Source organism: Piliocolobus tephrosceles, chromosome 8 (genome assembly GCF_002776525.5).
Source record: "Piliocolobus tephrosceles isolate RC106 chromosome 8, ASM277652v3, whole genome shotgun sequence".
Classification (NCBI taxonomy): Eukaryota; Metazoa; Chordata; class Mammalia; order Primates; family Cercopithecidae; genus Piliocolobus; species Piliocolobus tephrosceles.
The window spans coordinates 115,484,080-115,628,258 of NC_045441.1; positions in this window are offsets into that span (position 1 = coordinate 115,484,080).

The window sequence follows — 144,179 nt, forward strand, 5'->3', positions numbered from 1 at the left end:
AGGTTAAGACCTATCTTTTAAACAGATCACATTTCAATTGTAGTGTGGTTAATAAAACTGAAGAAAGCAAGACTGAAATTCGAGAAGCCAGCTAGAAGACTGCATTTGTTTAGAGAGTAAGTAAGTGTCCTAGTGATACCATTAACGCAGAAAGGGAACAGGAGGGCAGGAGCATATTAGGCTGAGGAGAAAAAAGTCGTGGGTTTGGAAAATACGAAGTTTAACGTGTTTCAAAGCGGACCTGAAGAGTGGAGAGTCTGTAGCTCAAAAGTGATCAGAAGGGAATGTTTATCTTTGAAAGATATTGATGAATATATAAAGTAGTTGAGGTCATTGGCGTGGTTGAGACAATTTAGAGTGAAAAGAGAAATACAATGTCGAGATGTTCCCAGAATTTTATCATTGATTCTAACAAGTGTAAGAAGTAATAATTTTCTCCATAACATTTTGTAAAAAATACCGTGTCTGTGGATCAATGGGTATAGAGCCATGGAAGAAAACTAAGTGGTTTGTGAAGGACCCTCTTTTGTCCATTTAGTGCCTTTAAGAGGCATTGAGCTAAGTAAAAGCAGGAAGTCCAAAGAAAGGATAAAAAATTTGCAACCTTTACAAACAGAGAGAGGGTGACTATCAAATATGAAGAATATGTGTAATTCTCCTAAAAAAATCAATTCTACTTTGAAATATCAAATTTTAATGTTTCAATAGATTTTAATTTCTATAGAAATAGACTAGATAATGTGGTGCTTAGTCCTGCAGATAATAAGCAGGTTCTCTAGACATAGCGAGGTTTTCATTCATATCCTGAAAGAATAGGTTAACACAAAGTCAAGATTTTGATCCAAGAAATTTTATATAGATGTAAGCATTTGTTAATGTATGCATATATGAATAGATACCATTAAAAAAGTTTGCCTGGAACAATAATATCTACGATTTTAAATACCCCACAATAATATGATGCAAACAGGTAATGCAAAATGTTATAATGGAAACATTTCTCAGTTCTAGAACATTTTAAATATCACATAAAGGTAACACCTGAAAATTCATGGAAAAAGTGTAGAGAGCTATATATTTATAATTATAAGAGTGGAAACCAGGGACTTCAATGATTACTTGATGCATCACAGAACGTTTTAAAAATAACTGGGAAATCATGGGCTGGAGAAAACACCCACCCCATCACAGCAACTTTAAAATACGCTAATATGCAAGTTATTTATACACATTCACCCATACGCATATTTTAAGAACTATTCAATATCCTAAAAGCAATCACAAAATCAGTCTTTAGCTTAATCCTCATCTGCATTTTAATGATTTCAAAATATAGCCATGTTACAGAGTTTGAGGTTGCATATTGCTGCATTACTAGTTTCATAGCATTGTGGCTTTCTACCTTGGTAGCAATAAATTATAGTAAATAGAGCCATTAACAGCATTTTATAGGGTCAAATGGAACTATGGCACTAGAAGTGTGGTGCTAAGTAAAATTTGAAGGATACTATGTTACACTCAACTATTTATTAAAGCATTAAAAGCAGGTCTCCTCAGAGATGTTTTGATTGTTTTTCAAGATCTATTCTCTCTTTGACAGTTCTAGTTTTTATGTAGCAATTTGGGGGAAAAATGATTACCTAAGGTTTAACAAAGTTTGAAGTTCGCATTAAAATATGAGCTTTATAAAAGTACACACCTCACTAGAAGCAATTGAAACTACTTTAAAACTATTCATGATCATATTTACAGGTCTATATTATATTAAAATTTGAATAAATGTTATAATGATTTTGAATATGCACAACATATGGAGGGAGCATCCCTAATTAATAAAATTCAGTAAAACTGTGATTCTTTAGCTCTTCAAGAATGTGTCAAAAATTAGTTTTGTACTAAAATGCAATGCCAATATAATATTACCATTCTTTAGTTCTAAAAGTTGTTCTTTGCTCACCTAGACATCTTTTTAGGTTGTAAAATCTTACTCTATAAATTTTATTACATATATGTAATTGTAATCTATAACCATAAAAATAAAAAACATGTATAGATTTCAATTTTCTATTTTGTCTTAAGATTCAAAAAAAGAACTTATTCTTTAAAATTATGAAATTCATTATTATATTTTAAATATCTTACAATGTCAGTTAACATAACTTGGAAAGACACTAGTGCTGAAAATAACTCTAGTATTGTACCAGTAGGTGATATACTGTACATTACTAGTGATATGGGAAATTATTTTAGTTTGCTCATAAGCAAATGTTTTATACAGGAAAAATGTGTTTATTTTAATGCAAATAAAAATAATTGAGTTAAGTTTTACACACATGATTTTGTAAATATTATTACTTGAGATGAGGATGAAGTCAGAATTTAAGTTTTAAAAAGTGAGTGGATTTAAAATAACATTGAATAAGTAATACCACAGGTGGTATGTGGTGAACCATATCCCCATCTCCTTTATAATTACACTAATTAGAATATAATTGAGTCCACAAATTATATGAATGCATTTTATAATTAATTTTTTAAGAAAAATCTTACACTACCTTAATCAATAAGTTCAAAACAAACAAAACTAACGATAGTCAAACAGAGGCATATACTTGCCCTTTCTATAAATAAAAGGAAAGGCATAATGTCTTAACTCAAATCACCTATGTAGTTTTTATTAACAAGAGTAAGTGCTTATTTTTCATAAATTTTGATAAAATTGTTCCTATATTAATTTCCTTACTAAATGAAAGATTTAAATAATGTGAGAATTTTAAAAATCTGACTTTTCATATTTTTATGTTTTGTTCTGATACCTTCGCATGCCTCTTCTTATATAAACATTTCAAAAATGGTTTCATAATCTACATGCATTTCATTTATTCTTTAATGTTTTTCTTGAGCATAATGATTTTGGTTGTGGCTACATTTTTGATATGTATTCTCTCCAAAACAAATGCAAGACGAAAAATTCAATAGGTAGCTTAAAGCAATTGTCTTGCGTATCCCATGAAACTTTTCCCCATGGATCCTAGAAAAATATAAGAACATTTAAAAAGTATTTTGCTCTTTTTTATTCTTTTTTGGAGGATTTATAATGAGATATGCTTTCATTAAGTTCACTCTCAGGAAGTACTAGCCTATTAGGTAACCATAAATTTTGATAACTCATTCCTATGTAGTGGAATTTAATAGATTTTTAACATAAATAAAATGTTCTCCTTTTTGAAGTCCATAAAGGTAGAAACTTTGTATGGGTGCTCTTTCATGTATCTATCTATGAAGTTTGCTCTAAGATCTTTTGGCCTTCGTTGCCAGGTAAAAATATTCTTAGTTGAATAAGTTGTGCTGGTCCATTTTGCATTGTTGTAAAGAAATATCTGGGGCTGGATAATTTATAAAGAAAAGAAGTTTATTTTGGCTCATTGGTCTGCAGGATTTATAGGAGGTATGATACTGGCATCTGCTTCTGGTGAGTCCTCAGGAAGCTTAGAATCATGGTGGAAAAAGGCAGAGTGGGAACTGGTACATCACATGGCAAGAGAGGGAGCAAGAGAGAGGCCAGGCTTTTTTAAAACCATCAGCTCTTGCATGAACTGACAGAGCAAAAATTCACTTATTACTATGGGGAGGACACCAAAGCCATTAACACCCAAATACCTCTCACCATGCCCCACCTCCAACATCAGAGATCATACTTCAACATGAGATTTAGAGGAGACAAACATCCAAACTATATCAAAGTTATATTTCATGTGTCAAGGATATGAAAAAATTAACAAGTCATTTGACAATTTCCCAAATATTCAAAATCCAATCATATAAATTCTTTATTAGGAAAGCCCTAGTCTCTTTTTCCCTTTTTCCCTCCTTAAGAATTGTAGCCATTTTGTGTATGACACTTCATAACAATGAAGAGAGAGAAGCAGAGAGATGAAATAAAAACCTTAATCATATTATTTGCACACTGATTGACATAGAACTTAACTAAACTTTCCAAAACTAAAATAAAGTACTTGAATATGAAATTTCTATATACGGGCTATCCATAGCCTCTTTTAGGATACCAATTGAAATTTTACTACAACTAATTAAAATTGCAATGAGATACCACCGCAACCTGTTAGAATGGCTTTAAAAATAAAATAATGACCATATCAGGTACTGGTGACAATACAGAGCAACTGGAGCTCTCATACATCATTAATGGGAATGCAAACTGGAGCAACCACTTCAGAGAATAATTTTTCAGTCTTTTATGAAATTAAATGTACGCTTACCATATGACCCAGAAATTCTATTCCTAGCTGTTTAACAAATTAAAAATAAAAATTTCTTCACACAAAACATTATGTGAATGTGTATACCATAGTACCTCAACTTAACTAAAATTAAGCATCAAATTATGGAATACTAATTGTCAATAACAAGAAATGCACAAATGATACACCAATAATGTAGACTAATATCAAATGTACCATGTTAAGTAAAAGAAGCCAGCCTCAAAAGGATACACACTACATGGTTTAGTTTACATGACATTCTAGAAAACCAATCTGTAAGAATAAGACACAAATCAGCAGTGTCCATAGGTTGAGAATGGAGGGCGAGATTGTGTATAAAGGAAGGGGAAATTTGGGGCCATGAAGAGAAAACCAAACACCGCATGTTCTCACTCATAGGTGGGAACTGAACAATGAGATCACTTGGACTCGGGAAGGGGAACATCACACACTGGGGCCTATCATGGGGAGGGGGAGGGGGGAGGGATTGCCTTGGGAGTTATACCTGATATAAATGACGAAGTGATGGGTGCTGACGAGTTGATGGGTGCAGCACACCAACATGGCACAGATATACATATGTAACAAACCTGCATGTTATGCACATGTACCCTAGAACTTAAAGTATAATAAAAAAAAAAAAAAGAAAAAGTGGCTGGGCATGGTGGCTCTTGCCTGTAATCCTAGCACTTTGGGTGGCTGAGGCGGGCGGATCATGAGGTCAGGAGTTCGAGACCAGCCTGTCCAACATAGTGAAACCCTGTCTCTACTAAAAATACAAACAATTAGCCAGGCGTGGTGGCAGAAACCTGTAATCCTAGCTACTCGGGAGGCTGAGATATAAGACTTACTTGAACCCGGGAGGAGGAGGTTGCAGCAAGCTGAGATCATGCCACTGCATACCAGCCTGGGTAACAGTGTGAGACTCTGTCTCAAAAAAAACGGGGAGAAGGGATATGATTATATAAATGTATCATTGTTGGATACTTTTTTAAAGGAATAAAATAAATTGTTTTATGGAAGGGGAAATTTGGTGCCATGAGGAAACTCTATTTTTTTATTATTGTGCTGAGTTCACAACTGTGTATATTGTCAAAACTTTCAGAAACTGCACACTTTAAAATATTGAATTTTGTTGTGTATAAATTATACAGTAACAAAAGCATGGAAACGTTGTCCTATGATATAACGGATATAAAAGTTTCTATCATCTTGCCTAAAATTAAGAAAGTGTTCGATAAATTGGATTTCCTAAAATTAAATTAGGGTGATGGAGGTTTAGCATTGCCTGGATCCATCACATATGAAGAATTCCAGTGTTTCAATACAAATGATGGTCTCCTAACACATGGGAACTAATATTTTGTGTGTGTGGAATCACTTACATTTTATTCCATAGCATCAACTACATGAAATCTTAAGTGGAACTTGCAAAGAAAATAAGGACTGGCAGTATATTTTAGATCACTTACTGCTCTGTGTTTCCACAGAATCTGACACATATTTTAGAGTGTTTAGAATTTTAGAATGCTTTACATCATGAACCATAAGCATTCACTTCAGAAATAAGGTAGTATTTTTATCTGCAACATGGAAGCTTGCACAGTGTGTTAAGTGATATGCCATTAAAGAAAATGACATGAATTTGAATTTTAAACTTTATGGAATAGTGGCCATATTTATATCAATGCCTATGTTTGTGAGGAAATTGATTCAGTCCTATCAGGGGAACCTAAAGCAGCCACTGAGTTTATTAGTAAGAACTTGCTACAACAAAATGTTTCTGTGGCTATCCTGGAGCAGGACAATGCATCGCACAGCACACCATGTGGTCTTCCAATGGACCATATGATCCTTGCATTTTCAAATTTAATATTGAGTAAGCAAAGCATTTTACAGCCGAAATATCAACTGAGATAATGTAGCTAAGATATATCAACATCTATATTTACTGGATTTTTTACTTACTTTAATTCCTACAGTGACATTCTTTTACAATTGTAAGACTTTTCACTATTGTTCCAAATCACAGTATGATCAAAGGAAAGCAAAAATTCTTTTTTTACCTTTATGCCAATTTGCTCCCATGATTATTATAATTTTTTGCACATTATTCATATGCTACTTTTGCAGTGAGCTTTTATCTACACAGTAATGTCATAAAAATACTATTGAATAAAAATAGAGGAAGTTAAACTGGACTCCACACTTATGAGGTGGCATTTCTGTGAATATATTAGCCTTGGGAGGGCATAATACTCTACTGTTACAGCCTCTATTATTTTCTTAGCCACATTGTTAGGCTCACCAGGCTAAAATGTGCACTTTCTCTAATATAGGCAATTTCCTTCAACATCTCCATTTAGGTCTCCAATAAGTATTTAAAATTTTACATATATAAGACTGCACTGTGGACTTACCACCCCAAAACCTGCTTGTCCTCTAGCAGCCTGCACCTTAAGTTAAAAGTAGATAGATCTCTGACTTTCTACTTCCCCTGTTATCCCACATTAAATACATCAGTGAATCCCTTCAGCTTTACCTTCAAAATGTATTCTAAATCCCACAATATCTACCATTACTATTAAATCCCAGCCATCACCATCTTTCACCTGAATACTGCAACAACCAAATGGCATTCTCACTCCCTCAGTAGCCTTTCTAAAGTCTATTCTCCATGAGAGAGTCCTGATTTTTAAATATAAATTATTTCACAGAATGCTACACTGTGTATCTTGCAAAAAATGTCCATCTCAGGGGGCCATGGGAATGTGGCTGTCAGATCCCCGAAGGCAGGGAATGTAGCTGACTGCTAATGCCCATGCAGCCACCCTTGGAATCCATCACTCTTTAATGCTTTTTATACTTTCTAGATATAGAACATTTCTAGGTATGGAAACTTTTCTAGGCATAGATTCAGCATAGGAGAGATACTGAGGCAGATTCATTCCTGGAGCCTACAAAAACCATCAATAGCATCATACTGAATTATGAAGAATGGAAGGCTTTCCCTTAAGATTTGAAAAAAGACAAAGGTATTTACTCACAACCTCTTCAACATTGCATTGAAGGTCATAGTTCTGGGAAATAATACAAGAGAAAGAAATAAAAGACATGATAATTGGAAAGATATATGTAAAACTGTCTTTATTTACAGATAACATGAAAGTTTACATAGAAAATCTGAAGTAACCTAGAAAATGTTACAAGATCTAAACAATTAACTTAGCAATCCACAGGGTACAAATTCAGTGTACAAAATCAATGATATTTCTATATTTCAGCAACAAAAAAAAGGAAATTAATTTTTAAAGAAAACTACCACTTAAATCGCATTAAAATGAAAAATCTTAGGGATAAATTGACAAAATATGATCAAAACATGTATAGTACAATACACAAAATATTTTCTAGAAAAATTTTAAAAGGTACAAAGAAATGGAAAGATATAACCAAACATGAATCAAAGACTCAATATTATAGATTACAGTCCTTTCCAAAATTGATTGTAAATTCAACAAATACCAGTTAAAATCACTCTTTTTTTGTACAAACTCACAAACTAAGATTTTATGTTTACATGCAATGGATCTAAAATAAATCAAACCATTATAACAACAACAAAGATGGAAGATTTTTACTATATAATTTTAAAACTTACTATAAAGCTACAATAATCTAGACAATGTAGTTTGATGTAATAAATGCATACATAGATCAATAGAACAGAAGAAGGAATTCATAAACAAACCTCCACATATATGACCAACCAATTTTCAACAAAGTGCCAAGGTGGCTCAATGGTTAAAGAATAATTTTTTCAAACTGAAGTGGTGAAACAGTTGGACATCCATATGCAAAAATACAAAGATTGACCTTTTCCACAGATTATATTCCAAAATTAACTCCAAATAGATTGAGGACATAAAAATAGCAGGAAAAACATTACACCATCTAAAATAGAACGCTTGAAAATTCCAAGTATCTTTGAATGGGCAAGAATTTCTTAAGAAAGATACAACAAATAAATTAAACTTTATCAAAATGTAAAACTTATATTCTTCAAAAATCACTGTTAAGGAAATGAACAAGTCAGAGAATGGGAGAAAGTATTTAAAAACTACATATCCAGGAAAGGACTTATGTCCTAAATACATAAACACAGTCAAACCTCCATATTCATAGGTTCTGCATGTGGAGTTAACCAACCAGTTTGAAAATACTAAAAATAAATAAATACATTAAAATAGCAATACAACAAAAAAGTATAACAATGATTTATATACCATTTGCATTGTTGTAGATATTATAAGTAATATAGAAATGATTTAAAGTATGTGGAAAGATGTACATATTTTGTATGTACATATTATGCCATTTTGTATAAGGTACTTGATTATCCACAGATTTTGGCATCAGTGAGGAGTATGAAATGATGATAATCCTTATAATGCAGTAATAAAAATGCATGGAGTCCAATATTTAAAATGTTGAATTAAAGAGACTTTTCACCAGAGAATATATACAAATGGCAAACACATAAAAAGATATGTAATATTATTAGTCATTAGGGAAATGTAAATCTAAGAATTAGTAAATGCTATAATATGTATACTAGAATGACCACAATTAAAATGACTGACAAAACCAACTTTGGAAAATGATGTTGTACAATTGAAACTCTCATACATTGTTAGTTAAAATGCAAAATGGTAGTTACTTTGGGAAACATTGTAAGTTTCTTATAATGTTAAGCAATTACTTATCATATGTCCCAGAAATTCCATTTCTAGGTTTTTAACCCAAAAGAAAAGATATATTTTTATACAAAAATGTGACATGGATACATGTAAAAACATTATTTTTAGTAACCAAAAACTGAAGAAAACTAATGTCTACCAACTGATATATGTGTGAGCAAGTGGTTTATAAGTAAACAATAAAATACTACTCATCAGTAAAAAGAACAAACTGCTAGTAGATGCAACAACATGAATGAACTTCGAGAGTATTCAAAGTGAAAGAAGCCAGATGAAAACACTGCAAACTGTATGACTGAATTTCTTAAAATTCAAGAAAAGGCAAAGATATACTGATACAAAGCAGATGAGTGCTCGCCAAGGTGGATAGGAGGAAGAACTTTTGGGGAAATAAAAATATTTTATGTTATGACTGCAATGATGATTATGCAGTAGTTTGCATTTGGCAAAATCATTGAATAACGTGCTTAAAACAGGTAAATTTTAGTTTTATAAATTATATCTTAATAAAGCTGACAAACCAAAACAAAAATTATTGAGGACCCAAAATATCTTTTTGTTTTCATGGGTTATAACTATTGATATTTGGTTATCTATAAATTAACACTGTAAAAAATTAAAACACTGAACAATAAACATTAAAATAATAACTTTTAAAATTTCATTTCATTAAAAACTAACTTTTTCATATATTTAAAATTGCTCTAAAAGAGTCTATTAGATATGTGTATTACACAGATATGAGAATAGATTAAATCATTACTGTCTTTCACAAAATAACAGATGTGTTATAATTTAACAAAAATATATTTTATAAAAAGTACTATAGATTTCAAAACAAAATTAATTCAGTGAAAGAACAGCATTGCTTCACATTTTTGCAAATCTATTAATGTTTGGCTTAATAAGAGACAACCGGATTCTCAACCTTTATTTCTGTGTTTAATTTATTGTGATATGTTTATGAGGAAAATCTAACATCATGCACATGTATTTTGTTTTTTTTTTTTTTTATTATACTTTAAGTTCTAGGGTACATGTGCATAACATGCAGGTTACATATGTAGACATGTGCCATGTTGGTGTGCTGCACCCATGAACTCGTCAGCACCCATCAATTCATCATTTATATCAGGTATAACTCCCCAATGCAATCCCTCCCCCCTCCCCCCTCCCCATGATAGGCCCCAGTGTGTGATGTTCCCCTTCCCGAGTCCAAGTGAGCTCATTGTTCAGTTCCCACCTATGAGTGAGAACATGCGGTGTTTGGTTTTCTCTTCTTGTGATAGTTTGCTAAGAATGATGGTTTCCAGCTGCATCCATGTCCCTACAAAGGACGCAAACTCATCCTTTTTTATGGCTGCATAGTATTCCATGGTGTATATGTGCCACATTTTCTTAATCCAGTCTGTCACTGATGAACATTTGGGTTGATTCCAAGTCTTTGCTATTGTGAATAGTGCCGCAATAGACATACGTGTGCATGTGTCTTTGTAGTAGCATAATTTATAATCCTTTGGGTATATACCCAGTAGTGGGATGGCTGGGTCATATGGTACATCTAGTTCTAGATCCTTGAGGAATCGCCATACTGTTTTCCATAATGGTTGAACTAGTTTACAATCCCACCAACAGTGTAAAAGTGTTCCTATTTCTCCACATCCTCTCCAACACCTATTGTTTCCTGATTTTTTAATGATTGCCATTCTAACTGGTGTGAGATGGTATCTCATTGTGGTTTTGATTTGCATTTCTCTGATGGCCAGTGATGATGAGCATTTTTTCATGTGTCTGTTGGCTGTATGAATGTCTTCTTTTGAGAAATGTCTGTTCATATCCTTTCCCCACTTTTGGATGGGGTTGTTTGTTTTTTTCTTGTATATTTGTTTGAGTTCTTTGTAGATTCTGGAAATTAGCCCTTTGTCAGACGAGCAGATTGCAAAAATTTTCTCCCATTCTGTAGGTTGCCTGTTCACTCTGATGGTAGTTTCTTTTGCTGTGCAGAAGCTCTTTAGTTTAATGAGATCCCATTTGTCAATTTTGGCTTTTGCTGCCGTTGCTTTTGGTGTTTTAGACATGAAGTCCTTGCCCATGCCTATGTCCTGAATGGTACTACCTAGATTTTCTTCTAGGGTTTTTATGGTATTAAGTCTAACATTTAAGTCTCTAATCCATCTTGAATTAATCTTCGTATGAGGAGTAAGGAAAGGATCCAGTTTCAGCTTTCTACTTATGGCTAGCCAATCCCCATCAAGCTACCAATGAGTTTCTTCACCGAATTGGAAAAAACTGCTTTAAAGTTCATATGGAACCAAAAAAGAGCCTGCATTGCCAAGACAATCCTAAGTCAAAAGGACAAAGCCGGAGGCGTCACGCTACCTGACTTCAAACTATACTACAAGGCTACAGTAACCAAAACAGCATGGTACTGGTACCAAAACAGAGATATAGACCAATGGAACAGAACGGAGCCTTCAGAAATAATGCCACACATCTACAACCATCTGATATTTGACAAACCTGAGAAAAACAAGAAATGGGGAAAGGATTCCCTATTTAATAAATGGTGCTGGGAAAAATGCACATGTATTTTGAATAGGGAGGGATATATTATACTCTTTTCAAGTGGCAGTTCTTAAAAGTTATTTTCAATGTGGAATATGAAACCCTATAAATCAACTTGGTACTATTGCATTGACGTTGAATGGGTCTATTATCAATGCATATAATACTAAATATTGGCTAAGAGTAGAAGTAATATGATCTGGTAAGTATTGCTGGTGGCAGAAAAAAAAAAAAGTGATTCTCACACAATAGAAACTATCTGACATTATCTTTTAAAATCAAACATTGCCAGGCGGGGTGGCTCATGCCCGTAATCCCAGCACTTTTGGAGGCCAAGGCAGGTGGATCATGAGGTCAAGACTTCGAGATCAGCCTGAAAAACATAGCGAAACCCCATCTCTACTAACAATACAAAAAATTAGCCGGGAGCCAGGGCGGGCACCTGTAATCCCAGTTAGTAGGGAGGCAGAGGCAGGAGAATTGCTTGAACCCGGAAGGCGGAGGTTGCAGTGAACCGAGATCGCACCATTGTACTCCATCCCAGGAGACGGTGCAAGACTCTGTATCAAAAATAAATAAATAAATAAAGCCAAACATATAGAGGACCTAAGAAAATGTCCACACCCGTGCTCCAGCAGACAAGTATGAAGATATTCATAACAGTATTGTTTGTAATACTGAGAAACTGGAAACCCCACATATGTCCATCAGAGAATAGTGTATAAATACATTATAGCATATTCAGTCACACAGTGGAACATAATTATATAGCACTGACAAAGATTAAACAAAAGCTACATTCAACAATATGTATGAATTTTAGGATGGTATTGTTGGCTGAGGAAAAAAATAAAGTGCTTAAGAAAATATATTGTATAATGTCATTTAAAATAGGAAAAATAAATAAAATATTGTTTAGGAATATATGCATATGTGATGGCTTATATTTACAGCCAGTAGATGGTAAGGAAACAATTCAAAATCATGTTTACCTCCGAGGGGAAGGCATGAAGATAGAATTGAGGGAGTAAACACTCAATGTTTGTTTTATTATTAGCTATGATTTTGATACATAAGTTATATGCAACTTTTATGCATGTTATGTATGTTTTCTATGTGCATGTTATATCATTTAATAGAATAATTTAATCTTGAGTTAGGCCTGAAATAACACATTGCTGCTGTAATGATATATTTCCAAAGATTTTTGAGTAGAGGGCTTTGCATGTGCTTTATAGTCTGCTGAGACCACATATGGTCACACTTATTTAACTTGGGAGGTAACATAAAGCAGTCTCATATATGATAAGATTTCCCTAATAGTCTGATCAGAGAAAGACCCATATTTGAACCATGTGGATAATTTTTTGTTCAAAAATCAACATAATACACACATATGGCGACACATATAACAAAATTAATTGTCCTATGACTAAACACCATTGAAACTAAATCAGACAACCCATGTTCTTTCTTTATCAACCATCTTTCTTCTGTTATTCACTTAACTTCTGTTCTAAGAAAACACAAGCAGAGCTCTACATGAAATATGTCCAGAAATTGTACCACAAACATCCATTTTTGTGAAAACAAATAAAAATCAGAAAGAAACTAAATTAAATTTCTGATTCTACTTATGGCACTTCTCTCATTTTGGCTTCTAAGTGGTCTCTTTAGATCCATGCAGATACATCTAAGCTCTGATGATGCAAGACAGTATTTATTTTCATGACTGCCCTATCAAATTTAACAATCAGGCAGTAACAAGAGGCTATATATTTTCATGGCATTCTTTCAGGAAATTGAAATATAATAACTTTGAATCCTGACCTTATTTTCAAGGTCAGATGCACAGTTCATGAAAACAGCATATTTATGGTTCTATAAGAGAAGAGCTGATGTTATGCAGAAATCAATTCTCTGTAGAATTTTATAATAAACATTTATTTAATAAAAGTCAGGGTTGGGTGCCAAGTGATTTAAAGAACAGACAGTTGTTTGATATACAGCCTCAGTGGAATGATCACAGTTGCTATTTGGGCAACACTAGTCATGTTCTTTTTTCTGATTATCTAAAATTGTTATTAGTTGTATTTGGTGTTGACTTAAATGTCTATTGTACTTAAAAGAAAGAGTTAATACATTCTATCCTCATTAAATGTTTTTAAAAGTCCTAAACTTTGATTGTAGTAAGTAGGTTGTATTATGTTAAGGATAATTATCATTGACAAGTTAACATGTTTGGAAGCCAATAAAAAAACAGTGGGTTTATATAATTATAAATGATCTAAAGGAAAGAAAACATGAAAATATGTGCTCTTTAATTAATAGTACACCTTTTATTTACTGAGTCTAAATAATGAAAAAGAATTACAGATTCTGCATCTTTTATTCTAAAAGACTTTCTCTTGTGTCATCAATGAAACATATTTGCTAACCATGTTAAATTTACTCATAGCTTATTAAATTTTTATAATTAGCATGATGATGGTATATAAAAAGTATCATTAGGAAAAATATGTTTAGTTATAAGATGTCTACATATTCTATCTCACATGGAAATAGTAATAACAAATAATAAATTACCATTACATTATCCATACTCCAAATTACATAAATATATAAAATGTCTCTAGTACTAATTATTTGATAGTTATTAAATTTGTTTCCTCTTTTGATTCCATCAAAAGGACATAAACTAGAAATCTGAGGGTTTCTAAAATTTAGAATTTGTGTAACTCTGGTTCATAAAGAAAGATCATTGTAAAATAACTTATCCATATACACTGCAGTTACCTCATACAGGAAAAAATTAAAAGCACAACCACACAGATGCTAAAAATCCTAAAACTGTAAAGAATAATGGATATTTTTCTTACTAGTAAAATCAGTAAACTTAGTACTTTGAAGTTAGGAATACTTGAAATACATTCTCTAGTCTTTTCCATTGTGTCTCTACAATTCTTACTAAAAAGTGAATTGTAGTCTATGAATTTATTGAAATTTGAGATTAAACTCAACCACTTTTGTTCATCAGTCATATAGATGGAAATTTGGAAATCGGACTGCGGAAGCTATATCCCAAAGTTACATAAACTGTAGCGAATTGGGAGAAAGAGAAGAAAATGGCACATCACCAGAATCTATGCCAGTTCTACTTACTTTATTCTGGGTCTAAATAAACAATGGATATCTTTCTCAATTATACCTCAAAAATGTTATCCAAAGTTACAGTTCCATTTTTTAACAAATATGCACACAATTTAAAATGCATAATTTGGTTTTGTGTTTTTCTAATTTGTATTTATGACTTGAAAAAATAATAGGGTAGGGCATATAATGCCAAGTACAAAGGTTTTATCTAAGCTCAATTGAAAATAAAATGTTTTAGAATAAAGCCAATAGAAAGATTTTTTTTTCAGATTTTTAGCTTCTGAATTCTAACCTTGTTTATTCCCCATCTTCCTCTCTGTTCTGTAAACCTTCACATTTGCCTGGTGACAGAACAATCTTAATCGTCAAGATTTTCCTATGAATATCTGATAGGGGATAAAAGTAGCATAAGTTTGAGGAAGGAACCATTCATCTTCAGATTGAAATAATTCTTACTGGCTAGCAGAGCAAACCCAACATCAGGCAGGCAGCCCCTATGCATACAGAAAGTTCTTTTCAAAGTAGTTTAGACATAATCCTAAATAAACTTTTGGAGGCTTTACCTATGAGGGATAATTCTGTCTGAGAGGCACAACATAAAAGGCCCTAAGTGAAAGAGCCTGGCATAGAGAGAAAAAAACCACCTGTTCCCAATTTCAATTTTATGTTGAGATTTTTCTACTTTAAAAAGTAAGTATACTTCAAAAATTTTACTAAAAATAGAACTTCAAATAATATCCCAAAGTACCTGTTTTGTTAGCAATTTTCTAAATTTGAAGTGTTGTATGATGTTGTTTCATCTGCCCATCTTTTTGCAACTTAGAGTATAAACTTGGAAAAGTCAAGTGCATTTCTAAAACAACAATAAGGTACATTCAGATTTTGCAGCAAATGTATAATTATGAATACTAATTATACATAGTATAGTCAAATATTATAGTAGAGCAAAATACATCACCAAGTAAAATTACAAGATAACCATATCTTCAAAATCCTTATTGGAAAAGTCATGATAATTACTATTTTTACAAACTTTAGATGTTTGTCTTTTGCACATGAATTAATCAAATTCATTCAATAATTTCAATAATTTACCACACTCCAGTAAGTTTCCTGGAAAAGTATATGTATATAAATTTTGGCACAGAAAGATTGTTTTTAGCTCAAGACACATTAAAATCAAGCTTAATACATCAGTAGAACAGATTATCCATTGTACTTTCTATATCTCCCTTAAGATAGTCAACATTTGGTAGCTTAAATCCAGAAGCTGGGATGAGATCCAGGATGGGAGGATGCAGGAAGGCAAGATGTAGGACAAATGTCCTTGTAGGTTAATATCATGCCAAAATCCTACAGAACTGTCTCATGGGTTTTGTTAGTGCCTCAGAGCCAGTTCTGATGCTTACAGAAATCTCTGTGTCTCTAATTGTTATATAATTGTAGAGGAATAATATCACACTGCTTTGATTTAGCAAATGGATTTTTTTTTCCAGCAAATTCTATATCAAGGTTCAGTTGAAACAGCTGTGCAGCTTCTGTGTGAACCAAACAAAGGTAGACCTTTGAAGAATAGACAAAATCCCATTTTTTTCTAAGCCCCTTTGAAACAGAAAAGAAGCACTTTTTTCCCCAATATGAATAATATGATGTTCTCACAAGGTCATTTTCAATAGAATTTTAAAAATCAGGTTACAGGGGGATTTTTTTCCTCTACTTTTCTCTTATGATCGGAATACGTGACTAAAACAGAGCAGAGAAGAATCACCTCCAGTTTTAGGGCACAGCTGCCCTGTTCACTGCGTCCTTTGTATTATCAACTTACAAAGCCCTCAGTCATGCAGTACAGACCCTGGTATAGAAGAGGCCCTTAGTAAATATGTGTTTACCTATCTAAATTTTTAGCACAAGTAATAATTATTTTTTAACTACATGTTTTAGTTTTGGACAGTACTGAATTACTCTCAATACTAAAAAATGAAAAAAAAAAAAAAGTAGCACTCGTATACCCTACCTAACATTCCTAAGCATCTTAATTTTTTTAATATCTAAATTATGTCTTACTTAAATGAAAACTCAATTAAGTCACATATTGTATTCTTCCCAGGGTTACAAAAATGAATGTAATGCAGTCCTGGGAAGCACAGCAATAGGAAGAAGGAATGGCTACTGAAGGCAGAAATTGTCTCTTGAACATCAAAAGTTTCGAGAAAAAGTGACTTTGTTCAAAAGAATGTGTGAGCATACTCATATTAGTTAGAAGAGATGGAAAGATTTCTACAGTGGCAAATATTCTAGAGTTGAGCTGATAGAGAAGATGAATCAAGAAGATAATAGTATTGGCATAAATGTAGATTTACTTATACCCATAGGCTAGTGGTAGCTGGGAAAATTCAAGTTACTTTAGAAAGACTCAGGTAAAACTTTATTTCTTTCATCAATTTATCCAGGGACTTAATTACGTGAGTAAAAAATACAGTTGCTTTAAATAGTATCTGAAAACCAAAATGAATACAACTGGTCTCATTTCACTAACTTCAAGGCTGCCAAGAGGATGCTTTTCAGAAATAAATATGTATGGAGGTATTGGCCACAGAACTAATAAGGTATCCTGAAAATTAATTTGTACCCTGTTTGCTGTAGGGTATATCATAAGTAACCCTCTATAATCTTTCAGTTGGTAGACCTAAACTTTGCAATTAAAAGAACAGTATTATTTGATAATAAAACAGGTGACTATAGCTAATAATAACTGTACATTTTTAAATAACTTAAAGAGTGTAATGGATTGCTTGCAGTTCAATGAATAAATGCTTGAGGGGATGGAAATCCCTTTCTTCAGAAAGAAGTGTTCATTTCACATTGCATGCCTGCATCCAAACATCTCATGTACTCCATAAATATATACACCTACTATGTACCCATAAAAACTAAAAATAAAAAAAAACTTAGAAACAATATTCTTTTAGCTGTCTTAAGACTTTAGGTGCGGCCGGGCGCGGTGGCTCAAGCCTGTAATCCCAGCACTTTGGGAGGCCGAGACGGGCGGATCACGAGGTCAGGAGATCGAGACCATCCTGGCTAACACGGTGAAACCCCACCTCTACTAAAAAATACAAAAAAACTAGTCGGGCGAGGTGGCGGGAGCCTGTAGTCCCAGCTACTAGGGAGGCTGAGGCAGGAGAATGGCGTAAACCCGGGAGGCGGAGCTTGCAGTGAGCTGAGATCCGGCCACTGCACTCCAGCCCAGGCCACAGAGCAAGACTCTGTCTCAAAAAAAAAAAAAAAAGACTTTAGGTGCAATAGGTATTGTCTTTTCAAGTAAAGCTTTCTTGATTGTTGTTAAAACAGACTTCACAGTCACAAAGAATATTACACAAATTAGGCCAATCTGAAGTTTTTATTTTATTCAAGAGATATTTTTGTCACTAATAACAAGGCACAATGTTGAAATATTGTATGAAATTTAAATGATCATATATTGGGTTGGTGCAAAAGTGATTGCAGTTTTTGCCATTTAAAAGTAATGGCAAAAGCTGTGATGGTTTTTGCAACAACCTAATAAATAGAGAAGAAGAAATTAAGACAAATTATGATATTCAGAAGCACAAATACAAAACACAATTGCCATCCTCAAAACTAGAGCCATCGACAATGTGGTATCAGCAAGTTTTGTTAATCACAGTAAGTGATACACACAGAAGTATCTGCAAGGAATCCCAGGTCACATCCATGAGCATCCTGACATTTGAGCGTCTCTTTGGTCAGTGACTATGAGACCCAATCCTTACAGCATCTCAGGTAATATCAGTCCAAATGTACTCTCCTCTTCCTTTTCACCACCTGCAGCCTGAAGTCACCTTTTAGCAACTCTTTACAATGGGCTTTAAGGACCACCAGGGCTAACATGCTGCCAGAAAAACAATTCACAGAACTATTCTGTTTTGTTAGTTAACAGGTATTGACTTTACAGATGTACCCAAGAAGCTGTTGCTTGTGAAAAATATGAGAAAGTGTGAATTATATGCCATACTTACTCATTTCCTTGCAGAAAGACTAAAAGTGTGGTGAGAAAGATGTAGAATGAATGGAAGCTTTAAAATAAAGAAATATAAACATTTCTTGCAAAGGGAAAAAGTCTTTAGTTTCAAATAAGTGATCAGCATGTTATATGTATCATATTTGAAATGGAAGGTAGAAGAGGCACAAAAAATTTTTCCATATCCATGACATTAGATTCATTAATATTTCCTCCACTCTTCTCTGTTCATTTTTGTCACGAAAGAAATCTCACACATGTTTTCCTTATAAAAACTGCTACATCAGAACACCTTTGGAGAATTAAAAGAAATTTTTTTTTTTTTTTTTTTTTTTTTTTTTTGAGACGGAGTCTCGCTCTGTGGCCCGGGCTGGAGTGCAGTGGTCGGATTACAGCTCACTGCAAGCTCCGCCTCCCAGGTTCACGCCATTCTCCTGCCTCAGCCTCCCGAGTAGCTGGGACTACAGGCGCCCGCCACCTCGTCCGGCTAGTTTTTTTTTTTTTTTTTTTTTTTTTGTATTTTTTAGTAGAGACGGGGTTTCACCATGTTAGCCAGGATGGTCTGGATCTCCTGACCTCGTGATCCGCCCACCTCGGCCTCCCAAAGTGCTGGGATTACAGGCTTGAGCCACCGCGCCTGGCCAAAAGAAACTTTTTAAAGTCCTGAAAACAAAAATTTATTGAGGAATAATTATCTTGTTTCTTTTGCCAACCACTCCTCCCTAAGGAGAAATGACTCAGCACTTATTTAAGACAATTAAAAACTATACCTGACAAAATATTGTGAGGCTTCTAGTGTCAAATTTCAAAGAGAAAATGCTCTAGCGTAGTAAAAAGCCAATAAGGTTCAATGCAATTTGCCTTTAGCAAAAATCACATTTAAAACCTTCCTTTTTATACTGTACCTTGAGGATTTTCATAAGAGTACTGTGTTTCATTGAATTTAAACATGAAAATTTGTACAGATGAGAGATGATGCTGTTAACAGCTGTCTTTGTATACCTACAATTTATGACAGCTTTTGAAATAATTATAATAATAAGGAGGGAATTAAGAATAAAGGAAAATCTTGTTTATGTTGTTTGTATAATGAAGAATTGGGATATGTTTTGAAGGAACAATCTCTCTTTATTAATGGTAAATATAGCCTAGTAATGTTATTGGAGCTATCATATGCATTGTTGCCAAAACCATAGTGAGAAAGTCTAGGATGAGCATTCTTTGGCATGAGACGTATCAAAAACAAACTGAGATCTGGGTGGAGATGACATTGTATGATAGAAGGAGGTAATTATTCATTGACCTCAGTATATCTGTCAAAATGGTTTTGCAAGTGAGCTAACAATCAGAGAAACATACCTTTCCAGAAACAAAAATATTATATGTTATGCAACAGTTAATCACCATTATTCTACTCCTCCCCTCCTCCCCATCATCACCCTAATGGCTATCTTTTATTGAGCCTCCCACGTATCAAACCCAAACCTCACGATAAAAATAAAGAAGTCTAGTGGCAGTCAGCTTATCTTAAATGGTCCTCCTCCATGAAATTTCAACTTATCCTGTGGTCATTGTTTCTACAACATCTTGGAGACTTTAAAAATATAATCTTTGTGATTTATTTGACTTTTTCCCGTTGTTCTGGGAGAAGTGAGTTTATCCTATCCATTAACTGAAGTTTGTTATGATCTCTTATTTGTAGATTTCCTGTACAAACCCTGTTAAGTTGACTTCATTCTCACTAAAATGAGAGGCTGTGTCTTATTTGTGTTTTTCGTTTGATAAATGAAAGACACTTACTAAAGTATGATAAATTACTAAATGATGATATAAACAAATAAATGATGGGTTGGCTTACTTGTTTAGAACACTGATTTTGCTCCAGATTAGAACTGATTTGAATTTTGTATTTTTCATAAGTAGAATTTAGACTTCAAATCATAACTGCATATAACATCGAACTTCTCAACTGTATTGTTAATACCTTTGTTAAGGAGTTTTGTATGGATTAAATGAGATCATTGCATGTGAAAGATGTAGGAGAAAGCTTGGAATAATAGGTGGTAATTATTCAGTATTCATTCTGATTTTTAAGTTATGTGCCACTCACTGAATTTCCAAAAAAAGACTTTAGTCTTGACAGAAATGTTTAAATGAGCGTCACCTGGTCCAATACAACTGTAAAATATCCTGATTTTTCTTTAAAACCTGGGGCTTAAGAAAGACAGCAAATGAGACTAAAAGAGAATGAGTAAATCTAAATTCCTAAATATAACATTAATTAAATCGTTCATCCAAGCAGTTGTTTACACGTAAGTCACAAATAACACCTAGTGTGAGGCTAGTATGATTTGCCACATTTCCACATTGACAACATTACCAATTTCCATGTTGTGAGCTAGAGAAAATCTACCCAAATGTGACTAAGAAAAGTGTTTTGCTTCTCGTCTTCCTTTATTACCCATTACTCTTTTTATTCACACATTGACTTGTGCGATCTCTGACAGAACAGTCATTTCTGTTCATCAGTTTTAGTGTCAATTAAGGTGATTTCACAATCCGTCTATTGTTCTCTACTTTCATATTTCCAGTACATAGTATATATCAACCAGCTATTCTGTTCTGATTGCTCTTACACAGAAATCTTCACTTTTTCAATATGACTGTAATTGCTGACTGCAAAGTAGGAGTCAGAAACTCAAGCATAGAAGGCAGAGTGTTTGGATTTTAAGCTCCACCCTGAACTGGGTGCCTTTGCACATATTACATAACTTCTCTGTAGCATAGCTTCTCCAACTGAAAAAATGTGGCTAAAAATTGTAGTCAGGAAATGTAAATCAAAACCACAATAAGATACCACCTCATACCCATAAGTACGGCTACTATCAAACAAACAAATGTTAGAAAATAACAAGGGTTGGTGAGCATACTGAGAAACTGGAACCCTGTGCATAGTTAGTGGGAATATGCAACAGTGCAGCCACTGTGGAAAACAACATGGTAATTTCTTAGAAAAAGTAAAAATACGACTACCCCATGACCTAGCAACTCTACTCTTGGTATATATACAAAAGAATTGAAAGCAGAATCTCAGACACTTGCAAGCCCACACTCATAACAGCACTATTCACAATAACCAAGAAGTAGAAGCAACTCTAGGGTCCATCAACAGATGAGTAGGTAAACAAAATGTGATATATACATGCAATGGATTATTCAGCCTTAAAAACGAAATAAATATTGACTTTACACAACAATATGAATGAACCATGAGAACATTATACTAAGTGAAATAAATCACTCATGAAGACAGACTATATGACTCCACTTATATGAGGTATCTAGAGTAGTCAAATTCATAGAAACAAAGTAGGACAGTATTTATCAGGAACTTCAGAGAGGTGAAAATAAAGAGTTGTTTAATCAGTGTAGAGTTTCATTTTTTTCAGATAAAAATTCAGATAAAAGTTCTGAATATTGGTTGCACAACATTGTGAATACACTCAACACTACTGAATTGTACTCTTAGAAATTATTAATGGGGTAAATTTTATGTTATACAGCTTTTACTACAGCAAAAATAACATTTTAAAAATATTCCCCACTTTATGAGGCTAATGTGAATATTAAATTTTATATGTAAAATGCCTAGAAAAATTCCTGAAACATTATATGTGGTCAGTAACTGTCGATGATCATTATTACAACTGAGTTTTTGTTACTTCCAGCATTTCTTTTTATTAATGATGTGTTTTGCTGAACACTGCTGAGACAGTGGATGTGTTCTATATAATATGCTTTTATAATGGAAGAGTGATTCTAGGTTTACTCAATCCAGGAAGCACACTCAGAGTATGTGTAAGTCATGGCTTGGTTCCCACCATCAGAAACTTCTGACTCTTTCAGACCTAGATTTTGCTGTACAGCTATTTCATTTATATTATGCATAGACTATGAAAATTCATCTAGAGAAAATCATAGTTCGTAATATGTATTTTCTGTGTGATTTTTTTCAAGTCATCCAGTTCAGAATAGTACTTTAATGGGCTACTTTAAAAATATTATCTAATTTTTATTTATAGAAGTTTGTAGACAAGAGGTATTTACTTTGATTTGACTCTCAGGATGTACTTTTCTTTACCACCTTCTGTCTCTTCACTTATAGTTTGTGGGAAAAAAGGATAAAATCAAAATTAAGTAGCAAGTTTTTTTTCATTGCAACCATGAAACAGCTGTGATTTCTATCATGATTTGTTATTTTTATATGTTATGGTATAATTTATAGTTTTGTCTTGTTTGCAAGCTTACTGAGAGTGCCTTTTGCATACGATTAAGAACTGCTTTGCAATCTATTCCTAGGTTACCATTTCCATAATAGTGTGTACTAGCCTACTGTCACTCTCCAGTCTGTTGCTATAAAATATATACATTGTTCTGAAACATAAATCTCCATCTTCAGTGATGTAATTGGCATATAGATGAGTAATCTAAATTTTTCAGGTGAAAAAGCAGGTAAAAACCTATCCTACAAAATGTCATAACATGCTATATACCTGAAATAGAACTCTTACGGAACCCCCTTCATCATTGTAGCAGCTGTGATAGTAATCATTTTTAAATGATGTACTCCGCTGAAAGGAGCTGATCACATACTTTATGCAAAGTTAGAGTACCCAAATATATCTACTTGTCTTGTTTTGTGATCACATGAATGAAAGCTTATCTTCCGCTCTTTATAAAGTCTAAAGAAATTCTATACACCTCATCAATGTAAAACAATTTCTACCCTTGAAATCTAGCCCTGAATTATTCAGCTGTGATCTTCATGTTTCATTTCTCCCTCAAGCATAACAATCTGTCAAAACACGTAAACATCATGCAGCCTTAAAAAATAGCGATTCTAAAAGCTCCTCATTAATTATGGCAGTATTTTGTTTTTAATGAATTTGAGTTCATGTGAGAATGTGATTTTTTTCTCTTAAAATATTCCTGTCGAACTACTAGATTTTCTCTCTATCTGTAAATCACAGTGAATCAAATTATTTTTACTGGGTTGGGGATCCTATCATTTTGAAAACTATAATGGAACAATAAAGATGATGTGTCTACTACACATCTATTTTACAGATCTGGAATGGACAGTTTTAACAGAAGACATTACTTCTGCATCTACAGAAAAACAAGTTTCTTCTAAAAATGTTCATTCACTTAACACAAGCTCTACCTTTTTAAAAAGGACACACATCACTGCCTAGAGAAAATCACGTGTGCATACTCCTACACCTTACCTTACTCTGGCCCTAATCACATAGATTAATATGTCTACTTTTAACCACATTTCACAGGATACCTGATTCTCCCATAAACTCTAAGATACCCTCCTCCAGTACCTAAGACTCACCTTTTTGTTAGCCAAAGTAGCCTACTTTGCTTGAATCTAGATACAGAATTACGCTCCACCATTTTCTCCTCTGTTATTTGTATTCTGCCTTAAATTTTCTTTCTATCCACTCCCTGCCCCTGATTCCCCACTAGCAGAGAAACCCTTGTGGAAAAAAAAATCCACATAGACAATTACCACCCACAAACTTCTCCAGATTTCAACTGTCACCCAGATTGACTACTAAGCATTTCTTATTTTCTTTGCCTAACACAGGTCCTGTGTGCTGAACCTCTTAGGTCTGCTTTTCTTTTGCTGTGCTTTCAAATTTGGGCCAGATTTCCCATATCTGTCCCTAGGAGCAGGTTTTACCTTGTTCTTTGATCATCCTTTCTCTTTGACAGAGTTGCTTTCATAGGAACTTTTCACATACCTCATGATTATGCCTGTCTGGTGGCATGAGCCATAGGAAGAATAAATTTAGAATTGACTCCAAATTAGTCATTTTAGCATAAATGTTTTGCTAAATATAAATACTATATGGCTGTGTATATACATATATAATATCATACTGGATTATCTTTTAAACAGTTATTGCAAAATGTATGTTCATAAAGCAATTAAACACCAAATTCCAAACTGATAACCTGTATGCTTACTGTTTCTGTATAACTACTATTACAGTCTGGATATTTGTCCCCACTCAAATCTTACGTTGAATTGTAATTCCCAGTGCTGAAGGTGGAGTCTGGTGGGAGGCGTTTGGGTCATGGGGGATGATCCTTCTTGGCTTGGTGCTATCTTCATAATAGTGAGTTCTCATGATCTGGTTGTTTAAAAGTGTGTGGTATCTCCAGCTGGACACGGTGGCTCACGCTTGCAATCCCAGCACTTTGAGAGGCTGAGGTGAGTGGATCACTTGAGGTCAGGAGTTTGAGACCAACCAGGCCAACATGATGAAACCCCATCTCCACTTAAAATACGAAAATTAGCCAGGCATGGTGTACACCCTTGTAATCCCAGCTACTTGGGAGGCTGAGTTGGGAGGATCACTTGAACCTGGGAGGTGGAGGTTGCAGTGAACTGAGATGGCATCACTGCCCTCCAGCCTGGGCAACAAAACGAGACTCTGTCTCAACAACAATAACAAAAAAAGTGTGTGGCATCTCCCCTCCATCCTCTTGCTCCTGCTTTTGCCATGTGATGTGCAAGCTTCTGCTTTGCCTTCTGCCATGAGTAAAAGCTTCCTAAGCCTCACCAAAAGCCATATTTCTTGTACAGCCTGCAGCACTGTGAGCCAATTAATCCTCTGTGCTTTATAAATTACCCAGTCTCAGGTACTTCTTTATAGCAAAACAGAAATGGCTTAATACAACTAAATAGTAAAATTATTATGGCTATTTTTACTTTACTGTTAATTAAATATTTAAATTTCTTATAGAGTAAATCTGTGCTTTAAGCAAGGCCTCAATTGAACTAGTTTAATGCAGATACAAATCCCATTTTATTCAGTTCCAAATTATCTACTTTCTATTGTCTTTAACAATATAATTTCTTATCTTGATGAATTTCATTATGTTCTTATAATGTTAGATTATCTATTATAAGAATCATAAAAACCTATCATTTATTAAACTTCATAATGCTATAATCTTATTTAATTTTCATACCTCTAGAAGATAAGTTCTTTAAATGCTATAAAGAACATGAAGAAGCTATAAAATTAGTTAAGTCACCAGGTCAGACTACAAAGGCCATGCTCTTTCTGCTCACTTGTTCCATTTTTCATAATCCTGGGAACTTTATCTCTTCTTTATCCTGTTCAACACCTATTAAATTTATTCAGAGAGTGACAATTACTTCAAACCTCTTTAAGAGCTTATCTAGTTATTTACATGTGAGACAGCATGGAAACAGTAATATACCACAACCAGAGTCAGGCAATACAAAGAGGTAAACTTAATCTTGTCCTCCCCAAAGTGTCACTCACCTTTTTTGGGACTCCTTGAAGCATAAGCACATTTTTGGATCTTCACTTGTGCCAATGCCACTAGTATTTACATGTGGTTAAATAGAAAACATAAGGCTAAAATCAAATATGTATTCCACTGCATCTTAAAATGTTTTTATTGTATTAATCTAAATGGGACATACATACTACAAACATTTGTTTATATTAGTCTTTGACTTACGTACATTATAAACACTATAATTATATACATTATAAACATAAGTTAGAAATACATGGTAATTATACACAGTGTAAATATGTATCTATTAACATATGTGCATACATTAAAATGCTTTTAAAAATTTTATTGCTGGCCAGATGTGGTGGCTCTCCTCTGTAATCCCAGCACTTTGGGAGGTTGAGGCAGGATAATTGCTTGAGGCTAGGAGTGCAAGACCGCCCTGGCCAACATAGCGAGATCACATCTCTACAAAAAATATATATTGCCAATGTTAAATTTGCACAACCCTCAAAATAATCCTGTCCTGCCCCTTCTACCACACAACCACTTCCTTAACATGCATGCACACAGACACACACACAGGAGAGTAAGTGCAAGCCAAAAGTAAGTTTTCTCTAAGGATTAACAATATGGCTGTACATTCTTTAATGATTCACATCTTAATCATTGATTATGATCCCTCTCTACTGGGATCCATGTTATAAATGCCCATTTGTTGATATTAAATGTATCATATAACTTAAGATCTTCCAGCTCTAAATAAATTTGGCTATTTAAATTGGCTTAAAGCCATCTACATTTATTGCTTTAAAAGCAGAGAAATACTGTTCAAAGAAAAATAATGAAATCCAGAATATCTACAATTTACTATAACAAGCTACGTATAGTGGGAAATTTTCTTACTGTCCTTTTTCTAAGTCTACAAGTAGCATCATGTTCAACAGTGAAAAACTAAATGCTTTCTACTTAAAATCAGGAACAAATAAAGAATATCTATACTCATTGTTTTCTTTTTAACTTTATTGTTAGCACAATAAAGCAAGAAAATGAATACAAATGAAATGAAAATGAAATGCAAACCAATTGGAAAGGAAGAATTTAGGTGATATTTATGTACAGATGACAGAATTATGAATAGTTAATCCAACAGTCTACAAAATAACTACTGAAAATAATAAGTGAAATTAACATGTTACAGAATATAAGGTTAATGTGAAAAGTAATTACATTTCGATACTTGCAATGAACAATTAGAAGATGAAATAATACATTGCGTTTATAGGTGGAAAAAGTCAATATTATTAAGATAGTGATATTGCTAAGCTGAAGAAGTCAAATACAAAAGAATACATATTTTATTATAACACACACATATAAAATGTTGCAACACACGAAACACTAGTGACAGAAAAACAAATCAGTGACGGTCAGAGACTAGGAATGGAGTGAGGAGGTCAACTGTAGAAGGACAGGAAGAAAATTTTAGAGTGAGGAGGATGATCTCTCTCTTGATTATGGTAGTTACTACATGATCCTATAAAACTACTGCACTGAAAATGATGTCAACTTATTGACTATTATAACTAAATGACAAAAAATGGTAATACAAATATGAATAAGGTAAATAGGCAGGAAACATTGAATTTACTATGATTTTTAATCAAAAATTTATAATTTCTTTATTTCCATAGTTTATGAAAAACAGGTGGCATTTGGTTACACAAATAAGTTATTTAGTGGTGATTTCTGAGATATCAGTGCACCCATCACCCAAGCAGTGTATACTGTACCCAATGTGTGGTCTTTTGTACCTCACCCCCTTAGAGCCCCCACAGTCCCCACGGTTCATTATATCATTTTTATGCTTTTGCGTCCTTGTAGCTTAGCTCCCACTTACAAATGAGAACATATGCTGTTTGGTTTTCCAAGTTGCTTCACTTATAATAATAGTCGTCAACTCTATTCAGGCTGCTGCAAATGCCATTATTTCATTTCTTTTTATGGTTGGGTGGTATTCCATGAGATATATGTATATATACCTATAGATATATGTGTGTGTATATATGATACATACATACATGTGATACATAATATCACATATATGTGATATACATATCATATATATATGTGATATATATATTTTTTTCTTATTTTCTTTATCCACTTGGTAGATAGGCATTTATGCTGGCTCCATATTTTTGCATTTTTAATTTGTGCTCTACAAACATGAATTTACAAGTGTCTTTTTCATATAATGACTTCTTTTTCTCTGGATAGATATCCAGTAGTGGGATTGCTGGATGAAATGGTAGTTCCACTTTTAGTTATTTGAGGAATCTCCATACCATTTTCCATAGTGGTAGTACTAGTTTACATTCCTACCAACACTGTAAAAGTGTTCCCTTTCACCTCATCCACACAAACACCTATTTTTTTTTTTTTTTTTAATTTTTAAATTATGGCCATTCTTGTAGGAGTAAGTTTGTATCACATTGTGGTTTCAATTTGCATTTCCTTGATAATTAGTGATGTTGAGCATTTTTTTCATGTGTTTGTTGGCCATTTGTATATGTCCTTTAGAGAATTGTTTATTCATGTCCTTGGTCCACTTACTGATGTGATTATTTCTTTTATGTTTGCTGATTTGTTTGAGTTCCTTGTAGATTCTGGATATTAGTCCTTTGTCAGATGCATAGTTTGCGAAGATTTTTTCTTACTCTGTGAGTTGTCTGTTTACTCTGCCAATTATTTATTTTGCTGTGCAGAAAGCTTTTTAGTTTAGTTAATTCCAATTTATTTATTTTTGTTTTTGTTGCATTTGCTTTTGGGTGCCTGGTCATAAACTCTTTGCCTAAAACATGTCCAGAGGGGTTTTTCCAATGTTATTGTCTATAATGTTTATGGTTTCAGGTCTTATATTTAAGTTATTGACCCATCTTGAGTTGATTTTTGTATAAGATGAGAAACAAAGATCCAGTTTCCTTCTTCTACATGTGGCTTGCCAATTAATGCAGCACCATTTGTTGAATAAGCTGTCCTTTTCGCACTTCATGTTTTTCTTTGCTTTGTTGAATATCAGTTGGCTGTAAATATTTGGCTTTATTTCTGGGTTCTCTATTCTGTTCCATTGGTCTACACGCCTGTTTTTATACCAGTACCATGCTGTTTTGGTAACTATAGTTTTGTAGTATAGTTTGAAGCTGGATAATGTGATGCATCCAGAATTGTTCTTTTTACTTAGTCTTGCTTTGGCTATTTTAGTTCTTTTTTTGGTTCCATATGAATTTTAGAATTGTTTTTTCTAGTTATGTGAAGAATGATACTGATATTTTGATGAGAATTGCATTGAATTTTTATACTGTTTTTGGCAGTGTGGTCATTTTCACAGTATTGATTCTACCTATCCATGAGCATGAAATGTGTTTCCATTTGTTTGTGTCATCTATAATTTCTTTCAGAAGGGTTTCGTAGTTTTCATTGTACAGATTTTTCACCTCCTTGGTTAGATATATTTCTAAGTATTTTAGTTATTTTGCAGCTGTTGTAAAAGGGGTTGAGTTCTTTATTTGATTCTTACCTTGGTTGCAATTGCATATAGAAGTGTTACTGATTTGTGTACACTAACTTTGTATACTGAAACTTAACTGAATTCATTTATCAGATCTAGGAGCCTTTTGGTCAAGTCTTTAGGGTTTTCCAGGTGTACAATCATATCATTGGCAAATACAACAATTTGTAATATTTATCATTTTGTTTCTAATGGAGCCTATATGGATCTTCTCTCTTCTTGGTTAATCTCACTAATTGTCTATTGATTTGTTTCATTTATCTCTTTGTTTCATTTTTCTTTTGTATTGCTTTTCATTGTTGTTTCAATTTTGTTTAGTTCAGCTCTGATCTTGGTTATTTATTTTCTTCTACTGGGTTTGAGTTTAGTTTGATCTTGCTTCTGTAGTTCCTTGAAGTGTGACCTTAGATTGTCTATTTGTGCTCTTTCAGACTTTTAATGTAGGCACTTAATGATATGAACTTTCCTCTTAGCACTGATTTTGCTGTATCCAAAAGATTTTGATAGGTTGTGTTACTATTATCATTTAGTTCAAATAATTTTTAAACATTCATCTTGATTTCAGTGTTGACTCAAGGATCATTCAGGAGCAGATTATTTAATTTCCATGTATTTGTACAGTTTTCAGGGTTCCTTTTGGAGTTAATTTACAATTTTATCCACTGTAGTCTCCCACTATTGTTGTGTTGCTATCTCATTTCTTAGGGCTATTAGTAATTGTTTTATAAATTTGGGAGCTCCAGTGTTAGATGAATATATATTTAGAATCACAATATTTTCCTGTTGTGAAAGGAATCAGACACACTTCTCAGCTTCCTGGGCCCAACACTAACACATTCCTCCATACATCACAACTTCCAGGGCCCAGTGTAAACATTCCAAAGAATTCCCTTGTTTCTCTGTAACCTTACATATCCTGTTTTCGTCGGGCTATAAAAAGTGAGCACACGCATTGTTCGAGGCCCTCTTGTATGTTATGGAATGGAGGGACCAAGTTCGAACTTGCAGAAAAGATCCTTGCCGCTTGGCTTTGACTCTGGACTCTGGTGGTCTTCTTTGGGGAATAAACGGTCTGGGCATAACAGTTGGACTAGTCCTTTTATCATTATATAATGTCTCTTTTTTAACTGTTGTTGCTTTAAAGTCTGTTTTGTCTGATATAAGAATAACTACTCTTGCTTGCTTTTGGTTTCTATTTGCATGGAATATCTTTTCCCACCACTTTATGTTAAGTTTATGTGAGTCCTTATGTGTTAGGTAAGTCTCCTAAAGACAGCGGATATTTGGTTAGTGGATTTTTATCCATTATGCCATTTTGCATCTTTTAAGTGGAGCATTTAAGTCATTTACATTCCTTGTTAGTATTGAGATGTGAAGTACTATTCTATTCATCATGCTAATTGTGGCCTGAATATCTTGGATTTTTTCATTGTGTTATTGTTTTATAGGCCCTGTGACATTTATGCTTTAAGGAGGTTCTATTTTTTAGTGCATTTGAGGTTTGTTTCAAGCTTTGGAACTCCTTCTAGCATTTCTTATAGTGCTGGCTTAGTAGTGGTGAATTCTCCCAGCATTTGTTTTTCTGAAAAATTATTTATCCCTCCATTTATGAAGCTCAGTTTCACTGGGTACAAAATTTTCCAAATCCCTTCTGGCTTGTAGGCTTTCCTGTTGAGAAATCTGCTATTAATTCGATAGGTTTTTTTCATAGGTTATCTGATGCTTTTGCCTCCCAGTTCTTAAGATTATTTCCTTCATCTTGACTTTACATAACCTTATGACTATGTGCCTAGTCGATGATCTTTTTTTAATAAATTTCCTGGGTTTTCTTTGCGCTTCCTGTATTTGGATGTCTAGATCTTTAGCAAGACCAGTGAAGTTTTTCCTCAATTATTCCTTCAAATATGTTTCCCAAACCTTCAAATTTATCTTTCTCCTCAGAAACATCAATTATTCTTGTTTGGTTGTTAAACATAATGCCACATTTCTTAAAGGCTTTGTTCATTTTTTCAAATCTTTTTTCTTTGTCTTTGTTGGATTGGATTAATCCAAAAGTCTTTATTTTGAGCTCTGAAGTTACTTCTACTTGTTCGATTCTATTTTTGAATCTTTCCAGTGTGTGATGCATATCTCTAAGTTTTCTTTCATTTCCAGAAGTCATGATTGTCTTTTCTTTATGACATCTATTTCTCTGGGGATTTTTTCATCCATATCCTGTATTCTTTTTAAATTTCTTTAAGCTGATTTTCACCTTTCTCTGGTACCTCCTGGAGTATTTTTATTAGTTTGTTTTCACACTGCTATAAAGCATTACCTGAGACTGGGTAGTTTTTAAAGGAAAGCGGTTTAATTGGCCCACAGATTTGCATGTCTGGGGAGGCCTCAGGAAACTTACAATCATGACAGAAGAAGATGGGTAAGGAAGGCTCATGTTACATGACAGCAGGAGGCAGGAGGGAATTGCCAAACACTTTAAAACTATCTGATCTCATGAGAACTCACTCACTGTAGTGAGAACAGCATAGGGGGAATGGCCCCCATGATCCAATCGCCTTCCACCAGATCCTTCCCTCAACACATGGGGAGTACAATTTGTGACAAGATTTGAGTGGGAACACAGAGTCAAACTATATAAATAGCTTAATAGTCAACATTATGAATTCTTCGTCTGCCAATTCAGAGATTTCTTCTTGGCTTGGATCCATTGGTGGAGAGCTAGTGTGATCTTTTGGAGGTTTGTAGAAACTTGTTTTGTCATAGTACCACAATTATTTTTCTGGTTCCTTCTCAATTGGGGAGGGTGTTTCAGTGAAAAGATCTGAAACTCAAGGGCTGCCATTCAGATTATTTTGTCACGTGGGGTGATCCCTTGATGTGGTGCTCTCCCCCTTCCCCTAGGTATGGGGCTTCCTGAGAGCCAGACTGCAGTGATTATTACTGTGCTTCTGGTTCTAGCCACCCACCGGAGCTACTAAGCTCTGGGCAAGTGCTGGGGAATGTCTGTAAAGAGTCTTTGATGTGATCTGTCTTCAGGTCTCCCAGCCATGGATACCAGCACCTGCTCTGGTGGAGGTGGCAGGGGAGTGAAGCAGACTCTGTAGGGGTCCTTGGTTGTAGTTGTGTTTAGTGCTCTGGTTTTCTCAAATGCAGGACAAGTTCAGGACCTGGTTAGCCAGGGTGATGCAGGCAGTGGAATTAGTTGGTTTTTTTCTTCTTCGTTGGAGCAGGGTTGTTCTGTTATGAGTTGCTGCAATGGCTTGAGATGGTTGGCCTCCAGTCAGGAGGTGCTGCTTTCAAGAGAGCACTAGCAGTCGTGGTAGAAGAGGGATATAAGCTTGCCCTACATTGGACAGGATAAGTACTTAAGGTTTCTCAGGCAATGGGTGGGGCCATAGAGCTCCCAAAACTTTTGTGTCTTTTGTCTTTGGCTACCAGGGAGGGTGGAGAAAAATGATCAGGTTGGGGCAGAGTTAGGTGTGTCTGAACTCAGATTTCCCCTTGAATGGGGCTTGCTGTGACCACTGCAGGGCAGGGGGTGGCAGGAAGGTGGGATTAGAGGGTGGTTCTCCAGCCAATGCAGTTATGTTCCCAAGAGGATTATGGCTACCTCTGCTCTGTTATACAGAAGTGGAGGAAAGTCAGCAGTGATAGGCCTCAGGCAGCTCCCATGCAGCCAACAAGGTCAGTCTCATTCCCACTTTGCTCAACCAATAGTGCTGAGTTTATATCTAGGCATCTGGGGAGCAGGACTGAGATCTTCCACTAGACTACAACCCTCTCCACGGAGAAAGCAAGCAGGGCTCTCAGGCCTTGACCCTACCCATCTGCCTGCACCATTGGTTGTGGCTTCTAAGCACATATCTGCGCTTGCCGTTTGAGCTTCCTGGATTCTGCTCGGGAAAATTCTGCTCATTCAAAATTATTATGAAGGTCAGCTAGAAGCTTCCTTCACCCTGTGGTTCTTCCCCAGTTGTCCTGGCTGCCTTTTTGAAGGACTCTTGTGAGATAATACCACTGATGGTTTCCCTGGGCTTGAGCTGGGAACTGGGAATGCCGACAGGGCTCTTGCAGCTGTTTCTTCTACTTTTATATTTTGCTTGGCTCCTTAAGTCCATATCAGCTCTAGGTAATATTAAATCCTTCTCCCATGATCTGGATTTTCAGGTTCCCCAGTGAAGATGTGTGTTCTGAGGTAGGCTTTTCCCTCTCTCACTATTTGGGAACTCAGTTTTCAACTGTCTTGCTGAGTTTTCAGCTGCAAGCCACGTCTTTCAAATGGTCTGTGAATTCTTTCCGTTTTCCTGGTATGTTCCTGTGTTGGTTCTTAGAGCAAAAGCTCACAGTATGAGTGTCCACATGCTGTTTTCTCCATCCAAATGGGAGTAAATGGGAGTTGCACGTTAGTCCTGTCTTCTATCTGCTGTTTTCCCTCCAGGATCTAAAATTTATGATTTTTTTTTTTTTTTTTTTTTTTTTTTTGAGATGGATTCTCACTCTGTCTCCCAGGCTGGAGTGCAGTGGCGTGATCTTGGCTCACTGCAACCTCTGCCTCCTGGGGTCAAGCGACTCTCCTGCCTCAACCTCCTGAGTAGCTTGTACTACAGGCATGTGCCACCATGCCCAGCTAATTTTTGTATTTTTAATAGAGACGGGGTTTCACATGTTGGCCAGGATGGTCTCGATCTCCTGACCTCGTGATCCTGCCTCAGCCTCCCAAAGTGCTGGGATTACAGGTGTGAGCCACCAAGCACAGCCTATGATTTTTTAATGTAGCAAAATTTGAGTGGAGAAGGTACCTTTTTATTAAATTATCTCATACTCAAAAATTTGTATAGAGTTTTGAGATCATGCAGGTATGATAATGAGTATTGTTATTGAGTAAAAACTATCTAGAAATGGTTTAGAACATTCAATAAAATTGCAATTAGGGGCATAATTCATACAACGGTGCAAAAAATGCAACTGTGTGTGGTTTGTACTTGAATAAATTATTAATAGAGAATTGCAAAATAGTGCTTTTCTCACTCTACTACTTATTCTACACTTTTCACTTTTCATGTTGCTGCAAAGAAGAGCTTTTGTCCTTCCCCCATTTAAGAGTGTACATATATAGTATTTTCTTAGTAACACCTGATTCATGAATTTTTTTAATTCAATATATTAAATTGACAAAGTTAAATATATATTTTTAACTTGTATATATATCTTTAACATATAAATATATTTTAACATATAAATATATTTAACTTAGCCAGTGTGAACTTCCTGAAGTCTGGCTCCATTGTATTTTTAAAATTATTTACCAATATTTTACAAGTAGAATTTGGTTTGCTCTGTGTCCTCACCCAACCTTCATCTTGAATTGTAATCCCCATGTGTTGAGTGAGAGACTTGTAACCCTCACGTGTCAAGGGAGGGAGTTGATTAGATCATGGGGAACAGTTTCCCCCATACTGTTCTCATTATAATGAGTGAGTTCTCTCAAGATCTGATGGTTTTATAAGGCATTTTTCCTGCTCTTGCTCACCCTCTGTCACCTGCCACCATATAAGATATGCCTACTTCCTCTTCTGCTATGATTGTAAGTTTCCTGAGGCCTCCCCAGTCACACAGAACTGTGAGTCAATTACACCTCTTTTCTTTATAAATTATCCATTCTCAGGCAGTTCTTTATAGCAGTGTGAAATCAGACTGATAGAGACTACTACCTTACTTTCTGAAACAAAAAGATCTCCCAGATCCATCCATTTCCCGTTTGCCAACCCTAGAATCATCACACAAGGGAATGGCTTTAATAGGGCATAGTACTTACGAACCAAGATTTGCAAACCAGGTGTATTCACTATGTGGTTCTGAATATATAGTTATTTATATATAGTTCACTTGCAGGTTCACTAGCTCATCCTGATGCCTCAAATTTTAGTCTAATACAACAAGATTCTGCCTCTCCTTTCCCCATTTATTTCTTTTGTTGTAGCCCACTTTCTCCTACAGCAAGAACCCTGACTCCAAAGAGCAGCAATATGTTTACTCATTTGCTAGATTCTATACTATGCACACCCACATATGCACACACAATAGCTTTAGAATATACAAAGTAATGTTCAGCACGTTTTTCTATTTTTTTTTCTTTCTATCTTTGGACTGAACTTATACTGTATAACTGCTTAAGGTAGTTTATTTTGTTCCTACATGTTGTTATCATTTGGATATACAGTTAGTTTCATTTATTTTTTGCTAGTTTTAAATTTATAGTTGTTACCATCCTGTTGGTTACATTTATTTTTAAACTAGGCAAAGCCTTTACATGGCTTGAGAAGACAAAACCCTTCAGATACATACATATACACACACTCAGAGTGAATTGTGTGTACGTTCCCCTGTTCTTCTTCAGGCCCATTCTATAGATAACAAATTTTATTAATTTTTTGTTTATTCATCATCTTGTCTTCTTTTTCAAAAATAAGCATATGTATGCACACACACATATACACACACACTGGAAGTCACTTATCAGTTTTTAAAACAGCTGCTGTTTCTGGATTCTGGCAACAACAACAACAAAACAAAAACAAAAACAAAAAACATCTGCCATGGTACTATGTTGAATAGCAGTAAAATAGTTCAATCAACTATTTTTTTATGTCTAGGCATTTAGGTTGTTTTTTATATTCTGGAATTACAAATAATTCCACAGTGGATAATATTGTGTACGTGAATGTGTTTTGCATGTTTGGAAGTGCATCTTTATGCTTAATTCATAGAATAGGTGTGTCAAAAATGTTTCTTTCTTGCTGTTGTTTAGATTTTTCTGTAATTTTATGTTTCCTTTCCTGTGTCTTTTTTTTCTTTTTGTAACTTTTTTTTTTGGCAAAATAGACAAACCTTAAGTGTTAGTACATTTTTAAAAATTATATACCAATTTTCAACACATAATATAGAACACTTCCATTACTCTAGAGATTTCTCTCATGCCCCTTTCTGGGAAATGTACCCCCTTCCACAGGCAACAATTTTCAGACTTCACTTGGAATAATGTTTTTTTAGATATAACCATACTAATGTGTATATTAATATTCCATTTTTTTCACTCAACATGCTGTTATTGAGATTCATCCATGTTTTTGTGTGCATCAGGAGCCCATTCCTTTTCAATGCTAACTATTATTTTATTGTATGGATATACCATAAGTTATTTATTGATTTTTTAATTGATGATTCTTTGTGCTGCATCCAATTTCTGGCTACTATAAATAAGGCTATTGTGAGCATTCTTATACAAGATTTTTGAGGACATATATTATTTCTCTTGGATAACTATGTAGAAATACAATTAGGTGAATATGTAAGGGTCTTTATATTGTAAAAGCATGTTTCATTTACAGAAATTGCTAGCTTTTCAAATTGTGTACCAATTTTCACTCCTAGCAGCATTTGAGTGTTTTAGCTGCTCTGTGTTTTTGTCAATATTTACTATTGACAGTCTTTAATTGTAGCCCTTTTTTTGTGTTTTTAATTTATCTTCCCTAATAACTAATAATAATGAACAACTTTGAATATGCCTACTGGTTTTTGCATGTCTGTTCTTTGAAACATCTGTATAGATTTTAATGCCCATTTTTATTGAACAGTTTGTCTTTCTATTCTTATCTGTAGGAGTTCATTATATAGACCAGATACAAATCCTTTGCCAGGTAAATGTAATGTGAATTTTTCTTATTTCATTGTGTGACTTGCCTATTTATTTTCTTAATGTTGTCTTTTAATTTAATTCCTTTCTTTATCTCTGAAAGCCTGGTTTGGATTTCTTCCATAGAGTATTATATAGTGCAATGATTTTGGCAGTTTCTCAGAAAATAGAAGGGCAGGCGAGGGAAGCTTGCACATGGGGTCACCCCTTATTGATCCTGAAAATGTAGAACCACTTACATTCAAGCTGTCATGGCCCTGAGGTAACTTCTGACCCCACAGAACTGTCCAAGTGACCCTCAGCAGTCTGACAGAAAAATGTGAATATATTTCTCCTCGTTGAATTACTAAAATAAACTTACTAGTTTTAAAGCACTGCTCATAAATTTGCATATTTAGTGTTGATTGTTGTAACCACACTCTATATAATTATCAAAAATAAATAAAATAATATAGAGGTTTCTTTTTCAGTAAGCATATTATTATTTTTTCTTTCAAGTTACCAAAAAAAAAGTAAAGGAAGGTTTCAGAGTTTATTAACGAGTCACTGTGCTTTCGTGGGATTAGCTTCAGTGATAGGAGGGTTTTTTTTTAATCACCAAACTTTTTATTATATACAGCCATGGTCACAGCTGGATTTGCCCTTTGTGTCCTCCAAGCTGGACTACTGTGAGGAATTCTAATCAAGAGTTTCTTGAAGAACTACTCATAAGTTTCCAGAGCTGCAACCAGGGAGAACACAGCAGAGAGCTTGTTAACTGCTTCTGATTGCTAACAATGTGTGCCCTGAGGGAACAGTGAGAAGTTCTGTCTCTGAATAATGCCTCCAGCTATTTAAACCTCCCAAGGTGCTTCATTTGATAGTAATAGCTGAATCAAAACTTATTTACTGAAAATCCTGTTTTAGTCACTTAAAGATGAAGAATTTTAAAACTTTTTTAGAAGGCATCTACCATATCTGGGGATTTTCCATTTTATATCCTTTGTCCATTTGAATTTGAAAATCACGGTCAAGTTGGTCCAGAATAGAAAGCCTACACATATTTCTGTTTCATTTTCTTTTTAACCTCAGTAACTTCAAAGTATCGATATCTACTCTTTACATGCTTACACAAAAATATACATAGACCATTAGTACCATTAACCTTAAATGTCAATCTCTTTAAAATATGCACATACATATTTATGTTTATATGAAATGTAAACATGATATCATGTGCATGTAAATTGCAAAGAGCAACAGTCAAAATTATATCCCCAAGTGGAAGAAATTAATGATGTTAGTTATAATACATTTTGGCACAGCTATCCCTTTGAAGCCATTTGATGTCATAGTTCACAGAGTTCACAGACCATAAAGTTAAGTATTTATAGCCTATGCCTTTCTTGGCCCTTCTCTGAATGAGGAGAGAAGAAATGCAAAAGTAGAGTCTTTCCTCTAACAAATACTTTACAGGGCTGCTAACAAGAAGTCACATATAGAATAGAGTTTTATCTCAGCTCACATCCTTTGTTCAGGCTCAGACTCTGATGCTAATGAGCACACCACAGCCAGGAGGTCAGCAGCAAGAGCCAGGAATGAGAAGTGAGGGTCCCAAAAGACAGAAAAATTTGAATAACTGGTTCTAGAACACTCAAGATGATATCGTCATTTGAGTATATGTGAGTATAACATACTTACATTCTGTCTTCAATAAAGAATGCAGCTCAAGTTAACAAAGTAGTTCTTTCATCCAATTTAAGAGGTTATATATCTTTTTTTGTGTTTTGTGGTAAACAAAGCATGCTAGTCAATTGATAGATTGCTGACTAAATACTGTATCTCTGAAACTTTATGCTTGTAAATTATATTCGCTGATATCATTTAATCCATTTTACTTTTTTTTGTTATAATGGAGAAAATTTAGGTTTAGAGAATTTCTGTAGTTCTAAATTTTATACAGTAAGAATCAAGTTATTGATTCACACATGCTCATAAGTTGTATTTATAATAACTTTATATAAATAAACTCTATTTGTAATAATCATGTAATAATAAAGGTCAAAGTCAGTTATTCTGTAGTTAAAATATTGGCAAACAAATTATCAGAGATTCATGGGTTGAGAGGTTAAGAGTACAGGCCATAAAATTGCCCCTGAAAGGCAGGAGAAATGGTCTGAAATTTTTGGATCTTGTCTAGCAGATAGACAAGAACTGGGATTTCTAAGTAATGTGTATTATAAGGCAGCAGTCTCCAACCTTTTTGGCACTAGGGACCAGTTTCCTGGAAAACAATTTTTCCACGAACCAAAGGAGGTTGGTCGGTTTGAAACTGTTCCACCTCAGATCATCAGCCATTTGATTCTCATAACAACTCACAACCTAGATCCTTCACATGTGCAGTTCACAACAGAGTTTCACTCCGATGAGAATCCTATGCTGCCATTTATCTGACAGGAGGTGGAACTTAGGTGGTAATTCTGGCTCTCCCACCACTCACCTCCTGCTGTGCAGCCTGGTTCCTAGCAGGCCACTTACAGGTCCACAGCTCGGGGTATTATAAAGTATAACTGGTCAGCACCATCATCGAATCATGGAACAAGGCTTGACTCTCTAGGGGGAAGTGAAGGAGTACAGAAGACAGGTAGCTGGGAGTCTGGGCCTCATCAAAGTGTCTGAGGGCTCAGGGCAAATTTCAAACAATATTGGAGTTAATTAATCAGAAGCTAATTTGTATGAATGCTGATTGTTGAGAGTTTAGGAGAAGATATTCTACACGCTTAGGGTACAAATAGTTGGGAAATGAGAGAGGTTGGAATTTTAAGTAGACTTGTATAGTAAAAACACATCATAGAGACATTTAGCTCTCAACTGTTGAGTCCCAAAAAGAACATCAAAAAAATTTGTTGATCAAAGTTGTGTTTATTAGATTTACTACAGTAGGGGCAGCAAACACAACTTGACAAACTTTAGTAGTCTCAACATGGAAAATTAAGAAAAGGTACTTGTGGGTTTTAGGGTCTGAACCAAGTGATTTTCTAGGAGTCTTGCAAGACTAGAAATAAAACAGAATTTGGTAGCATTTCAGATGTCATAACTGGATTGGTGGGTGTATAGAGCCAAGGGTCTTGAAGCAAGTTTTGATCAAGAAGCTGTTAGCCTTGATAAGTAATCCGTTTAGTTGGTTCATAGTCTTATCTTCTAGAAGCAGATATTTCCTGGGGCTAGCAGATAAATTATTTTTCCTTGGTTCCAGCACAGTTTAACACAAGGACAGGGAATTATCTTGGGTTAACTTCCCATAGCTTAGAAAAATTGCATTCCAGTGGCTCTGTGTTTGTGTGTGTGTGTGTGTGTCGGGTGTGTGTGTGTGAGAGAGAGAAAGAGGCTGAAAGGGAGACTAAGAGAAAATTATAATTTCATGAATGAAGACTGTTATTCCAATAATTCTTCCTGAGAGTTCCTGAACTGCCAAACATAATTCTCATATTCTGTCAGTTATGTCAATACTGTATGCTAAGCATATGATTTGTATATTTAAAGTATTTTTTTCTTAAAATGATTTCTTAACACAAAGAAATTTATCTGGTGTTCAAATAAAGAAATGGCAGGATCTTTCAATCCTGGAAGATTTAGGGGGTTTTCAAAGATCACTTTCTTTCCTATTTGTGATTTTCATTGTACATGTTGAACATAGAACTCTATCCTGCATTAGTTATTAACTCTACCAAAGTGTGTGTCATTGGAATTCAATGTGCTACCTAGTGTGGTCAAGGTAAATCCAGTACGCATGAGCTTGCAGTTATCTGTACTTATGGATTCCAGCTAATAGATACAGAGGGAAATGATGGCACCTTAATATTTATAACAATTACTGTAGTCTTTGCAAAGGAACAGAGGTAAGGAGAAAATGCTTCATAAGTAGGCAAATTTAACTAACTGCATTTAAAACAGAGGTTTCAGGCACATTAGAACAGCAATATATTTTGATAGCCTCACACATTTCCCTAGATAACTTTGCTTGCTGCCTAAAATTATATGAAGGAAATTTACTGGAAAGTGTAACAAAAACCAGCAGGATTCTGTACTGATAACTATGATAAAGCAACATTTCTATCAATTATTTTGACACTTCTATGTTAATCGTCTGAGTTTCATATATTATTCACCACTTAGAGAAAGAAAAAGAATTAATCATATTTTTTAAGCATGGCCAAAGTTTTATGAAAGTTGCTTCACATGCCTTTAAAACGTGCATCACCAGACTATTTTCTGATGAAAATAAGTTCTACACACATGCTCTCAAATTAAGAGAACTGGTAGCTGGTAATATACCAGTTTTATTCTAAAAACAGAAGTATGGATTACTTAACTATATTATTTTTGCATAATGTTCCATGGAATAGTTAACCTAAAAGGTGCTAGTCAGGTGCCTTTGTATTAAAGTTAGAAAGTGATACTGAGGTTTTATATTAAAAAATAGAATTATGTAGAATTAGAATAACTGCTTTGTGAGATAATGACTTCATCAGTGTAATTGATAAATAATTTTGTGAATAATTACCTCTCAGAGTCAACCAAGAGGGAATTCCTAATTTGGGGTAAAAGTTGGGACAGATGACATTTTAAATTCTTAGACTTTCGTAAAGACAGTTAAATATAAGAATTAGCTTTAAAACCCTTTTAGATACCTTAATAGACATTGTACTTCAAAGTATCATTTCATACTGACCAAGATGGCCTTAGGGTTTTTTTTTTAAGCCGGCTAAACTTTAAGAAGGCTTCTTTTTACCTCTAGGCCTTTGACCACACCATTTCCTTAGGTATTTACCTTAGAAAACTTGTTATTTCTAATTTTGCCATTTAGAAATATAAATATTTTGAAAACCCTCTGCCAGATTTACAACCTAAGACTGTCTTTCTCATGAACCTAGAAGCCATCCTTTGAAATGTAATCAACAACGAAGATAGGGCCCTATTTTTCAGGCTTGGTGGGAAGATAGAAATATAACTTCATTAGGAGGCTAACATCAGTAGGATATCTTTAGTCCAAGCTGGAAAATCACCCCCTGCCATGAAGATACTAGATAGTTACTTTTTCTTTGAGTAAACCCAATTAGCAAACACAAATGGCCTAAGATCTTTCCCACCCCAGCTCTTAAAAAATCTCTAACCTTTGTTTCTTCTTCTCACTAGGTAAAATGTTTATTACTTATTCATTGATTTGTCATTCAACAAATACTTGTCCCCTTTAAGAAGCCACTAAGGAGGTAACAAGATGAGTAAACTATTTACTCTCCTAGAAAATCACAATTACGAGATATAAACATAGGCATAAAAATAAAATGAGCAAAAAAAGTTTGAAATAGATTAAAATAAAGTCTTCTGAAAATTTTTAAAAAGAAAATTTTTAAAAAGTAAGATGATTTCTGCCTAAGAGGTGCTAGATGATGCAGAGGGGCATTCATGGAGGAGGAAGCTGGGTTTTCAACAATGGTAAGGAAGAGTGGGCTTTGGAAAAACAGAGAGGAAAGTGTAAGGAGAAGGCTTTCAAAGCAAAGGCAGGAGAACAGACAGAGCAATCCAACTCCCCAGAGTCTTAAAAGTGATACAACGGAACTAAAACAGTTTTGTTAAAGGAAATAAAATTGGGAAATTAGGTCTAGTTTTTGGTGTGTCTTGAGCACCATGTAAAGAATTATGACTTTTTTTTTTTTTTCCTAGACAGGGTCTTGCTGGACTGCAGCCCTAGGCTTAAGAGAATCTCCCACCTCAGCTCCCAGAATTGCTGGGACTACAGGTATGCACCACCATGCTCGGCTGATGTTTGTATTTTGTATTTTGTGTAGAGATGGGGTTTCACTATGTCATCCAGGCTGGCCTCGAATTCCCGAGCTGAAGCAATATGCCTGCCTAGGCCTCCCAAAGTGCTGAGATTACCAGAATAAGCCACCACACCCAGCCAAAGATTTTGACTCTCATCCTATGAATAATGAGAAGCTGCTGGAGTGTTTTAAACTAGTGAGAAAAGTGAGAAAGTTTGCAGGTTAGAAAATGTGCTTGGCAATAACGTGATGGTTGTCAAACATTTTTGCTTCCAAACTTCTTAAAACTATTTGGTGCAATAATGTAGTGTGGATGCTTCCCAGTATTTTGAATTGGGATCTTGTGAGGAAGAAGTGAGAGAGAAATACTAGCATGAAACTTGGATCACAGAATCATTTATCCTTAGGCATGACAGTTCTAGAAAGAATCACTCATGGAAGTGGAGGCTCTGGAAACTAATCCCCTTAAAATTAGAGAATTCCGTGTATTTCTTGGAAAACAGTTATTTTCTATCTGTGGGTCAGTTAAGCAGTTCTGTTTAACTGGACCAGGATTGGCTGATCTTGCCTTGAGTCACTCTTGCATCTGTGATGTACCAGTAAGTAGACTGGAGCCTCCCTGGTCTAGGATCGCCTCTTTCTCACATATTGGCCAACTGTCAGCTGGGCAGCTGAAGGTCACAGAACCATGTGTATCTTATTATTCACCAGTCTAGTTCAGGTTTGATTACATGGAGGTGGCAAAGTACCAGGAGAGAGCAGAAACAAACAAAAAAGCCCTCTTACATGTTTAGATCTGCATCATTATATCTGCTATGTTGAATAAAAACATGCATTTCACAAATTCAGCCCAGAGTCAAGGGGTCAGAAAATAGACTCCAATCTCATGATGAGAATTGCTTCAAAGTTACATCACAAAAAGCATGGACAGAGAGAGGGAAAGAATTCTGGTCACTTTTGCAATAAACCACAGGGGTGATTTAAGAGGGCCTCTGAGATTTCAGAGTGGGACTACTTTAAAAAGAATTGCCTGGCCTGAGCAGATAGGTTGTATAAATGGAAAGATTAATCTAGAGTGTGGAGGTTAATGAAATAGCTAAGCTTTTGGTGGTCTAGTGTGGTAAAATAGGAGTAAAGGGTAGGTGGAAAAGAAGAAAGAATGGACAAGATTAGGTATATTATTGATTATAGTAATAGCGAAGTTTTCTCTAAAATTTATTGTAATTACATCTAATTTAAATATAGATTAAATTAAATTCATTTACATTGAAACTTCCTTAGTGCAGTAATCTATATTTAAATTTGGTCAACTTTATTATAGATTTAGAGAAGTACTGAATATCAGTCTTTTGAAAAAATCTTTGAGACCAGTTAAGCCAGCTCCTTCACTTAATAAATGAGAAAATAGAATGCATTGTTCAGTAATACATAGAAGTGATATTCTTTTCACCCATAAATAAAGAACATTTGGCATAACACAAGTGATTCCAGAAGCAGTAGTAATAGAAATAAGGTAACTCTTAATTGTGTGTTCCAAGAGGTAATATCAGAATATGAGTAAAAGAAATCTACAGGTGATATAAAATGAAATTTTCATTATTAACTTCAACTGCTCTTCTTTTCAAGTCTTCAGTAACTTATCTGCATTTTATTCTAAATCATAGTTTATGGAGAATGGAAGGAATCTTGGAGAAAATTGAGTCTAAATATTTTGAAAGTATGTTTTTAGGGCTTCTCAGATGTACTCTATGCACTGCTGAGAGGGCAGGGCTATAGTCTTCTGATCTCAACCCAGAACAGTCTCCTGTTATCTGCCTTGCATACAACAGTCTAGTGTAGGATTTTTTTTTTGGTAAAGTTTTTAAGGATACAAATGTCCCTTCCCCTTCCCCTTCCCCTTCCCCTTCCCCTTCTCCTTCTCCTTCTTCCTTTTTTTTTTTTTGTTAAACCACACAGTGATCTTCTCCAACACACTGTTATATGAGAAAATTGACATAAGACTGAGTAAAGTCACTTGATTAAAGTTATAGAGCTAGTTGTTGACAAAGCGGTGGCAAAGATGCATGTTTATGAACTCCTGACTCCCTGCTCCTGCCTACTTCCTCTCCTTTGAGGAAGAAGAAACTACAGAAGTAAAAGGAAGAGAATATTGCATGATATCCAAAGGCAGAACATGAATTCCAGTAATTGCCTGAGAACTATGGAACTGACTGCAGCTAGAACATACATTTGTTGTGTAAATAGAGTGATAAATATAGTAATAAATGCAAACTTGTATGTGAGAATGTGGCTCTCGCTGTGAGACCTGGATCTTCAGACTCACAGATACACAAATAGAAACCATCTGTGAGTGTTTTTTATACACATTTTTGCCTAATTCTCTTCATCAGGTGTGATCTTTGGGTGGCTCATCACAGTTCTGCTTAATCAGACATTCTGATTAATAGTAGCTATATCTATTTTGCAGATAATTGAATTTCTAAGCTTTAGAATTCAGGTAAATACCTTTGACATTAAGCCTATACCAAACAAAACATAATTTGTTTTTGTTGAATCAACAGTACTAATAATTCATGTTTATTATGATGAGTTTCATTATCCTCTTATAGCTGATTTGCAAAAGGACCTAAAACCCCAAATTCCCCAAGCTCCAGAATACCACACAACAGGCAGCTGTGCAGAAAAGTAAAAGAAATTTCCGTTTCTGCACATTCTGTGTAGAAGTTCATGTTTCTGTTTGTAAATTTTACACATTACAAATGTTCATTTTGGATTGTAAATAAAGACTGAGGAAGAAGCAGCCCATAGCATCTTGGTAGTTACAACAGATGGCATTAACCACGTGGGAATGCTTGGAATTCTCTTGTAGGATATCGAAAAATAAATTGCTACATAGTGAGAGCTCCTTCTCATCCAAATTCCTGGTAAAATGGATATCAACTATTTCTTGTAGTATTTTAAAACAATATCTAGTGAAAATTGTATTCACTAAGAATTAGGGAATAATACAACAAAATAAATTATTAAACTAGTAAAATTATTCATTCCAAATGTATACAAATTAATAGAATTAGTTAATTATCAGTCTTTAAATATTTTCTAAAGCTGAATTTGAAAAGGCAATTTATCCAAGGTAGATAAGTATTATTAAAATAATAGTTTGATACAAGGAAATAAAATGTTCTTATTATTAAAATATTAAACTTTTAGGAAAACCTCAAGGCAAAATATTGCTCATAACCAGTTTCTCCAGCAAGGTAGGAATGGAAATGACAGAAAGAGGGTTTCACAACTGAGAAAGAAGAGTCATCTATATGCTATTATTTTCAAAAATAAAAAATAAAATTCCAAGGGGGTGTCTTTGTAAATTCAAAAGTAAGAGTATGTCCAAAGATGTCTACATTTGTGTACAGACATACACATTATTGTGTCTGTGTCTTATAGTATACAAGAAAGGGGCTCTTTTTTATGTACCTTAAGAATTGTGAAATTTTATATCAGCAGTCCAAGATTACTTATTATTTTAAAAACATTTATTGCTTGCCCAGATTGCATGAAGCACTGTACTAAGTGCCATTATATAACAGTGCTTTCCTTTTATGGTTCAGTGTTGTGACTCAGGGCTGAATTGCCCTGTGATTCTGAGAACCTTTTTGTCTCTATATATTCCTTTTCATCGATCAGTCATTGCCACAATTACATAGTTAAAATTAGTATAAAATGTTAATGGCTTGGCTGGGCATGGTAGCTCACCTATAATCCCAGCATTTCAGGAAGTCAAGGCAGGAGTATCAATTGAGGCCAGAAGTTTGAGACCAGCCTAGGAACATAGAGAGACTACATCTCTACAAAAAAATTTAAAAATTAGCTGAGCATGGTTGTGTGAACCTGTAGTCATAGCTACTTGGGGGCTGAGGTGGGAGGATCACTTTAGCCTAGGGGTTCCAGGCTTCAGTGAGCTATGATCACACCACTGCACACCAGCCTGGGTGGCAGAGAAAGAACATCTAAATACATACATACTTACATACATATATACATACTTACATACATACATGAAAATTATAATGGTTTTAGGAAGTGGTTACTCAGATCACTTTGTCTGTCATCCTCTAGGTAAAGTGCCAATAGAATTACCAAATCTCCACACATAAACTCAACTTGCAAACCCCATAAATGAAGCTTGAGGTTTTGCTCACCATTTTGGTCTAGGTCATTGATCTTGGAAAACTTTGTTCATATATCTTTTTAAAGTGATTTTTAAACCCATGCATACACAAATGAATTTTAACTTTGAGTCCTAAATTTCTATCACATACTTAAGTAGTTGTAAAAATGGGATTTCTTTAGAATAACAAATAAATGTGTTCAATGGCCCCTGTCTACCACAGAGAATTAATACCCACCATCAAATGCTTAATGATATACATGAATCTGGAGGATGTTATGCTAAGTGAAACAAGCTAGACACAGAAAGAGAAACGTTACATGATCTCATTTACATGTGGAATCTAAAAATGTGGAGCCTATAGAAACAGAGTAGAAAGGTGGTTACCAGAGGTTGGAGAGTAGAGGAAATGGACAGATGTTGGTCAAAGAATACAAATTTGGAGACACAAGATAAACTCTGGAAACCTAATGTGCATCATGGTGACTGTAGTTAATAATAATGTACTATATACTTGAAATTTCCTAAGAGAACAGATCTTAAATATTCACACACACACACACACACACACAGGTAACTATGTGAGGTTGATAGATTAATTACTTTAATTGTGGTAATCACTTCACAATGTATTATGTATATCAAAATATTATATTGTACTCCTTGAATATATATAATTTTCCTCTGTGAATTCTCTCTTTCTCTCTCTCTCTCTCTCTCTCTCTCTCTCTCTCTCTCTCTCTCTCTCTCTCTCTCTGTGTGTGTGTGTGAGTGTGTGTGTGTGTGTTTCACCAAGGTTTATCCTAATGGTCATAAATTTTGCATTATTTTTACCTCCTTTAATTCATTTATATTCCACTTCCTTCACAGAACTGATATAATACTAATGCATTGTGTTAATGCAATATATTTTTATACTGGATAGTTTCATTGATGAACTTCTCAGGCCCCCATGTTACCTAACTCCAAGGGAGATTTCTGTAATATGTATTATTTCTTAATTCACTATATAAAAAAGCATGCTATTGAATTTAAAAAAATGTTCAAGAACATAACATCCTGAGATTTTAAAAACTTTATCTGGAATTGGAGTCAATAATGACTAGCACATTGTTAGTAAAAAAATATAATTATATTATGTTTTATAATAATTATGAAGTAAAAACTAAAATTTTCTTAAAATTAAGATAACTGGGCTTTCTTTTATAGTCAATGTGCCATTAATTAATATCATTCATTGTTAGAATATGAAAGTGTTCAGCAGCTATACCATCCCTCCCTAATGTTAACGCTCAGATGTGAGATCTGGGAAATCTTGTTTGCATAAGTGGATGAGTATGGAAAGAGCTTTGCAAGTAAATTCTCTGAACTTTTGAGTTGTATCCCAAATATCACCAGGACCTTGTTCATCAGACTTTATTTTTATCATCTGTTAGTAGTCAGCTTGTTTGCTTTAATTTTGTGTGAATAAATGAAGTATGTCCTTTATTTGAACAATAATTAGTACACATTAGACTTATTCACTTTTTCAAAACTGATATTTACTTAAGTGCCTCTACAGTTATTTTTAATGCATTGAGAGACATCCCTATCTTTTGTACCATATGGGATGAATACCCTGGTTTGAACACCAATAGACTAGTCAATCTAAGCAGTCTCTTCCCTGTTTATTGTGGATGTGCTGAGACTTATTGCTACATAGGCACCATTAACTCTTTCCAATAACAGCAAAAGTAGAGAGGATATAATGATGATAGAAATTACTGGGGGAAGCCACCCCCAATATGTCAACATAGGTTATTTCTATTTTCCACAAGTGTCGGTTGGCTGCAAAATAGAGACAGCACAAAGAGAGGAATTTTACAGCTGGGCTGCCAGGGGTGACATCACATATCGGTAGGACCAGGATGCCTGCCTGAGTCTCAGACCAGAAAGTTTTTATTAAGGGTTTCAAAAGGGGTGTAAGAACAGGGAGAAGGTATGAAGATCACATGCTTCAAAGGGCAAAAAGCAGAACCACTAAGAAGGATCTAACAAAGATCACATACTTCTGAGGGAACAGGACAAAGGGAAAAAGCAGAACCATCAATAAGGGTCTATGTTCAGCAGTGCACATATTGTCTTGATAAACATCTTAAACAAGAGAAAACAGGGTTCCAGAGGAGAGACAGAGTATGACCACAAATTTGCCAGGGCAGAGTTTTCCCCACCCTAGTAAGCCTGAGGGTTCTGCAAGAGACCAGGGCGTATCTCAGTCCTATCTCAACTGCATAAGACAGACACTCCCAGAGTGGCCATTTATAGACCTGCCCCCAGGAACGCATTCCTTTCCCAGGGTATTAATATTAATATTCCTCACTAGGAAAAGAATTTAGTGTTATCTCTGCTATTTGCATGTCCATTTATAGGCTCTCTGCAAAAAGAAAAATATGGCTCTTTTTGCCCAACTCCACAGGCAGTCAGACCTTATGTTTGTCTTCCCTTGTTCCCTAAAAATCACTGTTATTCTGTTCTTTTTCAAGGTGCACTGATTTCATATTGTTCAAACGCACATGTTTTACAATCAATTTGTACAGCTAACACAATTATCACAGTGGTCCTGAGGTGACGTACATCCTCAGCTTATGAAGATAACAGGATTAAGAGGTTAAAGACAGGCATAAGAAATTACAAAAGTATTATTTGGGAACTGATAAATGTCCATATTAAAATGAAATCTTCACAATTTATGTTCCTCTGCCATGGCTCCAGCCAGTCCCTCCATTCAGGGTCCCTGACTTCCCACAACAAGAAATGAAGAAGAGAGAACAGAAAAAATGAAAGTGTTTTGAGAACATGATGAATGTTACATCATACATGATGAAACATTCCATAGGAGGAACCATTCTGAAAGGCAAGGTACAAATACTAAAAGAGTATGACTGCCTCATTTTCAAATATTCAGGAACAAGATATGTAAACTCTTCTTTAGTGATGTAAAACTCAAAAAAAAGTTTCACAATCAAAACTAATATTAAGTAGAAAATCTTCTGTATGCATTAAGGCAATATAAAATAGGAAACAATGAACTGTTCATTAATAGTCAATATCCATTATTCCCAATAGTGAACTCTGAAGATATGAAGTGGAACAAATGGCTGAGCTATAGTAGCCAATGGGCTTCTAACATTTCTCAAATTTAAATCTTAATACTAACCAGATACTAAAAACTCCCAATCATCTAACAACTTGTGTGAGAAAAGTTGTTAGGAAATATGTTCATTCATACTCTGCCCAGTGAGACAGCTTTCTCAATAAGCCATATCAATGTGCAGAAAGACTCTGAGGTGACCGTACTCAGATACAGTATCATTTAATAAATAATAACTCTACCACTGTAAAGTTGGTCTAGCAAGTGCTCAGAATGTGACTAAATCAGGTATTTCCTCCTAGATATGAACGTAAGAAGATATAGATAGAATGGCCCCCATAATGTTAGATAATAGAGTTGTATATATGCAAAGTGTCCAACCACATCCATACCAGGCAATAGATCTGTTTGTCCATTGTGATAACTAACAGCCACATGTAGCTACTTAAATTTCAATTACTCAAAAGTAAATACAATGAAATATTCAGTTCTTCAGCCCCATTTCAATGCTTAGTAGCCACATGTAATTGGTGGATATCACACTGGACATATAGAGAACAAAACATGTCCAATGACCAAAATGTTGTATCAGGTGATTAACAAATAGGCAGGTAGTCACTTTCAATTTTTTATGGAACAGACACATGGATTCTTTGTAATATAAGACTTGTATGATTCAATCATAACAAGAAATGAATAAATTTTTTAATGAATATTAACATTTTAAAAATCACATAGATATCATTTGATATATGTAAAAATTTAATTTTTAAAACACTACCCTAGTGGCCTGTGCATTAAGAAACTTCCAAAATTGAGCAATGTATGCCTTTCCAAATAATATAAGAAAAATTCTCAAATGTTTAAACCAATCTCATTATGTAAAAATAATTTGTACAAAGGCATTCATCTAATTGGAAATGAGAAAGAAACAATATAATTAGATCATTGCATAAACAATGATTTTTTTTTTTTTTTATTTTAAGGCTCCAAACCATTATAGCCTTGAAGTACAACCTGAAGTTAAGCAATGTGATTCTTTCAAATGTGTTCTTCTTGCTTGGGATTGCTTTGGCTATTTGCACTTTTTGTTTATTTATATATGAACATTAGGATTTTTTTTTTCTAATTCTGTGAAAAGTGAAATTGATAGTTTGACAGGAATTGTGATGAATCTGTAGATTGCTTTGGGCAATATGGTCATTTTAACAATATTGATTCTTCCAATCCATGAGCATAGAATGTTTTGTTTGTGTTATTTACAATTTCTTTCATCATTGTTTTGTAGGTCTCCTTGTAGAGATCTTTCACCTCCTTGATTAAACGTACCCCAGATCTTCTGTGTCTGTGTGATATGATTTGGCTGTGTCCCCACCCAAATCTCATCTCGAATTGTAGTTCCCATAATCCGTATGTGTCATGGGAGGAACCCAGTAAGAGGTAATTGGATCGTAGGGGTGATTATCCACTGCTGTTCTTGTGATAGTGATTGAGTTCTCAGGAGATCTGATGGCTTTATAAGGGGCCTTTCCTCCACTTCGCTCTGCACTTCTCTTTGCTGCCATCATGTGAAAAAGACATGCTTGCTTCCGCTTCTGCCATTATTTTGACTTTCCTAAGGTCTCCCCAGCCAGCTGAACTGTGAGTCAATTAAACCTCTTTCCTTTATAAATTACCCCATCATGGGTATGTCTTTATTAGCAGCATGAGAATGGACTAATACTGTGTGGCTATGGTAAATGGGATTGAGTTCTTGATTTGGTTTGCAGTTTGAATGTTATGGATGTGTAGAAATGCTGCTGATTTTTGTACATTGTTTTTGTATCTTGAAACTTTACTGAACATGTATATCAAGTCTAGGAGTCTTTGGGAGAAGTGCTTAGTGCTTTCTAGGTATATAGTCATGTTATCAGTGAACTGAGATAATTTGACTTACTCTTTCACATTTTGTATGCCTTTTATTTGTTTCTCTTGCCTGATTGTTCTGGCTAGGAGTTGCAGTGTTATGCTGAATAGGAGTGATCAGAGTGGACATCCTTGTCTTGTTTCAGTTCTTAGGAGAAATGCTTTAAACTTTTCCCCATTCAGTATGATTTTGACTGTGAGGTTGTAATATATGACTTTCATTATTTTTAGGTATGTTCCTTCAGTGCCTAGTTTATTGAAGGTTTTCATTATAAGGGAATGTAGAATTTTATCGATTTTTTGTTCTGCATCTACTGAAATGATCATATGGTTTTTGTTTTTACTTCTGTTTATACATTGTGATTATTATAATGTGATATAGATGTAAGTGTGTGTGTGTTCATTGTTTTTTAAATCAAACTTTTTGCCTTGTATTATAACCATAAATGTACATTATAACTATGCATTTTAAGTGCATAGTTTGATGAATTTTAACAAATGTGCACACCTTTGTAATTGTACCACAATTAGGTTATAAAGCATTTACGTCAACCCAAAACCCAAAACTTTGCAGGAGATATGGTTTGACTCTGTGTCCCCACCCAAATCTCATCTCCAATTGTAATCCACATATGTCAAGGGAGGGACGTGGTGGGAGTGGGAGGTGATTGAATCATGGGAGCAGTTTCCCTCATGCTATTCTCATGACAGTGAGTGAGTTCTCACAAGATCTAATGATTTAAGAATGTGGTACTTCTCCCTTCACTCTCTCTCACCTGCCACCATATAAGATGTGTTTCACTTCCCCTTCATCTTCCATCATGATTTTAAGTTTTCTGAGGCCTCCCCAGCCATGTAGAACTGTGAGTCAATTAAACCTCTTTTCCTTGTAAATTACCCAGTCCCAGGTAGTATCTTTATAGCAGTGTGAAAATGAAATAACACGGCAATATTCTTCACCCCAACATCAGTCCCTGAGAACACTAATCTATTTTACATCACTATAGATTAAATTAAGTTTTTCTAAAGTTTTATATAAATAGAATCATACACTCTATTGCATCATGCCTGGCTTCCTTCATTCTGGATATTTGGAGAAATACTCCATGTTTTGTGTATTAAAAAATTCTTTTTAAACTTAGTAGTCTTATCATGTATTGACATACCATAATGTGTTAATCATTGACTTGATGATTGAGAGTTGGATAGTTCTCAGTTTGGGGCTTTTATGAATAAAACTACTGCAAATATTTGCACACAAGTTTTTAAATGAACATATATTTTCATAAATCTTTGGTAAATAATTGAATGGAATTTCAAGATTATGTGATAAGTTTAACTTTAATGGATTTTCCAAAATATTTTAAAACTTGGTGGTACTATTTGAGACTTCTGTGTAGTGGTATTTCTTCTGGTTTTATTTTGTGTTTCCCTGATGAAAAAAGAAGCATCCTTTCTAGGGCTTTATTGGCTGTTTCTATACCCTCTATGAAATTTATGTTGAAAAGTTTTATTGAATATTTTGGTTTATTATACAGTCATAAATGTTCTTTACTTATTCTTTACATCTACTGCATATAAATAAAGTATATGTATCACACAACTATTTTCTTCCAGCCTATGGTCTGGTTTTCTTTTCACTTTCTTGAATGTGACTTTCAAATAACAGATTTCCATATTTACCAAATCAAATTTATACAACTTTTAATGTATAGTTTCTCTTATGATTTTTTGTGTTTATTTAAGAAATCTTAATCTATCCAAGGTTAGGGAGATTTTCTTCTGTCTTTCCTTCCAAAAGTGTTACAGTTTCTATCTTTATGTTTAGGCCAATGATCACTTTTGTGTTAATTTTTACATATGATGTAAAGTAAGTAAAGGAATTTTTAAAAATTTTTACATATGATGTCAAGTAAGTAAAGGAATTTTTAAAAATATGAATATATAGTTGTTCTAGAACCCTGTTTTGAAGATGATCCTTTCTCCAACTAATTGCTTTAGCACCTTTTGAAAATCAATGACCATATATGTGTGGTTGTATTAATGCACTCTCTATTATTTTTCATTCATCTACATGTATTTCCTTAGCCAATACAATGCTGTCTTGATTGCTGTAACATCACAATTAGTCTTGAAAAAAATAATGTAAGTTCTCTAACTTTTTCTTTTTTCCTCAAAATTGTTTTAGTTTTCTAAGCTATTAAGGTTTCCATATAAATTTAGAATTGGTTTGTCAACTCTGCAAAAAAAAGCTTGCTGCGATTTTGGCTGGCATTTTATGGAATTCATGAATCAATTTAGAAATATTATCCATCTGAAAGATATCAATCTTCCTACTCATGTATCTGATATACTTTTATAATTTTAAAAATTTTTTCCCAGTAGTTTTGAATGAACAGATTTTCATGGGTATAGTTAAATTTGTGTTAACTAGTTTATGCTTGTTGATGCTGTTTAACCTTCAATTCCGTTTTATTTGTCCACATTTAGAAAAACAATTATTATTTTTTGCTCCCCTTCTATCCTGTGATCATGTTAAACTCACTTATTTGTTTTATACTATCTTTGTACATATATTTTAGTTTTCTATGTTCATAATAATGTTTTATGCCAGTAAAGACAATCTATGCAAATGGTATTTCTTCCCAAATGGTACCTGTTTCCAAAGGGTATGTACCTTGTTTTATTTTCTTGCCTATCACACTAATAGAACTGCCAACACAAGATTGAAGAGAAGCACTAAAATAGTGCTCAATAGCTGATAGAAAAAATGTCAACTATCTCAATAGCTGACAGAAAAAAAAAAATGTACAGAAAGTTTCAATCTTATACTGCTTATAAGGAAAACAACTGAAATACATGGAACCAGATATGTTGAAAGTAAAATAATGAAAAATTTTGAAGGGGAAAATGTTATGCAAAATGTAACCAAAAGAAGACAGATACAACTATTTAATTTTATTTCTAAGAGACAGGATCTCACACTGTTGCCCAGAGTGGAGTGCAGTGGCATGATCATAGCTCACTGCTGCCTCAAACTCTTAGGCTCAAGTGAAACTCCTGCCTGCCTCCCAAGTAGCTAAGATGAAAGGCATGTGCCACTTGCCACTACTTGGCTATACATATATATATTTGCTTTTTTGGTAGAGGCTGGTTCTTGCCATATTGGCCAGGCTGGTCTCAGACTTCTGTCCTTAAGTGATCCTTCCCCCTCAGCATCCCAAAGCACTGGGATTACAGACATGAGCCACCACATCCGGCCCTGTAATATTTTAAAAATTGATTTGGTCCAAAAATTACTATAGCCATAAAATGACAGTTCTCTAGGAAGCTATAACAATTGTATCTTTTTTAACTTTTATTTTAAGTTCAGGGGTACATGTGCAGTTTTGTTATATAGGTAAACTTGTGTCATGGGGGTTTATTGTACAGGTTATTTCATCTTCCAGGTATTAAGGCTAGTACCCTTTAGTTATTTTTCCTGATTCTCTCTCTCATCCCACCCTCCATCCTTTAATAGGCTGTTCCCCTCTATGTGTCCCTGTGGAAGCTGTAACAATTTTAAATCTGCATATACTCAATTTCATACTCTTAAGAAATACGATAATAAATAAATAAATACGTAATCATAGTGGGAAACTTCTACAGACTATTATGGATAGCTGACAAAAATTATACAAACTATCAATACTGCTAATCAAGTAGGTATAAATAACTAATACACGTGACACAGTGGACATACATAAAGCATTGCACTCAAAAATTAAAGACTACATATAGTTTTCAAGTGCAAATAGGACATTTACCAATATTGCTCATATTGTAGTTTAGAAAGTAAGCTTCAATAATATTCGCTGGATTGAATCATTAAGAGTATATTATCTGATCATTAACAAATGAATTAAGGTAGACATACCTAACAAAAGTACATTTAGAAAATCCGTAACTACCTGAAAATGAAGCAATAAACTCTGTTTTGCAAGGGCCAAAAACAAACACTGAAAGTAGAAGACATTATGAAATGAATGACAATGAAGACATGCATATCAAAACAGCTAACACATTACAGAGGAAAATGTATGGTCTTAAGCACACACCATCAGGAAAGTAAGACTGAAAATTAATTAGTTCTGATTTTAAGAGGCTAAAAAATTAATAAATAAAAAAATTTTAAAGTAGAAATAAAATAGTGATAAACACATAGTAGAGAAATTGATACAAAATTTAGTAAATTTTAAAGACTAATAATTTACTCCTTAGGTAAAATAAATAAGTGAAATAAATCAATAAAAGCACAGAAAACAATATTGCTAATATCAGAAAAGTAAAGATGATATTGCTCTCCCTTATTTTTTATTGATATATAATAATAATATATATTTTTGGAGTATATATGATATTTTGAAACATTCATACATTGTGTAATGATCAAATTGGGGTACCTAGGATATCTATCACCTAAATCTTTAGTCTTTTGATTGTGTTGGGAACATTTTCAATCTTCTCCTCTAGCTATTTGGAAATACACAATAAATGATTTGTAACTATAGTCACTCTACTATGCTATCAAACACTAAAACATATTCCTTCTATCTAACTGTATTTGCACCCATTGACCAATCTCTATTAATGATCCCTTCTCCCTCACCAGCCCTTTCCAACTTCTGGTAGTCATTCTACTCTCTACCTCAACGAGATCAACTTCTGTGGCTCCCACATATGCCTAAGAACATGTAATATTTACCTTTTTATGCTTGGTTTATTTCACTTAACATAAAGACCTCCGATTCCATCCTTGTTGCCTTCAATTACAGAAGTTCTTTTTTTTTACAAACTTTTGAATAGTATTTCATTGTGTATATATATCACATTTTCTTTACCCGTTCATCCATTGACGAACATTTAGGTTGATTTCATATCTCTTGCTATAGTGGATAGTGCTGCAATAAACATGGGGGTGCAGGGTTCCCAATGATATGCTCATTTCCTTTTCTTTGGATAAATACCTAGTAGTGTTGTTGCTGGATTGCATGATAGTTCTACTTTCAATTTTTTAAGCAAACCTCTATTTGTTTTCCATAATGGCTGGACTAATTTACATTACCACCAATAGTGTATGAGAGTTCCCTTTTCTCTGCAGACTTGTAAGTATTTATTATTTTAGTCTTTTTGATAATAGGCATTCTAATTGGGATGAGAGGATGTTATCTTGTTGTGGTTTTAGTTTGCATATTCTTGGTTATTAGTAAGGTGAGGCCTTTTTTTTACGTCTTCTGGCTGTTTGTTTTCTTTTGAGAAATACCTGTTCAGATGCTTTGACCACTTTTTAGTGGGAGTATTTGTTTTGTTGCTGTTGAGTTGTGTGAGTGCCTTGTTTATTCTGGATATTGGTCCCTTGTTGGATAAATAGTTTGCAAATATTTTCTCTCATTTCAAAGGTTGTCTCTTTACTATCTAGATTGCCTTCTTTGCTGTGCAGAATCTTTTAGTTTAAGCCTTGTCTATTTTTGTTTTTGTTGTTTGTGCTTTTAAATCCTTAGCCATAATATCTTTTCTTACACTAATGTGCTGATGTATTTTTCATATTATTTCTTCTAGTGGTTTTAAAGTTTTGAGTCTTACGTGTTAGTCTTTAGTCAACTTTAAGTTGATATTTGTATATGGTATGATATGGGATTCAGCATCATTCTTCTGCATACAGTTAATCACTTTTCCCAGAACCATCTGTTAAAGAGGTTGTCCTTCCTGCATTGCATGTTCTTGGTGTTTTTGACAATATCAGCTGGCTATAAATACATGGATTTCTTTCTTGGCTCTCTATTCTGTTTCATTGGTCTATGTGTCTATTTTCATAGCAATACCATACTGTTTTGGTTACTATAGCTTTGTAGTATATTTTCAAGTCAGATGGTGTGACACCTCCAGCTTTGTTCTTTTCCCTCAGATTCCTTGGTGACTTGGGCCTTTGTAGTTCCACATGAATTTTAAGGTGTTTTCTCCCTAAGAAAATGAAGAATACCATTGGCATTTTCATAGGGATTACATTAAATATGTAAATAACTTAAGGTAGTATGGATATTTTAATATTATTAGTTGTTCTAATCCACATGCATGGTATGTCTTTCCATTTTTTATATCCTATTAAAATTCTTTAATCAGTATTTTTATAGCATTCATTATAGAGGACAGTCACTTTATTGCTTAACTTATTCCCATGTTTTATTTTCTTATACTGACTGTAAATGCGATTCCTTTTTTGATGTCTCTTTCAGCTACTTTTTAAAATTGGTGTATAGGAATGCTATTAGTTTTTGTATACTGATTTTGAATCTTGAAACTTTACTAACATTTATACATAGTTCTGAGATTTTTGGTGAAGTCTTTAGATTTTTCTGTATATGAGATTGTGTCACCAACAAAAAGGGACAATTTGACTTCCTTTTTTATTTATTTTGCTTGCCCAATTACTCTGGGTAGGACTTCCAGTACTATGTTGACTAACAGGAGTGAAAGTCGGCATTCTTGTCTTGTTGCAGTTCTTACAGAAAAGGCATTCAGACCTCACTCAGTACGTCAGCTGTTAGTTTGTAATATATATCTTTTATCATGTTGAGGTATGTTTTTTTTCTATGCCTAATTTGTTGAGAGTTTTTATCAGGAAGGGAGGTTGAATTGTATCCAATTGGTTTTCTGCATCTATTGAGATGATCATATGTTTTTTGTCCTGCATCCTGGTGATGCAATGTATCATCATTATTGATTTGTGTATGTTGAGCCATCCTTGCATCCCAGGAATAAGTCCCACTTGATCATGGTGTGTTATCTTTTGATGCGTTCTTTTTTTTTTTTTTTTTTTGAGATGGAGTCTCACTCTGTCACTAGAGTGGAGTGCAGTGGCATGATCTGGGCTCACTGCAACCTCCACTTCCTGGGTTCAAGTGATTCTCCTACCTCAGCCTCCTGAGTAGCTGGGACTACAGGCACATGCCACCACGCCCAGCTCGTTTTTGTATTTTTAGTAGAGACAGGGTTTCACCATGTCGGACAGGATGGTCTCAAACTCCAGAACTCGTGATCTGCCCGTCTCAACCTCCCAAAGTGCTGGGATTATAGGCATGAGCCACTGCGCCCTGCCTTGATGTGTTCTTGAATTAAGTTTTCTGGTATTTTTTTGAGGGTGTTTTCAACTTGGTTTATCAGGAATTTCGGCCTGTAGGTTTCTTTTTTGTTGTGTCCATGTCTAGTTTTAGTATCAGAGTAACAATGGCCTCATAGAATGAGTTAGGAAGGGTTACAGTTTCTTCAATTTTTTAGAATAGTTTGAGAAAAAATAATGCTAGTATTTTTTTATAAGTTTGGTATAATTTAGTAGTAAAACCGTTTGATCCTGGGCTTTCTTTTGCTGGGAGACATCTTATTACTGCTTCTATCATATTACTTTGTGTTGGAGTGCTCAGGATTTCTATTTCTTCCTGGTTTATTCTTGGGAGGTTGTGTGTGTTTAGGAGTTTATTTGTTTCCTCTAGGTTTTCCAATTGTTAGCAGACAGTTTTTTTATAATAGGTTATCATGACTTTCTTGTTTCTCTGATATGTCTATTTTTTCATTTCTGATTTTACTTATCTGGATTTTTTTCCTCTTTTTTTCTTGGATAGTCTAAGTAGTAGTTTATCATTGTTTATCTTTTCTTAAAACCAACTTTAATTTTGTTGATTTGTTTCCAAGGATAGACATACATGCCAGAAGAAATACAGAGCCCAGAACAGATCTGCATACATTTCTGACAAAGTTAACATATAACACAATAAGAAAAGGATGATCTTTTTAATAAATAGTACTTGAAAAATTGTTTGTCTATATGAAAAAAGTTATTTTATTATTTACCTTATATATTTTAATTTTAAGCATACAAAATTGAAAAATCAAACATATTTACTTTTAAAAGAAAAAAATGAAAATCTTTATGACTTTGCGATAGGTAAATATTTAATATGCTAAACATAAAATCCCTAATAATTGAGGTACATTAATATTAAGAACTTCCCTCCATTGAGAGAACAAATCATGAGGCGACTGGATGGAAAATTTGTTTGATATACATATGTATTGTAAAATAATTGTATCCGGAATAGCACAAACCAATTAAAAAGACAGACAACTGCCACCCAAAAATGTACAAAATATGTGAACATTTAACGAATATAATATTGAAATATAACAAATGAAAAAGTGCTCCAAATCCACAATGAAATACCATAAAACATCCACCAGAAAGGCTAAAATGACAAAAAATAAAATAAAATAAAATATCGAAGTACTGGCAAGGATGTTTAGCAACTGGAACTCTCATATACTTCTGAGGAGAGTTTGCAACATCATTTGAAAAGGTGCTTATTGTTATCCATGAACACAGACACAGCCTACGATGCAGTGATTCCACCCTATGGTATATATTTCCCAAAATATGTATGTTTGTCCAAACACATACACACATACACATACACAAACACATTTAGAAGTTCATATAAGCACTACTTCAACAGCCTTAAATTGGAAACAAGACAACTATGGTAAGCAAAATAAACTTCACAAAATAATACATAACGTAGTTTCCATTCATGCAAAATTTTAAAAGCATCAAACTGATCTATGATGTTAGAATTCAGGATGGTGGTTTATGCTGTGCTGGGGAGACTGTGACTGCAAGAGCGCATAAGAGGACTTCTGCAGTGCTAGCAGTATATTATTTCTTTATACAGTTGCTGGTTACTTGGGTGTGTTCACTTTGATTCGTGTGTGTTCCTGTATGTTATACTTTAATACATTTTATTGGTGAGTTGTTGTGTATGAATTTGATCACTTCCCAACATATACACTATTATCACTCTGATAACATCTACACTGTTACTACTCTGATTCAAGTTGTCATTATCCATTGACTTAATGTTTCCATAACACCATTTCTTATCCCACCCATACCAATATCACAGTCACTATCTTGGTTCCTCTTCCATTTAGTCCTCACGGAGCAGTCAGATTTATTCTTTGAAAACTCCTCTACTCAAAGTTCTTCAATGGCTTTCTATTTCACCAGGAGAAATAAAATCAGTGCTCCCAAGGCTATACAAGTTTAAATACACTTTGCTACCTCCCTAAGCCAATTTCCTTCCAATTCCTTCATTCAGGCCCCAGCTACATAGGCGTCCTTGCTACATTTAATGCTTCAGGCCGTTTACACTAGCTGACCTCTACCTGCTACATCCTTCTATATCTCTGCCTGACTCACTCCCTTACTTCCCACAGGTTTCCACTTAAATATCACCCTAGCAGAAGTGCTTTTCTTAATCACCCTAGAAAACTGCAATTCTACTCCTCTCCAGTTTTCCCTTATCACCTTGAGCCTATTTTAACTTTCTTCATAGCACTTATCAACACCTAACATATCGCATCTAATTTTGTTTATGAATTTATTATCAGTCCTTTTTGATTAAAATTAAAGTTCTCTTCAGGGAGAGAGTTTATACGTTTTCTTCTTGCTTTGCCTCCAGTACCTACAGCACTGGCCCAGTGTAGAAACTAAGTAAATATTTGTTGACTTGAACAATTGATATCCTTAGGTGGAGATGTGATGTGAAAAAATGTGTAACTCTTTCCTCCCTGAATTGAAATTACGAGCTTGGAGTCCATACTTGAGAATCGTAGGCCTATATTTCCTATCTTAACTTCTTTTAAAAACCCAGTTACCACTAGGTTCTCTTGATTAGTCATCATGACTCCAAGACTCATGCAGCCTTCCTAATTCTAGTGGAATATAGAATGATTAGCAGGCAAGATAGAGAAACTTTGCCCACTATGAGGTGACCAGAAAAATCCTATTTTATTGACTTCTCTTTTATTAGCTGCGTGTTCCTATAAAAACTGCACTGAACAGTATCTATTTATAAGAATGTAAAAATTGTAAAACATCAAGATCCAACTGTTTTCTAAACAAATCATAAAAATACAAATTTTAAAAGTCAAAAGAAAATATGACTTTTTCATAAACATGAAAAAATAAGCAAACCAGGAAACATAAAGTAACAGGGAAAGATAGTGCCAAAAGTTGTATTTTGTAACTTTGTAGTATGACCATGCTGAGAAAATGTTGAAAAAACAAGCACCATCACAAAGAATAATAAGCCATTGGGAACATAATAAGGAGAATAGAGAACACGAGATTCAAGAAGCTCTACTGCAATCATTTTACACCTGAGATACCTGTGGTGTTAAAAACAACCACAGCCTTAATTTCAACCAACATTTATACAAGGGAAGTATGGGAACTTTCAACTCAGGGTGCCACAAACTAGCAGAAATTGAGCCCTATTTTCCCAGATGGTATGTGTGTATATGTGAAGATGTATGTGTGTGCCTCTTTGTTTGTGTGTATATGTATACGTATGTGTGTATGTATGTTTTGAGGGTATAGTCACTATATCTACATGTGTGTATTTTTTAGTTTATCTGATTATCACATTTAAAAATGGAACAATTTCTGGCCAGGCCCAGTGGCTCATGCCTGTAATCCCAGCACTTTGAGAGGCCGAGGGAGGCGGATCACTTGAAGCCAGGAATTTGAGACCAGCCTGCCCAAGATGGCAAACCCCATCTCTACTAAAAATACAAAAATTAGCTGAGAGTGTGATGATGCACACCGGTAATCCCAGCTACTCAAGAGGCTGAGGTGCGAGAATCACTTGAACTGGGTAGGTGGAGGTTGCAGTGAGCTGAGATGGCGCCACTGCACTCCAGCCTTGATGACAGAGGGAGGTTTTGTCTTAATTAGTTAATTAATTAATTAAAATAAAATAAAAATAGAAATTAAATAATTTCACATAAAATTGTGATTTCTAGTCTGATTTGAAAAATCAAAGTATTTTCTAAATATATGCCCACTTGGCAACAATAGGCTATACTTGAGTGGTAGTCACCCTTCTTAGTGGGTCATGCACCTCCAAATTTATCAAATACCCATCTATTTTCCTCCTTTTGGCCCATTTTTGTTACAACCAATCAATTTCACTAAGTTATATTTAATGCTTAATATGAATAGGCATTTTTATTTAAAATTCTGTATTAACTTATTTAATTTAATGAATTTCTTGTCTTTTTTTCCTTTAACCTCTTTTTTAGACAACTCTGGTTGGTGGCACAGACATAATTATGCACAAAATAAAACAAATAAAATACCTATCCCACAACAAATGCTACCAGCATCCATGTGCCTAGGATGGGCCTTGGTACTGACCTGCTCAACCCACCCATGTGCAATGTCAGCAGGCCTGAAAACTGGTCTTCCGTGATCCACATTCATCACCCAGGGACCTGACCACTAGCTTGTCGAGTCTGCCACTGCTCCACAGTGTATGCACACCAAGTCCAGCTCCCAAAGACTGGCCTGCCCAGGACATACTACTAACACCAGTGCCTGGATACACAATATATGGGTCTTGAGAAATATGCTCCCTGGCACCCATGTCCCGAGCAAAGCCTTACTACAGCCTCTACAAACAACCACAGCCTAAGCCATTAGGAGCATGCAAACATGCGGACACCACTGACATTGATTATAGCCAAATAAATCATACAGAAACTACACCACAGTGCCCACTAGCCAAAGTATCAAAGCCAAAGTACCTTATCCAAGCGGCATTATGAAAAAAAAATCTACAGTAAAAATCTGTTTCTTTATGGAAGCTACTCAATAAAATTCAAAGAAATGACAGTTATAAAAAATGCATGGATGTAAATGAAAACACATAAGAAACATGAGAAAGCAAGGAAACATGACCTCCAAAGGAATAAAATAATTCTTCAGTAACAGACTCCAAAGAAAAAAAAATCTACGAAATGCCTGAAAAATAATTCAAAATGAAGACATTAAAGAAAAGCAGTGAGATGCAAGAGTACACAAACAATATAAAGAAATCATGAAAACAATTTATAATCAAAGAGAAATTTAATAGAGACAGATACTGTGAAAAAGAACCAAATAGGAACCCCAGAAGTGAAGGAGTTAATGAATGAAACAGAAGAACATCATCAAGATCATAAACAATAAACAGGACCAAGAAGAAGAAAAGATTTCCGAATTTCAATACATGTCATTTGAAATAACCTATTCAGATTAAAAAAAAAAAAAAAGACAGATTTAAAAAAAGAATGAAGAAAACCTGTGTGACATGTGAGACACAATTAAGTGAATAGATATTGAATTTTGGGATTTCCAGAAGGAGAAGAGATTTTCTTAAAAGTCATAGAAAACCTATTTAATAAAGTAATAGCTAAAAACTTCCCAAGTCTTAGGAAAATATAAACATCCAAATACAGAAAATGAAACGATCTCCAAACAGATCCAAGTCCAAAAAATCCTCTCTAAGGCACATTACAGTGAAGCTGTCAAAACTCACAGACAAAAAGAGAATTCTAAAAACATACTACTGGAAGTCCTAGCAAAAGCAGTTAGGGAAGAGAAAGAAATAAAGGCCTTCCAAATGGGAAATGAAAAATTCAAGTTGTCCCTGTTAGCAGACAATATGATATTATATTCAGAAAAACCTAAAAACTATATTAAAAAACTGTTAGAACTGATTAAAAATTCAGAGAAGTTGCAGGATGTAAATCAACATTCAAAAATCAGTATCATATCCAACAATGAACAATTAGAAAGGAAATCAAGAAATCAATCCAATTTACAACTATAAAAATACCTAGAAATAAATCTAATCCAAGGAATAAAAAAAAAAAAAATTCTGTAAAATTCTGTAAGAAAAACTATGAAAAGATGAAAGAAACTGAAGAAGGTATACAAGAAATGGAAGAATGTCCCATGTTTATGTATTGGAAGAATTAATATTGTTAAAATGTCCATACTACCCAAAGCAATCTATATATTCAACACACTCTCTCTCAAAATACTAGCATTTTCACAGAAGCAGAAAAAACAATCCTAAAATGGTTAAGGAATCATAAAAGACCAAAAATAGCCAAAGCAATTCTGAGCAAAACGAATAAAACTGGAGGCATCATGCTACCTGGCTTCAAAATATAGTACAAATCAACAGGAACCAAAACAACATCACAACTAACTGGCCTCAAACCAGACAGCAATCCCAATATTGGGTATATATCCAAAAGAAAGGAAACTGATATATTAAAGAGACATCTGCACTCCCTTGTTTATCACAGCACTATTCACAATAGCAAATATATGGATACAATCTAAGGGTCCATCAGTAGGTTAATGGGTAAAGAAAATGTGGTAGGTACACATATTATTCAGCCATAAAAAGAATAAAATCATGTCATTTGCAGCAATATGGATTGAACTGGAGGTCAGTATGTTAATGAAATAATCCAAGCTCAGAAAGATAAATATTGTGTATGTTCACTCATATTGGGGAGCTAAATAGCTAATCTTTTGAAAGCAGAGAATGTTATGGTGGTTAACAGAGGCTAGAAAGGATAAAAGAAGTGGGGGGAATGAAGAGACATAGGTTAATGGGAACAAAAATACAGTTAGATAGATAGTATAAGTTCTAGTGTTTGACAGCAGAGTAGGGTGACTATAGTTTTTAATAATTTATTGCGTATTTCAAAATAGCTAAAAGAGGAGATTTGAAGTGTGCTCAACACAAAGAAATGATAAATGTCTGAGGTGATGGATCCCAGTTACCCTGATTTGATCACTACACATTGTATGATTGACTCAAAATGTCACATTTATGCTATAACTATGTACTATTTTTAATCAGATAATAAATGAAATGAAATAATAAAATAAAATTAGAAAATGAGAAAATAAAGGAAGAAAACAGTCCTTCAGTGATCATGTTGAGTTTATTTAATGCAGATAGTTATGTAACAAAACTTGAATTTAAGTCTTCTCTCTATCATGCATAATTATCTTTCCTTTAGGTAATTCAGCTTTTGCTTAGAGAATCATAACACCTGGCTGTACCCAGGGTAATTAACCTCAGGTACCAGGAATAACTCTTTTCTAGATTTTGGAAAGCACATGCATTCAACAATGACATCAAGTTTTCATCATAAAAAGGGCCTTTCCTAGCTTCAGTTTTTTTCAAGGAATTTGCCTTAAACCATCTCAGGTTTATTGTGGCCACTGCCTACGGGGAAGACAATGATTCTTTACATAGTGAAGGGAGCCGGAGGCAGGCAGATCACTAGAGGTCAGGAGCTCGAGACCAGCTGGCCAACATTGTGAAACCCTGTCTCTACTAAAAATACAAAAATTACCTGGGTGTGGTGGTAGGCACCTGTAATCTAGGCACCTGTAATCTCAGCTACTTGGGAGGCTGAGTCAGGAGAATCGCTTGAACCCGGGAGGCAGAGGTTGCAGTGAGTGGAGACTGCACCATTGCTCTCCAGTATGGGTGGCAAAGCAATCTCTAAATAAATAAATAAATAAATAAATAAATAAATAAATAAATAAATAGTGAAGATAACAGTGGTGATAAAGACTGGATCTTTGTACCTGAGGGGAAAAATGTCCAGCTACTAAATCAAACACACATATTAAGTCCATCACCCTGGCTCTGGTGTACTTTCCAGATCCTGTATTGTATGAAATTTTCCCAGGGTCTGATCATGATTTTCCCAGACTGATATGATCTCAATTTACCTGGAATAAGACTAGCCTCAGTTTCACTTCTTGTTGAAACCAACTTCCCCGACTCTAATGTTTACAACTTGTGCTTTGATAACGCGCCTATTTCTGGACCCAACTTTACAGTTCATTCTTTTGATGTCTGCTGGTAGATTCCTACCATTCCATTCTAGGATAGAATGAGATTCCCAAACCATTTACACATTAATATGACCTCCTAGAAAATCTATTTTCAGTTAATGAACCCATAAGAGGTGATCAACTAGCCCACTCAGTTCTTGTACTTCTTGAGAACTATTTGATATCATCAGTAAATCTCGGAGAGAAAACAGAACTTCAACTTCAATAAGAATATGTTAAGATTTCTTTTAAAGAAGTAAACTTGGTTTCCATTTGCATACCTTTCTTTGGCAAGATTCAGATTTGATAACAAAAATGCTTTTTGGATGGGCTTAATCAAATCTAAATGGTCACCAAGGAACAAGGCCCTCAGTGCATGAAAGCAAAATCAATAGCTTCCAATCTTGTGTTGATTTGAAGTGCTTGGAGAAAGTGGCACATACAAACCCCTCCCCAACTGGTTCTACCGGCCAAATTGCAATCCAGATACTACTCACATATACAACTCCCATTTAAAAAATGGGAGCTCTTTGTATGACATATACATGTTATCTGAAAAGGTAAGTTTTAAGTCATTTTTCAGCCATCTACTTATTTCAGTCGTCTACTAAATATTTGGCAGGATCTTAGAGACTTGCTTATTGGTTTTGGTAGAAGAGAAGGCAAGACAAGAGTATAGTAGAGTAGCATCTTTGGGGATTATCCCTGAAGGCTGAGCATTTATGGCCAACTTCAGAAGACCCATCAGGCAGAAAGAGTAGGGAGCAGAAAAAGAGCATACAAAAGGATGAAAATAAAAGCTTAAAATAAATTTTGCATGCCTCAAAGCTGGGGTATATTTTACAGTTTTGCAGATGTTACAGAATTATTTTAGAGATGTTTTTGGATTCATCTCTTCAGTCTATATGTATGCAAGTCAATAATAGCTGAACAATTTAATGCAGCATTTACATGTTTGCATCATATTTGATACAGCATTTATTCCTGCTTACATGTCTTTAAGGCAACACTTGAATCTATAACATTGCCAGATCATAGAGAGATACCAGTCTGCTATGTCACTCAGCATGCTGGCTGCTTACACTTTGCTGAAAAAGGGAGCTTCCTCTATATAACACAGGTATTTTTATGTTCAGATTGTGCTTGGTACCAACTAATACGATCTAAGTATGTATGAAATTTTTTCTTTATCCATGTCTTACAGATATAAGTATCTGGGTGAAGAAAAATGAGACAGATGAGTCCAAAGGCAGTTTTTAGTATCATTTATTTTTTCCAACCAAATAATTTTTTTGCTTCATGTTCTGCAGAACGTTTCGGAGCATGAAGAGACAGGCACAGTGGCTCACGCCTGTAATCCCAGCACTTTGGGAGGCCGAGGAGGGCGGATCACGAGTTCAGAAGATCGAAGAGACCATCTTGGCTAACACGGTGAAACCCTGTCTCTACTGAAAATACAAAAAAAACATTAGCCGGCATGGCGGCATGCACCTGTAGTCCCAGCTCCTGGGGAGGCTGAGGCAGGAGAATGGCGTAAACTCGGGAGGTGGAGCTTGCTAGTGAGCCGAGATTGTGCCACTGAACTCCAGCCTGGGTGACAGAGCAAGACTCCGTCTCAAACAAAAAATAAATAAATAAAAGAGAGAGAGAAAGAGAGTTGAAATGTGGCCTTTGTGGCAAAAGAGAGACAAGAAGATGCTGTCATATCTGTCTCATCTCTTTTCTTAGGGTGTAACTGAGACTAAACCACATCAACTGTCGCCAGGATTGCTGCAAGCAAAATCATGATATTAACAGCATTAACGCACAAACTGACTGCTCAATAATCATTTCTTAACATGTCCTTCTTTCTTCAGGGTAAAATCAAGTAAGTTAAAGTCACTATGCCACATTCAAAATATGTAATCTACTGAACTGTGTGAGAACTAGTTTGTCTCCTTTGAGCATCATGTGAAATCCATAAAGCCATGCCTTTTTAGGAGTAGGAATACTCAATCTGAGGAACAGTTTAAGTGAACACACACTTAGCATGAAGTGAACATTCTGCAGTTACCCAATTATTGGTCTCATTTCTAAAAACCCACTTGGGATGACTATGTTAAGTTGCATTTCCACTGTAGTCACCTGGTTGTGTTTTTTCCAAAATTCTGTCTGCCACTACACTGTCTATTGCCCAGGCAAATAATTGTGGCTAAAGGGGAATTATGCCATTATTCAATTAAGAAGCACATCTTAATGGCCAGGTGCAGTGGCTCACGTCTGTAATCCCAGCACTTTGGGAGGCCGAGGTGGGTAGATCGCGAGGTCAGGAGATCGAGACCATCCTGGTTAATACGGTGAAACCCCGTCCCTACTAAACACACACACACACACACACAAATTAGCCGGGCGTGGTGGCGGGCACCTGTAGTCCCAGCTACTCGGGAGACTGAGGCAGGAGAATGGCGTGAACCCGGGAGGCGGAGCTTGCAGTGAGCCCAGATCGCGCACTGCACTCCAGCCTGGTGACAGAGAGAGACTCCGTTATAGAGAAAAAAAAAAAAAAAAAAAAGAAGTACATCTTGAAATCCATATGATAGGAAACATATTACAGGTCAATTTTACATTATTTGAGCTCTTAGAAAATGCACCAACCAAATAAACTCAATTAGTACATTTTTTTCAACGTAGAAACTAATTATATGATAAGTTGCACATAACATTACCACTCCAAAGAAAAGCTAACGTATTTGTCAATTTTGAAGTCTTACTGTAGATTCTATATTCTCTAATTTATATGACTTGTAGAGAATTGGAAGGGGTAGGGTGATATTCTGGTCTTTCACTAGCTTAAGCCAAACAAATAATTATAATAAGCTAGATGACTTCAAATGAGTGACACTGTTCTGTATTTAGCAACTCTCAGTCTTGAAATATTATCCCTCAATTTATATGTTCTTTTACTGGTACTTAAATAATCTTGGTTATTTTTCTGAGACCATAAATGATATTCTGTATATCTTCTGCAGGCTTGCTTTCCTTCTCACATCTGTAAGTGAGAATGTCCCCAGATACTCAATTCTTAGCCCTGAATTCCAAAATTTTTCTAAATTTTCTGCACGTGCTATATATTGACAGTGAAACAAATATTTCTCATTTCAGGTGTTTCTTTTCCATAGGGAAGGAGATCCGTTAGCATATCCTGTTCTTTCTATCTTTATCAATCCTTGTGCCTTTTATGGGGATTTGACTTGATTCTAATGGACAAAACAAGGAATTTTTCTTAAGACTGGCTCTACCTGTCATAGCCCCTCCCACTCTTCTTTTCTGCTGAGAATGGTCTGTTATATTCATCTGGACTTTTCATTCAAAGACAGCAATAAAGTAAATGGATTGACTCTGAAAATAAAAAAAAAATCCCTAAAACTAAAAAATCCATAGGAAGATTTAACAAGAATCATAAAAAGATCTTTCAACTTTCACTGATTATCTTTGTAAAAAACAATGTAAATTTTTAAATGGGCTATTTTACAATATCAGTACAGAAACGTTTTTGTGATCCATTAGATGTTTGTACATTTTGCCTCTAAGCCTCTTCTCAATCCCAGAATCTCCTTTGCAGGAGGTGACACCTTTGGTCATACAAGAGCTTTTTGTTGTTGTTGTTTTGTTTTTTCTAGTAGTTTTCTTGCTTTTTTCTCTATTCTGATATTTTCACTAATTTTTAACAGTCCCTAAAGATCTCTGTAGCCAGTTCTAGGTTTCAAATCTGCCTTGAAATTTATGCAGACCAGCTAGCAGGTAACAAATTACCTGCTTTATGTTTGCTTTACCACATTAGCAGTTTGAGGGATAGTGAATCATTTGTTAGACAAGATTATAATGCCCAAAGCAACTCCACATGAGTGAGAAAGAAGAAACTATTCTTTAGGCTTGCAATTCAAATTAACTGGACCAGAATAATACAGCTATAAAGGCAATGCCATAAAGTTGCCTGCTCCCTACACCATTTTAAATTTGAAAATATCTATATTCCAAATCCTTAAATTTACGTATGTTAAGTTATCAGGGTAAAGATGCCAGGCTCTAGCCACTTGAAAAATGATTTCAATTTATATAACTATTTAATTTATGCAAATATTAAAACTGATATTGTTTGATAGAAATTAATAATTATGTCCTTGACAATGTAGTTCAAGCAATGGAAAGACTTTCCATAGAAAGTCACTAGCAAAGCAGAGATAGAAATCAAGACACCTTCAATGAGTTAAATATTCTGAGAATTTTCTATATTATGGGAAAACAATCTCTTATGATAGCTTGTTTAAGAAAATAGTAAACATGACATAATCCTTTTTTCTTAAATATAAGAGAAACTTATTCTAAATATACATACATAAGTATATTCTATATTTTAGAAATTATTAAAGTTGAAATATTTACAACTTAACGTAGTATTTTGAACATATGTTAATTTATTCCCAATAAAATCCTTAATTTTTAAAAAATATATCTCCTTAAAGGAGGAAGGGTGACTATAAAATAAGATTGCAACACAAAGCTACAAAGCTCAAGAAAAAAGTAAGAAGAAAACAGCATGTGAAAACATACACTGGTGGAGTTCAAGAAACAGAGAAAGAAGAAAAAATCATAACAGTAATTAATACCATATAAGAAGCAATGCATTGGAAAACAAGCACTTTTAAACTATACAATAAGGCCATGGAGAACAAGCCTCAGAGAAAATTAAATGGAAAATGAAATGAAAAATAATACAAAACCTATAAAGAATAGATTAATAGCAATAACTAGAGCCAACAGGTGACAGCTAACTCACATATAAAAGGTGTCTCCACAAAATAAAACTACAAAAATGAAAGAAAATATTTAAAGATTCAATTAGATGAAAGTTTCTTGAGCTTAGAGCTAGGAGATTAAAAGAATGCAATATGTCCAAAGAAAAAGTGACAGAAATCAAACTGAGGCATAAATTGATATAGGGTTTTAAAGATTTTTAAAAAATATTTGAACATTTAGACAAAGTACTTAAATAAAATAATCAGGCTTTTGTTTATACAGAAAATATTAGGGTAATTATTACAAAATCCTCATGGAAAGAAAGTATGAGTCCCTCAGAATTCCTTATCCAGAATAAGAGAAAAGGCAATAGACAATACATTTATTAATTCAAGATACAATAATTTTTGTATATGGTGAGAGATAAGGGTCTAGTTTTGTTCTTCGGCATGAGACTAGTTTCCCCAACACTACTTATTGAAAAAAGTATCCTTTCCCCAGTGTATGTTGGGCACCTTAATTGAAAATCAGTTTGCTATAAATCTATGGACTTATTTCTAGGTTCTTTATTTTTTTCCAGTGGTCTGTGTGTTTGTTTCTATACCAATACCATGCTCTTTGCTTACTATAGCTTTGTGCTTTTTGTGTTACAGTACATTTTGAGGTCAAGTAGTGTGATGCCTCTAGCTTTGTTCTTTTTGCTCAGAATTGTGTCTATTTGAGGTCTTTCGTGGTTACATACAAATTTCAGACATTTTTATTTTTGTGAAGAACGTCATTGGTTTTAAATTTTTAAATGGGCTATTTTACAATATCAGTACAGAATCCCTGATATTGACAGGGATTACATTGAATCTGTAGATTGCTTTTGGTAGTATAGTCATTTTATAATATTAATTCTTCCAATCTATGAACCGGGAATATATTTCAATGTTTCGTGTTCTTTTCATTTTTTAAATCAGAGCTTTATAATTTTCATTGTAGAGATATTTCACCTCTTTAATTAAAAGTATTCCTAGCAATTATTTTGTGTGACTGTTGTAAATGGTATTGCTTTATTGATATATTTTTCAGGTAGTTCCTGTTATTAGTCAAAAGAAATGCCGATTTTTATGTATTGACTTTGTACCCTATGATTTTACTGAATGTATTCATCAGTTCTAAGAGTATTTTGTGGGATCTAGGATTTTCAATAGATAAAAAAATGATGTCTGCAGAGGGGCAATGTGACTTCCTTCTTCCCAAGTTGGATGCATTCTATGTCTTTCTTCTGCCTAATTGCTCTGGCAAGAACTTCCAGTACTATCTTGAATAAGAGTGGTAAAATTGAGTATCTTTGTCTTTTCAAGTTATTTCTTGTTCAGTACGACACTACCTGCAGGTTTATAACATATGGCCTTTATTATGTTGAGGTACATATTTCTATAGCTAATTTGTTTAAAGTTCTTACAGAAAGGAAAGTTTAATTTTATCAAATGCTTTTTCTGCATCTTTGAGATGATCTTTTTTTTTTAAATTTATTCTGTAGATGTGATGATATAGCATATTTATCAACGAATCCTCCTTGCCCCTTGAGACAAATCGCACATAGTGTGAGTGTATTATCTTCTTGATGTACTGGTAGATTCAGTTTGTTAGTATTTTGTTGATGATTTTTGCGTTTTTTGTTTTTAATCATATGTGGAAGCTAAATAAGTAATCTCATAGAAGTGAAGAGTAGAATAGTGGTAACTGGAGGCTGATAAGGCTAGAAGGGAGGAGGGGATAAGAATTAGGTTAATGGATATAGAATTACAACTAGATAAAAGGAATAAATGTTGATATTCTATAGCACTGTAGGGTGACTGTAGTTAACAATTATTTATTCTGTATTTTTAATAACTAAAAGAGAGGATTTTGAATGTTTCTTATAAAGAACTAACTATTCGAGATTATGGGTATTCTAATTACACCAATGTGATCATTACACATTGTATACAGGTATACAAATCTCACTGGACCCCCATAGATATGTAAAATTACTATGTAATTTTAAATAATTTTATAAAAAGACTATAAAAATATAGTGATCATAAGTCCTCCTTGAAAAGACCAAGGGTACAAATCATCTGTGGAAGACATGAATAAACAAATCTGTGACAAACGAATAAAGAGATCTGTCACATGAATAAAGAAATCGGTGACAGAGAACTGGCAGTAAACATTGAATATATTTAAATACAGGGTTAAGTTTAAATATCAATGGAAATTTTTCTTATATAACAAAATACAATTTTACAAATTATAAATGTATAATGTTTTATAATTTATATTTTGAAAATATAGAAAAGGTGAGAAGTATGAGGTATAGGAAGGGAGAGGCAAATATATTTAAAATTAGCAAATTGAGCATTAGGAATACGGACATATATTTTATCTCTAAAGGAAGCCACTAGTGAACTAAAAGTATAACAACCTAAGAATATAATAAATTAGCCTCAGGAAGGGGAGAAAACAAGGTAGAAGGCAATAGAAGTATACTTATGTTATTACCTGGAGTGGAGAATTAATACATACTCTTAAAAAATTATACACTATAATGTTACTCTATAAAGTTCACACACAAAAAAAGAAATTTTCTGAAAGAACACATGGCACAAAACAATGCAAAATAAGAATCATCTTACAGTAAAAGAAAGATGAAGAAGAAAGGTAAGAAGAAAGGTGGGGAGAATCAAAAGCAAGAAACAGTATCGAAGTGATGTCAGCAAGATGGTATAATAAGAGGTCCTCCACTTGTATACTCTCACAATTATAATTTGGCAGTCAGCCACCAAATCAAAGTGCCTTGTGGGAGCTGTGGGATCTGGGTAGGAGGGTGCAAAACCTAGCTGAGTCCAAGAATGAGAAAGGTCAATTTGAGAAGGCGGGCCTGTGTCCAATGGCAGACTTGCTGATAATGGCCCTGGCTGCAGATACAAAAACAGTTCTGTCCCCATGTGAACTCAAATATAGCCCTAATTTTCCATGCTCTACCACCAGCAACCTCCAGAGACCTTGGAGAAGCTACACCTGCCCATGTCTTGGGTAACAGGTCCACCAAACTCTGTTCTGGCCATAGATCATGAAGCAGCATGTGACTCTGGTTCAGTCCTTCTCAGCTGCAGCCTGGACAGAGCCCTGCTCATCCAGAGACCTGAACGGAGATGCACTCATTCATAACTCCACACATAGGCCCACAGACCTCTGCGCACAGAAGCATCCCTCTGACCCACCACCAGCCCTATTCAGCCATTGTCTGGGGGAAGTCCTGTTTCCCCTACCCATGAACCTGCCAGAAGGCCTGCCTGTCTCCTCTCCCAGAGGGAGGCCCGCAGATTTTGGTCCTGGCTGGATGATGAAGCAGCCCAATGACTCAGTTCCAATCCCTCTCAGCTATGGTCCTATTCCCTCAGGACCCTGTCCACTAACCTAGAAGAAGCTTTCCCAAGGACCTAGTGGGAGCTGTACAAACCCACACACCTGGTACCAGGCCCACCATCTGTTGACACAACTGCAGACTCCAAAGCAAACCATTGTCTAGTGCCAGCTCTATTGACCAAGATCCAAGGCTGTCCTGTGTACTCTCTACTTTTCTGAGATCAACTTTTTTTGGTTCCACATGTGAGTGAGATAATGTGGTATTTGTCTCTCTATGCCTGGCTTGTTTTATTATACTTAATATAATGTTCTCCAGATTCATCCACATTGTCACAAATGACAGGATTTTTTCTTTCCTTTTTTATTATTAAGTAATATCCCATTGTATATTTATACCACATTTTCTTTATCATTCATTCATTGATGCATATTTAAGTTGATTTCATATCTGGGCTATTGTGAATAGTGCTGCAATAAATATGGAACTGCAGATACTTCTTTGAAATACTGATTTCATTTCTTTTGGATATATACTCAGTAGTGGGGTTGGGGATCTCTTATCATTTATACATATTAAATTATCCCCCCCCCATATTTTATAGCTAAGAATGAAGACATTATTTCAATCTTTGTTCCCCTCCAGGTGTATTAATGCTTTATTATTCTTCACAATAGCAGTCGAACATCTTCAAAGTGACATCTGTACTTATAATATCACTCTCACACCTACCAGTTATCTCTCCAGACCTGTACTTGTAATTATTTCTTAAATATCTATAATTGGTTCCTAGGTACCTCAGACACTTTCTCACTTAAACAAAATTAATTATCTCTATTCAAACTAGCTCTACCAGATACCACTTAACTCAAATGTTCAAAATGAAAACCTAGGAATTATCTCAGCATCCTCTTTTCTACTCATTTCTTCCCCATGTTTAAATAATCAATAAACTATCATAATCAGATCTCCTACATATTTTTAAATTTTCTTCTAATTGTTTTAGTCTATACTAACATTTTCAATTCTAAATTACCCAAAAATCCCCTTAAATAGTCTTCTGTCCTTTAAGCTTATCCCTTGTAAGAAAGAAGACTCTCTTAGTAAATAGTATTAGAAACTTGGATAGCCACATGCAGAAGAATAAAACCAGGCTTCTATCCCTCACCATATACAAAAATGAACTCAAAGTGGATTAAAGATGTAAATTCATGACCTCAAATTATGAAACAACTAGAAAAAAAATCAGGGGGGAGCTCCATGACATTGATCTAGGCAATGATTTTTTGAATATGACCTCAAAAGCTCAAGAAACAAAAGTAAAAATAGACAAATGGGATTACATCAAACTAAAATACTTCTACACAACAAAGGAAACAGCAGAGTGAAGACACAGCCCACAGAATGGGAAAAAATATTTGTAAACTATACGTCTATTAAGGGGCTAATAATCAAAATATACAAGGAACTCAAACAACTTAATGGCAATAAAACAACCCAGTTAAAAATGGGCAAAAATGTGATTAGACAAAATGAAAATTTAATAAAGAAATATAAACTATTTTTTAAGAATAAAACAGAAATCCTAGAGCTTAAGAATATGGCAGAACTGAAAAATTTAATTAAGAGTTTCAACAACAGACTGGATTATTTAGAAAAAACAATTACCAAACTCAAAGATAGGTCTCTGAAATTAGCTTAAATTCACCAGTTAGAGAAACAGTAACAATCAAAAGATAAAAAAGAGTGAAGGGTGTATATGAGACCAATGGAACATAATCAAATGAATGAATATGCATATTATGAAAGCCCTACAATAAGAAAGAAAGAGAAAGAGAGAGAAAATGAGAGGAGAGAGAGAGAGAGAGAGAGAGAGAAAGGAACAGGCCATTTATATAAAGAAATAATGACTCAGTATTTCCTAAATCTTGGGATGAATATAGATGCCCAGAATTATGATGTTCCAAGATTCTCAAGTAAGATAAACCATAGATTACCCTGAGACACAATATATTAAAAGTCAAAGACAAAGAGAAAATTTTGAAAGCAGCAAAAAAAAATTGATTTGTCATATGCAAAGGAAACCACCCACCCACTCAAGGCTATCAATGGCTTTCTCAGTAGAAACTCCACAGTCCAGGATGGTGTGGGATGATATAATCAAAGTGTGGGAAAAATAAACCTGCCAACCAAGAACCATATAATTGGCAAACCTGTTCTTCACAAATGAACTGAGATAAAAATGTTCCTGGCCAGGCATGTTGGTTCACACCTATAATACAAACACTTTGGGAGGCCGAGGCACTTGAGGCCATGAGTTGGAGACCAGACTGGCCAACATGGCGAAACCCCAGCTCTACTAAAAATACAAAAATTAACTAGGCATGGTAGCAAAGGCCTGTAATCCCTGCTACTTGGGAGGCTGAGGCAGGAGAATTGCTTGAACCCAGGAGGTGAAGATTGCAGTGACCCGAAATTGCATCACTGCAGTCCAGCCTGGGCGACACAGCAAGACCCTGTCTCAAAAAAAAAAAAAAAAAAATTCCCTGTAAACAAAAGCTAAGGGAATTCATTTCCAGTAGACCTGCCTTAAAACAAAAGATGCTAAGTAACAACATGAAAACACATGAAATTATAAAAATCATTGTTAAACGTAAGCATATACTCAAATTTAGAATAATAGTGTAATAGTGTTACATAAATCAATTTTAACTCTAGCATAAAAATTAAAAGACAAGAGTATTAATAATAACTGTAGCTGCAATAATTTGTTGATGGATACACAATATGATAGATATATGGTGTGAGAGCAACAGTGTAAAATATGGGGAGGAATAAAAGTGTCAAACTTTTGTATGTGATTGAAGTTTAGCTGGTATTAGCTTAAAATAAACTACTGTTAACTATAAAATGCTCTATGTAAGGCTCATGGTAATTACAAAGAAAACTTCAAGCAGATACAGAAAAGATAAAGAAAAAAAGAATTAAAGTGTATTACTACAAAATATCAATACTCTCAAAAGAAGATAGCCAGAAAAAAAAGCAGCTGGGGGGAGGGGGATAGCTAAAAAGCAGTCAGAAAACAAAGTGGCAATTGTATATCCTTACATATGAATAACTAAATGTAAGTGCATTAAATTTTTAATAAAAAATACAGAATGGATGAATGAAATAATAAACAAGATTCAACAATATGTTGCCTATAAGACATTCACCTTAGCTTAAAGTATACCTATAGACTGAAAGGAAAGGAATGGAAAGTGATGTTTTATTCAAATGGTAACCAAAACAGAGCAATGGTGGGAATACTTATCTCAGACAAAATAAACTTTAAATCAAAAACTGTAATAAGGGACAAAGAATATCTCTTTATAATGATAAAGTGGTAATTGTTGCAAGAGGATATATCAATTGCAAATATATATGCTTACAACACTGGAACATCTGAGTACATACAAAAATATTAATGGAACTGAAGTGAGGGATAGGCAGCAATACAATAGTAGTAGGGACCTATAATATTCTACTTCACCAGTAGATAAATCATTCATAAAGAAAATCAATTAAAAAACAGAGAATTTAAGTACTATAGACCAAAAGCACCTAACAGACATTACAGAGCATTACATCAAACAGCAGCAGAATACACATTTTCCTGAAGCACATCTAGAACACTTTCCAGGATAGATCATGTGTTAGGCCACAAAACAACTCTTAAGAAATTTAAGAAGATAGAAATCATATGGAGCATCTTTTTTTTACCACAATGGTATAATACTGGAAATCAATAACAGGATGATTCTTGGAAAATTCACAAGTAAGTGGAAATTAAACAACACCCTCCTGAACAACCAATAGGTTAAAGAACTCAAGTAGGAAGTAAAAATGTATCTTGAGACAAATAAAAGTGAAAACATAACATACCAAAACTAATGGGAAGCAGCAAAAATAGCATAAAAGAGAAATATGTAATGATAAATGCCTACATTAAAAAAGAAATATCTCAAAAAAAAGTCTATCTTTATATCTCAAGAAACTAGAAAAAGAACAAACTAAGCCTGCAGTTAACAGAAGGGGAAAGTAATAAAGATTAAAGCAGAAATAGAGACTAGAAGCACAATTGAAAAGATTTTTTAAAAAACTGTTGTTTTTAAAAAAGAAACACACAACTGACAAGTCTTTAGCTTTACTAATAAAAAAGAATAAACTTATATTGTAAGAGGAGATGCTATAATTTATTCAATAGAAATAGAAGAAAAAGAGACTACTATGAAAATTATATTCCAACAAATTGGATAATCCAGGAAAACATCAATAACTTCTCCAGTAATGAATGTTTTAAATACAACTAACCAAGACTAAATTATGAAAAAAAATAGAAAATCTGAACCAGAACAATAATAACTAAAGAGATCAAAGCAGTAATCAAAAAACCTCCCAAGAAAGAAAAGTCCAGGACCAGATGGCCTCACAGATGAATTTTACCAAATGTTTAAAGAAGAATTAATGCCAATCCTTCTCAATTTTTCAAAATCTAAAGAGGGGGAACACTTCCAAACTAATTTTATGAAGCCAGCATTACCCTCATACCAAAGCCAGATAAGGACAGTACAATAAAAGAAAATTGCAGGCCAATATTCCTAATTAACATAGATGCAAAAATATTCAACAAAATACTAGCAAATCAAGTTCAACAGCATGATAAGAGGATGATACACCATGATCAATTGGGTTTTATTCCTGGGATGCAAGGATGTTTCAACATATACGAATCAATAAAAATGATACACCACCTTAAGAGAATGCAAGATACAAATCACATGAGTGTCTCAACAGATGCAGAAAAAAACATTTAACAAAATTCAACATCCTTTTATGAGAAAAATTCTCAACAAGTTAGGAATAGAAATAATGTACCCTAATGTAATAAACAACGAATAAAATAAGCCCATAGCTAATACTACACTCAATGGTGAAAAATATTTCTCTAAGATCTGGAATAATACAAGGGTCCTCACTGCTATTTATTTTATACAACATAGTAGTAAAGTCCCTGGCCAGAGAAGTTAGCAAGATAAAGAAAGGAAAGGCATCCAAATTTAAAAGAAAGAAGATAAATCTTCTGTGTACTGATGATATAACTTTAGCTATAAAATTTCCTGAAATGCCACCCAAAACAATTAGAACTAATAAATGAATTGCAGGGTACAAAATTAATAAATAAAAATCATCTGTGTTTCTGTTATGAACTATCCAAAAAAGAAATTTCAATAGCATCCCAAAAAATCAAATATGTAGGAATAAACTTAACCAAGAAGGTGAAAGACCTGTATACTGAAAACTATAAAACACTGATGAAAGAAATTAAATGAGACACAAATAAAATGAAAAGGCATCCTGTGTTCATGGATCAGAAGACAAAATGTTCATACCATCAAAAACAATCTACAGATTCAATGTTACCCCACAAAAAATCCAATCATATTTTGTACAGAAACACAAAAAAAATGCTAAAATTTATGTGGAACCACAGAAGACCCAGGACAGGCAAGGTGGTCTAGAGAAAGAAGAAAAAACTGGAAGCCATACATTTTCTGATTCCAAAGTATATTGCAAAGCAACAGTAATTTAAAACAGTATGATCCTGTCACAAAGACACATAGATCAATGGAGCAAAACAGAGATGCCAGAATGATACCCACACATATACAGTCAAGTGACTTTTGAGAAAGGCACCAATAATAGACAATTTAAAAAGACAGTCTCTTCAATAAATTGCATTGAGAAAACTTGATGTTCACATATAAAAGAGTGAAACTGGATTTTTATTGTGTACCATACACAAAAACTGAGCTTGTAATGGGTTAATCTGAATCCATAGAACTCCTAAAAGGAAACATAATAAAGAATGTCTTTGACATTGGTCTTGACAGTGATTTTTGGATATGACACCAAAAGTGCAGGAAAGAAAAGCAAAAATGTATAAGCTACGTCAAACTAAAAAGTTTCTGCACGGAAATGGAACAATCAACAAAATTAAAAAGTCAACCAGGCCGGGCGCGGTGGCTCAAGCCTGTAATCCCAGCACTTTGGGAGGCTGAGGCGGGCGGATCACGAGGTCAGGAGATCGAGACCATCCTGGCTAACACGGTGAAACCCCATCTCTACTAAAAGAAATACAAAAAACTAGCCAGGTGAGGTGATGGGTGCCTGTAGTCCCAGCTGCTCGGAAGGCTGAGGCAGGAGAATGGCATGAACCCGGGAGACGGAGCTTGCAGTGAGCTGAGATCCGGCCACTGCACTCCAGCCTGGGCGACAGAGCGAGACTCCGTCTCAAAAAAAAAAAAAAAAAAAAAAAGTCAACCCACAGAATAAAAGAAAATACTTGGAGACCATAGGTGTTAATATCCAAAAATGAATACAACTTAACAGGAAACCAACAAACAAAAACCAAATAACCTAATTTTAAAAAGGGAAAAGGATCTGAATAGATATTTTACAAAAGACATACAAATAGACAACATGTTTATGAAAACATCCTCAGCATCAGTAATCATCAGAGAAATACAACTCAAAGCCACCATAAGACAATACCCTACTTTTGTTAGGACAGCTATTATCAAAACAAACAAGCAAATCAACAGATAAGCGAAGGCTACAGTGTGAAGAAAAGGGAGCCTGTGTACACTGTTAGCAGGAATTTAAATTAGTGCAGAAAACAGTATGGATATTTCTCAAAAAAATAAAGGTAACCCTAATATTTGATTCAGCAATTCCACTTCTGGGTATATATCAAAAGGAAATAAAATCGGTATCTCGAAGGGGCATTCTTACTCCCACATTCACTGCAGAATTATTCATAATATCCAGGATGCGAAAACAACCTAAGTGTCTGTCAATGGATGAATGAGTAAATAAAATACATACATACATATATATATATATGCAAAATAAAATATTATTTATCCATAAAAAGGGAAGCCCTGCCATTTGCAACAACATGGATGAACCTGGAGGCTACTATGCTAAGTGAAATAAGTCAAGGAGAGAAAGAAAAATACTGTACTATCTCACATATTGTGGGGTTTTAAAAAGGGAAACCCACAGAAACAGCGAGTAGAATGGTGAATGTCAGGGACTGGATGTGAGGGAATGGGGAGCTGTTGGTCAAAGGGTACAAATTTGCAGTTATAATATGAATAAATTCTAGGAATCTAACATACAGCATGGTGACTTTAGTAAGTATAAATTATTGTAGGCCAGGCATGGTGGCTTACATCTGTAATCCCAGCACTTTGGGAGGCTGAGGCGGGCAGATCATCATGAGGTCAAGAGATCGAGACCATCCTGGCCAACATGGTGAAACTCCATCTCTACTAAAAATACAAAAATTAGCTGGGCATGGTGGTACATGCCTGTAGTCCCAGCTACTCAGGAGGCTGAGGAAGGAGAATTGCTTGAACCCAGGAGGCAGAGGTTGTAGTGAACTGAGATGATGTCACTTCACTTCATTCCAGCCTGGTGACAGAGCAAGACTCCATCTCAAAAAAAATAAATAAATAAAAGAATACAGTATTGTATACTCAAAATTAGCTGAGAGTAGGTCTTACTTAGATGCTTTTACCACACACACACAAATGGTAACTTTGTGAGGTGATGAGTGTATTAGCTTGATTATGGTAATCATTTCACTATATCAAATCATTTCACTATATCAAATCATCATGTTTTACACCTTAAATGCATATAATTTTTATTTGTCAATTATACCTTAATAAAGTTGAAAAAAGATAGTAGTATAAAGAAGACAACAAAAAGAAAGATGGTAAAGCTTAGGTCAAATTCACCTACAATAAAAATTAGATAGATATGTTATTCTAATATATACATGTCGAGATTAAGCTTAGCTTACACACTAAAACCAAGCTATCTGGTTCAGGTAAGAGGTAGTGTCATGACATGGTCACGAGGACACATGTACAACAGTGGCACTACATTCTGAAAATGTGAAATGAAATATGAATTGTCAAGAAAACTCATAGGCAGAAAAGAAACAAAGTGCTTTAGATCTCATCTTTTCTGCCATTTTGTGGCAAAGAATATTGAAAGGGTTATATGAGAGAAAACGTGTCCCAAAACACTTTCATATTTACAGAGAAAGGAAGGAAGGAAGGAAGGAAGGAAGGAAGGAAGGAAGGAAGGAAGGAAGGAAGGAAGGAAGGGGAATCTTCTAATCAAGGAAAAGACTTTACTAAGCAAAGTCTCCACAGCTCTATCTTATAGCAATTTGTTTGTTCAGTCAGATCAATTAAGGATTAGAAATATGTATTAGTCAGTTTGGCCTGCTTGAAAACATTTATTTCTCATGGTTCTGGGGATTGGAAGCCTGAGATCGGGGTGCCTAGAAGGTCAGGTTCTTGATGAGGCCCCTCTTTTTGCTTATGTTCTCACATGATCATTCCTTGATGCCAGAGTGAGGTCTTACATGTTTCCCTCTTTTTATAAGGGCATTTATCATGGACCACCACTCCCATGACCTCATCTAAACCTAATTCTCTCGCAAAAGTCCTATCTCCTCTCTCTCTCTCTATATATATATATATGTGTATATATATGTATATATACACACACATATATATGTTGGAGATAATTAAAATAAAGTAAAACATATTTAGAGACTTTCTTTGTCTCAGTCGGGTTTGTGAATTCATATAAGGAAATGTAAGTAAAGCAATAAAAATAAACGCCTGGTCTTTAGAAATGGATCTGTAAGTGCTGGTTTTTATCACAAACTGATGATGATATTGATTAGTATTATTATGAAAGAGTTGACAATGTTTTATAACTATATATATATAGAAAGAGAGAGATATTTATATATACATAGATATATATATACACACACACAACGTGTGTGTGTGTGTGTATGACTCTATCTCAGATTAAATTTAAATTTATTGATCCAGCTTCTTGCTCAGCTACCTAAAGGTGACCATAGATGAGCCTTCAGGGCACTAGAGTTTATCTCCCTAAAAATATCCAAATCCAAATTAGCTGAGTGTGGTGGCACACTCCTTTAATCCCAGCTACTGGGGAGTCTGAGGCAGGAGAATCGCTTGAACCCAGGAAATGGAGGTTGCAGTGAGCCGAGATCGCACCACTGCAGTCCATCCTGGGTGACAGAGAAAGACTCTGTCTCAAAATAAAAAAAAATAAAAAAAAAAAAATCTGAATCTAAATTAATCAAAAGGTTAAAATTCAAAGGATATGTCTAATGAACATATACAGGGGACAAGAATAAATATTCAAATATCACTTCTTGGTACAATACCACGGTTTAAACTCAGAACAAATCACATTAGGAAATGGCTTATAAAATTTAAGAAATGTAGCAGGACGAGAGGCAGACAAAACTCCTCAGACACCGAGTTACAGAAAGAAGGGGTTTATTCGGCCGGAAGCATCCCCAAGACTTCAGTCTCAAGAGCCGAGTTCCCGGCCGAATAAACCCCTTCCTTCTGTAACTCAGTGTCTGAGGAGTTTTGTCTGCCACTCGTCCTGCTACATTTCTTGGTTTCCTAGTAAAGGTATAACCGACAAACTTTTCTAACCTTTATGTTCAGCTGTTCTAAAACATTCACAAAAATCAACCTTGTGTTAAAGTATAAGTACATCATCAATTAACTTACCAAAGTAGAAATAGTATAAATGGCATTACATGATCATCATATAAGGAAACCAGAAATTAATAGTTTTATTATAGAGCAAAGGAAATTAATAAACATTTGAAAATGCACCATCTGGAAATAATGATAGCAACAGCAATAATATTAATAATAAACTATCTTAAAATCTTAGGTTGGAGACAATTAAAATAAAGTCAAAACATAATTAGAGACTTCCTTTGTCTCGGTAGGGTTTGTGAATTTATATAAGGAAATGTAAATAAAGCAATAAAAATAAGTGCCTGGTCTTTAGAAATGGATCTATAAGTGCTGGTTTTTATCACAAACTGATGATGATATTGATTAGTATTATTATGAAAGAGTTGACAATGCTTTATAAATTTTGCATTGGTAGCTCTTTGGACAATTTTTTTTATCACTTTTAGGCATCAAAAGTATTCGATAATTTTTTTTCAGAATCTAGAATGTGCTCAGGAACTGAGAGTCCAGCACACTGAGTGACCAGCTGTTGAATAACAACATGTGTGAGACAAAGTATCAGGGTAAATTAGAATTTCCTCTGTCTTAGTGTTGTAATTACCTAATAAAAATATTTTTCAATTATACATACATATCATTTCATACATGAATCAATGTATTAAGTGAACTCCATGAGAGCATGTCAAGTTCATTTTTATTTATTTGTTTTTCTAGAGACAGGGTCTCACAATGTTGTCCAGGCTAGAGTGTACTGGCTATTCACAGGCATGATCATTGCACACTACAGCTCTGAACTCCTGGACTCAAATGATTCTCCTGTCTCAGCCTCCTGAGTAGCTCGGACTACAAAAGTGTGCTATATTTAATATTTTTATATCTAACTATTAGCCTAGCAACCAATTGGTAGGAAAGAAATGTTAAATGTATAAATAATATTGGGTAACAAATTGTAGTAACAAAAAATAATTCTATGGAGTTGTTTGCTGTCCCTAAAAATGAGATTCACTTTTATTTTTACTATTGGTTTTACCCACATAGGATTTCTGTAAGAAAATGATATGTGGGTAAAAGTGGGAGAGTAATCACCAGAGTATAATGCAAAAAGACATGGATCTCCAGCTTCCCAGCTCTTGCTTTCACCACAGTGAAGATAGTGAGCCAGGAAGATTTAGAGGGGCAGTCACCTTTGTGTTTACTTTTCCTGATCTATTCACACCACCCAGTACAGTGTAATGCATCTAACAAGAGCTTGTTCTCATTTATTAATAAGAGCAAATGAAAAAAGAATAAATGTTGACAGTGATGCATGCATTCCAGTTCTCAGGTTTCAAACAGGGTGATGTGTCATTTAACCTTTTACATAAGATACAAACTTTATAATTAACCCTAGTTTGAAAACATCTAACTAATAGTTAAACACCCAACTAATAGCCACGTAACTAACATAGTGAAAATTTGCATTAAAACCATAATTACATTTTGTTTTCATTCCTTCTTGTCTGGTTAAATTGCTCTTCTCCTTTATGGTTAGTAGCTTCTTCATGTTTTACCTCTTAACCTGCCCCCAAAAGCCCCTTGATGATGGGGCCTCTGTTCATATCTTTGGTTTCTGTATTAGCTTGTTCTCACACTGCTGTAAAGACATACCCAGACTGGGTAATTTATAAAGCAAAGATATCTAAATGACTCACAGTTCTGCGTGGTTAGGGAAGTCTCAGAAAACTTACAATTATGGTGGAAGGGGAGAGAGAAGCAAAGGCACGTCTTACATGGAGGCAGCCTAGAGAGTGAGAGTGAACAAGTGAAAGGGGAAGAGCTCCTTATAAAATCATCAGATCTCATAAGAATTCATTCCCTATCATGAGAATAGCATGGGAGAAACTGCCCCCATGATCAAATCACTTCCCACCACATCCTGCCCTCAATAAATGGGGATTATGGGGACTACAATTTCAGATAAGATTTGACTGGGGACACAGAGCCAAACTGTATCAGTTTCACAAATTTACAATTAATCCTTGCAACTGCTGCACTCTCTGCCTAGAATTAAAACAAATATATATTGAATAAGTGAATTAAAAAATTGATACTTTAAGAGTCCAATTCTCTGTTTAAGAAACAAAATTGATAAATCTTTAAGTTTTTAAAGTGTCGATCACAAGTTTTGCTTATTAACTATTTCATTGCATATGAAGCAACATAGAACTACTTTTCTTCTAAGGTTAATATTGCAAACCCCAATTCTAGTCCATTACATCACCATGCAGTTATCTTTCTTCTTCACAACCTTACACTATAAGTGAGTGATATTTCAATGCAATTATCAGGAAATATGAGGAAAAGAGATAACTGTCTGTTTAGGCAGCAGTGTGGAATGGAAGGTGTCTCTTGGGATTGTGACTGTGACAAACCTTCTCTGAGTTGCTGCTTTGCTCACACTGCAAAGGGCTTAACCCTGCAACTTTCTTCAGTGTTTTTAGGCACAAATATATGAATAATTAGGATACCAAAATACTGAAACAGAAACAATTTTGACGTAAATTTCCACTTAGTGGTACAAATGATTTAATTTGTAAAGCACTGAAATGTAATTTGGGGGCATTTGTTGACATAAATACTGTTAATTAAAGCTTGAAATAAATATAAAATCTCTCTTAAATGACATAAATGAAAGCAAATTTTCAGAGTTTTATTATGATCAAATATTCAGCAAGTTCCAGTCTCATGGAAGCAGCTTGAGGTTGTGATACAGTGAACTTATTTATGCTGATTCTACTTTATTATTATACAAATTGTAAGAAATAATTTATATATACTTGTGTGTGTGTGTGTGTGTGTGTGTGTGTGTGTGTGTGTGTGTGCATAACATAGAGAAAGGATACCTGTATTAGTCTGTTCACACACTGCTATGAAGAAATTCCAGAGACTGGGTAATTTATAAAGGAAAGTGGTTTAATTGACTCACAGTTCTGCATTGCTGGGGAGACCTCAGGAAACTTACAATCAATGCAGGAGGCAAAGGAGAAACAGGCACCTTCTCCACAGGGTGGCAGGATGGTGTGAGTGAAAGCAGGGGAAATGCCAGATGCTCATTAAATGATCAGATCTCATGAGACTCATTCACTATCACAAGAACAGCATGGGGAAACCACCCCCATGATCCAACCACTTCCACCCTTGGTCCCAACCTTGACATATGGAGATTATGGGAATTACGAGGATTACAATTCCAGATGAGATTCTGGGTGGGGACACAGCCAAACCATATCATTCGACCCCTGGCCCCTCCCAAATCTCATATCCTCATATTTCAAAACACAATCAAGCCTTTCTTTTTTCTTTTTAATTATACTTTATGTTCTAGGGTGCATGTGCACAAAGTACAGGTTTGTTACATGGGTATACATGTGCCATGCTGGTGTGCTACACCCATTAATTCATCATTTGTATTAGGTATATCGTCTAATGCTATCCCTCCACCCCCGACCCCTACCCCACAATAGGCCCCAGTGTGTGATGTTTCCCTTCCTGTGTCCAAGTGTTCTCATTGTTCAATTTCCACCTATGAGTGAGAACATGTGGCGTTTGGTTTTCTGTTCTTGCGATAGTTTGCTGAGAATGACGGTTTCCAGCTGCATCCATGTCCCTACAAAGGACACGAAGTCATTCTTTTTTATGGCTGTGTAGTATTCCATCGTGCATATGTGACATATTTTCTTAATCCAGTCTTCACTGATGGACGTTTGGGTTGATTCCAAGTCTTTGCTATTGTGAATAGTACCGCAATAAACATACATGTGCATGTGACTTTAGAGCAGCATGATTTATAATCCTTTGGATGTATACCCAGTAATGGGATTACTGGGTCAAATGGTATTTCTGGTTCTAGATCCTTGAGGAATCACCACACTGTTTTCCACAATGGTTGAAATAGTTTACAGTCCTACCAACAGTATAAAAGTGTTCTTATTTCTCCACATCCTCTCCAACACCTGTTGTTTCTGACTTTTTAATGATTGCCATTCTAACTGGTGTGAGATGGTATCTCATTGTGGTTTTGATTTTCATTTCTCTGACAGCAGGTGATGATGAACATTTTTTCATGTGTCTGTTGGCTGTATGACTGTCTTCTTTTGAGAAGTGTCTGTTCCTATCCTTTGCCCACTTTTTGATGGGGTTGTTTGTTTTTTTCTTGTAAATTTGTTTCAGTTCTTTGTAGGTTCTGGATATTAGCCCTTTGTCAGATGAGTAGCTTGCAAAAATTTTCTCCCATCCTGTAGGTTGCCTGTTCACTCTGATGGTGGTTTCTTTTGCTGTGCAGAAGCTCTTTAGTTTAATTAGATACCATTTGTCAATTTTGGCTTTTGTTGTCATAGCTTTCGGTGTTTTAGAGATGAAGTCCTTGCCCTTGTCTATGTCCTGAATGGTATTGCCTAGGTTTTCTTCTACGGTTTTTATGGTTTTAGATCTAACATTTAAGTCTCGAATCCATCTTGAATCAATTTTTGTATGAGGAGTAAGGAAGGGTTCCAGTTTCAGCTTTCTACATATGACTAGCCAGTTTTCCCAGCACCATTTATTAAATAGGGAATCCTTTCCCCATTTCTTGTTTTGGTCAGGTTTGTCAAAGATCAGAGGGTTGTAGATGTGTGGTGTTATTTCTGAGGGCTCTGTTCTGTTCCATTGGTCCATATCTCTGTTTTGCTACCAGTACCATCTGTTTTGGTTACTGTAGCCTTGTAGTATAATTTGACATCAGGTAGCGTGATACCTCCATCTTTGTTCTTTTGACTTAGGATTGTCTTGGAAATGTGGGCTCTTTTTTGGTTCCACATGAACTTTAAAGTAGTTTTTTCCAATTCTGTGAAGAAACTCATTGGTAGCTTAATGGGGATGGCATTGAATCTATCAATTACCTTGGGCAGTATGGCCATTTTCATGATATTGATTCTTCCTATCCATGAGCATGGAATGTTCTTCCATTTCTTTGTGTCCTCTTTTATTTCATTAAGCAGTGGTTTGTAGTTCTCCTTGAAGAGGTCCTTCACATCCCTTGTCAGTTGGATTCCTAGGTATTTTATTCTCTTTGAAGCAATTGTGAATGGGAGTTCATTCATGACAATCAAGGCTTTCTAACATCCCCTAAAGTCTTAAATTATCCATCATTAATTCAAATGTCCAAGTCCAAAGTCTTACCTGAGATAAGCTAAGTCCCTTCCACCTACAAGCCTGTAAATTCAAAAGCAAGCTAGTAACTTCCTACATACAATGGGGATACAGACATTGAGTAAATATACCCATTTCAAATGGGAGAAATTGGCCAAAATGTAGGAGCTATAGGCTCCATGCAAGTTCAAAATCCAGTGGGGCAGTCAAATCTTAATCCTCCAAAATAATCTCATTTGACTTCATCTCTCACATACAAGTCACACTGATCCGATAGGTGGGCTCCCACAGCCTTGACTTTGCAGGATACAGCGCTGCTCCTGCTGCTTTCATGTGCTGGTGTTGAGTGTCTGCAGGTTTTCCAGGTGCACAGTGTATGCTGTTGGTGGAACTACAATTCTGGGGTCTGAAGGACAGTTGTACTCTTCTCACAGCTCCACTAGGCAGTGCCCCAGAGGTCCAAAGGGGACTCCGTGTGGGAGCTCTGACCCCACATGTCCCCTTTGCACTGCTCTAGCAGAGTTTCTCCATGAGGGCTCCACCCCTGCAGCAAACTTCTGCCTGAACATCCAGGCCTTTCCATACATCCTCTGAAATCTAGGCAGAGGTTCCCAAATCTCAGTTCATGACTTCTGTGCACCAGCAGGTCCAACACCATGTGTAAGTTACCAAGGCGTGGGCCCTGCACCTCTGAAACAATGGTCTGGGATGTATGTTGTCTCCTTTCAGCTGTGGCTGGCATGTAGGGCACCAAGTCCCAAGACTGCACAAAGCAGAAAAGCCCTGGGTCTAGCCCATGAAACCATTTTCTGCTCCTAGGTCTCTGGGCCTGTGATGAAAACCTCTGATATGCCCTGGAGACATTTTTCCCCATTGTCTTTGTCAATTAACATTTGACTCCTAGTTACTTTTTCAAAGTTCTGCAGACTGCTTGAATTTCTCATTAGAATTTTTTTTTTTTTTTTCTGTCACATCATCAGTCTGCAAATTTTTCAAATTTTTATGCTCTGCTTCTTCTCTTGAACATTTTCTGGCTTAGAAATTCCTTCCACCAGATACCCTAAATCATTCTCTCAAGTTCAAAGTTCCACAGATCTCTAGGGCAGTGGCATAATGCCACCAGTCTCTTTGTTAAAGCATAGCAAGAGTCACCTTTACCCTAGTTCCCAATAAGTTCCTCATCTCCATCTGACAGCACCTCAGCTTGGACTTCATTTTCCATATCACTAAGAGCATTTTAGTTAAAGCGATTCAACAAGTCTCTAGGAAGTCCCAAACTTTGCCTCTCTTTTTCTGAGCCCTCCAAACTGTTCCAACCTCTACCTGTTTCCCAGTTCCAAAGTTGCTTCCACCTTTTTGGATATCTTTATAGCAGCACCCCACTCCTGGCAACAATTTACTTTATTAGTCTTTTCTCACACTGCTATGAAGAAATACCAGAGACTGGGTAATTTATAAAGGAAAGAGGTTTAATTCATTCACAGTTCTGTATGGCTGGGGAAGCCTCAGGAAACTTATAATTATGGCAGAAGGTGGGAAAGAAACAGGTAACTTCTTCACAGGGTGGCAGTACAGAGTGAGTGCAAGCAGGGGAAATGCTGAATGCTTATTGAACCATCAGATCTTGTGAGACTCATTCAGTATCATGAAAATAGCCTGGGGGAAACCACCTCAATGATCCAATCACTTCCACCCTTGGTCCCTCCCTTGATACATGGGCATTATGGGAATTATAAAGATTACAATTCAAGATGAGATTTTGGGTGGGGACAGAGTCAAACCATATAAATGCCAAAGAACAAATCATAGGTTACAGAATACAAAGCTTATTACTAAATGATTAAAAGCTAAAATAAAATATGAATATGCCAATATATATGATTTTTAAACCTAATTCCAGACAGCTACTTTAATAACTGTCTGAAGAGCAAGACCTCACATAGAATGGTTTTACTAAAGTATAGATCTTATTCTACCCTAAATTTCACTTATTAATGTGTTGGTAAAATTAGCAGGCTATTTAAGCAGAGAACCATCAAAGATATTTATTTTATTTCTGGTTATAGTAAACACAGAAGCAGATTTAGATGATAACATAGCATTTATAAAATAGCAGCAGTTTCATATTTACTGAGCACTTACAATGTACCAGATACCTTTCTACAAATTCCATGTGTACTAATTTATTTCTTCTGTTATGTTATTTTCACAATGATCTCTTGAAACATATATTATTATATTGTTATCTCTCTTCTTCAGATAAAGAAATAGTTCCTTACTTTGCCTAAGCTCACTTAGCTAGTGAATAGACTACTAACACAGAATATCAGACTCAAGGGCCTGTGCTGTTAACCACCACATTGTACTTGATTGCATTAGGATATACATACTTGAAGAGGTCATGAGAGACTGATTATAAGGCTCACAAAAAACTGATTTGTGATCCAGCTGATAATAAGGCATATTAAACTTGCCAGCAAACTTAGATATTACCACCTGCACATGGCTCTTTCTGATGGATAGTTTGAACAAAACCCCAAAATAGGTTGAATCATAATTCTGTTATGAACATGAAATCAGAACAAGAGAAATCTAGTATTACTAAAGATTCTCTTTCAAGTTTCAGTAGGATGGTGAATAGGTTATATACACTTAAAGTGTTTTTCTAAAAAATTGTACTAGTCATCTATAGTTATTTTTCCATGATATTCTTTTTCTATTAATAGAAAACATCATAATATTCCCCCCATGTTAATACATTTGTGACTCCTTATCTTCTTTAAATAATTAAGAATATTTTTTATTTGCTTGGTAGATCTTCCTCCATCCCTTTATGTTGAGCCTATGTATGTCTCTGCACATGAGTTGGGTCTCCTGAATACAGCACACTGATGGGTCTTGACTCTTTATCCAATTTGCCAGTCTGTGTCTTTTAATTGGGGCATTTAACCCATTACATTTAAGGTTAATATTGTTATGTGTGAATTTGATCCTGTCATTATGATATTAGCTGGTTATTTTGCCTGTTATTTGATGCATTTTCTTCATAGTATTAGTGGTCTTCACAATTTTGCATGTTTTTACAGTGGCTGGTACTGGTTGTTCCTTTCCCTATCTAGTGCTTCCTTCAGGAGTTCTTGTAAGGCAGGCCTGGTGGTGACAAAATCTCTCAGCATTTGCTTGTCTGTAAAGGATTTTATTTCTGCTTCACTTATGAAGCTTAGTTTGGATGGATATGAAATTAACATTTTTTCCTTCATTTAAACTTGGTGAATCTGACAATTATGTGTCTCGGGGTTGCTCTTCTTGTGGAGTATCTTTTTGGTGTTCTCTGTATTTCCTGAATTTGAATGTTGGTCTGCCTTGCTAGGTAGGGGAAGTTATCCTGGATAATATCCTGAAGAGTGTTTCCAACTTGGTACCATTCTCCCTATCACTTTCAGGGACACCAATCAAATGTAGATTTGGTCTTTCACATAGTCCTATATTTCTTGGAGTCTTTGTTCACTTCTTTATTCATTTATTTTCACTCTTTTTTCTCTAAACTCGTCTTCTCACTTTATTTCATTAATTTGATCTTCAGTCACTGATATCCTTTCTTCCGATTGATCGAATCAGCTATTGAAGCTTGTACATGTCTCATGAAGTTCTAGTGCCATGGTTTTCAGTTCCATCAGGTCATTTAAGATCTTATCTACACTGTATATTCTAGTTAGCCATTCGTCTAACCTTTTTTGAAGGTTTTTAGCTTCCTTGTGATGGCTTAGAACATGCTGCTTTAGCTTGGAGTTTATTACTGACCTTCTGAAGCCTACTTCTGTCACCTCATCAAAGTCATTCTCCATCCAGCTTTGTTCCATTGCTGGTGAGGAGCTGCAATCCTTTGGAGGAGAAGAGGTGCTCTGGTTGTTAGAATTTTCAGCTTTTCTGCTCTGTTTTCTCCCCATCTTTGTGGTTTTGTCTACCATTGGTCTTTGATATTGGTGACCTACAGATGGGATTTTTGTGTGGATGTCCTTTTTGTTGATGTTGATGCTATTCTTTTCTCTTTGTTAGTCTTCCTTCTGACAGTCAGGACTCTCAGCTACAGGTCTGTTGGAGTTTGCTGGAGGTCCACTCCAGACCCTGTTTGCTTGGGTATTATCAGTGGAAGCTGCAGAATAGCTAATATTGAAGAACAGCAAATATTGCTGCCTGATCCTTCCTCTGGAAGCTGCATCCCAGAGGGACACCCGCCTGTATGAGGTGTCTCTTGGACCCTACTGGAAGGTTTCTCCCAGTTAGGCTATATAGGGGTCAGAGACCCACTTAAGGAAGCAGTCTATCCACTTTCAGAGCTCAATCACCATGCTGGGGGAACCACTGTTCTTTTCAGGGCTTATTTGGCTCTCTGTTTGTCTGTTGTTGGTGTATAGGAATGCTTGTGACTTTTGCACATTGATTTTTGCATCCTGAGACTTTGCTGAAGTTGCTTATCAGCTCAAGGAGATTTTGGGCTGAGACAATTAGGTTTTCTAAATATACAATCATGTCATCTGCAAACAGGGACAATTTGACTTCCTCTTTTCCTAATTGAATGCCGTTTATTTCTTTCTCTTAACTGATTACTCTGGCCAGAATTTCCAACACTATGTTGAAAAGGAGTGGTGAGAGAGGGAATCCTTGTCTTGTGCCAGTTTTCAAAGGGAATGCTTCCAGTTTTTGCCCATTCAGTATGATATTGGCTGTGGGTTTGTCATAAATAGCTCTTATTACTTTGAGATACATTCCATGAATACCTAGTTTAAGAGAGGTTTTAGCATAAAGAGTTACTGAATTTTGTCAAGGGCCTTTTCTGCATCTATTGAGATAATCACGTGGTTTTTGTCATTGGTTCTGTTTATGTGATGGATTACGTTTATTGATTTGTGTATGTTGTACCAACCTTGCATCCCTGGGATGAAGCTGACTTGATCGTGGTGGATAAGCTTTTTGAGGTGCTGCTGGATTTGATTTGCCAGTATTTTATTGAGGATTTCTGCATCAATGTTCATCAGGGATATTGGTCTAAAACTCTCTTTTTTTGCTGTGTCTCTGCCAGGCTTTGGTATCAGGACGACGCTGGCCTCATAAAATGAGTTGGGGGGATTCTCTCTTTTCCTATTGATTGGAATAGTTTCAGAAGGAATGGTATCAGCTCATCTTTGTACCTGTGGTAGAATTTGGCTGTGAATCTGTCTGCTTCTGGACATTTTTTGGTTGGTAGGCTTTTAATTATTGCCTCAATTTCAGAGCCTGTTATTTGTCTATCCAGAGATTCAACTTCTTCCTGGTTTAGCCTTGGGGGAGTGTGTGTGTCCAGGAATTTATCCATTTCTTCTAGATTTTCTAGTTTATTTGCATAGAGATGTTTATAGTATTCTCTGATGGTAGTTTATATGTCTGTGGGATCAGCGGTGATTTCCTCTTTATCATTTTTTTATTGCATCTATTTGATTCTCCTCTCTTTTCTTCTTTATTAGTCTGGCTGGCAGTCTATCAATTTTTTTGATCTTTTCAAAAAACCAGCTCCTGGATTCATTGATTTTTTGAAGGTTTTTTTGCATCTCTATCTCCTTCAGTTCTGCTTTGATCTTAGTTATTTCTTGTCTTCTGCTAGCTTTTGAATTTGTTTGCTCTTGCTTCTCTAGTTCTTTTAAGTGTGAAGTTAGGGTGTTGATTTAGATCATTCCTGATTTCTCTTGTGGGCATTTAGTGCTATGAATTTCCTTCTACACACTGCTTCAAATGTGTCCAGGAAATTCTGATATGTTGTGTCTTTGTTCTCATTGTTTACAAAGAACATCTTTATTTCTGCCTTCATTTCATTATTTCCCCAGTAGTCATTCAGGAGCAGGTTGTTCTCTTTCCATGTAGTTGTGAGGTTTTGAATGAGTTTCTTAATCCTGACTTCTAATTTGATTGCACTGTGGTCTGAGAGACAGTTTGTTATGATTTCTGTTCTTTTGCTTTTGCTGAGGAGTGCTTTACCTCCAATTATGTGGCCAATTTTAGAATAATTGTGATGTGGTGCAGAGAAGAATGCATATTCTGTTGATTTGGGGTGGAGAGTTCTGTATATGTCTATTAGATCCCCTTGGTGCAGAGCTGAGTTTTAGCCCTGAATATCCTTGTTAACCTTCTGTCTCATTGATCTGTCTATTATTGACAGTGGGATGTTAAAATCTCCCATTATTATTGTGTGAGAGTCTAAGTCTCTTTGTAGGTCTGTAAGGACTTGTTTTATGAATCTGGATACTCCACTATTGAGTGCATATATATTTAGGATAGCTAGCTCTTCTTGTTGAATTAATCCCTTTATCATTAGGTAATGGCCTTCTTTGTCTCTTTTGATCTTTGTTGGTTTAAAGTCTGTTTTATCAGAGACTAGGATTGCAACCCCTGCTTTTTGTTTATTTGTTTAAGACCTTTCACTTTTGGCAACAAAATCTACAAATTTATTTTTATTAACAATAGTCTTTATCATTATCTTTGACTCTACCATGTATAGTTCAAAAACTCAAGTTATGTTCTTCCATAACTTAGTTGATTCAACCCAATGGGTTCTGAATGAAATTCAGAAAATATTGACTCTAAAGAGTAAAATGAAAATTATCCTGAAATACCAAACTAAGCATCTAGTAATGACTTAGAGTCTTGAAACATATCTGAAAAGGTGTCAGAAATGAAAGGAATTCAAAACTACAAGGAGAATCAGAAATATAGACAATTTTGTTTAGTACAATAAGTCAAAAATTGTAAAGCACTTATTACAGCTCAAAATCTCATGCCAAATTCTGAATTACCTATGACATAGAAAGCATGTGGTCTTGTAAGAAAGAAAAATAGAAGAAACAGAGAGGGTAAAGTTAAGTAGCACTGATAAAATTACCATTAATTTTTCTTCTTTCTAAATTTGGATATACTTTTCAGAAGTCTATGGGCTTCCAGGAACATCTATTAATAATTCCAGCCATTCCCTACAAGAGTCCTCTCAACTATTTCCTCTAGTCATTAATTTCAACATATTTTATTTCAATTTCAAAATCATACTTTATATTTTAATCAATTTTTATGTTATAAAAAATATGTACACCTATTGTCAAAAACTAAAAAAATACACAAATTTCAAGTAGAATATTTAAACAATTTGTTTCTTTAACCAACATAAAACAATTTCAAAATTTTGACATATTTCCTCTTTTATATTTGTTAGTGCTTTATTTGTACCTTACATGTTATATTATACTTTGCTATTTTTCATTTCAAGTATATTTTCTGAGTATTTCTCATACTGAAAATTTTTTATGAACAGCATGTTTAATGTCAGTATAAGCTTCTTATTAAATGAAAAGACCATTCTTTGAGGAATTTTTAAATTGTTTATTTTTGTTGAGAAGAAATTTCATATCTACATAATGCAGTGGTCTTTTTATATTTATATTTGTACACATCTCAGATCACTGATTATTGGAGATATAATTACAGTTATTAAGGATATGCCCATTTTTTAAATTTTTTAATTATTATATGAAAGTTGTACTATTTCATACTGCTTGTTGCAATGTATAAAAGTGCCTAATTCACTACATCTTTACCAGAATTGAGGATCATTGGTTTTATTTTTCTGGGTTTTTCTTACTTCACGAATGAAAACTATTATTTCATAGTTTTCAATTGACTGTCTTTCATTATTTATCATATTTTGGATATTTGTTAGTAACTTGCTTTTTTTTTTTTATTCTTATTTCAGCCTAGACTCTTTTTGCTTTTGAGGTGTTATCGCTTTGCTAAGTTTTGTTAGTTTTTCACTATCTAAAAGTAACATACACTATCTAAAAGTAAATGTGGTCTACAGCCATATCACTCTGAAAATGCCCGATCCTATCTAAAAGTAAATATTTGATATTTACTGCAAATATTAACATCAAATAGTTAATATCAAATAGTTCAAATATTACCTTTAGTGTATTTAACATTTATAATAATTTAATATGTAATTACAATTGATTAGGTTTCAAATATGGCTGCCCCAAGGAAACAAAGTAATCATCATTGCATCTGAACATTGTAGGAGTAATGTCTGTTCATTTGTGAGGATAGTAAATTCTAACCATAAAGTGCGGATCTGTGTTAGTTGCAGTGGTATTTTGTGGCACTTGTTGACATTGTCCCTACATGTTGAAATTCATGTCTTTATATTTTTAACCCCATTTGTATTCTGTCAAATTCATGCCACACAAGCTACTTTTACTGCAGACCTAAGTAAATAATGGCAAATAAAATGTCTACAAAAAAAAAAAGAATGCTCATGGGTGAATGTAGGCTAATAAAGCTTGATAACAGACAAACAAATTTGAAGGCACAGTTTAACCTACCTCTAAGAAATGTTCAGTGGATAAACTCAGATCTCCAAATTACACTACGGACCACCATTATCCTGCCACCCCCCACCCATATCCTTTCTTCTATTGAAGGAATAGACAGAAATAATCTCAAAATAACATTCTTCTTTATCTCATTACAAATAACTTATGTGAAGAAAACAAATGATAATATGTATCTTATGGAAGAATCTAAAAACTTGTGTGCCTGAGAGAACAAACGAAGTAGTAGAAGACTCAAATAAATAAGACACAGATCACTCCTACCGTTCATCTAATTATGACCTCTAAGTTTTTTCACATGTAAATATGTCTGTAGTTTTATAATATGCCCACTGTGTTTGGTTTTCTGTACACATAGGTATAATTTGCTGTTGTTGCAGCAAAATTCTTGTCATGGGTCAGCAGACTGCATTTCATAAATGCCAGTGTCAAGTCAGTAAGACATCACTGGAATTGTTATTATAAAATGGTCAGTGCTACTCAGTCGCTGTCCTATTCATTTTGTACAGCATCTACTGAACTCTCTGCATTCACTGGTAAGGAGATATTTTTCACAGCAAAACCTTAATGAAATCCAAAACAAGATGAGTCTCATCTGAGGCAACCAAGAAGACCTGATTACAGCGGACTTGTGAATTTCATGTTTGGGTTGTAATTTTTCTCTTTATTTTAAATATTTATGAAGATGAAATGTATACATACTCCATGGCTGTTTAAATCAATGTTATTGCTCTTTGACAATCCACTGACACATTGTATTTCCCATATGTAATATGCCAGAAAACAACACATAAGAAATTGTTCCTTATTTAACAGATACTCCAAGAAAATTGTAAGCACTTTAGCATTTAAAATAAGAAAGCCAATAATCAAGTTGCAAGGTTTTATTTTATGTTTGTATGTGAAGATAGAAATAACCATAGGAAAACCAGTATTTGAAATGAGAGGTTATTTATGTGGCATGCATTGATGTTGTTAGGAGGTGATCTTGCAATAAAATGCCTATCTCATTTTATTAATGCCTAACACCTCACTATGAGATGTGTGGTTTTCTTTTTTTAGTTGGTTTTGTTTCAGTTTAAATGAAAGAGAAACTATCTGCTGTCTTCAAATAAGTCCAAATACCTTACTTTGACATATTATGTACCCACAATACAGTCCTTGCCTGGCTCTTTAATCTCATCATCTATCTTGTTCACATTTTTTTCTACGCCCAGAGTGACCATATACTATAGTGTCCAAACCTAAATATTGGGAGAAAAAGTGACTGTTGTTATTACCTAAGCTCCTGAGGTCAGTCAACAAGTATAAACAATGATGATCCCAGAAAGATCAGGACATATTGTGCCTTTTTCCAGCCAACATGAATCACTTACGATTCCCTGAATGCATCACACTGTTCCCATCTCTATGTCATTGATCCTGCTATTCCTTTAGGCTGAACTGCACCCCTGATTTTAACACAAGTGTGACAAATTTGCTTCAAGCCCTTTCTGTGCCACTTCTGTGCCTAAGGCATGACCTCTCAACATACACATGGTGTGGTGAATATATTGTAAAGTATATCATTTGTCCCTTAAAGATGCCCAATAAATAAATGGATCGAAACATACCTCATGCACTTAGAAGTGTGAGTCATTAATCTCAAAGTATTAATAAATGTTTCTGGTCTCACTGGGAAAACATTTTAATGAAGGGAAGAAATGTTGGTATTGTCTGCCTTGCAGAAAAAGGAAAAGGAGTTATCATTTTAAAGTAGGAACTCCCATGCACACTGTTGGTGGAAATTAGTACTTCCACTATGGAAAACAATATGGAAGTTCTTCAAAAATTTAAAAATAGAACTACCATATGATCCAGCAATTCCGTTACTGGGCATATATCCAAAGGAAATGAAATCAGTATGTTAAAGAGATATCTGCACCCACATGTTTATTGTAGCACTATTTGCAATAGCCAGGATATGGAAACAACTTAAATGCCCATCTGCAGATGAATAAAGAAAATGTGAAATATATACACACACACATAAATACAATGGAATACTATTCAGCCATAAGAGAAAATGAAGTCCTGTCACTTGTGGCAACGTGAATGAATCTGGAGCACCTTACGTTAATGAAATAAACCAGGCATAGAAAGGCAAACATCACATGATTTCACTCATATTCGGAATCTAAGAAAGTTAATTTCACCAAAATATAGAGTAGAATGGTGATTACCAAAGGCTAGAGAGGGGAGAGGTAAAGGGGAAATAAGAGAAGTTTTTCAATGGGTACAAAGTTGCAGCTAGACAGGAAGAATAAATTCTGGTGTTCTATTGTAAAGTAGGGTGACTACAGAAAATAACAATATAGTGTATATCTCAAGATAGTAGGAAGAGAAGATTTTGAATGTTATCATTACAAAGAAACGATAAATGTTGAAAGTGATGGATATAGTAATTGTCCTAATTTGATCATTATACAGTGTATACATGCAATGGAACATCATGCTGTAGAAGAAATACATGCCATTATTATGTGTCAGTTATACATAAAATATTAATTTTTAAAAAAGAGTTCTGAAAAACATTAGGCCCAAAGAGAAGACTTCACAGTTTTTCAAAGGTCCAGCCCCATCAGAAGTTATTGTAAGATTCTAGGAATTGTTTTATTCTTGGAATGAAATATTTTGTTTTAATTGGGTGAGCCTAGTACACATTCTGCATGTAGAATGGTTTTCTAAATTAATTTTTTCACTCCCTTTTGTCATCTAAAAGCATCTAAGGTAATGTAATTTCCAACAATTTAAAAACAACTGAATTCAATTCAACTGGCCTATATTTTATGCTTTTAAAAATTAACCGTTATCACAGCTCAATGTGCCAAGTGTCAACCTTATCAAATTTCTCAGTGCCCAAGAAAATGAATGTAATTGCTTCCTCTTTATGATATGTTGTACATAATTGGCTTCCTATCACAAAGCAGCTGGAAAATATTCACAAAACCTGAGAGAAGTTTGCATCTGTATGCAGATCACAGACTCAAAATGTGTATTTTCACTTCAATGTAAGTTGGGCCAAAAATGAAATTTCTGTTGATATAAGGAAACTAACAAAATAAACAGAAAAAAAAATTCTTTTAAAGAATTTTATTTTATTTCTTATAAATAAAGCTATTGAGGTAATCTCTGTAAAGTCTTTTTGACATTTTCTATTTCTATTCATGTAATTGCAATTACATGTCACCTCAAATGTTTAACATAAATAGGAGTGTTCATATTGATATTTATATATTTTCTATACCATATACAAACCCATGTGGAACATTAGTGACAATACAAATATCACTGTTTTAACTAAAATGTATTGAGCACTTGTGGTTTGTGAAGTCTCCTGAGTGAGAGCTCTGACCTCTTATTTGACTGACTCTACCCTCTTCACCCAACTACTAGCATGCTCTAGGTACCTCAGACAGACACAGATGAACTCACCTATGTGACAGTCAGGAAAATGTACCATTCACATCTGCTATGGGTGTATCAATATTAATCTCCTTCCTTTAACAATTACACTGAGGTTAGATGAAAGAATGTTTATAGGAAGATACACTGAAGTATTTAGAAGTAAAGAGGAAGCATGTCTGCAAGTTATTCTCAAATAGTTCAGAAAAAAATAGTTATACCTAACAAAGAGAAAGTAGGGGAAAGAAAAGATACAACAAATATTATAAAATGTTAACATTTGGGAAATTAACTTAAACGATCCATGGGAAATCTTAGTAATATTATAACTTTTAATAAATGTGATATATCAAAATAAAAAGTTTTGTGGCCGGGTGCAGTGGCTCATGCCTATAATCCCAACACTTTGGGAGGCCAAGGCAGGTGGATCACCTGAGGTCAGGAGTTCAAGACCAGCCTGACCAACATGGAGAAATCCCATCTCTACTAAAAATACAAAATTAGCCAGGCATGGTGACACATGCCTGTAATCCCAGCTACTCGGGAGGCTGAGGCAGGAGAATCACTTGAACCCAGGAGGCGGAGGTTGCGGTGAGCCAAGATCATGCCATTGCACTCCAGCCTGGGCAAAAAGAGCGAAACTCCATCTCAAAAAAAAAAAAAAGTTTTGTAAAGATGAGCCCCAAGTGGTAGAAACATATTTTCTTAATATCAGGGGACAGATAACCTTCATTCATTACTTTTGCCAAAATAAACATTATAACATTGTTACTGTTGTAATCTAGGCTTTGATCAATGATTTAATAAATAAAAACTACAATTAAATAATTATAATTGTTTTAATATAAACTCATAATAATTAAAAATTTAAATATAAAATAAATCAACAAATCTACAAATAAAAATCTACTATTGATTACTATGTTCAAATAAGCCAAGATCCCAACTACTAGGATAATCTTTAATCAATAAGCATATACTAGATGTGGGCAATTTCGTGTGTGTGTGTCCATGTATTGAGTGTAACAGAGAGACTGTGATTAAACAATAGCGTTTATCTTTTATCTTCTCTTTGTGACCTTTTGTACTATATGCTTTTAGTAATATCTTTTGGCACCATGTAGATATAACTAGAATACTTAACTATGTCGGCATCCACAAAACAGATGACTACTAAAATTACACAAACTAGAATCAAAATAGGAAAAAGGAGAAGCCAAAATTGTGTAAGAAAAAGAGATTACAAAATGTAATCAGCACACTATTTGCTAAATAGTGTAACTTAATTCAGGAGAACAACATAGAAGAAATGAACACAAAAGAAGATTTTGACTCTAGATTTCTGTATCTTAATTGGGGACTGCAAAAGGACTTCCTCAATTCTAACTCTCAAGTAGCCAAAATGTGTCTATACTTGTAATTTCTATAGAGAACACTATAAAAGTGGCACACTGCTCAATGCTATCAGTTCTCAATATGCGTGCTCATACAGACATGAAGTGTCCTTGAAGTTATGAAGTGTCCCTGAAGTCATAGTATGACTAAAGTGGGGAAAATGTGATATTATTCAATGAAAAGAAAACCTGGCAGTTTGTGAAAATGATATTGAGTGTGCAATATGGAAATAAAAAGAGGGAAAGTCTTTACAGACGTAACAATCAAAATTAGAGAGGTTAATTGTAGATTTCACACTTAAAGAGTATGGATCAGTGAATGCTGACTGTGTTACCCAGATTCTTCTTTAAAACTAAAGGACATATCCCTCTAGCTGCTGGCTAATAGATCATAGCAATCCGTCCTCTCTGTTAATTTCCTGCTCCTGAAAACAGTCACCTTCTTAAAAGAAACATGCTCTTCCTAGAGGCAGGCTGCATTCATGCAAGAAGACTGGTTGATTCAGCCTTCTTCTTGCCCTATCAGGTCAACTCTAAAGGGCTAATTCAGTTTCAAGGTTCCTATGGGTTAGTCAAGGCTTTGTTTTTACTGCACTTCCACCCAATTTCTAATCTGCCTATTCTCGCTCTATTCCATTTCTCGTAGGTATTGATTCCAAGAACCCTCATCAATAAATCTCCTGCATGCTAATGTATGTCTTGGAGTCTGTTTTCCTAAAACCCCAAGCTACATTGGTTGGTAATAAAGAATGTGGTTAAAGAAAGGAGATTCTAAGAAAGAATTTTGAGCCTGGATCACCTGTAGCTTGCCTAGCAATGAAGACCTCATCAGTGGTGACAGATGGAGAACAGACACACCTTGGAACCAGGTAGTGATCTAACTTAACATTTTTCACTAATGTTATGCTAAGATGGAATACTAATGAAATGCAATGCACTGATGGGTAACATGTGTCAGGTGGTTGAGAAACAATATAGAGTGTCCAGAGATAAGAAGATTAGGGTAAGGGAGGAATGGGACTAGATACTGAAGAAGTTTCAGGGCCTAACCAACTTGTAAGGGTGGGAATCATAAGAGTATAAACGGGACAGAATACTGAAGGTGCTGGATTCAGAAAAGACAAAAGAACAGAAAGTTGGACAAGAAAGAGTTTATCAAATTGTAAATACTCTCGCAGGGTGGAGAATTTTACATCCTGACAAAGATCCTCGAAGATATTAAAAACATGTTTTGAGGATGGCTCCTGGAAGCTTGAAAAAAATCAACGGCCACATCAAATGAAGAAAAAATGCCACAACTACCATGAGAGACAATGGGAAAATCAGACCAGCCTCTGAATTTCCTTCTTTTGGTTTCCCAGTTCCACAAAGATACATGAATCCTACAAAGATAATTTAGAGATAATCTGGTCTAAACTATCTTATACACATCACAAAAAGTGTTACTTAGCATCCACTTGACAATAAAACTAGAAAGTGTTGCCTATACTGAAATACATGTGCTATAGTGAAATAAAATCAGCCCCTGTCTTAAAAATAATGTTTCTTTTTAAGTAGAGTATATTAAGAATTTTTGGTAAATTAGATAATCAACCAACAAACCAATACTCTGTTAAAATTGGGATTTATTGGGATTTATTACACACACATACAAAGGAGGTATTTCTCAAAAGCTTAAATTCATTATTCTTCTGGTGAAAAAAAAAAAAAAAAAAAAAAAAAAAAAACTCTTCCTTTGCCAAACTCCCCTTTTGCTGTAGTTATCCAGCCAGAAAGTAATATATGTCAATGTCTTCTTATTGGAAGGATTAGTGTGAACACAAATAGAACTGAGGATTCTCTATTTCCTCCACGCATTCGTGTTTCTTATCTTTGTGACATTTTGAAACCCTCCAGTAAGAGTTTTGAATGTGGAGGTGAAGGCAATGATTGAAGAGCCAAAGTACAATATTGGTGCCAAAAATACAGGAAAGCTATAGAGTGTAAGATGATAAGGGTTTCGGGGAACTCAAATCTCTCACCTCTGGTTGCTTACTAGGCAGAAGTATAATCAGTCATCGGATTCATCAGCCTTAGCTCACAGAGAAATTCCTTCAGACCAATGGCTGAAGAAGCTTGAGACAATTAGCAGACCTGGGTGGGCCTATAGAGCTTTTAACTACCCATCTCACCTCCAACAATCATACACACACACACACACAGAGGGAGGGAGAGAGAGAGAGAGAGACAGAGAGAGACAGAGAGAGAAGAAAGAGAGACATACACACCTCCAACTATAGGAAAGTGAAAGCTAAACCATTTAGAGTAGTTAATTATCTGCCCTCCACTGCAAGAGAATTGATATATTTGAATTGTCATCTACCTTTAGATTTTTTTTCAATATACTTAAATGTCTTATTAGAAAGAACAAGATATTTATATACCTTCTTTTCAGCTATTCTTAAGTATCTTTAAGTCTTAATGAGACACATATGTGTTTAGCACCATTCTAAATAAAATTTCTCACTTGTTTATATCAAAATAATTTGGGAGTACTGAGATTAACTTCAATAATCAAGCATGTCCCATTCCAGAGATGCCCATGTTAGTGTCTGTTTTGCAGGGAACTGGATGGAATAGATAACGTTTGGTAATCTGAAGATCAATCCAGTTTCAGTGTTGGCACTGGAATTTGTGATTTTTCATCTGTCTCTTGAATTAAATTTTATCTTTTAATACATTCAAATGATGAAGAGGATTAAAATATTTTAATGAACTGCCTTATTATTTGGGAGGCAAATATTTACTTAAGTTTTATATATTGATTTGAAATAAATATTTGGATTGGATGATTTAGTGAATAAGTTTGTAGTCTAGTAGATAACAGCACAGATAAGATGGGAAAACGAGACTGCTGATTGTGAAAACTCAGATAAATTATTGCAATTCTACGCGCCTCATTTTCCTTGACCATAAAATAAGATCATAATAGTTCCTAATTAATAAAGTTGTTATAATAATTAAATGAATTAAAGTATGAAAGCACTTAGTCTAGTGCCTGGAACTTAGGGAATGTTCAATAAATATTATAATTCATTCCTTAATTTGAAGAACATGAAGATTAGAGGTCATGCTCCTATGTGTTTAATGGGAGGTAACAAATAATTATTGAGAAGACACTGTATATTTAAATTCTATCCCTCTCTTTTCTGTATTCAGAATTTATTAGTTTCTTAAAACAGGCGCAATACTTTGAGAATCTGTTAAAGTATCACAGAGAGTAGGTAAACCAATGAAGATTCAACCCCAGGTCTTTCATACAGCAAAACTCTTACTATTTTACCATTTCACACTATCTTTCAAATTATGTTTGAGGTGGGCATGGAAACTACCATGGATTGAGAATCTTTAAGTGCTATATTTTCTTGGATATAAATGTCAAAGTCATAAATAGTTTTTCAATGTCTCCCCCACGACAGACAGTTTTACCTCGAGGGTCAACTAAGATCAAACAAAAATTTTTGCAAGCAGAAGTGTTGTGGCTTCTGTAATATGCCATTATTATTTGTTTCTCTTTTCACCATTTTGCTTCAGAAAAAAATAAAATAAAATAAGACAAATGGGGAGGTGGGGCCAAGATGGCCAACTAGAATCAGTGGCATTCGGAGGCTCCCATCAAAAAACTGTAATAAGCGTTTGAATCCTTCACCGGCAACCAAGGCAACCAAGGTATAAAGGTTGTCTTATCAGAACAGACTAGGAGGTTGGCACGACCCACGGAGATAAGGAAGAACAGTGGGATGTGGCAGGCCACCTGAGAGCCACACAGGCGGGCAAGGGATCCCCCTTCCCCCAGCCAAGAGAGGCGGTGAATGAGTGTGCTACCTAGCCAGGAAAACCGTGCTTTTTCCAGAGAACTGTGCGGCCCACAGATTGGAAGATCCCACTCTCAAACCCATGCCACTGAGGTCTAAAGTCCCAACCCCAGAGGGTGCTGATTCTTAACAGCCTCTCAGCTGGAATCTGCTTAAGCCTACTGAACTCCTGGGAGAAGGGGAAACCAGCACCATGGCTGCAGTTGCCTGCTGTCTAAGCGATTTGAACTCCTTGGGGGAGGGGCAGCAGCCAGCACTGGTGCTCATAACTGCCTAAAACACTAAGCTCCCTGGGTGGGGGAAGGGCAGCACCTATCTCTAAAGCTCCGTGCTGTGCTTTTCTCCTGCTGGAGCCAGGGAAGCTGGACAGCTTGGTCCCAAAACTTGTCACCCACAGCCCAACATACCAGCAGTGGCAGTCTGCAGTCAGAGTGCCTCTTTAGGCCTGACCCTGACCCATCCCTCCTCATTGAGTGGGGCTTCCCTGCAGGAACTCCAACAACTCCACTCAGAGACTCAGAGACAGAACTCAGATCCCCCTGGGTCTGACTCCCTCGGAGGAGAGTTGGCTGCAGTCTCTGCAGATCAGCAGACTTAGCCTTTCCTCCTGGTAGCTCTGAGGAATCCAGGCAGCGCAGACAAGTAGGTTTCCTCCCAGTGAAGCACACCCCCTCCACCAAGGGACAAAGTGCTTTGTTAAATGGGCCCTGCTCCCTGTGCCACCCAACTGGATGAGACACTCCAACAGGGATTGTCAGACACCTTATATAGAAGTCAACCTACTGGCATCAGGTTGGTGCCCCTCGAGGTCAGAGGTCCCAGAAGAAGGAGCAGGCACCCATCTTTGCTGCTTTCTAGCCTCCTTGAGTGACATCTCCAGGCACAGAAGCAAATCAGATGAATAGGGCCTGAACTGAATCCCTGAAAACTGCAGCAGCCCACAGAAGAGGGACCTGACCATTGAAAGAGAAACAAACAAGCAGAAAACAACAACAGCAGCATCAACAACAACAACAAAAAACCCACCACAAAAATCCCATCCAAGGGTCAGCAGCCTCAAAGACCAAAATTAGAAAAACCTATGAAGATGAGAAAGAATCAATGAAAAATTGCTGAAACCCAAAAAGCCAGAGTGCCTCTTCTCCTCCAAATGATTGCAATGTCTCTCCATGAAGGCTACAGAATTAGATGGAGGATCAGATAGACAAATTGGCAGGAGTAGACTTCAGAAGATGGGTAATAAAAAACTACACTGAGCTAAAGGAGAATGTTCTAACCCAATGCAAAGAAGCTAAGAACCTTGATAAAAGGTTAGAGGAATTGCTAACTAGAATAAACAGTTTAGAGAGGAAGATAAATGACCTGGTGGAGCTGAAAAACACAGCATGAGAACTTCATAAAGCAGACACAAGTATCAATAGCTGAATCAACCAAGCACAAGAAAGGATATCAAAGTTTGAAGAGCACCTTGCCTTAATAAGGCATGCAGACAAGAATAGAGAATAAATAATGAAAACGAATGAATAAAGGCTCCAAGAAATATGGTACTTCATAAAAAGACCAAACCTACGATTGATTGGAGTACCAAAAGGAGACAGGGGGAGTGGAAATACAAGCTGGAAAACACACTTCAGGATATTATCCAGGAGAACTTCCCCAACCTAGCAAGACAGGTCAACATGCGAATTCAGGAAATACAGAGAACACCATTAAGATACTCCATAAGAAGATAAACCCCAAGACACATAATCATTAGATTATCCAAGGTCTAAATGAAGGAAAAACTTTTAAGGGCGACCAGAGAGAAAGGTCAGGTCCCCTACAAAGGGAAGAACATGAGACTAACAGTGGACCTCTCAGCAGAAACTCTACGAGCCAGAAGAGATTGGGGGACAATATTCAACATTGTTAAAGAAAACAATTTTCAACCCAGTATTTCATATCCAGAGAAACTAAACTTCATAAGTGAAAGAGAAATAAAATCCTTTACAGACAAGCACATGCTTAGGGATTTCGTTACCTGCAGGCCTGGCCTGCAAGAGCTCCTGAAAGAAGCATTAAATATGGAAAGGAAAAGCCGGTACCAGTCACCACAAAAACTCACCAAAATATAAGCACCAATGACACTATGAAGGAACTCTATAGACTAGTGTGCAAAATAACGAAATAGCTGCATGATGACAGGATCAAATTCACACATAACAATACTAACCTTAAATGTAAATGGGTTAAATACCCCAATTAAAAGACACAGACTGGCAAATTGGATAGAGTCAAAACCCATCGGTGCGCTGTATTCAGGGATCCATCTCACATGCAAAGACACACATAGACTAAAAATAAAAGGATGGAGGAAAATTTACAAAGCAAATGGAAAGCAAAAAAATCAGGGGTTGAAATCCTAGTCTCTGACAAAACAGAATTTAAACCAACATAGATCCAAAAAGACAAAAAAGGGCATTATGTAATGGTAAAAGGAACAATTCAATAAGAAGAGCTAACTATTCTAAATATATATGCACCCAATACAGGAGCACCCAGATTCATAAAAACAAGTTATTAGAGATCTACAAACAGACTTCGACTCCCACATCATAATAGTGGGAGACTTTAACATACCACTCTCAGTATTAGACAGACAATGAGACAGAAAATTAGCAAGGATATTCAGGGCTTGAACTCAGCTCTGGATCAAGTGGAACTAGTAGATATCTACAGAACTCTCTATACCAAATCAACAGAATATACATTGTTCTCAGGGTCACATGGCACTTATTCTAAAGTCAACCACATAGTTGGAAGTAAAACACTCTTCAGCAAATGCAAAAGAACTGAAATCATAACAGTCTCTCAGACCACAGTGCAATCAAATTAGAACTCACGATTAAGAAACTCACTCAAAACCACACAATTACATGGAAATTGAACAACTTGCTCTTGAATGACTCATGGGTAAATAATGAAATCAAGGCAGAAATCAAGAAGTTCTTTGAAACCGACGAGAACAAACCGACAACATATCCTCGGGACACAGCTAAAGAAGTGTTAAGATGGAAATATATAGCACTAAATGCTAACATCAGAAAGCTTGAAAGATCTCAAATTGACACCCTAACATCAGAATTGAAAGAGCTAGAGAGGCAAGAAGAAACTAACCCAAAAGTCAGCAGAAGACAAGAAATAACTAAGATTAGAGAATAATTGAAGAAGATAGAGACACTGAAAACCCTTCAAAAAATCAGTGAATCCAGGAGCTAGTTTTTTTCAATTAACAAAATAGATCACTAACTAGAGTCATAAAGAAGAAAAGAGAGAAGACTCAAATAGACACAATAAAAAATAATAAAGGGGATGTCATCACTGATCCCAAAGAAATGCAAACTACCATCAGAGAATACTATAAACACCTCTATGCAAATGAACTAGAAAATCTAGAAGAAATGGATAAACTCCAGGACACATACACCCTCCCAAGACTAAACCAGGAAGTAGTCAAATCCCTGAATAGACCAATAACAAGTTCCAAAATTGAGGCAGTAATTAACAGCCTACCAATCAAAAAAAGCCCAGGGCAAGATGGATTCACAGTTGAATTCTACCAGAAATACAAAGAAGAGCAGGTACCATTCCTTCTGAAACTGTTCTGAACAATTTAAAAGGAGGGACTCATCTCTAACTCACTTTACAAGGCCAGCATCATCCTGATACCAAAACAAGGAAGAGACACACACAAAAAAGAAAACTTCAGGCCTATATCCCTGATGAACATTGATGCAAAAATCCTCAATAAAATACTGTCAATCCAAATCCAGCAACACATCAAAAAACTTATCCACCACAATCAAATCAGTTTCATCCCTGGCATGTAAGCCTGGTTCAACATATGCAAATCAACAAACTTAATCCATCACATAAACAGAACTAAAGAAAAAAACTACGTGATTATCTCGATAGATGGAGAAAAGGTCATTAATAAAATTCAACATCCCTTCAGGTTAAAAACTCTCAATAACTCTCAATAAACTAGGTATGGATGGAACATATCTCAAAATAATAAGAGCTATTTATGACAAACCCACATCACATTGAATGGGCAAAAGCTGGAAGCACTCCTTTTGAAAACTGGTACAAGACAAGGATGTCCTCTCTCACCACTCCTATTCGATAAACATTCCATTTATCCATCCTCATGGATAGAGAGAATCAATGTCGTGAAAATGGCCATACTGTCCAAAGTAATTTATAGATCCAATGCTATTCCCATCAAACTACTATTGACATTCTTCACAGAATTAGAAAGAAATATTTAAAATTTCATATGGAATCAAAGAAGACCCCATATAGCCAAGACAATCCTAAGCAAAAAGAACAAAGCTGGAGGTATCACACTACCTACTTCAAACTATACCACAAGGATACAGTAACTGAAACAGACATATAGACCAATGGAGCAGAACAGAGACCTCAGAAATAACACCACACATCTACTACCATGTGATCTTCGAAAAACCTGGCAAAAACAAGCAGTGGGGAAAGGATCTCCTATTTGGTAGATGGTGCTGGGAAAACTGGCTAGCCGTATGCAGAAAACTGAAACTGGACCCCTTCCTTGCATGTTATACAAAAATTAACTCAAGATGGATTAAACACTTCAATGTAAAACCCCAAACCATAAAAACCCTAGAAGAAAACCTAGGCAATACCATTCAGGTAACAAACATGGGCAAAGACTTCATGACAAAAATGCCAAAAGCAATTGCAACAAAAGCCAAATTTGACAAATGGGATCTAATTAAACTAAAGAACTGCACGGCAAAAGAAACTCATCAGAGTGAACAAGCAACCTACAGAACGGGTGAAAATTTTTGCAATCTACCCATCTGACAAAGAGCTAATATCCAGAATTTACAAAGAACTTAAACAAATTTACAAGAAAAAAAAAAAAAAAGCCCCATCAAAATTGTAAATTGTATAAAGGATATGAATGGACACTTCTCAAAATAAAACATTTATGTGGCCAATGAACATATGAGGAAATGCTCAACATCACTGATCATCAGAGAAATGCGAATCAAAACCACAATGAGATACCATCTCATGCCAGTCAGAATGGTGATTATTAAAAAGTCAGGAAACAATCAATGCTGGCGAGCTGTGGAGAAACAGGAATTCTTTCAAACTGTTGCTGGGAATGTAAATTAGTTCAACTACTGTAGAAAACAGTGTGGTGATTCCTCAGGGATCTAGAACTGGAAATACCATTTGTCCCAGCAATCCCATTACTGGGCATATACCCAAAGGAATATAAATCATTCTACTATAAAGACACATGCACACTTATGTTTATTGCAACACTATTTACAATAGCAGAGACATGGAACCAACCCCAATGCCCATCAATGATAGATTGGATAAAGAAAATGTGGTACATATACATCATGGAATACTATGCAGCTATAAAAGGGATTGAGATCATGTTTTTGCAGGGACATGGATGAAGCTGGAAGCCATCATCCTCAACAAACTAACACAGGAATAGAAAATCAAATACCACATGTTCTCACTCATAAGTTGGAGTGAACAATGAGAACACATGGACACAGAGAGGGGAATAACACACACCAGGGCCTGTTATGGGGTTGGGAGTGAAGAGAGGGAAATTAGAGGATGGGACAATAGGTGCAGCAAACCACTGTGGCATACGTATACATATGTAAAAAACCTGTATGTTCTGCACATGTATCCCATATTTTTTGTTTTGTTTTTAAGAAGAAATTTTAAAAAAAGGAAAATGGAAATTTAGAAGGGGTAGGAAGAACAAGGAAGAATAAAAATTCTGATACTCACTTTCTGCTATATGGAGAAAGACAGACTTCAGCAGGGTTAGCTGAACACCAGACAATTCTGAGCTGCTATAGAGGGGATTGGATGCTAGGACTGTCCTCAAGGAATTTCATTATAAAAATGAAGCTGCTCCATTCTCTGGAGTCTTGCTAAAGCATTAGAGTTAAGCCGTACTCTACTTAGTGAAAACCACAGGCTTATCTGTTCCTCCATGTTCTTGGCAATATACAAATCATCTTCTCAGTAATTTATATCTTCAACATGGACAGATGGTTCTTGCTGTCCTCTCATCCATCTATCAGATGTGAACACTTTATGTAGACCAGTAGAATAAAAAAATCAATGAGTGAAATGATTGATTTTGTGAATGTATGCATGCACACAACACATACATACATGCATATACTATAAAAGTATAAAATAAGGTATGTTTATGTGTGTGTTTGTAAAGATCATACCCGTATATCACTCTGGACTGTTTTTCTCAGAACAATGTAAACTGGAAGGGCGTTCTGAAAAATTCGTTACATTTGTTTTTGTTTCAAGTATAGTGAAATATATGCCATATGTAAACACAAAATTAAGTTTCTGTCTGTTTCGGTTGCTGAATTAACTTGAAACATCTGGATGGATAATTATCAAATTCGTGGTAAGTTTCTAGAACACTGCATATAAAAAGCTCATAATTCTGTTACAGGTTATCCTCACAGGCACCTCAGAGAAATAAGCAGTCATTTTTCAGAAGACAGAAAATGTGCTACCGAGGTGTGCCTCCTAACCTGCAGTGAAATCCATATAAATCATGGCATCACAAAAAAGGCAAACTAACAGTGATTCCAACTGTAAACTGTGAACTGAAAGTCTCAATAGCTGATCCTCCAAACTCTACAGCCAATTTGTAGTTGAACTGCTCTTCACGTGGACAACTCTACACATTGTGGTCCAAAGTTTGTGACAACACAAATGTACTTATTTAATGATGATAACTAGTATATTCTCAAGCAAAACCAGTGATTACAGGTAAGTGAATAAAAAATTAAAATTTCAAATTAAGTAGACCATATGCAAGATTTTATATCTTCCACTATGCTGTAACATGTCATAATTTTTTTACTTTGAGATGGCCTCTCACTCTGTCACCCAGGTTGGAATACAGTGGAGCGATCTTGGCTCACTGCACTTTCTGCCTCCCAGGTTCAAGTGACCCTACCACCTCAGCCTCCTGAGTAGTTGGGACTATAGACATGTGCCACCACACCAGGCTAATTTTTAGATTTTTTGTAGAGACAGAGTTTTGCCATGTAGCCCAGGCTCATCTTGAACTCCTGGACTCAAGCGATCTACATGCCTTGGCCTCCCAAAGTGCTGGGATTACAGGCATGGGTCACTATGCCCAGAAAAATGTCGCTTTTGTCAGATCCTTTTCTTAAGTTGCTGAATAACAATCCTTCTCACTTCCCCCAAAGTTAATGTCTGTTTTGCCCATATCAGAGAGACTAGATACTACTAGGGAAATACTGATCAAAACAAGGAAAGAAGGAAGCCCTGGATAAAGATATAGTTTGTGATTCTGTGATTTGGAACAAAATAAAGGCACTATCCAACTGCTTCCTGGACTAGAAAGTTATATTTTTGCAATGAAGAATCAAGAGTTTACTGACTCCCCCAGAATCCTAAATGATTTGTGAAGAGTAATGTAAATTTTCGAGGTAGATTTTCTCAAAGTGGCAGCATGTACATGACAAGCAAACTTCTGAAAATTCCTCTTTAAATACGTCTTCCTCTCCAAAAAGTTCCCCAACAGTTGTAGCTGCTTAAAATTTCTTGTAATGTCTTTCTTCTTTCAGCACTGCTATTTCGAAAACACAACGTTGTGAAGTGCTCTCCCTCCTTGTCTATACCTGGTGAGCACACAGGTCTTACATTAAGCTCCTTAACAAGAGCACTTCTGCTTGGACTGTTTATCTCATGATAATCAGTCTCCTGATGGCAAACCACTTGTCCCCCAACCCCACCACCACCTATCTTAGAGCCTACTTCTTTTCACAGCCCAAACTAACATTTTCTTTGATGACTTTTTTTTTTAGGATGATTATTATTATTTTTTATTATACTTTAAGTTCTAGGGTACATGTGCATAACGTGCAGGTTTGTTACATATGTATACTTGTGCCATGTTGGTGTGCTGCACCCATCAACTCGTCAGCACCCATCAATTCGTCATTTATATCAGGTATAACTCCCAATGCAATCCCTCCCCCCTCCCCCCTCCCCATGATAGGCCCCGATGTGTGATGTTCCCCTTCCCGAGTCCAAGTGATGTCATTGTTCAGTTCCCACCTATGAGTGAGAACATGCGGTGTTTGGTTTTCTCTTCTTGTGATAGTTTGCTAAGAATGATGGTTTCCAGCTGCATCCATGTCCCTACAAAGGACGCAAACTCATCCTTTTTTATGGCTGCATAATATTCCATGGTGTATATGTGCCACATTTTCTTAATCCAGTCTGTCACAGATGGACATTTGGGTTGATTCCGAGACTTCGCTATTGTGAATAGTGCCGCAATAAACATACGTGTGCATGTGTCTTTATAGCAGCATGATTTACAATCCTTTGGGTATATACCCAGTAGTGGGATGGCTGGGTCATATGGTACATCTAGTTCTAGATCCTTGAGGAATCGCCATACTGTTTTCCATAATGGTTGAACTAGTTTACAATCCCACCAACAGTGTAAAAGTGTTCCTATTTCTCCACATCCTCTCCAGCACCTGTTGTTTCCTGACTTTTGAATGATTGCCATTCTAACTGGTGTGAGATGGTATCTCATTGTGGTTTTGATTTGCATTTCTCTGATGGCCAGTGATGATGAGCATTTTTTCATGTGTCTGTTGGCTGTATGAATGTCTTCTTTTGAGAAATGTCTGTTCATATCCTTTGCCCACTTTTTGATGGGGTTGTTTGTCTTTTTCTTGTAAATTTGTTTGAGTTCTTTGTAGATTCTGGATATTAGCCCTTTGTCATATGAGTAGATTGTAAAAATTTTCTCCCATTCTGTAGGTTGCCTGCTCACTCTGATGGTAGTTTCTTTTGCTGTGCACAAGCTCTTTAGTTTAATCATATCCCATTTGTCAATTTTGGCTTTTGCTGCCGTTGCTTTTGGTGTTTTAGACATGAAGTCCTTGCCCATGCCTATATCCTGAATGGTACCACCTAGGTTTTCTTCTAGGGTTTTTATGGTATTAGGTCTAACATTTAAGTCTCTAATCCATCTTGAATTAATTTTCGTATAAGGAGTAAGGAAAGGATCCAGTTTCAGCTTTCTATTTATGGCTAGCCGACTCTTGAGCTGGGTTATGAAGGAAATGCTCTGTAGTACACAGCGTTCCTTTTTACTTCCAATTTTTCATTTTTCTTATCTTAAGAAAACCTAACATGAACTCTATCTTCTTAAGAAATTTTTAAGTGTATTTGTATTAGTCCACAATGCTATAAAGAACTCGTTGAAACTGAGTAATTTATGAAGGAAAAAGATTTAATTGGCTCACAGTTCTGCACGGCTGGGGAAGCCTCAGGAAACTTACAATCATGGAAGAAGACAAAGCAGGCACCTTCTTCACAAGGCGGGGGGAGAGAGAAAGAGGAAACCGCCACTTATAAAAGTATCAGATCTCACGAGAACTCACTATCACAAGAGCAGCATGGGGGAAATTGTCCTTATGATGCAATCACCTCCTACCAGGTCCCTCTCCTGACATGTGGAGATTATAATTTGGATTACAATTTGAGATGAGATTTGGATGGGGACATAGCCAAACCATATCATGTACAATGCACCGTTGTTAGCTGTGGGCACAGTAAATGTCTAGGACTTACTCATCTTGCCTAAATAAAATTTTAGACACCCCATTCCACCCTGTTGATTAGAAATTCCCCTTTTTCCTTCTCCCAGTCCCTGGAAACCACCGTTCTGTTGTCTGTTGTATGAATCTGAGTATTTTAGATACCTCATATTAGTGAAATTGAGGTAAGAGAACAGCAGGATATGCTTTCATAACCCTGCTGATCTAAACAGGATATAGCAAAGAAATCAGCCAAAACCAGCTAGGATTAGGAATTATAATGCATTTGCATAAGACCCTCCCACCAGCACCATGACAGTTAAAAATGCAGTGGCAAAACCCCAGAAGTTATCTTTTGTAGTTCCTGGAACTCTCCGCTGCCCTCCCCCTACAAAGTTTGTGAATAACCTGACCTTCAATTAGCATATAATTAAGAGTGGGTCTAAGAAGTATAGCTAGCTACAATTCATGAGGGCTACTCTGGACCACTCTGCCTGTAGGATGGCCTGCTCTTCTATAGCACAGCCATTTTGGTGTACATTGTTGCTCTAATAAACTTGCCTTCTTTCACTGTCAGCTCACTCTTGAATTCTTTCTTGAGCAAAGCCAAGACCTCTCCCTAGCTGAGTCACAATTTTGGGGTTTGCCTGCATCTTCCTGGCAATTATGAAGGGGCAAAATAATGAACAACATGAACAAGACAAATGAGATAAGGAGCTGGGGATAGATTGAAGCTGTGGAGCTGTAACACTATGGAGCTGTAACACTATAAAGCTGTAACTCTATAGGGCTCCTAATGCTGTAAAATGTACATGAGCCAAAGGCTCTTTTCAGAGTCATCATTATTACTGATGACTAAAAAGCCAAGGAAGCCTGAGGGAAAACTTCACCCAGGCCCCAAATTCAGACCAATCAGCAGCATATCACTTCCTTGGACAGGTGAGTGTTCCCTTCGTTGCCTCTGGATATTGACTTTTTGGCGTGAACCAGAAAATCAGAATGGAGCCTCTGGCTTGGGAGTTCATTTTTCCCTGTTGTTTGGGTGCTCCTGACAGGAGCATACCTGGCACGTCCTTGTTGTCCTTTCTCTTGGACCTTTTTTACTTTTAGTCTCTAATGACTGGCCGTTTTACTCTCTTAACACTTTTTTGTTGTCATATTTGTGGTCTTCGCTTAGACTATTTGGGCAATTGTTTATTTTGAGAGGTCCCACGTTGTCCTAACTTCGGGATACCAGAGTTGCTTTGTTTTGTGACCACAACTATTAGGTTTTATGCCTTTAGGGCTCACTGTTGGCTACCTTGCAGATGCTGCCAGATTTTTAGCACTTGGAGAGGGGACCCTCATTGGCCAATGCCCAGAAGATCCTTGTTTTCCAGCATTTGGTGCCCTGTTTGCATTGTTTGTCTTTGTTATACTGCCCATTTTCGGCAACCTCTTTCTTGGCTATTTGTGGAATTCACAATATGGGAAAACTGTCATCCTATTTTCACCTCTCTTTCTATACTTTGCTGATTAAAATACCTATTTTGTCATATTCCATTTGCTAACAGATGCAATCATCACTCTACTGCCTACTCATATCTCATAATTCACTTTTGTCATACCCTGCTAAATGTACTTATGCCCTCTTTTCAGAAATTAGTAATGATTGCCCTCCTGACTTTTCTTGAGGAAAAGAGAGGTGGGAATCTAAAAGGAAAAATAACTGAGCTCTTACTAGACTTAGAAACATTTCTGTGTCTAGTATAGATCCTGTGTCTAACATAGACATGGTGACAATGGTGAACAATTTAAAATTGGTGCCTTTTGGGCAATTGGAACAAATTCAAATTAGATGGCTTAAAGAGAAAGAAACTCAATTCCTATTGCAACACTGTTCAGATGCAATACAAATTGGGAAATGAAGAAATTTGGCCTAAACATGTTTTCTTACATTATAATACTATTTTGCAAATGTATTTATTCTGTAAAAAGGAAGGGAAATGGGGTGAAGTCCCTCATATATAGGTTTTTATGGTCTTTTACTAGGATCCTGACTTAAGGGACAACTGCGAGATGTTTACCATGTCCATTGACTTAACTTGCATGACTTGCGAGTATTATTGTCCACCTGCTCTACTGTAGAGGAAAAACAAAGGATTCTGGGTACTACCCATGGATATTCAGATGAAGTGGCTGCTTATTTATAACCAAGGCCATGCCACTTATTGTATGGGGGGGAGATCCAGTTCCAGATCTAAACCTTGAGCAGGATTATCGGAGAGGTACCCAAGATTTTGAATACAGAAATCACCTGTAATTTGTTTAATGGGAGTATGGAAAGCTGTGTGGTTTAGCCAGTTAATTATGACAAGCTTAGAGAAGCAACTCAGGGGAAGAATGAAAATTCCACTCTGTTTCAGGACATTTGGTTGATACACTTGGGAAACATACTAATGCAAACCCAGACTCCTTGGAAGGACGAGCTCTCCTGGATATACATTTGATCACTCAATCTGCCACTGAAGTTAAGAGGAAGTTACAAAAGGCAGAATGGACTTCAAACTCCCGTGAGCTGACTCTTAAACATGGCCTTCGGTGTTTACAACAAAAGGAACAAGATGGAGGAGGTGGAGAAAAACCAAAAGAAATAGCCAAAAAGAACAATTGTTAGTGGTATCCTTAAGCCCCTGCCACCTCAAGGTTACCCAGCCTGAGGAAGTGTCCTGAGAGTGGTGTCTGGGATGTCCAGACAATAGCCCACGACTTATTAGCCTCTGGGTCATAATCACTGTGCCTTCTTTAAGCAAGAGGTCCATTGGAAAAGGGACTGCCCCAGATTGCAAAGGGACTTTTGCCCATTCAAACCCTTAATTGCTGAGAGAACAGAAGACTGACAGGGCCCAAATTTCACCATGGCTCCTACTAGATACCTTACCATCTCCATAGCATAGCCTCAGGTAACCCTTGATGTGGCAGATCAGAATAGTGAGTCATTACTAGATATGGAAGCAGCCTTCTCAGTTCTGACTAATTTCTCAGGGCCACTATCTTGCCACTGTTGTAGCATTAAGGAAATTGATGACTAGCCAAAAATTAGGTGATTCACCCACCCTCTTGGTTATACCATGGGAAACCATACATTTCTTCACAAGTTATTGCTTATGCCTGAATGCCCTAGTTCTTACTGGGAAGAGACTTACTTTCCCAATTACAGACCATAGTTCAATTTGGAGAGCCTAATGAAAAGGTAATAGGCCAGGAAAGGACACCACTTCTAGCTGGAAGTGCTTGCCTTAATAAAGATAAAGAAAAGACTTCCTTCCCACTACATAGTACTTCTCGAGGAGACACCTATGTTTGGGATATAGAAGTTCCTGGTATAGCTGTTAATATACCTGCAGTTCAGGTTACTTTGAAACCCAATGTTAGTTACCCATGGAAAAAACAATATCCTTTGAGACCCGAAGACAATGGGGCATACAGGCCCTGGGAGTGAAGTTTCTGAAGTACAGACTGTTACAATTCTGTCAGCCCCCATGTAACACTCCCATTCTGCCTGTACAGAAACCAAATGAGAAATATAGATTTGTTTAGGATCTGAGGACAGTTAACCCTTAGAAAACTTAAAACTGTTGTTTGGCGAACAGACAGATAAGCAACTTACAACCAATGCATGAATAATATATAAACAAGCTACTGGTTACATAGCTATAACCAGGGAACTGACCCCAATTATATCTGGTCAACTATAAAAGTGCCCTCCCAAGCCTCACATGGTTTTTACCCTTCCTATGACCTTTATTAGTTATCTTGTTACTACTAATCTTTGGCCCTTGTTTGTTTAACCACCTTGTAAAGTTTGTGTCTTCTAGATTGCAAGAATCTCATGTGAAACAATGCTGGCACAAGGCTTCAACCTATCTCATCCTCTGACCTGGAAAATGAAGACATCATGCCTTTGAGCCCCTTAGATCAAGAATCCAGAGATTTTTCCTTTTAGCAGAGATGCTAAGCAGGGTCTATACCCATAAAACCAGCAAGAAGCAGCTACGGAATATAGACCTCCACCCTTTTACAACCCCTTATGATTAAGGATTAGAATATAATCTCTGAAGAGAGAATGAGGTAGGAGATCAGCAAGACTTGTTTTTGAGACCCTGCTGACGTAAACAATATGTAACAAAGAAACCAGCCAAAACCAACTAGGACCAGGAATTATAATGCATTTGCTTAAGACACTCCCACCAGCACGATGACAGTTTTAAAATGCCATGGCAACAATATGGAAATTACCCTACATGGTTCCTAGAACTCTCTGCTCCTTTTCCAGAAAATTTTTGAATAACCTACCCTTCAATTGGCTTATAAATAAGAGTGGATATAAATATAGGTAGCTAGCAATGGACGACTCTGCCTCTGAGATAGTCCTGGTATGTCTATGGGTCAACCATTTTGCTGCACACTGTTGCTGTAATAAACTTGCTTTCTCACTGTCAACTTGAGAGGTGAAGCTAGCTGGATCTCTAGGTCATTCAGCGAGACCATGAACCCATCAGAAGAAAGCAACTCCGGACGCAAACTCACTCTTGAATTCTTTTCTGAGCAAAGCCAAGCATCTGCCCAAGCTGAGCCCCAATTCTGGGGTTCACCTGCATCAAAATTACACAGTTTTTGCCTTTCTGTGTCAGGTGTATTTCACTTAGCACAATTTTTCAAAAATTGTTTGCTGACTAACGAGTCATCTATGGGTTACAGCTTCAGCACTGGCCTGGGCTGGATTGTCATGGGCATGGAGACATGCCATCATTCAGCGTTGTTTTAGGCTATACGATGAAGAAAATATTTCAGTAAAAATTTGAATTTTAAGCAGAGTCAACGTCCTGAGCTCTCTCAGCCACCAAGAAATAAGGGAATAAGAAACCGAAGTTAAGTTCCTAGAGAGTGAAGAGGACATTGAAGATTAGGTCGGAACTGGTGACAAGAGCCTACGAATTCCCTTGACACAAAGAATGGCAGTGAAAACCTCATAAAAGTGAGTAAACAGAGCTCAGGACTATTTATTTTTCCTGATGTGCAAAAAATAGAGTATTTCTAATATGTGAATACAATTCTGAATTATTTAGGCTATGCCTTGTTAACTTAGAGCATGCCACACAATTAATAATGAGATCATAGTCACAAGTATATTCTTTTGTGGACAAGTTTTGTGTCATTCTGTTTGTGGCTCTTATGGAGCTAAAATATCTTTCTACTACTGGAAAAACAACTTGAGACTGTGCTCCCTGTTCGAATAAACAAGATAATCTACATGTTGACATGAGATGCAATTTTTTTCCTGAGTAAATTATTTAATTTCTAATCAAACTCATATGTATATGATGATTTAATTTCACTTAAATTTAGTCACTTAACCTATTGTATAATGTAAATTATGTGCAATAATTAAAAGAAACAAATGAAAGCATAGTTTTTAAAACTGTAATAGGACTAAACAAATATGTTGGTATTTAATAATATTATATTTCTTCTTACTCTAGGGTCACCATAAAACGCTTACTCAACTCATCGACAATGCAGTCAAGATTGATTGACATTGCGAATGAATTGAGCAAGTGTTTTAGTTCTCCTTTTAAATGGCCTAAATCAGTGGCTTAAGAAGGAAGAAGAGAAAGCAGAAGAGAATAAAAATGAGAAAAAGGAGTGCAAAGGGGGAAAGAGAGATGGATCACAAATACATTTGTTTACCTTTTCTTCTATTAATTTCAATGTTAATTTAAGCTTACCCATAGTTTAACCTAAAGTCTATTTAATATGAAGTCCACTTCTGTTACAGTGTTAGGCAGAAAATTAGTGATGTTTAGAGAACCATCTCCCCATCAACATCTAGTGAAGTCTCCTGCCTTAATTTTTAGTGACCTATGCAGGCGCCTTACATTTTCTATATACGTTTTAGTATGGTTATCAAATTTCACAAAAAATTACCAAAATATCTAAAAATAAATTTTGTAAACATTGACATCATTATAAAATTAATTGGACCATCCAAGATCATTGCATGCCTCTCCATTTATTCAGACCATCTTCTATGTCCTTTATTATAGTTTAAAGATTTCCTCGGGCACTGTTAAGGCCTTCCTGTGGTTTACTTTATACAAATATTTAGGCCTTAACATTTTAATATGGAAATATATTATTGTCACTTTTAAATTGCTTTCCAAACTCCTGTGCACTGTCAGTATAATTATTAATCCAAACTTGGGTCATTCTGAGAATAATTATTATAAGGCCTTACTTACTATATAAAGCTGAGCCCAAAATCTGCATGAGTACAACTCATGGGACATAAACTCACCAGATCTTATAGGCTCCACTGAGACAATTAGTTTGCATTGGATTAGGGGGTTGCCACAAATCCCTGGTTTGGGTGTATATATTGTTGTCAAATGAAGAGCAGATAGTTCCTGTTAAAATTAGCAGAATAGAAGCTAGCATGCATCTGGACAACTAATGTAAAGATGGCTAAATATAGGTTTAGATTGGAGAAAACATATACATATAAATGTATTAGAAAATATACAAATAAATACAACCAAAATTTAAATCTAGTCAGAGAATTCAAAGGCAGGTGCTTACATGAACTATATTTGAAACTTTAATACTTTTTGAAGTAAACTGACAAAAATTGTTATTTGTAATCAGGAGTAAAGGTAGAAGGATACTTAACAAAAATCAGGGCTACTGAATCTCCAAGTCAGTAAATCCCAAATGAGTGGGCCACAAATTTCAGTATATTATAAAATGCCTGGTATTACAAGGTTAGCAAAATTGGTGATTACTGAATTTCTTAAAATAAAACAATAAACTTTAAAAGAAATAGTAGACATGTGCTTCGTAAGGCAAAAAAAGTAATTACAAAGATGTTAAGCTTGAAATCTCCAGAATTCTAAAATTCTTTCAATCTCTTTGCCTGCACTATTTTCTCATGCTTCATTTCTCTTTCATTTAGTTTTCTAATTAACTCCTGCTTCCTTATCACATATTGGTTCAAATTTAACTCCAACTGGGTATCCTTATTAGAAACTGTTACTTGACAGCCAAGTCTCAATTAATATTTTCTCAGGGCCGGGCGCGGTGGCTCAAGCCTGTAATCCCAGCACTTTGGGAGGCCGAGACGGGCGGATCACGAGGTCAGGAGATTGAGACCATCCTGGCTAACACGGTGAAACCCCGTCTCTACTAAAAAATACAAAAAAAAAAAAAACTAGCCGGGCGAGGTGGTGGGCGCCTGTAGTCCCAGCTACTCGGGAGGCTGAGGCAGGAGAATGGCGTAAACCCGGGAGGCGGAGCTTGCAGTGAGCTGAGATCCGGCCACTGCACTCCAACCTGGGTGACAGAGCGAGACTCCGTCTCAAAAAAAAAAAAAAAAAAATATTTTCTCAATAAATATATAAATAAATGCCCAGAAAGAGAAAGCTGAGGAACTGACTCCTATCTTTCCTTTCCCCCCTTTCTTTCTATATCTCCCTTATCAATCTGTGAATCAAATTATCTATTGTTATGATAGATCTCATCCAGGTGATAACAAGGGTATCATACAAAACTGACTACATTGATACCATTTCAAATTTCATTGTGAAGCCTGGAAAACTGTGGATGCAATATACCATTCATGTATTAAAGGCATATTAGAGGTCAGAAGAAAGTAATCCATATATCAGGATGAGAAAAATGCATAGGAAGCAGAAGATAAGCATGGTAAACTGATAATCATACTTCAGCTGACGTTTTGCTGATCTAAATTAAAAGGAGCTTTGGTTTTAACATTCATTAAGGGAAAGAAGACAAATCTTTAGTCTTATTCAAGTTGAGAAGTGGGATGTATTGCTCCCATAAGGCCTGGATTCTCAACTGGAATAACCTCAAGAAAGGGGTAGCCTGGAAAGAAAGAAAGAAACCTTTCAAAAAGTCTGCTACTCAGGAAAGAGAAACTTTTTATATGAAATTTTGGAGAGAAGAGTCTACCCTGAGAATTCTAAATCATCTGGCCCTAATTAAGGTTCGGGGTTTACACTTACAACAAAAGTACAGCCCAGCAACCACCAAAACCAACAATAAAACACAACAAAACCAATAAAAATCATAAACCATTTGAAATAGAAGGAATTTCATTAAGATGATAAGGAGTATAATACCAAATAGCAAACAACACTTTTTTTATTTTTTATTTTTTTGATACAGAGTCTCCCTCTGTCACTCAGGCTGGAGTGCAGTGAGGCGATTTCGGCTCACTGCAACCTCGGCCTTATGGGCTCAATTGATTCTCCTGCCTCAGCCCCCTGAGTAGCCGAGACTACAGGCACGTGCCACCATGCCCGGCTAATTTTTGTATTTTTAGTCGAGACAGGGTTTCACTATGTTGGACAGGCTGGTCTAAAACTTCTCACCTCATGATCTGCCTACCTTGGTCTCCCAAGGTGGTGGGATTACTGGCGTGAGTCACTGCTCCTGGCCAGCAAACATTACTTTTAGGGGTCAAAAATTTGAACTGAAATTTCTAGAGCATGTTAAGGATGCTCACTATTATTATTTCCATCTGATATTGTACTGGTGGTTTTAGCAGTTTAGTATGAAAAGAAAATGCAAAGAATTCTAAGTTTTAAATAAATAGAGATACATTTACTCATATAGGTAACTCATTATTGAAAAAATTGTTCAAATTAATCCATAAATTATATTTAATTACAATCAGAAATCTGATAGTCTGTTTTCTGGACGTTAACAAATGAATCCTAATTTTTTATGGGTAATTCATAGGACCAACAATCACCAAAGCAATTTTGAATAAATGAAATAAAATATTAATACAGTACAACCAGATATCAAAATGTACATATATTTGTTGTGAATGTAGTGTAGATTTGATAAAAACAAAGATATGCTGTACATTAGACAAAATAGAAACCTTAAGAAAAGAATAATATTAATAAGTAAACTTGATATATGATAGGAGTGACATTGCATTAATCGGGAAAGAAGAAACTACTGGATGGATTTTAATGTCTAAACTTTTAAAATTGAATCATTATTTCCTAAAATATGTAAAAATTAATTCCAAGCAGATTAAAGCATAATTTGGTCTTATTTAGTAAATATGAATAATGTATTTGTTATATTTTGCTATTATACATTTTATATTCTATAGAACATTTTACATAACTTTATATGGCTTGATGTACAAAAATATTTACATTTTTTAATAATCAAAAAAAGAAAAAATATCTCAAATATCCATGAACAGAAAACTGGGCAAATAAAAATGTTATCTTTTACAATTAAAAGAAAAATCTGAGTTACATGTAACAATGTCATAAATGTAGAAATAATAAAAAAGTAAAACAAATTGGGGGAAGAAAAATAATAGAGTAAAATGCACTTTATGTAAAGTTTCAAAAGAGACTACATGCAGTATATTTGGAGAAGGAGTTAATATACATGCATGTATGCATTAGAAATGTAAACAGCAACGTCGGAATAAAACAGTCATTATTGCTGTTCGCCAACATTTCTGGTTCTTACACCATCTAAGAACATGTAGATCTGTGCTATCTCATGCTTTTTGGGTAAACGGGAACATTAGGATATTGCTGAAAATAACATCATTTATTTTGTATATAACTGTATGTAACAGTCTTTCATGCACACTGTTGAAGTTTAAATGGTGGTTGCCTTGTTGTTCTGGGTCTCTAAATGCCTCGGTAGGCATGGCCCTTTACACAAGTGAAACAAAACTGCTGCTGTTTTACATGAGTGTGGTATGAAGAATAGTTTACTATCTAGCCTGTTCTGACTGATACACAGGTATGGTTAACTCTGAAGTGACTATAGATAATTAGACAGCGGGATTCAACTACAATTTCAACGTTTTATTACTTCAGTGAATTATGCTTAAGTTTCCCTTATTTTTCCCAAGTATATTTGGCTTGATTAAAATATTTATAGTAAAGTAGCAAAATGAAATATTCAATAGTTCTACCTTTTAAAAAAGTTAATACGAGATGGGTTGTGTTGTGTTTTGGTAATGAAATAATGTATATGGTTTTGGAATTAACATTTCTGACATACTTTAGAACTTTATTTTACTTTTTCCTGTTTCCTGTTTTCTTTTCGCTCTCATTCAGTGCCTGGCCTCCATCACCACACTACCTCCTGGACACAAGATTTCAGAGTAAGCTTTGTTGCACATCATGAGACAGCACATTGTTCTACAGCTTTTTGTCCAGGAATACATGTAGGTAGATGACAAAATTAGAGCCCACACAAATTAAAAAATAGCAATAAAAATGCTTCCAAAGTAAATAATGATGATGATGATGATGATTCATAAACCATACATAACTAAAAGAAATTGCAAATGATAAATTTTGTGTACCTCAAAGGACCCTCGAGAGGTATTAGTCCTATTCCAGCATAATGTTACCTAACCATTTTCTTTGTGGTGGGTGGAAATATGACCAGTTTAAATTTTGTTAAGAAATAACAAAAGCAGGGAAAATTTGTGAATAACATAACTATATGTAAGAAGATGGATAGATTTTAAAAGTCAAAATTGTTTTTAGTTATGAAACACATTCTTTCACTCAATAGAACACAGCTGAAACAACATTAATTACGTGCTTTCTACCTATGATATCTCAATGCACTTTTACAATATTACATTTTGTGGTACCTGAACTAAATAAGTAATAGAATGTTAACTCCCTATGGTAAAATAAGAAAGAAATCCACATAATAACCCTCTTCAAGGAGAAATAAGTGAAAGCAGTAACATAATCCATTAATAAATCATATTTATTAGTCTCTCGGGAGGGAATTTTATTTAAAAATCAATGCTTTCTTCCCAGTAGACATAATCATCTAGAAAGTAGGTATATTTTTCATGAAAGTATTTGCCATAGGAAGTTTTACCATAATGTACTACAATTAAGTACTACTACTGATTAGTCTGTGCTTTAACACTATGACTTACTTGCTATAAAATCTTAGGCAACTATCTTTTTACACACACATAGAGAAGACAATAATTCATTGAGGTATGATAGTGACTAAATAGGTCATACTAATTACTTATCATAGAAACTGGCACATAACAAGTGTTTAACAAATGACATCAAATTCATCGTCATCATCATAACTGACCTTGTAACTTAGATGTTACTATCACTAGTTTACATTCAGGGAAATTGAGGCTCTGAGAAGTTAATTAACTGGTCCAATTTTGTACAGATAAAATACCAGATTTGCCAAAATGGTTTATATCCTTGTAGAGCCAGATTATTAGTTTGTAGTTTGAATATGCATCTATAATTATTGGTAGTACTTTTTGAGGAAAAAATGCAAGCTAAAATATATGCAAGTGAGTGCAGTAAGTACTATTTTCTGAGAAACATCTGTGGTCATATTATCCCAAACATTGGTTGGAAATACATTTTATTTTTATTTGTATAAACAAGTCAAGATGGAATTATTAATTCTCAATTTTCTCAAGTCTCAACTATCAGTTTCCTTACATGAAAACTATAATTTAATTAACCAGATACCAGGAAAAAGAAACAGAGAAGACCTTCAATGTAATGATAGATATCTACCATAAATTAAACCTCATTCAAGAACCTGAATGCACCAATGCACCTTTTGTGTTATATGTGTTGGTCCACTTATTTTTTAAATCCAATAACAATATAACAATATACTAAGTGAAGGGAAGTCTACAAACCCCTAAGCATACAGCAACTCTGTTCTTACCTTGGAAGTACTCATCTTCTGAATTAGGGGTTGATGCTGAACCAGAAATCACAATAGACTCAGTAGCCCTGTGATAGAGGTAAACAATGTGTTCAAATTCCTTTATGAGGAGAATGTTTAAAGAATTGGTATAGGTGTCTTTGGACAAAAAGAATATTACATATAAAGACATGAGTTGAGAAATCAAATGACGTTTTCAGAGGAGGGCAAAAACAAATGGTTGAGAGTGAGCTGGATACTAGGTATGTGGAATGATGGTGAAAGTTAAGTTAAAATATGTTCATAGATCCCACATCAGGTAGGCCTCATATTTAAGGCCATGGAGTAAAAAAGTTTAAGACTGAAAGTAACATACTTAGATTTGCACGTGTAAAGTCTCTATGGCAACAGCCTGTAGGATAGTGAACCTGAATACCTCTTTCCAATTATGCATGCAGCCTTTTATTCTTCCACACATATGTGTATTCAAAACATGCTTTGTTCACCCACTACATGTAAGGCAATGTGACACATTATGGAAGTACAGTGAACAAAATAAGCACTCATTTTCTCTCCTCCTCTTCCTCTCCTTTCTCTCCACACTTCCCTCCCTTTCACAGGGTTTATTGAAAAATATCACAGACTCACCGTAAACAAAAACAGAGAATAAAATAACCTGGTATACAAATATAGGAAATAACGTACACAATTCCGAGAATTTAAAATAAATCTCAAATAAATTATTTAATAAATAAATGATTGGAGAAGCATGAATAGATTGAAGAAGTAGTTAGGAGGTAGAATTTACAGGACGTGGAAATGATTGAAAATAAGGGGTGGAGGAAAGAAAACCTTTTATTTTTATTTTTATTTTTATTTTGAGACAGAGTCTTGCTCTGTTGCCCAGGCTAGAGCGCAGTAGCACAATCTTAGCTTATGGCAAGCTCTGCCTCCCGAGGAGATAAAACTTTAAAATAATTCCAGGGTTTCAACTCTGACATTTTGATGAAGCCAAGTTATTGGCCTGTTTTATTCCTTTACTGAATAGACTATATCAAATTATTTGGGATAATGGAAGGAAACCATTCTGAGTTATTAATTTCGATTAGTCTTCCACACATTTGACAGGGTTGGAATCAACTCATACTGTTACCAATGCTTACACAGATATATGTGGAGAGTAAATAGAGGCATTTGAGGTCTTTGTAGTATCTCTCACTGGCTCACACTCCTCTTTGGTACAATAGATCCAGCACACAGCATGCAAGTCTGAGATTACTGCTAGCCTTGGCCCAAGGTGACAAAACCAGACAATTATGTAAGGGTCAATTATATTCATGGTGAGAAGGGTGGAGAATGTGAGTATTTGAAAGCATCAGCTAGGTGAAGGAAGTAACTTCAGTAGAGGCCCAGAACATGGTTTGTGTACACAGTCACCTATGCAAGTGCAGGCTTATGTGGAAGGCATTTCTTCTTACTTGGACATAGCCTGGAAACCTACATGCTCATATGTGTTAATAAGTATTTAAGATACAAATGGCACATTCCTAAATGCGATGCCCTTCTGCAGAGTACATATCCAGCACTCTTAGGAGGTAGCCCCAGAACCAGATACAACTGTCCACTTCCCAATTTCCCTTCTCAAAATTTACACTGTAATTTTTTTTTTCTTCACAAAAGTCTTTTTTACTCAGCCTGTAAAAGCCTTTAACAACTCCAAATTTGGACAAAATTCTTTTTCTTTTTTTTTTTTTTAATAACTGTGGCTTTCATACTAACCACTTAAATCAAGCCAAAGATCACAGATGTGCTGTGATCTTTATATTCACTTTTCCTTTCTTCTCCACACTACATTGAATAAAGTGCATACAGTTCACCATGTTGATATCTGTGCTGAGGCAGGAGAAAGAGGGGAGTGAAAAGGTGTTGAGGATCCTGTTACAGGGCATTGATTCCACTTTGAGTGGTGTGTATTAGTTTATTCTCACACTGCTATAAAGAATATCCTGAGACTGGGTAATTTAAAAAGAAAAGAAGTTTAATTGACTCACATGGGTGAGGAGGCCTCAGGAAGCTTACAATCATGGCGAAAGGCAAAGGGGAAGCAAGACACATCTTACATGGTGGCAGGAGGAGGAGGGAACCTGCCACATGCTTTTCAACCATCAGATTTCATGAGAACTCACTCACTATCAGGAGAATAGCATGGGAGAAATGACCACTATGATCCAATCACCTCTCAACAGGTCCCTCCCAGACATGTGGAGATTACAATTTGATATGAGATGTGGGTGGGGACACAGAGTCAAACCATGTCATACTTCCCCTTGCCTCTCCAAAATCTCATGCCCTTTTCACATTTCAACACCAATCATGCTTTCCCAACAGTCCCCCAAGGTCTCAACTCATTTCAACTTTAACGCAAAAGTCCAACTCCAAAATCTCATCTGAGATAAAGCAAGTTTCTTCTGCCTATGAACCTGTAAAATAAAAAACAAGTTAGTTACTTCCAAGATACAATGGGGGTACAGGCATTGGGTAAATGTCCCCATTCTGAATGGAAGAAATTGGACAAAACAAAGAGGCTGCATGGAGGTCTCACCCAAGTCCAAAACCCTGCAGGGCAGTCATTGAATCATAAAGATCCACAATCTCCTTTGACTCCCTGTCTGACATCTAGGAATACCGATGCAAGGGGTGGGCTCCCACACCCTTAGGAAGCTCCACCCTTGTGGCTCTGCTGGGTACTGCCCTGACAGCTGCTTTCATGGGTTGGCATTGAGTGCCTGCAACTTTTCCAGGCACATGGTGCAAGTTTTTGGCGGATCTACCTTTCTGGGGTCTGGAGGATGGAGGCCCTCTCCTCACAGCTCCAATAGGCACTGCCCATGTGGGATTCTGTGTAGGGGCTCCAACCCCACATTTCCTTAAGCACAGCACTAGTAAAAGTTCTCTGTGAGAGCTCTACCCCTGCAGCAAGCTTCTGCCTGGACATTCGGGCATTTCTATATATCATCTGAAATCTAGGTGCAGGCTCCCATACTCTTGCCTTCTGTGAAACCACAGGCCCAACACCACGTGGAAGTCACCAAGGCTTTGGGCTTGCACCATCTGAAGCCATTGTTCAAGCTATATCCTGGCCACTTTTAGCCATGCCTGGAGCTGGAGCAGCTGGAACACAAGGCACCAGTTCCCAAGGCTGCACCGAGCAGCAGGGTCCTGGGTCTACACCAAAAAACAATTTTTCCCTCCTAGGCCTCCCTGTCTCTGATGAGAGGGGCTGCTATAAAGATTGCTGAGATGCTCCTGAGGCATGTTCCCCATTGTCTGGCTATCAACATTCAGCTTCTCTTTATTTATGCAAATTTCTACAGCCAGCGGCTTGAATTTCTCCCCAGAAAATGAGTTTTCTTTTCTATGACATGGTCAGGCTGCAAATTTTCCAACCTTTTATGCCCTGCTTCCCTTTTAAACTGAAGTTTCAACTCCAGACTATCTATTTGTGAATACGTATAGTATACTGTTAGGAACAGCCAAGTCGCTTCTTGAACACTTGCTGCTTAGGAATTTCTTCTGCCAGATACTATAAATCATCTCTCTCAAGTTCAAAATTCCACAGATCTCTAGGGCAGGGGCAAAATTCTGCCTGTCTCTTTGCTAAAGCATAGCAAGGGTGATCTTTACTCCAGTTCCCAATAAGTTTCTCATCTCCATCTGAGAATACCTCATCCTGGACTTCATTGTCCATATCACTATCAGCATTTTAGTCAAAACCATTCAGCAAGTCTCTAGTAGGTTCCAAACTTTCCCATGTCTTCTTGTCTTCTGAGCTCTCCAAACTGTTCTAATCTCTGCCCAATAGCCAGTTCCAAAGTCACTTCCATATTTTCAGGTATCTTTATAGCAGTACCCCATTTCCCTGTTACCAATTTTCTGTATTAGTCTGTTCTCACACTGCTGTAAAAAATATCTTGAGACTGAGCAATTTATAAAGAAAAGAGACTTGTTTGACTCAGTTCTGCATGGCTGGGGAGGCCTCAGGAAACTTACAATCATGCAGAAGGCAAAGGGGAAGCAAGGCACATCTTACATGCTGGTAGGAGGAAGAGGAACTGCCACACACTTTTAAACCATCAGATCTCATGAGAACTCACTATCAAGAGAAGAACCTGGGGAAAACCAACCCTATGATCCAATCACCTCTCCCACCAGGTCCCTCTCCCAACACTTGGGGATTATAACTTGACATGAGATTTGAGTAGGGACACAGAGCCAAACCATATCAAATGGTATATGCTGATCTGAAACCTGTTGCCTATTTATCAAAATCTTCTTGCTTCCCCTATACCTCCTTTTTTCTATCACTCCTTGTCTTCTACAAAGCCCTAAGTAGCGAACTGTCATCAGGAAGCCAAGTGAGACCACTATAACTCACATGCATTGGTACCTCATATATTGGAGGATTTGTTAACTCAACGCTCCTCTCAGTGAAGAACAAACAGCCAGCTGTCTCTCAATTCCTTAGCATGTTGACATTCAAAAAGACAAATTGTTACAGCAGCAGCAGGAAAGCACTTCAGAGTTCAGCTATCATTTCTGAGAAAAAGATTATGACAGAAGTGTCCAAGAAAAAGATAAGACGGTACCCAGTTTTTCAACTTGCAAAATAGAGGAAAGTTTGTTGAGAAACCAGTTGATTTTTTAGCCTAAGTGAGGGGTAGAAATGAACAATGATTATAGAGACAAATATAAATAGAAAATGTAAACTTTATAAATGCATGAATTAATCCTCTCTGACAATTAATACCCTAAAGGTAACCGGTAAATGAATTTGAGAACTAATTGCCTAAATAGAATTTTAGAAGTAATTAATTTATGCTTTCTACAGAAATCTTCTCTTTTTTAAAAAATTTCAGCTTTGGTTTTAGATACAGAAAGTACATGTGCAGATTTGTTACATGGGAATATTGCATGATGCTGAGGTTTGGAGTACAGATACCATCACCCAGTTAGTAAGCACAATACCTGATAGGTAATTTTTAAATGCAGTTACCACCTCCACTTTCTAGTAGTCCACAGTATCTATTTTTCCTGTATTTATATCCAGGTCCACTATGTCTAACTCCCACATATAAGTAATAACATGTGATATTTTGTTTTCTGTTCCTCCATTAATTTGCTTAGGATTGTGACCACCGGTTCCACTGATGTTGCATGAAATTTCATTCTTTTTTATGGCCGCATGGTATTCCATTGTGTATATGTATGTATATGTACCCCATTTTATTTATCCAATCTACCATTGACAGGCACCTGGGTTGATTCCATGTCTTTGCTACTATAAATAGCATAGTGATTAACATACGAGTGTATGTGTCTTTTTGGTAGAATGATTCATTTTGGGGAGGGTATGTTCTAAGTATTGTGATTGCAGTGTCAAACGGTAGCTCTATTTTCTGTTCTTTGAGAAATTGCCAGGTTGCTTTCCGCAATGACTGGACTAATTTACATTCCCACCAACAATGTATAAGCATTCCCGTTTCTTGGCAGCCTCATCAGCATCTATTGTTTCTGACTTTTTTCTTTATGCAGGTTCAGTGTATCACATTTATACTTTTATAACCTGATTAATATGTGGCCAAAGATAATCAAATTCCATAAAGCAAGGTGACCCAAATATCAATAAAGTCAGAACACTAGACAGAGTCTATAGGAAGTATTATTTCTATAGGGTATTCCTTACTCTATTTCAGTGCTGACTATCATTTCAGGTAAGATTGCTTTTTTCTGGGTCACAGTAAGGAAGATAATTAACAAAAGTTAGTGTAGCTTTTCAAATACGTGAAAAGAATACATCAATTCACAAAACAGTTTCCTTAACCCTGGAAGTAGATAGGCAGCAGATAAATAAAACAATTATTGCACTGCTGATAGGTAAATGCTTCCTTGATTATCATCTGCTTAGTACCACTCTTTAGTGTGAACCTGATCTCCAAATCAGGCTTGGATTTTTTGTTTGTTTGTTTCTCTTTAAAGTGAATATAGTAATTCTTATCTTAAAAGATTCCTGGATGACTTTAATTCAAATAATTTATACGAGGAACTCCTATAAGTTAACATGGACATCTGTTCATTTAATACTCATAGAGGGGGTCTCCTTTATTAAAAGCATGGTACTAATCCTTATAGGTATGTAAAGGTATATAATTCATTTGAATTACTCAGTAAGCATTTATTTTACATGGACTATTAAATGTTTCCAGAATCAAAGAGTATATAAACAAAAAGAAAAATAGAAACTTATCAAAGTTAACTATAGGCCGGGCATGGTGGCTCACACCTGTAATCCCAACACTTTGGGATGCTGAGGCTGGCGGATCACGAGGTCAGGAGATAGAGACCATCCTGGCAAACATGGTGAAACCCCGTCTCTACTAAAAATACAAAAAAATTAGCCGAGCATGGTGGCGGGCACCTGTAGTCCCAGCTACTCAGGAGGCTGAGGCAGGAGAATGGCGTGAACCCGGGAGGCGGTGGAGCTTGCAGTGAGCAGAAATCGCGCCACTGCACTCCAGCCTGGGTGACAGAGCGAGACTTCGTCTTACAAAAAAAAGAAAAGAAAAAAAGAAAGTTAACTATATAAAATAAAAATTAGACATTAAATAATGAATATGTTTAAATAAGGGATATGTTATATAAAATAATTTCAGTGGAGTGATTACAGGAGAGGGAAACCAAGAAGGTTTAAATCAACAAAAATACACTAAATTCTAACCACAGTGAGTATAAAGAATGATGAGAATGATGACAGTAACATCGATTGTAGAAAAAGATATTAGCAAGCTTAATTTTGTACCAGATATAAACCATGTAATGGAAAAAAATACAATCAATGTGAAATAAATGCCCAAAGAGTATAAGGAAAATCATTTCACAAATATTAAAAAGAAGCAGGTCAGTTATGATGATGGAAGTTTTAATATAAGAGGTAAGGTTTGGATCAAGCTTTGAATAATGCTTGTAATTTAATAGAAATGAGGCATTTCAGTTAGAGAATTTGTGTTCAACAAAAGTCTGTTTAATTTGAATGAATAGCTTCTTCTAAAAGTGACATGAACCTTGGAGATGACACCTGAGTCTTAGGTATAGGGTTAGTTTCACATGCTCAGAAATTTGATTTTGTCAACATTCCCAGAGTGAGTCAATTGCTGAAGATGAGGCTCACATTAATCAAGTTTGCGCAACCTGAAGTATAAATGAGAATATCAATTTATTAATTTACAACACAAGTAGAAGTTCTTGACAAGCCAACTTAAGAAGTTTGCTTGGTGAGCAGCAGGAAACCAGAGCCAGAATATCAGAGGATTTTGTTTAACATATTTTGTTAAATATTTGATATAGGGTTATGTTAATCACTTACCACTATCTCTAGAATAAATAAATTCCTGACAAAGTTAACTGAGTCATTGAGTTTGTAGGCCAATAATATGGAGGGGCTCCTTGTGCAGTGATACAGATGTGTTATATTAACATTTGTCTTATACTGTTTATGCCTCCACAACAAGTTTGCTAAACTGACTACTGAAATCCATACTTTATTGGAGAGAAAATGTATCTAATTTATTCCAAATTTTATATTGCTAAGGAATCCAATTAGGACTAAAGGTCATTACAGCATTTAATTCACTGCTATATTTTAAGTAGCTTTTATTAAAAAGTAATATATGGCCATAATAAAAATTTCAGGAAAATATTTAAGTGTTCAAAATAAAGTAATGAAAATCTCCTTTCTCTACCCACTACGGTTTTAATTCCTCATCTCAGCTGAGGTTATTGTTAGCAGTCTGTGATGTATTTTTCCAGCCCTCCTTTGCATGCATATGCAAATATAAAAACATGTTCATATGCTATTTTTAATGTAATCAAACTATATATAATAATCTCCAACTTGCTGCTTTTGCTTAAAAATATAATTATGCATATATACTTATGACAAACCTTACAGTTATAACTTTCTCTTTATTAATGGCTCCATGATATTGCACCGTATGCAAAAATTAGTTTAATTTAATTAATTATATTAATTTTAATATATTACTTTAATTTATGGATCTGGTGCAATATTCTTTGTATTACAATAAAAATCCTTGTACATTTAATGAGTACTTGTTGGGTAAATCATATTGTACACTAAATTCAAATGAATATATATTTTTTTGAAATTTTGCAAACTTTCTCTACAAACGTTGATGTGAAACACGTGTATGCTTCCAGCAAAGGGAGATGACAGTACAGATTTTTCCCAAATTTTAAATAATACAGGACGTTATAAATCTTTTCAATATTTACAAGTGTAGTGGGTTTAAAAAAAAGCAGCTAAATTTTGTTTTAATTGGCATATTTTAATTAGTGAGGTAAGCCTTTATACACATTAGTCATTTATATATTTTATGTGTGTAACAGAGAGCAAACTGGCTTTCTAGATTATTTGCCCATTTAATGCAATTATTGTTTTGTTAATAAATTATTAATATCTATTCAAACATAAGGAAATTATATATTTGCCATATGTATTGCAAACATAATTTGGAGTCTAATGTTTTCAAAATTTTTGGTGACAGTGAATTATTTAGAATAGCTGTACTATTTAGCATTTATTTTGTTAATAAACATGAGTCCACCGTTTTTTTCCCTCAAAACATGGCTGGTTATCCAAATCCAATTTAATGAGTAATCTATTTTCCCATCATGGATTTTTGAAAACCTATACTTATCATGTACTACAAAGCCCATATAAATGACTCTATTTTTGCATTCTTTTCTGTTCCATTGATTTGTCAATCTCTATACATTATCACATGATTTTCATTAGTACAGCTGAGTATTACTTGGGAGTGATTCTCTACCATTAAAAAAATCTTATTTATTTTTTCATTTATTTTTATGCATTATTTATACACATAAAGCTTTCTTTATTAAGATCTAAATCAAGAAGTAGAAGATGGAGGAGGAGAGGTAGAAGGATGGAAAACTGTGGTATTTTGATTTAAACATGTGATTTCCATTTGAATTTTCAATGAAATGATATGGCTTTTTCTACGTAAGAACAAGATATTTTAGTTTAAGTTTTTTTTTACATGTCAATACAATCCTAAATTATGCTTACACATATCCTGAAAATGTCTTGTTAGGTTTATTTCTAGGTGTTTTGTGTTTTGTTATTGTTTTAAAAGGCATCTTTACTGCATAGAAAAGCTATTGTTTTTTTAATGTCCAATTTGACCTGGTCATTTATATGGGGTGTGTGTGTGTGTGTGTGTGTGTGTGTGTGTGTGTGTGTGTGTGTTTCAACTAAGGTAGTAAAGAGAGTAACCTGAAAAAGAAGGATATGGTAATCAGAGAAGAAAGTAATTATTCATATCGGTAATGACAAGTTTTAGAATCTGTCCACAGACTTGGGAGTCTCAGGAAGAGTGAAGAACAAGATTATTATAGGTAAGATACCCGAGAGGCTAGGTTGTTGAGAGAATCACTTACACACATACTGAAATCACGAAGAATCATGACAAGGGCAATTTTGGAGAAAATAATGAGAACCAGGAAGTAAAATCTTTAAAAGATGAGGGAGAACAATCCAAGGTTATGTAAAAAAGTGTTGCTCAAAATGTAGTCCTCAATGTTTATTCACCCATAGTAAGGTAAGTATAGAAATTGAAAGTAGCCATTTACACACTTTATAGCAATTTTACCATTTTTATGTCAATGTAATGCAATAATAGAAAATTCTACTTACATGTTATACCCATTCTATTCATTGTAATCTATTTTTTCTTGTGTATATTTATTCAAAGCAAATTAGAGGCTTGAGATTGGTCCTTCACAGATAGTTTGAAAAGCACTGCTGCAGTTGACTGCAGTAAGAAGGAGTTATGGGCAGTCTAAGATGAGATGAGAAAGCTAGGGAATTATATGAAGAAAGAAAAGAGAATGATTCAAAAGTGGCAGTGAAGTAGGATAATCAACTCATTCTAGTTTGCCTCAGACTTTCTCAATTTTAGCATGGAAAATTCCAGGTTCCAGGAAATCCTTAGGTACCAGACAAGCCAGGATGACAGCAAAGAAGATATCAACATCCCACTTCAGGCCCAGAAATACTAGCGATGAGAGAAAATGCACAGCCACACCCCTTTCAATCTTCTAATGATGTTATGAAGGTCAGTGGTGAGGCAGTCCCATTTGGAGAATCAGGAACTCTTTAACTCCCTGTTTAATCCCAGAGCAAAATAATTTATTTACTGTGGCATAGAAAAAAATAGAGTAATGGCTTTCTCCACAACACCCGGAGCACTCAGCTCCTGCCTCAGTGTTACTAAGAACAGGGTGGAAGTTGTGGAGGCACAGTTTTATCTGGAGTATGCACACTACATTTTCTCTATTTTAGACTGCACAGATCTAGTATGGTTGTTAGCAGTACAAAGTTCTATACTATTATTGACTAAAAAATAGTTGAATAGATTAAATGATTAATGTTGATAAATTATTTTAGACCAACTCTTTTAGAATTTTGAGCACAATCACAGCTACTCTTCATCTAAGGTTTAATGTCTCATTTTAGCAATTTTTGGATCTTTAGGTCAGCTTGATAGGGTTAACATCACCCAAATTTGCCCAAAGAGATTTGTAAAAGAAAGCCATTTAAATAATTTATAACCAGGATTCAATTTATGCACCATCTGGTAAATGCATCTTCTTACCAGTTGGGAAACTGACCCAAGGAGGGGAATTAAAAACAGAAAAGTTTGCTTGATGAATTTGGGATTAGAACAGAAATAGTTGAGTGGCCTTAAGCAGTCATTCATCAAGCAGTGGAGCGTTTGTGAGACACTGTCTGTTGTAAATGGATGTAGCTGTCCAGTGGAGGAATATTTCTGGTGACTGGTGAAGACACTTTCTCCTCTGAATGGTGCTAAAAAGACAATGACAAATTCTTACTTTCTAACTTTCATTTTTCAAGACTCTATTGAGACCATCAACTTTCAGTTTGCATTTGTTATTATGGCATCATCCTTTCCACATTTCAACCTGGAATTCCCAAGTGAACAAATTATATTTCATCGATTACATTTTAGGTTGGCTGCTCCATGACAACATTTTTCATTGATTACACTTTAGGTTGACTCCTTGAAGATGAATCTGAGTTGTCTTAAAAAGGCACAGAGGTATCATGTGCCTTTGAGAAGCTTCTCCATAGACAGGACAGAACCTCATGGATTGTTAACTAACTCCACACATGTAGTATATCCTCAGTATTAAAATTCCTGTCAAAGACAGTGGCACTGACTTTCTTGTGCCAAATTTGAGTGTCCTATCTTAATAACAATGTAATTACATTTCTATAAAGGTTAAACTTTCATCTAAAAAATTCCCACCCCACATCATCTTGTTAATTTGCAAACAAAGCTGTAATTTTCCATCTCTGATGACATTCAATGGGTGATATGTTTGGCAGGCTTCTCAAACTGTATTTTCTATGTGGATCATCTAGTTATTTTATGCAAATTAATAAAATCTGGTATAATACAGTTTCAGTGGGACTAGGGTGGGCTGTGAGATTCTGAATTTATAACAAACATGATTAACTAGTCTGGAAACCATATTTTGAGTTGCAAGTGTTTAGGAGCTTCGTAACTAACATCATCTTCTAGTAAGGCTTTTTGAAGGTTTTCTATTAACAATGGCTCTCATTAGAGAACCTCTAGTACTAGAGAGAACTTGTCACTCCAGTGAGAACTTCTAGTACTGACAGTTCTCAACAGCTTAGTCTCTCTGTAGCCAATCCCATTACATGTTTTTTCAGTCAAGTTCATCAAATTTCTTGCTTCTGAAAAATTTCTTTCTGCAGGTGGACAGCTTGGGGAAATGTAGTTAGAGTTAAGAAGCTGGTCACTGCCATTTAAATGCAAAGTGATATTAGGCCATTTTCTTAACTTGTGTAAAACCTCAGTTTCCTCAATTATAAAGTAGATGAAATAATAATAGTACAAAGAATAATATCATCTGACTCCTAGGAGTGTTATCATAATTAATGTGATGATACAAAAGAATTACAAATATGTAGCACTTACGAATAAAATTATATCCTTGTTGATATTATTATTGGTATTATTCTTCTTTCACTTTGTATTACATCATAGAATCAATATCATATCAACTCCTTGCTGCTTTTCTGAATTCTGGGACATCTCACCAAACTTAGCTTATGGTGAGGTTTCCTTCCCTAATTAGGCTCTTATGGTTTGGCTTTGTGTCCTCACCCGAATCTCATCTTGAATTTTAATCCCTACATATCAAGGGAGGGGCCTGGCAGGAGGTGATTGGATCATGGGAATGGTTTTCCCCATGTTGTTCTCATGATAGTGAGGGAGTTCCCATGAGAGCTGATGGTTTAAAAGTGGCAGTTTTCCCTGCATTCTCTCCCTACCTCTCTCTCCCTCTCTCACTCTCTCTCTCTAAATCTCTATCATGCTGCAGTATAAGAGGTGCCTTGCTTCCCCTTCACCTTCAGTCATGATTGTAAGTTTCCTGAGGACTCCCTAGACATGCAGAACTGTGAGTCAATTACTGCAAGTCAATTAAACTTCTTTTCTTTATAAATTACCTAATCTCATGTAGTATCCTTATAGCAGTGTGGGCATGGACTAATACAGAAAATTGGTAATGGCAAAGTGAGATACTCCCATAAACATAACCCGAAAATATGGAAGCGACTTTGGAACTGGGTAAGGGGCAGATGCTGTAACAGTTTGGAGAGCTCAGAAGAAGAAAGGAACACGTGGGAAAGTCTGGAACTTCTTAGAGACTTTTTGAATGGTTTTGACCAAAATACTGATACTGATATGGACAATAAAGACCAGGCTGAGGTGGTCTCAGATGGAGATGAGATACTTCTTGGGAACTGGAGTAAATGTCACTCATGCTAAGATTTAGCAAACATAGTGGCAGCATTTTGCCCCTGGCCTAAAGATCTGTGGAACTCTGAACTTGAGAGAGATGACTTATGATACCTAGCAGAAAAAAATCCTAAAGAGCAAAGCATTCAAGAGGTGACCTGGCTGATTCTGAAAGCATTCATTCACATGTGTTCATAAAAAGATTGCTTGAAATGGGAGCTTAAGTTTAAAAGGGAAGAAGAGCATAAAAATTTGGAAAATCTGCAGCCTGAACATTTCATAAAAAAGAAAAACCCATTTTGTGGGAAATAATTGGAATTCAAGCTGGTTGCAGATATTTGCAAGAGGACTCAAACGTTATAGCTAAGACAATGGGGAAAATGTCTCCAGGGCGTGTCAGAGATCTTTGCAGCAGCCCTTCCCATCACAACCCCAGAGATCTAGGACGGAAAATTGTTTTATGTGCTGGGCCCAGGGGCTTCTGCTCTGTGCAGCCTCAGGACTTGGTGCCTGTGTTCCAGCAGATCCAGCTATAGCTGTGGCTAAAAGGGGCCAAGGTATAGCTCAGGCTGTTGCTTCAGTGATGTAAGCCCCAAGCCTTGGCAGTTTCTACATGATGTCAGGCCTTCAGTGTGCAGAAGAAAAGAGTTAAGGTTTGGGAACCTCTGCCTAAATTTCAGAGGATGTATGAAAATGCCTGGATATCCCAACAGAAGTCTGCTGCAGGGGCGGAATCCTCAGGAAGAACCTCTATTAGGGCAATTCAGAGGGGAAGTGTAGGGTTGGAGCCCTCACACAGAGTTCCCACTGGGACACTGCCTAGTGAAACTGTGAGAATAGGGTCACCTTCCTCCAGACCCCAGAATGGTAGATCCACTGCTAGCTTGCATCGTGTGCTTGCAAATGTTGCAGGCATTCAATACCAGCCCAAGAAAACAGGCACAAGGGCTGTACCTTGCAGAGCCACATGGACAAAGCTGCCAAAGGTCATGGGAGCCCATCCCTTGCAGCAGCATGCCCTGGATGTGAGACATGGAGTCAAAGAAGATTTTGGAGTTTTAAGATTAAATGACTGCCCAACTGTGTTTCAGACTTGCATGGGGCCTGTGGCCAATTTATTTTGGCCAAATTCTCCCATTCAGAATAGAAACATTAACCCAATGCCTGTACCCCCATTATATCTTGGAAATAACTAACTTGTTTTTTATTTTACAGGCTCATAGGTGCAAGCGACTTGCCTTGTCTCAGATGATACTTTGGGCTTGGGCTTTTGGGTTAATTCTAGAACGAGTAAAGACTTTGGGAGACTGGGTTCGGTGACTCATGCCTGTAAATCCAGCACATAGGGAGGCCGAGGGTTGCAGATCACATGAGGCCAGGAGTTTGAGACCACACTGGCCAATATGGCAAAACCCCATCTCTACTAAAATTACAAAAATTAGCTAAGCATGGCGGCACATGCCTATAGTCCCTGCTACTCAGGTGGCTGAGGCATGAGAATCACTTTAACCTAGGAGGTGAAGTGATATGGTTTGGCTATGTCTCCACCCACATCTCATCTTGAATTCTCACATGTTGTGAGAGGGACCTGGCGGGAGGTAATTGAATTATGGGGGCAGGTCTTTCCTGTGCTGTTGTCATGATTGTGAATAAGTCTCACAAGAGCTAATGGTTCTATAAGGGGGAGTTTCCCTGTACAAGCTCTCTCTTTTTGTCTGCTGCCATCCGTATAAGATGTTACTAACTCCTCCTTGCCTTCTGCCATGATTGGGAGGCTTCCCAGCCACATGGAACTGCAAGTCCATTAAAACCTTTTTCCTGCATAAATTACCCAGTCTTGAGTATGTCCTTATCAGCAGTGTGAAAACAGAATAATACAGTAAATTGGTACCACTAGAGTGGGGTGCTGCTGAAAAAAAAATACCTGAATATATGGAAGTAACTTTGGAACTGGATAACAGGCAGGGGTTGGAACAGTTTGTAGGGATTTGTCAAAGAAAGAAAAATGTGGGAGGTTTGGAACTCCCTAGAGACTCGTTGAATGGCTTTGACCAAAATGTTGATAACAATATGGTCAATAAAATCCAGGGTAGGTGGTCTGAGATGGAGATAAGGATCTTGTTGGGACCTGGAGAAAAGGTGACTCTTGTTATATTTTAGGAAAGATACTGGCAGCATTTTGCGCCTGCCCTAGAGATTTGTGCAACTTTGATCATGAGAGAGATTATTTAGGATATCTGGCAGAAGGAATTTCTAAGCAGCCAAACATTTAAGAGGTGACTTGGGTGCTGTTAAAGGCATTCAGTTTTAAAAAGGAAACATGGCATAAACGTTTGGAAAATTTGCAGCCTGACAATGTGATAGAAAACAAAATTTCAATTTCTGAGGAGAAATTCAAATCACTTATACAGAAATTTGCATAAGTAATGAGTAGCTGAATGTTAATCCCCAAAACAATGGGGAAAATGTCTCC